Genomic DNA, 144179 nt, shown 5'->3' on the forward strand with positions numbered 1-144179 from the left:
ATACATCCAAACTGGCCCACATGGATGTAATTTTGGTAATATCAATTTAGGTTACATTGTATTGTCAATTTACCGTTGAAATAGTTTCGTCCGGAGTTCAGTCTGTGAAATACTTAACAAAAAGGGTTATTTTGTGTAAATCGATCTCTTGACCTGCCTGTCAGCTGGCCCACATGGATGTATTTGTACAGTGACATCTATGGCGTAGTCTGGCGTGGCGCGCCACACTCCAAGAACGGCTCTCCGCGGCCGCGCCACCCGAGCAACCTTCCAAGAAACAGACGAAGCCGTACGCTTGCGAGTTGCGCGAGGAGCTAGAGCGGCCACGCGTACGCTTGCGAGTTGCGCGAGGCTAATTGGCTCTTCTGATAGATTTGATGAACTATGTACTCCGTATGTGGAAGTTCGAAAAACTCGCGCGAATTATTTTGAGAAAGGGTGTGTTTAAGTCTCAGTTCACTGAGACATAGCTTATGTTTCAGTCGAATAACATGATACGGATCTAAACAAAGTATAAATAGCAACAAACACGAATCTTTAAGCAGAAACAAAATTCAACAATGAAGCACGTGACTGAGACATAAGCTACATCTCAGCTACCTGAAACTTAGCAATTCCTTTTAAAAAAATATTCCAGTGCCCTACGTAGGGAATGGTCGCGGCAGCCATATGTACAGCGTACAGGGACAGCATGGGGGAAAGAGCAAAGATCTTTCGTGCATGTCGAAGCCGACACGAGGTCACATTAACGTTAACAGATCCGTTACCGATACACTGATCGATCCCAGCGAAAAAGCAAGCCGTACTTGCGTGTCTCCGCGATCTGCTCCTGAAGAGGCGGCCCTCTTTTGCATGTAAATCCAAGGCACATCACTGTGCAAGTTCCGGAGAAACAGGGATGGAAATGAGTCTTTAATCTGGATCGCGACGTCGAGCTGCCTTCCGATTTCGAGCTACGTGCATCGCGAGTTTGCCACCATGAGCCAGAGGCCGGAGAGGGATGAGGATGACAGGCATGTGAATAGCGCGCGAGCGCCTGCATTGCGTCGTGAGCTCGCGATCTTTTGAGGGCGTTCGCGCCATACGTGCAGCTCGCGGCCTTATCCCCTCCATCGCGTGCCGGCCATATATACCCCAGACGCACACCCGCTCCACCAAGAAACTCGTCCGCCACACCACCAGCTAAAAGAACACGTACGAACGTAGGCACGGACGTTCCGGACATGGCGCCGCGTAGCATCAGCAGCCCGTTGCTGCTTCTCTCCGCCGTGCTCCTCTCCTGCTGCTGCGGCCTCTCCGGCGCGGCGCGGCCGGCCCCTTCGGCCGCCGCCGTCGGCAACGTCAGCTTCATCAGGTCGTGGTGCGCGGGGACGGAGTACCCGACGCTGTGCGACGCGACGCTCTTCCCGCACGCGGCCGCTGTGGGAACAAGCCCAGCGCGGCTGGCGTGGGCCGCGCTGAACGTGACCCTCGACGGCGCGCGGAACGCGAAGGCGGCCATGAAGGAGATGGCCGCGGGAGGCCAGCTGACGCCCGTGGCGGCGGAGGCGGCGGGGGACTGCGTCAGCATGCTAGGGGACGCCGTGGGCATGCTGCGGCAGTCGGTGGAAACCATGGAGGAGCAGGCGGAGGAGGAGGGCCAGGCGACGCAGCAGGCGAGCAGGACGGCGAGGTTCCGCGTCGACAGCGTCCGGACGTGGGCCAGCGCGGCGCTCACCGACGACGGCATGTGCATGGAAGGCTTCAAGGGCGAGGCGGCCGGCGTGAGGGAGGCCGTGCGTTCCCACGTCATCGGCCTCGCGCACCTCACCGCCAACGCGCTCGGCATCGTCAACGCCATGGCCGCCCAGACGCCGCCGTAGCCGCCATGACACATTCCATATAGACGGAGGTGTTATACGTACCGTACGTACCTATACGCCATGCCTTGTGTACAAATCAGATATACAGTACTATTGAAGTGTTCCTGTTAGGCGCAAAATATACTGTGCGCATGTGTCAGCGTCGTTTTGTACATGCTGGTGTCTATGATTTGTACGTTCCTGCATGTGAGCTGCCTGTGATGAAACCGGCCAAAACTCACCACGTCCGCGGTCCGCCCAAGTCAATGCATGCGAGCTGAGTGTGATACAATGTTCAAGTTTTTTTTATAAATAAAGCAACCACGGGGAACAAGTGAGGATAGACCATGTCTGCTAGAGCGAGCAAAAACAAGGCCAGAAACAAAGAGGATGCCGTCTCGTAGTCTAGGCTTATTTAGGTTCCAGGGTTTAGCCTATTGCAAACGAGTCACGGATTAAAATTTGGTTGTTGTTTGTTTGCTCGTGATGTGATTTTGTGTACTCGTTTGGTTGGCTGCGCACAGTCTATTTTAGCTCTACTCGTACACCGTAGAGTTGTTTTGGTTGCACACATCATAATCTCATACTCTTACCATCGTTTAAATAGGGTGAGATTATCATGCCATTGCATGTTACATCATATAGGATTCAGAATCACAAGATCCTAACGATCACAAAGTGGATGATGAATTCTTTCACATTACTCTCACGTACCTCCGATGCTACTTGTGCTCCAGGTATTGCAATTGCAAGAACACCCATTGGTTGCGGTGCTCCTTGTGGTAACGACAATAGTTGTTCAATGGCCTGAATAGCTGTGTCCTGATCATCCAAGAAGCTCTGGCACTCTACTTGTGCCTCCTCCAATATTTTATACCCTTTGTAGTTGTTATTTAAGTATCCATTGACTTGCTCTTGGAGATCCTCTATGAGTTATAGATACATGGATTCCTTCCTCAAAAGATCACATACCACTAGCATGACAGAAGAACAAGTAATGTTGTTGATCGGTCACAAGATTGAAACAAGTCATAACATAGAAACACAATTTTGACAACACATCATAAACTAAGCGGAGCATTCATGATCATTGCAAAAGTGGACCAGAAGTTCATCCTACACCAATATGGTGTAATCCTAACACCACAACAAAATTGGCCGCCATGCTAACACCGCAAATTCATCATCACATGAGGGGTTAGTATATATCACCTGATCACACTTACAAGCCATAAGAAGTCTTTAATCCCTAGCTACAAGCAAAATATACATCATCATCATCATCAAGTCAACACTACATGTACTATAGTACTTGCGGGGGCAACACTACATGTTGCTATGTTACTATAGTACTTTGCATCATTGTAGTGCGAGACGAGGGTGGCTCACTAGAAACAGACGAATCGGCCGTTCCTCCCGGGCTAGGCCCAGAGTTGCTTTGAGAACCGGTTCGTCCACAACGCGAAGGCATTCCAGGCAACCAAATGGCGCAACTTTAGCTCCAGTAATGCGGGCCAAATGCCATGCAACCTACCAAACACACCCAAAGAGAAAGCGGTATAACTCCAAAGGTTTTAAACGTGGAGATGCCGGCCACACGGACAATCACCTAGATTATCCGATATAAATTTGAGGTGTGGAATAATATGAGACTATTCCGAGGGGAAATGTTTGTATTCCCACCTCTGATTTCCCTTTGGTCGTCTTCGTCTTTGTAGAGGAGGCGCCACCGATGAATCAGGCCGCCACAAGATGGTTGGCCATATCCTGGGTGCACACTGAAAGGGAGTATAACTGGTTCTGGTTCTACTAGAATATGAGGCTATCTCAGGAAATCACGTTTCATGTTGTCGGTGACAAACTATACATACTCCAATTTTCCTGCGTAGGAGATTGGTCAAAAGTGATGGAAGGAGGTCCTTGGTCGTTCTGAAATAAATGTGTGATCGTAGAGGGATACAATGGATTCAAAAAACTGTCGACTATCGAGATAGAGTGGATTTAAGTGTGGGTTATGATCCATGATCCACCGCCGAGGTATACACCTCTAGTCAACAACCTTGCTAGTAAGGTGGGCGAGTTTGTGTGTGTGGAGCCTGATTTTACCGATCATGTTGGTAATTTCCATGAGTAATGATAGATGTGCACAAGCCACTAAAGAAAGGGACCTCGTTGATCAGAGGAGGGAAGAAAGTTATTTCATTGATGAGAGGAGGGAAGAGAGAGCTTTTTCCTGTCTTGTAGGAGTATACCACATTGGTTGTGGTTATGTGGCCACCTTGATCGTACTCATAAGGAACACGGGATCGATTGCTGATAACCCGCAAGTGTAGTACCTTTTGATAAGTAAGAGTATCATACCCACGAGAAGCTGAATAAATGATTCGCTAAATGGAAGTAGTCAACAAATAAAGTCCCGAAGGTTTTGGTATGTTTGTTTTATAATTTCCTAAAAGGTAAAGCACATGGGAGATCGAGTGCAAATAGTAAAAAAAATATTAATAAGCTCTTTTTCAAAGAAATCATAATCCTTTATGCAGCAAAAGGATAAGCTTAGGTGTGCACTTATGTGAGTGAAGAGTTCCCAAGGGCGACCTAGATTTTAAGCACATGATTCCTATACAAACTAGTTGAATGCCCGTGCGTTGCCACGGTCCAACAAATTTATAACAGTTATCTATGTGTGTTTACTTCCTCTAAGTGACTATCATCTAACATTTTTTAAAGTTTCTTTCCTCTATGCACATTGAAAACCTTTACTATGGTGCCTATGCATGTGATAAAATGCATATTGTGCAGATACCTGATGTCTACGTTCCCCCTCCTTTCCTGTAGACAGTGTTGGGCCTCCAAGAGCAGAGGTTTGTAGAACAGCAGCAAGTTTTCCCTTAAGTGGATCACCCAAGGTTTATCGAACTCAGGGAGGAAGAGGTCAAAGATATCCCTCTCATGCAACCCTGCAACCACAAAGCAAGAAGTCTCTTGTGTCCCCAACACACCAAATAGGTGCACTAGTTCGGCGAAGAGATAGTGAAATACAGGTGGTATGAATATATATGAGCAGTAGCAACGGTGCCAGAAAATAGCTTGCTGGCGTGTAGTTGATGGTGGTAGTATTACAGCAGTAGTAACGCAAAAAACAAGAAACAAGCAGCGATAGCAGTATTTAGGAACAAGGCCTAGGGATTACACTTTCACTAGTGGACACTCTCAACATTGATCACATAACAGAGTAGATAAATGCATACTCTACACTTTTGTTGGATGATGAACACATTGCGTAGGATTACACGAACCCTCAATGCCGGAGTTAACAAGCTCCACAATAATGCTCATATTTTAGTAACCTTTAGTGTAAGATAGATCAACAGATTAAACCAAGTACTAACATAGCATGCACACTGTCACCTTCATGCATATGTAGGAGGAATAGATCACATCAATATTATCATAGCAATAGTTAACTTCGCAATCTACAAGAGATCATGATCATAGCATAAACCAAGTACTAACACGGTGCACACACTGTCACCTTTACACACGTGCAGGAGGAATAAAACTACTTTAATAACTTTGCTAGAGTAGCACATAGATAAATTGTGATACAAACTCATATGAATCTCAATCATGTAAAGCAGCTCATGAGATTATTGTATTGAGGTACATGGGAGAGAGATGAACCACATAGCTACGGGTACAGCCCCGAGCCTCGATGGAGAACTACTCCCTCCTCATGGGAGCAGCAGCGGTGATGAAGATGGCGGTGGAGATGGCAGCGGTGTCGATGGAGAAGCCTTCCGGGGGCACTTCCCCGCTCCGGCAGCGTGCCGGAACAGAGATCCTGTCCCCCAGATCTTGGCTTCGCGATGGCGGCGGCTCTGGAAGGTTTCTGTGGGTTTCGTCGAACGCATCAGGGTTTTCGCGACGGAGGCTTTATATAGGCGAAGAGGCGGCGCAGGAGGGCTTCTGGGGGGCCCACACCCTAGGGCGGCGCGGCCCCCTCCGGCCGCGCCGGGTGTGGTGTGGGGCCCCAGGCTCCCTACGGCGGCTCTCGGGTGTTCTGGATGGTTCCGGGAAAAATAGGAACCTGGGCGTTGATTTCGTCCGATTCCGAGAATATTTCGTTACTAGGATTTCTGAAACCAAAAACAGCAGAAAACAGGAACTGGCACTTCGGCATCTTGTTAATAGGTTAGTTCCAGAAAATGCACAAATATGACATAAAGTGTGCATAAAACATGTAGATAACATCAATAATGTGGCATGGAACATAAGAAATTATCGATACGTCGGAGACGTATCAATACCCAAAAGGATAGGAAAGACACATTTTAAGCTTTACTAAATTAACACATGCCGGCCATATAAAACTGTACAAAATGCTAATAGCTTTCAGTATTAGGACATATCATTTCCTACCTTCCAATGCTAAATTACTTGGTGAGCCCAACATGCATATTACAAATTATCATTCTAAAGGCCAACTCAACTTACAGAAATAAATTGGTATACTGACCTTTCTTTATGTTTGGCTAATAATGAGACATCCATACACTTTCTCGTAATTTGAAGGTTTGCAAGAACATCATTACTATATAGACATGGTAGATAGCAAAATGTTCCAGCCATTTTGTAGTGCGACAGTAAGTTTTATTGACATTCTCAGAAAAAAAAACATGGAAATTTGGCAAGTGCAGTGTGCTAACAAAAGAATGGGAAAACTCAAAAGAAATAGTGTAATCAATAATTTTCAAAGGACTCATCTATTGTTGATGTGCAATTCACACATGAGAAATCTCCTAGAAGGGGAAGAAGTGATGAGAGCCAATTTGTTGCAGAGGTGTCCCTAGCATCTTCTGAGAGCAGCCCTAGTGACCTCAAACATGCATCAATGCAGGTAATGAAGGAATACAACTGAATAAATAAGCAATTGAATCAAGAGGAACCGAAACTGTAGGAGAGAGATGGAGAGCTATGTGGAGCAAACATTGTATTAGCTGCTGGTACCAACAGGTTGCAAGAAATATTTTGGAATAGACTTGCAGTTCCATATAGTGATGCATATTTTATGTTGGAATATATAGTAAACAAATAACTTAATGAGGGAATCAGTAGGGAAGCATGTATTTATTTTCTTTTGTTATAATTGCATTTAATGAAATCGTTAACTACTTAATATTTAGATTAGAACATTTAGAGCGTGCATTAATCCTTTTGAGCTGAAGCGTGTATTACTCTCTGTATGATACAAAACTGATCAAGCTAAAAGTTTATTGTCAGAAGATTCTTCATGCTTAGTAAGTGCACAAGATCATCGAGCTGCATTAGTCTCAAATAAGGCGCGTAGCCAAAGCCTAGAAAATGGAGTGATACTTCTAGCTGTCATAAACAATGATGCCTTAGCTAATACCCAACATTAGTGTGGCTTGACAGAACTACGCTTACTTCTAGGTAAACACCAAGAGTATTACATTATCAGGAAAGTGTATTTTTTGATTAATAAAGAGAACTATCATTAAAAGGGGTCAAGACTACGTCTAGTATTACTTTTACAGTACATGGAGAAGAAAACAGGACAACAAAGATGCACAACTGTATACTGCTTCCAAAGTATGTCATCTTTTACGGTCCATGTATCTTGTACCTTAATATCGCAAGCAAATTAGAAGGTTGTGGAGTAGGAAGGACCTCAAGTAAGCCCTTAGGGCTCTTTGACCGATTGGTATCCTCAATTTTCAACAACAGTAGTAAACACCACAAGATACTATGTGTAGCATGGTGTGATCTCTTTGATTCTTTGAACATCCCCTTGTCGAATCTACATGTTAGACTAAAATGCAGAATATTTCTACATGATCCGCATTGCTAACAACAATTGTATCTTCTGTTATTATTTTCTTAAGATGGACGGGCGCGGCAACATGCACTTACATGGTATAATTCTAACAGATAATATGTGATAGTATGTGAGCTTTTCTTTTGGTAAGAAGGAAAAAAGGATCAAAATCAAAGAAATGTATGCTGACTTATCGGCGATTCATGTCCCAATTATTCTACCATAGAGAAATCTGCAATCTGTAGAGCTAAACAAAACCACAAGTATGGTTTAGAGCTGAATCATTTTGGAACAATTTTTCTTGTACATAGAAATTTACATTGTAATGTTTAACCATTTGTATAAGAATATATGTACCATGACAACAGTTCATACCGGGGAATGTGCACTCTCTTTTCCCCGACTGAGATGGAAGTGTAGGCTCAGCCTAGAATCATTGTTGTGAAGGAGCAAACGAAATTTCTTTGTCAAGCGATTAACATAAAAGTGAGCTGATAGCTGGATCTAGATAATATAGGAAAATTTAAGTGAGTATACTGCAGTAGTAACAGCTAAATTGACATGGCATTTATCAGCAGGAACCAACTACAATTTATTCAAAAAATGCAGTGGAAGAAAAACCGAAGACCGCGTACTTCACTGGAGTTTTTGAAGTTCCGTTAGACGTACTTCATTTCCATTCCGCACAGCATGTCCCTGATACCTGGTCCCTTCTGACTCATGACTTCTCTGGGCCTTTCCAGGCTATCTAGGAGAAGTAGCGCACGTCCAGCAGCGCGGCGGCGCCTGCCCGTGAACCCTCTCCCATCTACCGTGAGTGTGGCACCTGCTGGCTGCTGCAGCCTCATCGATGTGCAGAGATAGCGCAGCATGACCGGCGGAAGGTGGCTCCACTGTGCCGGAACACCACCTGCTCCTGTTGCGGGGGCGACGGGGTGACGTCGGGTTGCAGCTGCTGCATCATGCTGATAGTGGTGAAATGATGAGCCACATGGGAGTGAGGCAGGAGAGAAAATGAGCAGCAACAGCTGTATGGCTTTGCCTGCTGCATCGGCGCCGCCCTTCTTGGCAGACCACCCTTTCTGGTTCTCTTATAGCTCTAAATTGTCATATTCACTGCCAGTGGCGAATCCAGCCCATCTCGTTAGGGTGGGGCAGACCTTACTTAGATGGGCTTTTGTATTTATTTTTATTTTTTTCTGTATAAGAAATATGGGTTGGGCCAAATCTTAGGGTGGGGGGCCCCACCCTTCCACCCTGTTGGCTCCGCCACTGTTCACTGCCAGTGCTACCTCGATCAGCTGCAACCAAGGAGAAGAACTTCATGATAAATTCTACTGATTGAAATTCGTAATCAGAGCTCGTGGAACCATGGAAAAGTGTGATTCAATTCTTATATTTGTGCTGATGCTAACATATTCACGAAAAATCAACTTACGAGATCCATGATCCATCAGGAGAAAATTGTACATTTGTAGTTTTGGACACATCGAACACCATCTCCTTCTCGCGCACATCACCTCTGTATTCGTTAGATGATGATGGTAAATAGTGAAACGCATTGGACATCTGATTTGCTTCACACAATGACAGAAGCAAGAACAATATCGATTTAATTTCCATATTCTCCTCTAAAAAAAACCGAAGTAGTCTCATAACTGAAACTGTGCATAATCAATATAATGCAAGAAGTAAATATAATGCAATATAATGCTGGTTATATAATGCAATATAATGCAGGTTACTCACCTGCCTGCAGCTGACACGGATTCGGGATAATGGCACCATGGAGGTGCGGACACAAGAGCGTCGACGAACCTAGCGGCACCATGGATCTGCTACTCCTGCCTGTGGCGGCAAGGAATATTGTCGACAGGCGCCAATGTGGGCTGATATTGAGTCGGCGTCACGTGGTGAGGATGCTGAGGAGGGACGGTGCCGGTCAAAGAATGCTGCTTTGTAAATATTGGAACAACCTATTTTATTCAATCCATGAAACAGCAGGAGATTCCTTCAGTGAAGTTATCAAAAGAAATGCTTCTACCATTTGTAGAATTCGATAATTTTGGGTTAGTGAGGCTCTTCTTATCCTAGGCCTATAATCACACACCCAAGCCCAACAATAAGGCCATGAATACAAAATTAGACTTGAGAGAGGAAACACAAAATGCATACAATGAGGTTAGAGATGAGATCGAGCCGACAGAGGAGGTGGTGTACCAGGCCGCTACGGGGACCAGCCGCGTCATCCTCGATGCCAGACCATCAGGCGGAGCTAGGGCTACGTGGGAGCAAAACAACGATCTCAGGAGACGGACTTGCGGGGGATGACGACCAGTAGAATTTTGATCCCGGTGTAGAATTTGGCATTGGTGGCGGGGCTCCGGTCTCAAGTCGGAGAAGGACGGTCGACTCCCAAGTAGGAGCTCCCCTAGGTCCGCAAAGCCAGAGATCACCTCCGCAGCGACGGCGGCTCTTCGTAGTGGACTGGTGTAGTAGTGTGGGAACTCGGTGCGGTGGTAGCAGCACGGCCGGGACCTCGATGTGGTGGGCGGTGGCGGCGGTGGCGGCTCTTCGTAGTGGACTGGTGTAGCAGTGTGGGAACTCGGTGCGGTGGTAGCAGCACGGCCGGGACCTCGATGTGGTGGGCGGCGGCGGCGACGCTGTGCGTGATTGTGGACAGAGGAAAAGAGGGAAGCTGTTTTCTTTCCTTTTCATGTTTCCACGGTATTAAATATCCGCGATTATGGCGATTTCTTATTTTTTGTATTACATAATGACTGATTATGAAAGACCTTGACCTGCCAGTGCAGCGGTCCATCGGATGGTTACAATGACTGATTATGAAAGATCTTGACCTGCCAGTGCAGCGGTCCATCGGATGGCTGCAATTATTCTTATGTTTAGCAGACGGTCCAGATCTGTTCAATCTTTGACATCAAACATTTTTGACGATGTACAGACTCACATATATAATAGTAAAGAATACAACGTTCCTAATTTTAGGTAATAAATTCATAAGAAAACCAAGTAAGGAAATTCCCCTGATTTTTTTTCCTAATTATTTGTATCGTGATTGATTGATGGCATGAGCGTTAAAGAAGGCTGTCAGATTGTTTCCTTATTAATTCGTAGCGTGATCGATTGTTTCCATGATTGTTGCGGGATTGGATGTCAAACGGAGACCGGAGACCGTAGGATTAGATTGAACGGATAGGATGCTTTCAATGACGACCACCAAAACGCGTTGAGTATCAAACGACCAACTCCCATTTAATAGTAAAGATATAACGAGCATCTTGTCAAGTTCAATTTCTATATTGGACGGAGCCTAAGATATGTACAGCCATAGTATGAGCAATCACATTTTCATGATAAAACAAAGGATGCATTAAGACTAACATCTAACGACCTCTTAAATTTTTAGGGCCCCTCATGCATCTAAAATGCATCATGTTCTTTGTAGTTTATTGTGTCATATTCCATCATAATTGATTCATATTAGTGGTTATAATCATGGTTATAATCATAATTTCAAATGGTTTTTGTAGATTTTTCTAAAAGATCCCTTTTATTTTTGTTATAACCCTATAGGGAAGAAAACCATGTTTTCGTAGTTTTGACTTTTAGCAACTTTCACAAACTCAAAATGATTTGGGATGTTTTAATACGCAGCTATTTTACGGAAAAAAATCATGAAGCACCTGAACCTCACCTGGGACGGCCAGAGAGCCGAGATAGGCCTAGGGCGGCCCGATACCCTGGCCGCACCACCCTAGCCCATCTCACCCTCGTGGCTCCGATGCCGTCAACCTTTACACTAAAGGTGTTACCACCGCGCTTTCAACATCCAAGAAACTATCCATCACAGAAGGAGAGCTCCTTGCTCTCGGAGATGCTAGTAGATATATCTTTCTCTGTTAACAAAGTGTGTCAATTCATGCATGCATCTACCACTCTTCATTGGACATCAGTCGAAACGGGTTCTTAGATATATTAACCATACTAAGACTCTCGGTTTGAATCTTCCGAAGTTAGAGTCTACTATGGCTAGTGCCATCTCAGATGTAGACCGAGCTAGTTGTCCTGATGATAGAAGATCTACTACTGGAGATTTTGCATTCTTTTTGGGATGCAATCTTGTTTACTGGAGTGCATGTAAACAAGAAATAGTCTCAACGTCAAGTACAGAGGATGAGTACAAGTCTTTGGCAAATGCTAATGCTGAAGTGATATGGATTCAAAGCTTATTGACAGAACTTGGTGTTGACCTTCCAAATGCAGCATCACTATGGTGTGATGATTTGGGGGAAATTTATATTTCAGCTAATTCAGTCTTTCATGCTAGAATTAAGCATATCAAAGTGGATTATCATTTTGTTCGAGAAAATGTAACTAATAAGTTATTGGACGTTCATACGTACATGTGATTAAGTTTCGAGAAAATGGACCACAAGTCAAGTATGCAACTAGAGAAGTTTGGACGCAATCTCTACTTAGATAAGTTGTGATTGAGGAAAGGTTAAACGAGGTTATCTAATGTTAGTTGCGTGGGTTGTTGTAATCTTGATACGGGTTGTCTTGGGAGATTTCCTACCTTGTATAGCTCGTCTGCTGTAGTGTTATTACTTATACATAGTGGTATAACATACATGATTTGCGGTCCATTTGCATCCAACGGACTTGAGTCTTGTTCCCCTTCTAGCCTCCGCTCTTGTTCCTCCGCGCACGGTGCATCACCTAGCTTTGCAGGTGGCCGTGCGGCCCGTGCGGTGGGCAGCGCGCTTGGGGATACTTATGAATAGAGAACCTTAAGCATACGAACATGTATACACGCATAGGGAAAGATCCGGAGATGTTTATATCGCTTTAAAAGATGAACATGATTACAAGGTGAGTGGTAAATATCTCATGTATCAAGTGAAGGTGTGCTGTGTATAGATATCTCATGTATTGCCTTTATGAATAATAATTACATATTACCTCTTCTTCTTGTTGTTGTAGAAGAATACTGATGTATTGTAAAGACCTGTTGTTGTTTTATTTCTTTATGTCCCTGTCACAATGAAATTTCCTCACTGCGAGATGGAGGGCGAGCTGCTAGCTTCAGCAACTCCATATCCACGGACTTGGCTTGCTGCATGCCCGGGGCAAACAACACCGCCGACGGAGATCATGGGGTTATAATTTGCAAAAAAAGAAAGAAGGGTGGTCGGAGAACGCCGGCGACGGAGAAAATGCTGACGAGCTTCCAAGGCACCAGAGAAATGCATGGCCGCATGCCTACCCAATCTTGAAGTTTCTTTCTGGAAGAGCTAACCCTCATGACTCAACGATGGTGATGTCAAGGTGGTAACATCAGGACTTACCGGGACTTGTTTGTTGTGCGGCGACATATCGGGCTACGGGCAGCTGGTAGACGGTTAAACGCGTCAAACGTACTAGCGAGATGAGGAAGACGAAGACATCAAAGGAGGACTGCCGTCAGATGCAAATAAACGGTAGATCTTACATATTACAACACCTGTACAATAATAACACTACAACAGACAAGCCGTGCCCCCTTAGAGCATGTCTAACAAACCCCTTAAAATGATCAAACCCGTATAATAACCGCTGAAATAAGGGGTTGGGCGCTACCCAGCCGTCTAGCAGACCCCGTAAAACAGTTCCCCGCGTCGATTTTTTACAGTTTTGGCTACGGGGCGGCTCTTCGCCCCTTACTTGTACGGGACGAGAGGCTGAATACAGGGCTAACCCCTCATCCCATTTCACTAGGGCGCGCGAACATTTCAGAATTCCCAACCATTTTTTCTGGCCCGCCGCCATAGCCACCCGCGCGTCGCCGCTGAAAACAGAATATTCCGTAGGATTCTGTTTTACGGGGTGGGGATACAGGGTCTGCTAGCTCGGACGAGTTTTCGGCTAGCGAAAAGTAAATACAGGATCCAATATTCATGTTTTAAGGGGTAGAAAAATAAAGGATCTGTTAGACATGCTGTTGGCATACCGTATCAATCCTATACTCTGTTGCTATATTAACAGGCGTGCGACCGGAGACAAAGAGCAATGCTTCACCTAATTTCATATTCACCCTTAAAGTTTTTTTTTAATGGATGGTCTCATAGTCTGATCGCTTCCCCAGTTGGCCGTGCATGTCCCCTGGCCGACATGACTGGCTGTATCGACGCAGTGACATCTGAGGCGTAGTCCGGCGTGGCGTGCCACACTCCAACCATGGCTCTCCGCCGCAGCGCCACCGGGGGCAACCTTTCATGAAACGGACGAAGCTGTCGTTGCTCGTTAACTACTCGCTGCTCCCAGTCACCGCTGCAAGAAGGTCCCGGTTTCGGCGAGCAGCCATCGCTGAGCACCATATGTACAGGGACAGCACTACAACAGGGAGGAAAGCGCCAAGATATTTCCTGCACATCGAATCTTCACGTTCACGGGTCCGGTACACATACACTGATCGATCCGCCAGACCCCATTTAACGCGAACTGCTCCTGAAGAGGTGGATTGCCGCATGCACACACAGAGATGGAAATGGGCAATTAATCTGGATCGCGATGTCAAGCTACCTTCCCATTCCGGGCTTTGTGCATTGCGAGTTTGCGACCACGAGCCATAGGCAGGAGAGCGGGAGAAGGTTGAGCAAGAGGCCGGAGAAGTGCTGTCCGCTTGCTTGGGCCACGAATGAGGATGACAGGCATGTGAATCGCGCGCGAGCGCCTGCATCCACTGGCACACAATATGTCGCGGGTCAAATAGTCACTATTGAAGGATGGACGATGCACGTTCATACGGCTAAAAATAACCGTTTCCTTAAATCACGCACGTTTTGTTGATATAAAACCATGTGGGATATCCTATACTATACAAACGGTTTTTAAGAGCCAAACCGTGTATGATAACATTTTCAGAATTTTTAAAAAATGGGTTGGGCGGTCACTAGCCGGAGAGAGCAGGCCGTGGCCGCCACAAAATCCAGTAGAGCGGCTCCCGATGTCGTCCGGAGCTAGTGCAACACCTCTCTACATGCCACCTTCCACGAGTCTATCTAGGTTTTCGCTGGCGGTCGAGGTCGCTGGAGCAGCTCATCCCCTTCTCCCTCTCATCCACAATGCACCGGAGCAGCGATGACGCGGTGTCCGATACCGGAGTGGTGTTGCTCTTGGCTGATAGTCGGTCCACAACCACCGGAGCGCCTCCCCTCTAAATTTGTTGATGTTGTTCGCCACCATGCCTGCAATACATGTATTCAATCCGATTATAAATTATCCAACAGTTAGGTTGTTGTACTTTTTTCCCTTGACTAAGTCACTAGCTAGTACTCATATGATATTACTTACTGGGAAGAATAGGTTAGAGAAAGTAATGATGAAGCTTCATTCCTTTATCTTTTCATCCTTTTACAAAATATATTACTATTGCAGGACATAGCATAACATAATAATATTAAGAAGATGCACGAAAAAAGTGATTAATATATTTAGAACAATCAGATCAACTGAAACATGAGCAATTGATCCACGTTTCTTCCCACCCTCAATCCTTGCTCTCCAGAAACTGGGTCATATTTATCAGTATAGTTCGTGATTGCATCATGAAAATAAGCACGCCGAGCAGCATCTTTGATGAGGACATCCCTACCGAACCACTACCTCCGTCATTGCAAGATGAAGATGTTACTGTGAAGCTCAAGTCCAATGAAGTCAGAACTGGACCTATGACAAGAGCTCGTGCGAAGCTACTAAAACAACAGGTGAACTTGTTCTTAAACGATACTTTGATTAATGAGAATTTTATACTACCTAAGTCCTTTGACTTGTGTGTGATCAGGTACGAGGATAAAGGAATCATCGCACGAGGAGGAGGAGAACAACTGGACATGGTGATGGACATGAAGACACCTCATTGACGCGCGAGGGAGGAGAGGGAGGCATGCACGAAGGAGGAAGACGACGTCCAGGCCAGCGCTACGCTCGGCGCGACCGACCGCCACGCCGGCCGGCCTGGCCCCACGCCCGGCCAAATCGGCTCCTATGCCGGATGAGCGCAGCGCCCGCCGGCTCCTGGACCGGTGCCATCCGGATGGGTATACTGAGAGCCCCGCCCCTTGGCCCAGTCGCAGCCCGGGCCCTGGCCCGGTCCAGACCAGACTGGTCGGTCCCTGGCCCAGTCGACCGGCCCCCAGGCCAGCCGTGTCCGAGTCAGTCTCGACCAGATCCCGATCTGGGTCGGTTATTATTGTATTTTCTCGACTTCTGGTCGTCCTGAACCCCTATATAAGTGCCCAGGACGCCATCGTAATAGGTTTAAACCACGTTTAAGATAAACCCTAGTTCATAGTTGATTGATTTGCAACTCTATCGAATCTATACACCAATTCACATCGATCTGGTGTTTTGCTACTGAAATTTTTGTGTGATCTGCTGTTCCATTGGAAATTAGAAGGTTGCAATTTACCGCTTCATGGTCGGCGGCTACGTGCGCAAGCGTGTGGAGTTGCAAATATCTTGCAGGGTTGAGAGTTGTTGCATTGGCGACACGAATCAATCGAGAGACTTCGTCGGCGTCATACAAGTTATCTCCACCTCCTCATCGTGTTATCTCCGCTGTGTTCATCGTGTGTTCATCACCACCACCGTACTTACTGAGAAGATCGGGCAACACCTTATCTTCTTGGTATCAGATTTCAGCGTTTTCTCGGTAAGCCATCCACAATCCACCCCATAGTTGAGTTGCGAGTGTTTCCTATCCAGAAAAAGCAAAAAATATTAGTGTTATGGTTCTTCATAGCCTTAGATTGCATCAATTTTGAGGTTTTGTTGCTTTTCGTAGTTGTTTTTTCGTATCTTTGTCTTTTATCTAGTAGATTGTCTAGGGTTTGTGTTTCGATATCATCTAGTTTTTAGTTTTTGTTGCTCCGAGTCTACATAGCATACAGTTTGCTTGTTCCCAACCATAGACACATTCTTTCGATATACGTGACTAGGAATTTCCCCAAAAGAGACTAGTTTTACCGCTCGGCAGGCTGCTCGTTACGGTTTTTGGTGTTTTGCAATTTCTGTTGGCCATGTTACAAAGAGTAGAGTCATAAAATCAAAAAAAGAGAAAATAGAAAAGAAGCAAAAAGAGCTACATCGTTGCGTGTGTGATAAAAAGAAAAATAAAAAAAGTGAAGAGAAAAAGTGAAGTGCTAGTAAGATTAAGTGAAGGCCTAGTTTACTTTTCTGCACCCGTAGTTGAGCAATCTTGTGGCTGTTTTGTTGAGTTTTTCTAGTGTCTCTCGAGTGCATTGCAACCTGTTCATCCATATAGTTGCATTGCCATATTTATCGCCTTGTGTGAGTATCATTGGTTGTTCTACGGTCAGCGCTAGAGCTTGTTATTGGTGCAACTAGGTAGCCTACCTACTGTTGGAGATATGCCCAAGAGGCAATAATAAATTAGTTATTGTTATATCTTAGTGTTCATGATAAATGTTTACATCCCATGCTATAATTGTATTAACCGAAACATTGATACATGTGTGTTATGTAAACAACAAGGAGTCCCTACTAAGCCTCTTGTATAACCAGCAAGTTGATTAATGGATGATCATGGTTTCGTGATCATGAACATTGGATGTTATTAATAACAAGGTTGTGTCATTAGTTGAATGATATAATGGACACACACCCAAATAAGCGTAGCATAAGATCAAGTCATTAAGTTCAATTTGCTATAAGCTTTCGATACATAGTTACCTAGTCCTTCGACCATGAGATCATGTAAATCACTTACACCGGAAGGATGCTTTGATTACATCAAACGCCATTGCGTAAATGGGTGGTTATAAAGATGGGATTAAGTATTCGGAAAGTGTGAGTTGAGGCATATGGATCAATAGTGGGATTTGTCCATCCCGATGATGGATAGATACACTCTGGGCCCTCTCGGTGGAACGTCGTCTGATTAGCTTGCAAGCATGTGATTAGATCACAAGAGATGACATACCACGGTACGAGTAAAGAGTACTTGTCGGTAATAAGGTTGAACAAGGTATGGAGATACCGATGATCAAACCTCGGACAAGTAAAGTATCGCGCGACAAAGGGAATCGGTATCGTATGTAAATGGTTCAATCGATCACTAAGTTATCGCTGAATTTGTGGGAGCCATTATGGATCTCCAGATCCCGATATTGGTTATTGGTCGGAGAGGATTCTCGACCATGTCTGCATAGTTCACGAACCGTAGGGTGACGTGCTTAAGGTTCGATGTCGCATAAGTAGATTCGGAATATGAGATGGAGACCGAAGTTTGTTCGGAGTCTCAGATGAGATCGAAGACATCACGAGGAGGTCCGGAATAATCCGGAGAATAAGATTCATATAAGGGAAGTTGATTTCTAGGTTTCAGAAAAGTTCGGGATTTTTCCGGTGGAAGACTGGAAAGGTTCTAGAAGGTTCCGGGGGTCCCACCAGTGGGTCCACGACCCTAGGAGTCCTAGCAAGGGCCGAGGGGATGCACCCTACCCTAATGGGCCAGGGGCACATGCCCCTCAAGGCCCAAGTCGGCCACCCTTAGGGTTTTCCCCAAAACCCTAGGGGGGGTCAACTTGGGGGGAAAGAATTCCCCCTCCCCCCTTTGGCCGCCGGCCCTAGATGGGTTTGGGGCATTGGGGGCCACCCAAACCAACCTCCCCCCCTATATAAAGAGGGGAGGGGGCAGGGGGCGCTCTCCCCATCAGACCTAGCTCTGGCCGCCCCCCTCTCTCCTCTATAGTGTTGTACCGGCTTGGCGAAGCCCTGCAGCTTTTCTCCTCCACCACCACCACCACGCCGTCGTGCTGCTAGGATTCCGAGGGGATCTACCACACCTCCGCTGCCCGCTGGAACAGGGAGAGGACGGGCTTCATCGACACCATACGCACGACCGAGTACGGAAGTGCTGCCGGATTGCAGCACCAGACGATCGACTACATCAACAACGAGATCTAATCTCGTAGGCTTTGGAATCTTCGAGGGTTAGTCTCACATACATCTCGTTGCTTCGATCTTGGTAGATTAGATCTTGCTTCTTCCTAGATTGGATCTTGGTTTTTGTTCATGTTCACGGTAGAAATTTTTTGTTTTCCATGCAACGGACCCATCAGTGGTATCAGAGCCGTGTCTATGCATAGATCTGTTGCACGAGTAGAACACAATGGTTTTGTGGGCGTTGATGCTCTTGTTGTTTTTGGTTAGTGTAATTTGCATCTTGCGGGATGGTGGGATGAAGCAGCCCGGGCTAACTTTACATGACCGCGTCTCATGAGACTTGCTCCACGCTTGACATGCAACTTGTATTGCATAAATGGCTTTGCGGGTGTCTGTCTCTCCCACAATAGTGAAGATCCAATTTACTCTTTCTATTGACAACACTAGTATCACCGTTGTGGTTCATGTTCATAGGTAGATTGGATCTTACTCGAAAACCCTAAACCACGTAAAATATGCAAACCAAATTAGAGGCGTCTAACTTGTTTTTGCAGGGTTTGGTGATGTGATATGGCCATGATGTGCTGATTATATTTGATGTATGAGATGTTCATTATTGTAATATGGCAACTGATGGCGTGTAACACACACGTTCGTTGGGAACCCCAAGAGGAAGGTATGTTGCACACAGTAGCAAGTTTTCCCTCAGAAAGAAACCGAGGTTATCGAACCAGTAGGAGCCAAGAAGCACGTTGAAGGTTGATGGCGGCGAGATGTAGTGCGGCGCAACACCAGGGATTCCGGCGCCAACGTGGAACCTGCACAACACAACCAAAGTACTTTGCCCCAACGAAACAGTGAGGTTGTCAATCTCACCGGCTTGCTGTAACAAAGGATTAGATGTATAGTGTGGATGATGATTGTTTGCAGAAAACAGTAGAACAAGTATTGCAGTAGATTGTATTCGATGTAAAAGAATGGACCGGGGTCCACAGTTCACTAGAGGTGTCTCTCCCATAAGAAATAGCATATTGGGTAAACAAATTACAGTTGGGCAATTGACAAATAGAGAGGGCATGACAATGCACATACATGACATGATGAGTATTGTGAGATTCAATTGGGCATTCCGACAAAGTACATAGACCGCTATCCAGCATGCATCTATGCCTAAAAAGTCCACTTTCAGGTTATCATCCGAACCCCTTCCGGTATTAAGTTGCAAGCAACAGACAATTGCATTAAGTATGGTGCGTAATGTAATCAATAACTATATCCTCGAACATAGCATCAATGTTTTATCCCTAGTGGCAACAGCACATCCATAACCTTAGAGGTTCTTGTCACTCCTCCAGATTCACGGAGACATGAACCCACTATCGAGCATAAATACTCCCTCTTGGAGTTACAAGCATCAACTTGGCCAAAGCATATACTAGTAACGGAGAGCATGCAAGATCATAAACAACACATAGATTGATAATCAACATAACATAGTATTCTCTATTCATCGGATCCCAACAAACACACATGTAGCATTACAGATAGATGATCTTGATCATGATAGGCAGCTCACAAGATCAGACAATGATAGCACAATGGGGAGAAGACAACCATCTAGCTACTGCTATGGACCCATAGTCCAGGGGTGAACTACTCACTCATCAATCCGGAGGCGACCATGGCGGTGTAGAGTCCTCCGGGAGATGATTCCCCTCTCCGGCAGGGTGCCGGAGGTGATCTCCAGAATCCCCCGAGATGGGATTGGCGGCGGTGGCGTCTCAGTATGTTTTCTCGTATCGTGGCTCTCGGTACTGGGGGTTTCGCGACGGAGGCTATTTGTAGGCGGAAGGGTAGGTCAGGGGGGCTCACGAGGGGGCCACACAACAGGGCGGCGCGGGCCCCCCCTTGGCCGCGACGCCTTAGTGTGGCGCCACCTCGTGGCCCCACTTCGTATCTCCTCCGGTGTTCTGGAAGCTTCGTGGAAAAATAGGCCCCTGGGCTTTGATTTCGTCCAATTCCGAGAATATTTCCTTACTAGGATTTCTGAAACCAAAAACAGCAGAAAACAACAACTGGCTCTTCGGCATCTTGTTAATAGATTAGTGCTGGAAAATGCATAATAATGACATATAATGTGTATAAACCATGTGAGTATCATCATAAAAGTAGCATGGAACATAAGAAATTATAGATACGTTTGAGACGTATCAAGCATCCCCAAGCTTAGTTCCTACTCGTCCCGAGTAGGTAAACGATAACAAAGATAATTTCTTAGTGACAATGCTACCAACATAATCTTGATCATACTATTGTAAGCACATGTAATGAATGCAGCGATCAAAACAATGGTAAATGACATGAGTAAACAACTGAATCATAAAGCAAAGACTTTTCATGAATAGTACTTAAAGACAAGCATCAATAAGTCTTGCATAAGAGTTAACTCATAAAGCAATAATTCAAAGTAGAAAGCATTGAAACAACACAAAGGAAGATTAAGTTTCAGCGGTTGCTTTCAACTTGTAACATGTATATCTCATGGATATTGTCAACATAGAGTAATATAACAAGTGCAATATGCAAGTATGTAGGAATCAATGCACAGTTCACACAAGTGTTTGCTTCTTGAGGTAGAGAGAAATAGGTCAACTGACTCAACATAAAAGTAAAAGAATGGTCCTTCAAAGAGGAAAGCATCGATTGCTATATTTGTGCTAGAGCTTTTATTTTGAAAACAAGAAACAATTTTGTCAACGGTAGTAATAAAGCATATGAGTTATGTAAATTATATCTTACAAGTTGCAAGCCTCATGCATAGTATACTAATAGTGCCCGCACCTTGTCCTAATTAGCTTGGACTACCGGATCATCGCAATACACATGTTTTAACCAAGTGTCACAATGGGGTACCTCTATGCCGCCTGTACAAAGGTCTAAGGAGAAAGCTCGCATTGGATTTCTCGCTTTTGGTTATTCTCAACTTAGACATCCATACCGGGACAACATAGACAACAGATAATGGACTCCTCTTTAATGCATAAGCATGTAGCAACAGTTAATGTTCTCATATGAGATTGAGGATATATGTTCAAAACTGAAACTTCCACCATGGATCATGGCTTTAGTTAGCGGCCCAATGTTCTTCTCTAACAATATGCATGCTCTAACCATAAAAGTGGTAGATCTCTCTTACTTCAGACAAGACGAACATGCATAGCAACTCACATGATATTCAACAAAGAAATAGTTGATGGCGTCCCCAGGAACATGGTTATCGCACAACAAGCAACTTAATAAGAGATAAAGTGCATAAGTACATATTCAATACCACAATAGTTTTTAAGCTATTTGTCCCATGAGCTATATATTGTAAAGATAAAGAATGGAAATTTTAAAGGTAGCACTCAAGCAATTTACTTTGGAATGGCGGAAAAATACCATGTGGTAGGTAGGTATGGTGGACACAAATGGCATAGTGGTTGGCTCAAGGATTTTGGATGCATGAGAAGTATTCCCTCTCGATACAAGGTTTAGGCTAGCAAGGTTATTTGAAACAAACACAAGGATGAACCGGTACAGCAAAACTCACATAAAAGACATATTGTAAACATTATAAGACTCTATACGGTCTTTCTTGTTGTTCAAACTCAATACTAGAAATTATCTAGACCTTAGAGAAACCAAACATGCAAATCAGATTTTAGCATGCTCTATGTATTTCTTCATTAATAGGTGCAAAGTATATGATGCAAGAGCTTAAACATGAGCACAACAATTGCCAAGTATCACATTATTCAAGATATTATACCAATTATCACATATATATCATTTTCCAATTCCAACCATATAACAATTTAACGAAGAAGAAACTTTCGCCATGAATACTATGAGTAAAGCTAAGGACATATTTGTCCATATGCAACAGCGGAGCGTGTCTCTCTCCCATAAAATGAATGCTAGGATCCAACTTTATTCAAACTAAACAAAAACAAAAACAAACAGACGCTCCAAGCAAAGTACATAAGATGTGACGGAATAAAAATATAGTTTCAGGGGAGGAACCTGATAATGTTGTCGATGAAGAAGGGGATGCCTTGGGCATACCCAAGCTTAGACGCTTGAGCCTTCTTGATATATGCAGGGGTGAACCACCGGGGCATCCCCAAGCTTAGAGCTTTCACTCTCCTTGATCATAGTGTATCATCCTCCTCTCTTGATCCTTGAAAACTTCCTCCACACCAAACTCAAAGCAACTCATTAGAGGGTTAGTGCACAATTAAAATTCACATATTCAGAGGTGACACAATCATTCTTTATACTTCTGGACATTGCACAAAGCTACTGAAAGTTAATGGAATCGAAAAATCCATCTAACATATCAAAACAGGCAATGCAAAATAAAAGGCAGAATCTGTCAAAACAGAACTGTTCGTAAAGACGAATTTTTAACATGCACCATACTTGCTCAGATGAAAAAACTTAAAACTAATGAAAGTTGCGTACATATCTGAGGATCACTCACGTAAATTGGCATAATTTTCTGAGTTACCTACAGAGAATTAGACCCAAATTCGTGACAGCAAAGAAAACTGTTTCTGCGCAGTAATCCAAATCTAGTATCATACTTTTATTAGAGACTTTACTTGGCACAGCAATGCAATAAAACTAAGATAAGTAGAGGTTGCTACAGTAGTAAACAACTTTCAAGACTCAAATATAAAGCAAAATTACTGTAGTAAAAACATGGGTTGTCTCCCATAAGCGTTTTTCTTTAACGCCTTTCAGCTAGGCGCAGAAAGTGTGTATCAAGTATTATCAAACGGTGGAGCACCTACAGCGGGATGCGGAGTTTTCTCAACCATGCATAGTATATTGGATACATAAGTTTTAGCGTCTCCCTTCTCATTAGTCTTGGGCTTGCTACCCTCATCGAAAAAAAATTCAGGAATAAGGCAAGCATAGTTATTTTCTAGTGCTTCATGCATTGCTAGGAGCTTACATGGTATTGGTGCTTTGATCTCCCCGTCATCATTAATATTATTAGTATACCGTATTCTATCCATATCCATTTTTTCAAAGAGACTAACAAAATTGGTATAAGAACCAAGCATATCATATTTAGCAAAGACCTTTCTAGCCTCTCTTGCTATACCACCAAATTCTCTAAGAAGGGTTTCTAAAACAAAATCTTTCTTTTCCCCTTCTTCCATATCACCGAGTGTAAGAAACATGTGTTGGATTATAGGATTGAGATTAACAAATTTAGTTTCATCATACGAACTAAAATAGCAGCGGCAATTTCATAGGTAGGAGCAAGGTCTACCAAGTGTCTATCTTCAAAATCATCAACGGTACTAACATGGTTGAAAAATTCTTCTATATTATTTCTCCCAATTATAGACCCGCGCCCTACCGGCATGTCTTTAACGGTAAAATTAAAAGGAAACATGATGAAATAAGTAAAGTAAGTGCAAGTAACTAATTTTTTTGTGTTTTTGATATAGAGTGCAAGACAGTAAATAAAGTAAAACTAGCAACTAATTTTTTTGTGTTTTGTTTTAGTGCAGCAAACAAAGTAGTAAATAAAATAAAGCAAGACAAAAACAAAGTAAAGAGATTGGATTGTGAGGACTCCCTTGCAGCGTGTCTTGATCTCCCCGGCAACGACGCCAGAAAAAGAGCTTGCTGGCGTGCAGTTGACGTGGGAGTTAGAAATCTATGTAGTGTAACTTTTCTTCAGTTCCCCGGCAACAGCGCCAGAAAAAGAGCTTGATGGCGTGTAACACACACGTTCGTTGGGAACCCCAAGAGGAAGGTATGTTGCACACAGTAGCAAGTTTTCCCTCAGAAAGAAACCGAGGTTATCGAACCAGTAGGAGCCAAGAAGCACGTTGAAGGTTGATGGCGGCGAGATGTAGTGCGGCGCAACACCAGGGATTCCGGCGCCAACGTGGAACCTGCACAACACAACCAAAGTACTTTGCCCCAACGAAACAGTGAGGTTGTCAATCTCACCGGCTTGCTGTAACAAAGGATTAGATGTATAGTGTGGATGATGATTGTTTGCAGAAAACAGTAGAACAAGTATTGCAGTAGATTGTATTCGATGTAAAAGAATGGACCGGGGTCCACAGTTCACTAGAGGTGTCTCTCCCATAAGAAATAGCATATTGGGTAAACAAATTACAGTTGGGCAATTGACAAATAGAGAGGGCATGACAATGCACATACATGACATGATGAGTATTGTGAGATTCAATTGGGCATTACGACAAAGTACATAGACCGCTATCCAGCATGCATCTATGCCTAAAAAGTCCACTTTCAGGTTATCATCCGAACCCCTTCCGGTATTAAGTTGCAAGCAACAGACAATTGCATTAAGTATGGTGCGTAATGTAATCAATAACTATATCCTCGAACATAGCATCAATGTTTTATCCCTAGTGGCAACAGCACATCCATAACCTTAGAGGTTCTTGTCACTCCTCCAGATTCACGGAGACATGAACCCACTATCGAGCATAAATACTCCCTCTTGGAGTTACAAGCATCAACTTGGCCAAAGCATCTACTAGTAACGGAGAGCATGCAAGATCATAAACAACACATAGATTGATAATCAACATAACATAGTATTCTCTATTCATCGGATCCCAACAAACACACATGTAGCATTACAGATAGATGATCTTGATCATGATAGCAGCTCACAAGATCAGACAATGATAGCACAATGGGGAGAAGACAACCATCTAGCTACTGCTATGGACCCATAGTCCAGGGGTGAACTACTCACTCATCAATCCGAAGGCGACCATGGCGGTGTAGAGTCCTCCGGGAGATGATTCCCCTCTCCGGCAGGGTGCCGGAGGTGATCTCGAGAATCCCCCGAGATGGGATTGGCGGCGGCGGCGTCTCAGTATGTTTTCTCGTATCGTGGCTCTCGGTACTGGGGGTTTCGCGACGGAGGCTATTTGTAGGCGGAAGGGTAGGTCAGGGGGGCTCACGAGGGGGCCACACAACAGGGCGGCGCGGGCCCCCCCTTGGCCGTGCCGCCTTAGTGTGGCGCCACCTCGTGGCCCCACTTCGTATCTCCTCCGGTGTTCTGGAAGCTTCGTGGAAAAATAGGCCCCTGGGCTTTGATTTCGTCCAATTCCGAGAATATTTCCTTACTAGGATTTCTGAAACCAAAAACAGCAGAAAACAACAACTGGCTCTTCGGCATCTTGTTAATAGGTTAGTGCCGGAAAATGCATAATAATGACATATAATGTGTATAAAACATGTGAGTATCATCATAAAAGTAGCATGGAACATAAGAAATTATAGATACGTTTGAGACGTATAAGCAACCGGCAGGAGACTAATGGTTGTCTTTAAATTTGTTAAGACCTGTGTGTCTATTCATCATGTAATAGCTTTATTTCAAGTAGTTGTTATAGTAGCTATAAATGATGGACAACCATGAAGCGGCGCCATGGACCTTGGTGCAATGCTGGTAATGATGGAGATCATGGTCGTGTGCTTTGGAGATGGAGATCAAAAGCACAAGAAGAAAGGCCATATCATATCACATATTATGAATTGCATGTGATGTTAATCCTTTATGCATCTTATCTTGCTTAGATCGCGACGGTAGCATTATAAGATGATCGCTCACATTAATATCAAGATAATAAAGTGTTCTCCCCTCGTATCCACCGTTGCTACAGTTCGTCGTTTTGAAGCATCTCGTGATGATCGGATGTGATAGATTCTACGTTCACATACAACGGGTGTAAGCCATGTTGCACACACGGAAATACTTGGGTTTGCTTGACGAGCCTAGCATGTACAGACATGGCCTCGGAACACAGGAAACCGAAAGGTTGAACACGAGTCATATGGATGATATGATCAACATGTTGATGTTCACCATTGAAGCTACATCATCTCACGTGATGATCGTTTTTGGTGTAGTGGATATCGATCGTGTGCCACTAAACAACTATGAGGGATGTTGTATTAAGTGGGAGTTCATTAGTAATTAGATTAAAACATGAACTAATTATCATGAACATAGTCTGAATAGTATTTTGAATTAAATTTGTAGAATCGGCATCCGTTATCTACTATGCGCTTGTCTTGTAATTGAGATAGATATACTGTTAAGTCTGACAAGTAACTTTACGGACTAGTACCGTATTGTTAAAGAATCAAGAAATAATTAAGTCCTATTGCAAACTTTTAGTAAACCTCACATTGCTTATTCAAGGAGCAATGGTTTCAATTAGTACCTAAAATCATCTTGTCTCCTTGAAACTTGAAGTTCAAATCCGTTTGAAAAGTAAGGAGCTGGAAATTTTGTTTTCAGAAATAAGCAAGGTATGAGATATATGTGGTATCTAAGACCTTATTGCAGGATGATAGAATATAATCTAGTGAGACTACATAAACTCATAAGTTTTATGGGAATGTACGAAGGTTGAAGACGCCAGGCGTCCCAATCCTCCAACAAGTTGGGCACTAACGATATTCACATATCCATGAAGTGATCGTCCTTAGTATGCACCGTTGCTAGGACTCGTCGTTTCGAAGCATCACGTGATGATCGGGTGTTATAGATTCTACGTGTGCATACAACGGGTGCAAGCCAGATTTGCACATACGAGTACTAAGGTTAAACTTTACGAGCCTAGCATGTACATACATGGTCTCGAAAAGTCGTCATGATTTGATGGATAAAATTATGAGTGAAATTGTTCATCACATTAAAAAAGTTACTAATAGTGAAATATTGAAATCTTGTCATATGATGATCAACTTCAAAGAAAGAACCTCAAGGTTATTGGTATTTGACCAACGGACCTAGAAGTTATTTAAGGTGAAGTGTTTTCTGTAAATGAGGAAAGCTAAAAGAGAAACTACAAAAGATTTTGGCAGAAAAGAAAGAAAAGACTAGAAAGTCTAGCTCAGGTGTATATAGATGATATACATGTTATGAATGTATTCCTTGTTTGGTCACACAATGAAATTCTTGGGTATTTGTACCATATTGGTTGGTATGAGATGTCATACAAAACAACGCAATACAAGAATACAATGACCTAAGTGACTGAAAAGGAATATGGTAGGAATGCACGTCTGGAACAAAATAAAGTGTTATTGTGTTCATCATTGTCATTCTACCTAGCCCTTTAGATTTATAATAAAGAACTTTATAATTGTTGTTTTGTTTTAGTCAAATGAAAACAATGAGTTGTTCAAATTATGACAGTATTCCATGTACGATGGATAAGTTATTATAAATCTTTATGGTGAAGCACACATGCATAACACTGACGCTAAAATGCCATAAGGCAAATGATGTGAATTCCACTTATTAGTGGAACCGCCATTTGGGTCATGTTATAAAGGAACGCATGAAGGAACTCCATGCAAATGGATTTTTGGAGTCATTTGATTTATGAATCGTTTGGCGCTTGCAAATCTCTTCTAAAGAAGATGACTGAAATACCGTTCATAGGCCAAGAGTTGAAAGGGAAACTAACTTAGTGGAAACATACATGATGATGTATGTGGTTCACTGAGCATAGTTGTGTGCGGGAGATTCTTCTACTTCATGAAAACTTCCAACAATAAATTGAGTATATATATGAGGATATATTCGATAAGGAAGAAGTTTGAAACATTTGAATGGATTCAAATAAATTTCAGCATGAAGTGGAAATCATCGTAATAGAAAAGTCAAATATCTATGATTGGATCATGGTGGAAATATTTGAATTACGAGTTTTAGCGAACATCTAAGAGAGTTATGAAATTGTTCTACAACTCACGTTTCTTGGAGTATCATAGTGATGATGGAGTTTCCAAGCAGACGTATCCAAACCTTGTTGGGTTAATGATGAGATAAAATAAAATGATGCCATTATATTTTTGTGGATTATGCTTTAGAGACTATCGCTTTTACAGTGAATAGAGCATCATCATAATCCGTTGAAATGACACCATACGAGTTATGGCATGGGTATAAACCATAATATTCCTTTCTTAAATTTTGGTATGCATAGCATAAGTAAATAAGTTTACAACCAAAATAGGATGAATGTCTTTGTTGGTTATCCCAGAGAATTGATTGGGAATTCTTTCCACTATGGAGACAAAGACAAAAGTGTTTGTCGATGTTTCTTACTTATTTCCAAGAAATTGCTTCTAGCGAAGTATTTGAGTGGGAGGACAATTGAATTTGATAAGGTTTATGAACCTGAGCCTGATGATCAGAGTAGCGCAACATCGGAAATGGTTCCGGAAGCGGCCACGACGATCATAGCTCCCATGTCTACAAAAGAGTTATAGTCATGGAGATCGAAGTACCCATTGAACCTTGTAAGTATGGTTTACTTTGTGATCAAATAAATGATTTGTGGACAAAGGATTGATTCTGAACAATGATAAACCAACTACATACAAAGAAGTTATGATGGGCCCTGACTCCGTTAAAATGGCTATGCGCCATGAAATCCAAGATAGGTGAATACTTTATGAAAGTAAATGGATCTATAAAATTGATGGACTTGGATGGAATATCCTTGCAGAAGCTCGACTTGTCGAAAAGTTGTTTACGACAAAGTTTAAAGAGTTGACTACGATAAGATTAGATCTTCCGTAGCAATGCTTATAGTCTATGTGGATTATTCTAGTAATCGCTACATATTTCTTTTATGAGATATGATAGTAGGTGTGGTGACCCGGCATACCACTGCATGGTGTAGTATGCAAGTCTGATATAACACCAATGAAACACCGTTCCACTAGCATTATATCGCTCAGAGTGGTACAACAGAAACATATGCGGGTCCAAGGTATGTCTATAGAATTACAATAATGACTCTGTTACATAAGATTATCACAGCCTCCTACTTTACAATGAGGTAAAACTGCAGATAACTCCAGAAGAACGACTCGTAGTCTAATCCTATCACGAACTCTATTTGTAGAGTATTTAACTAGCTATAGAGGCTATGAATAGATTCTAGCTAAATAGGAGCTAGGTTTAGGGGGCTAGTTCCCTTCTACTGCTTAATCTAGGTTTTCTCCCTGGTGGATGTGGTATATGACTCTTCCGGCAGGCTCCTGTCTCTTGAAGTAGTTGTTGACTCCTCGGTCTTCGAGTTGCACTGTAGATCCTCCTTCGTGGCCTCCGTATCTAAGCAGGGGATTTAAGAGTGGGATGAGTACGAGCGTACTCAACAAGTTCATTATAGGAAAGAGGTGTTTAATGCACTAGCTACAGCATTAGACCAGAAAGTCTAATACCAATGCAAGTTTTCATAACCATTTCTTCAAGAGGTTGCTTTTATTCAGAAGAACTATGTCCGTCAGCCTTCACCGGTTTACTAGAACTTCATGGAGTTCCTTTCCGGCCGCGTTCGCAGTTCCATATCCCGGAACAGGGAGTGACAGGTCACGGTTCTTTACACTCTGCAGAGGTGTGTTGCTTTACCCATAAGAGATCTTAACCTTGGTGCCAACCGGGCATATGCTCCCGTCCACACTTCCTATGGTGTGAGGCCCGGTATAAGGTCTAGCCAATCATGTTCCTCCGCTACCTCGAACACCCACCCTTTGTTGCATGCCCCGACCCTGGGTCCACGCCGGTCCCATTATTCCCGTAATTTCAGGGTGGACCCCGACCACGATGACAGTGCTGGGCTCTACCATACACTCCTACGCCGGTAGCTGCAACCCATCATAGACCGCAATACCGTGGGGAACTTATGGCTTCCCCAGCCTACCGCTTGCTCTTCGAGTGACAAGTGTCTACGGACAGTGCCGTGGGGAACTTATGGCTTCCCAGCCTACCGCTGCCACCGACGAGATACAAGTGTCTACGGTAAAGCGCATCCGTTGATGAACGAGAGGTGGAAACACTTTTGACTACTCCGTCCCACTCCGGATCTTATGGTTAACACGGGTATTACGGCACAAGAATCACTGGACGACATTTGTTGTTTAATCCTAGATGGATATAAACCCTTGCGATGGAACCTCCACCATATCAACACAATCCATGGTTCCATTGCCCACCACATAGTCATATTCATAGTTATGAAAATAGTGGTTTTGGTTTTTATGCAATAGTGATAATCATAGTACTTTGCAAGTAATTTGATAAAGATACTCAAATGACATGAGCAAGCGATGAACTTGCCTTTCTTGACTGCAAGATTATGCAGGCAAGGTCTTCGATACGCAATATCTCCAAATTCTGAAATAGCATCATCGTCCGGTAAGGACGATGTTTAAAAGATTGGCAAGGATGCAATAATGCATAAGTATGAGATGCAATCGTTCTAAGCGTAACCTAACCCCGATGATTTAGGATCAGTGAGTTGTAATGATTGGTTTAGGGTGTGTTGCACTTTTAGAATGATTCACAAACAAGGTTCTTATTCAGGTTTGTGTGGTTTTAGAATAATAAGCATGTGGTAAAATGTATAGTAACAATCATACACACCAAGGAATTGTAGTTGTATAATAAGTGAACAGCAGTTGTCAATTTTAAGTCCTATAGTGCATGGTTGATGATTACTTATTATATAATTCAAAAGAATAACTTTTGAAGAACATGTTCTCTAATTAAAGAACAATTATGATAATTAGGTTGGTGGGGTTCTATGGTTTACTATGGTTCCAACTAGTTTATGGAGTAAGTATTAGATGGATCTCAATATAGTTGGATTCATCAATAGCTAGAACTTGTAAGGTTTTAGTGAAGCATAAGTATCTTAAGCATTTAATGGTTGGTATCAGGGTGGTATATCTTTCTGGTTAATAGATAGCTAGGGTATATAGGTCCTGTTAGACAAGGTCGAGGACTATTCTTTAGTTTCTTCAAAAGAATAACTTTTGAAGAACATACTTCTTAAGGAATAAGAAGTATTACAATTAGGGTTGAGGTTGTCTAGGGTTTCCTATTGGATCTATTAAATAAGGATTGGTAATCTCCTAAATAGGATGATTGATAATTATCTAACACTAATAGGGTTTAGTGTTTATGGAATAGGATACTCAATATTGGCATGTTTGCTATTAGGGTTCATCACAATGGTGTGATGCTAAGCATGTATAAATAAGGATGATGGTTTTGGCAGTAGGAGCTAGGGTTTAGACTTGGTTAACCCTACTTGATCAACTAGGTTGAATAGGTATGCATACATGGAATACTACATTGCTAGTGATAGGTTCCACATCTTATGTGGACATAGGTATGTCTTTAGTTACTAATCATGGCTCTATGATTTGAAATAAAGTACCATGATCCCATGTTCTAACCTTGGGTTTAGGTTAGAAGCAAATTAGGGTTCACATGTAGTAATGGAACTAGGGTTCCTAATGAATTTAGGGTTTAGGGTTTCACATTAAATGATAGGGTTGTATTATCATTCCATGTGGAATTTAGGGTTTGCTATTTATCCTATGGTTCTATGATGAGTAACTTCATGTTAAAGTTGAAGTTATTAATAACTTTGAAATAAAATTAATATTCACTTTGGCTTTTTATTATTTTAAAACAATTTACTAATTAGGGTAATTATTAATTAGGGTTTAAATTTCCCTAATAATGATTTAATAGGATTGCAAATAAAGAAAATTAGTTTTCATGTTTTCTTTATTTGCTTACTGGTTTTATTTAATTTATAAATGGTTTCTTAATTTCTGAATTTTTAATGGTATTTAGAATTTAAAATTAAAGATTTAAATAACAAGTATTAAATAAGTGAATTTTTATTAAAAATAAAAATTTCATTTTATATTTTTCTTGAATAGAGTTTTCTTTTATAAGAATTTTAAGATCTTATTTATATTATTCTGACTTAATTTGGATTTTCTAAATTTATTTGAATTTGCAGAGATTTTTGGATTTGAATTTTAAACAGAGAATACTAAATACACCCGGCCAGATGTACCCCCAGGGGCTGACTGGTGGGCCAGCCGCCATGTTGGCTGCCCCCGTGGCGATGAGGTGGCAACCTAGGGCCTCCACCGGCGGCCAGTGGCGATGGTCGCCGGAGCTAGAGCCCTCCCGCGGGGCTGCGCGGTTACTCTCTAGAATCAGCACGCCGAGGCGATGCTATTGGTGGCGGCGCCGCTCCGGTATGGTCACCGGAGCGTGCTCGGCGGCGAGGGGCGGCGGCAGTACTCACGGCTTAGAGATGTGGCGGCGATACAGCAGGCAATCGAGAGGAATAGGAGATGTTTGAGCATCAGCAGCTCACCGTGAGCATGCAGAACTTGACGGCGAGGTGAATAGAGGCTTGTATCGCCGGAATTCATGGCGCCGGCCGTCGGAGGGAAATGGTTGCTAACGACGCTACGGGGCGCCCTGACTCGATTCCTTTTGCAAGAAGACCATGTCGAGGGTGGCGGTGACGATGGTGGTCGCGGCTTGGCCTGGGGAGGTCTCTACCGGCGGCGACGTCGGAGGCAGGGTCGCGCTAGGGTTTCGATTTGGGGCAAAATTAGAACAGAGGAAGGGAAATGGAGGACTCCAGAGCGTTTTATAGGTCCTCCCGAGTGTGCTGGCGGTCAGAAACGGCGGCGACGACCACGGGACGTGGCTCACCTCGTCGCGGTGGCGAGCTCCTACGCGTCGGGTGGAGGAGACGAAGAAGACGACGCCTCTCCGTCTTTATCCACGCGAAGGGTTACCTGGGCCACGTTGGGCTGTGCTGGGCTGGTGCGGTTGGGCCAGTAGTTGGGCTGGTTGGTGGGCTGCGTCGGCTTGGCAAGGTCCAGGTAGCCAGGTAAGGCCTTTCTCCCCTTTTCTTTTATCTGTTTTTATTTTCTGTTTTCAAATTCTATTTTAATTCCTGGTTTAAATTCAAATTTGTATCCTTTTCTATGTTGCAGGTATTTCTTAATTGAATAATACAAGGAATAGCCCAAGATTTAATGTATTAGAAAATTTAATGTGGGTACTATAACCTTGGTTTAGTTGTTATTATTGGAATTTGAATTCAAATATCCATATGGACCTGAATTTGACTATTATCTTTAAGAATGTTAAAACTTGTTTTCCATATGATAGTTTTATTACTTAGTGATATATGGAGTTTTGTTGGTATTACTTTATATGAAACAATCCCAAAGTAATTCTTATTAATGAATTTCAATAAGGGTTGACTTAATGGCATAAGTTCATGTGTTAAAGTATCTCTAAGGATTTGAACTCCTATTTGAAAAGGTTTTCACTTGCCTATTATTTTATGTGCATAACTATGTGCTAATGAATTGTATTAATTCTATCTTGAATGCCCTAGGGTGAACATTATTCTCAACATAGCTTGGTTTTGACTTATGAGGATAAGTGGTTGATCACACATATGATTTTAATTATGGTATTTAACACTAGGTTAATCTTAGGTTCATAATTGAAACATAAGGTGTAGTTGGTGAGCAATCCTAGGGTTCTAATGAGATTTATCTAATGGCACTTGGTTTGACTCTCAATTATGGCTTAGGTTTATAATTGTGATCACCTAAGTGGTACACAAACTAGGGTTGGGGTTTAATTCTAGGTTGTGAGATGAGATGACACCATATTGCATGTGCTAGGGTTTAATTTCCCCTAACTATGATAAGGTGGGTTCTTACTTAATAGTTGATGTTCTTCTTTAGTTACTAAGGACTTGAGAGTTGGTTTTATATTATACAAATAGATTTCTATTTTATCCTACTCTATTGTTATAGTAACTAAAGTTGTTGTAGTTCTTTTTATAGTTAACTTTGGTCATATGAATGGATGGTTTCTCACCATATGAAGTATAGAGTTTACTTCTGAGTGTTCTTAGGTTCTTAACATCCTCTACCTTTAGTTCTTAGGGTTTATGATCTCTACACAATTTATAATGATCAGGGTTTGGCTTCCTAAGTTATTACTAAAAGTATTTGGATATGGTTATTCCAATCAACCCTCTCACTTCACAAGGTCTTGGATTATAATCTATGGTTCTACTCAAGGAATGATGATGTGATGAACTAAACATGTGGTTTGCCTAAGAATTCTACCTTGCTATCTTCTGTAGCTTGTTCTTCAGGATTTCTGATAAACCTGCATCTTGTGGCATGCCTCCACCTCCTAGCTGCTTCATCTTGATCCTAACTATTTTATGGAGTGGCTCAATGTGTTGGTGGCCTTGCATATGGTGCAAGATGATGGAATGAATGGAGTGTGAGGCTCCTTTTATAGGCTTGGGCATGCTCTAGTATCATGACACATAGGTGGATGACTCTTGCTTTGATTTGATGAGTAAGGTGCTTGGTTGTCATGCTCTTATCCATAGTAATCCCTTAAGCATGAGGTGGCATTGCTTAGGATGCAAGCTATGTAGATATTTTCATCCTATGTGGCATGGTATTATCCTCTCATGTGATTTGTTTTTGGATGGCCAAGTGGCTTTTGTTACTAAATGTCTTATGAATGATCTTATGCTTATGGTTGAGTCACTATATCATATGTGATTGTATTTATATTATAATTGGAATCAAAATGTCAAGAATAGGAATTATACCCCAATTTTGAATGATGATTTTGATTTCACCAAGGCATGATCATATAAGTTTCAAAGTACTCATAGTTTATTTTATTCAAATAGTTTGAACTATAATTCGTAATGTAAACGAATTTAGTTTTGTAATATTCCACATATTTAATAAGTTATGATTGCAATAAGAATGTGTGGCTTTTATGCACTTAGGTCCTTGGGTTTTGCTATATTTGGTATTTAGTTTTAAAGTGAATTAAATTGTACCTCAAGGTAGTTGCTTAACTTTTAAGTGTTAATAATTTAGAGTTGCATCTTATCTCTTTGATGGTTATATACCTCTCCCAACTCTAGGTTTTAATGATAAGCTTTAGTTGGTGTTAAGTTCAAGAGTTTAATTCAAGAAGTACCATGAGGTTCATGGTAGGAATATTTATTTGTTAGAGACATGAAAGAGTCAAGAATGATTTCTTCATTTTATTGTTAGTCGATTTCCAATTGATTAGATGTTCTTATGTTATGGCAAGGAATACCATATTATGATCTCTAATAAGATCAAGCAATGGATCATTAATTAAAGTGTTGTTGTGTTAGTTTTAATTCCATTTGATCTAACCCCTTAGATCAAATCATCTTTTCCCAAAACAGGTTTTAACAAAGTCACATTGAGGTTTATAGAACTTGACTTGATGATCTACTTCAATTCCATCAAGGTCAAGTGAAACTTCAGTTACTGTGGCTGTTTTACTTTAAAGCGCGAAAATTCCCCAGATTTTCTATGCATGAATGCAATGCACACATCTGTTTACTCTATTTTTGTAACCCCAATACCTGGGATATTACAGTCTCTACCCCTTAAACTAAACTTCGTCCTCGAAGTTTGAACTCTCTCACGTTTTGGAGTGTGAATCTGACTTGTGCAGACTATGACTTTTCTCGAACTCCGTGGTGATCTCTTTGGATATAATTGAATATATCCCTTGTCCAGATTCTTCCTGGAATCCACTAGTATCTGTCTCTGGACAGTGGCTTCTGACTTCAGTTCCATGATTTCTTTCCATATTATAATATTGTTTTCTTTCTCGTTGAAGATTCAACGATTGAGACATCTTCTGGTGTTGATAGTCTTAACTGAAGACTAATTTGATAACATACTCCTAATTGGTAAATAGGTCTTTGTTTGCCCTTACTACCAAAACTGCAATAATGGTACTTAGTAAGGTACTTACCATGGAAATGGTCGTGATGGTTTATTTCCCTAAGAATGGATTAGACTCATCTAGTCCATCCCATCATGGTTTATACATGTAACTATTTTGGGTTCTTTAGGTTCCATGAAAGGAATCTTTCAACTAGTCTTTAGTTTTGGTATGGTCAATCTCCTTCGGTCTTTGGCCTTCTTGAGCTGTATTTGGTCTACGGTATTTTCTTCATCCAACTTCTTTATGCTTGACTTACTTGAGCTTTCGTACTTCTGAGTAAATACTACTCACTTTCTCAAGTTATAGTCTGCTTTTAACTTCCTCGAGGTATAAACCTCGGCTTCTGGTCTGACATCCTTCTGAAAGTAGTGTCCTACAATCTTATTAAAATAAGACCAAACTTCCTCTCAGTTCAGACCCTCTTCTTTTATCTTGCTCAAAATATTGAGTCTTTATACATCCAACTCAATCTTTACTCTACCCCTTAGAGTTTTCTTAGGGTTTTCAACTCCTTTTCTTCCAACCATTGGACTTACGGTTAGAATATTGGTCCAGTTCTAACTTATGGTTTGTACTTGTTCTAAGGTCTCGCGAAGAATGTTTGTGGTGTATCCACTCAATTGTGGACATCCAATGTGAATTCTTCTACTAAATGATTATAGGTTATTGTTATTAAGCTGACAAAATTTTATTTGTTCATAACTTCTTGATACAAATAATCCATTTATGGACTACTTGATACCAGTTGTGGCTATTAGTTATCTAAAAATGGATTCTATTATAGGTTCTGATCAGCTGGACGAGACATCTTCTACTTTATCTTACAGTATTAATCCTATATCAATTGTGGTCTTCTGATACTAATTGTGGTCTTCTTATATCTGCTATGGTTTCATAGGTCATCTACCTTTTTCGAGGGTTTATTGTTGCAAGAAAACCACTAGCTGACACTATGAATATAGTATCCTAAGTGATTTCCCATGCATTCCCTCTTCTGTATTAACTATGGATCTGCTTGAGCTTCACCATAATCACCAGATTTCTCACCTTCATGCTTCTTCCGTACTAAAGTACTCCTCTGTTGAGACTAAGCATGAGTTTTGGTTGGGTACTTCCTTCAGAGTTTTGTGGTTGCTTCCCACAACTTTACTCCTTTCTTCTGATGGACCTTCCTTATGTCTTCAAGATCTTCAGAATTCGTCACTTCCTCACACGGATACCATTACCCTCTAGATCTTTAACATCAAGTAAGAGCTTGATATTGCAATATGCGTTTGCATATCAAAGTCAAACTTCATATATGGATCTAGTCAAACAATGAAAATCCAATAAAATCCAAGAAGGTTCAGCTTTGTGCATATAATACACATCATCATAAGCCTGAATATAATAGTTGAGTAAGACATCTCTAAACATCAGGCTCTGATGTGTAGTATATAACACCACATAGTATAGGTTTCTATCGTGATACTTAGCACGAATATATGGGATTCTACTATTTGTCTCAACCTTTACCTTAATTGCACATTTGCAATGAGATAAACTTGAAACAAAATGGTCTAGGATAGTTAAAGTTAACCTAATTTCCTTTGGAAGTATAAGCTCTTACTTCCATTTAGTAGAGGACTACCTCACATGCTATCTCTAGGTTCTAACATGGATACTCTAAACATGAAACTATTGGAATATAGCTCTTATTCTTCCAAGTGTTCCTACCATGTGGCTAGAGTTCTGATGTACTTGACACAGTTGCCATTAATTTGGAACATAAATCTTGCACTATTGTTTTGCACTTGGCTTCTTATTGTACTCCTCTTAATTAATTATGAGGTTCTAGTCCATCACATAATGATTCTCAGGTGAATCATATATGACTACTATCACTATTCTGTAAGTAGACATGTTTTATTTCTATCTCTCTTACTTACCTCCCATGATTGACTCATCATGGTCTATATTACCTCATATGACTACTCATATTTATCACTTGATAACTATTGTTTCACATGTCTAGATAGTTTTACTTACTCATTACTTATCTTGGTCTACCTCTTCTATTAATATATCTTCTTTATATACTAATCTTAATCACTTGTTATCTCTCTATTATATATCTGAATAATTCTCACTTAACCATAACATTTGTTGGTACACATCTTCCAATAGGATATCTTCCTTATGGTTGTATCCTCTCTTTGGACTACCATGTATTGTATACCAACAGTGGTCTACTCATCTATTATTTTAAGATTTCAATGGTGTGCTATATGTTTGGGATTAACTAACTAACTTTACTTAGGAAAGATAGGTAAAAAGGTTGACTCAAGTGTGTCAGGATTATTCTCAAGTGTATCCATCTCAAGTCATAAAAATATTTGGTTTAACTAAGGCAACTTCCTATAGACACTACCAATCCTATAGGTCTCCTTTAAAGGGTTTTAATCCTAAGGTCAAAGCATTTGCTCTGATACCAACTGTGGTGACCCGGCATACCACTGCATGGTGTAGTATGCAAGTCTGATATAACACCAATGAAACACCGTTCCACTAGCATTATATCGCTCAGAGTGGTACAACAGAAACATATGCGGGTCCAAGGTATGTCTATAGAATTACAATAATGACTCTGTTACATAAGATCATCACAGCCTCCTACTTTACAATGAGGTAAAACTGCAGATAACTCCAGAAGAACGACTCGTAGTCTAATCCTATCACGAACTCTATTTGTAGAGTATTTAACTAGCTATAGAGGCTATGAATAGATTCTAGCTAAATAGGAGCTAGGTTTAGGGGGCTAGTTCCCTTCTACTGCTTAATCTAGGTTTTCTCCCTGGTGGATGTGATATATGACTCTTCCGGCAGGCTCCTGTCTCTTGAAGTAGTTGTTGACTCCTCGGTCTTCGAGTTGCACTGTAGATCCTCCTTCGTGGCCTCCATATCTAAGCAGGGGATTTAAGAGTGGGATGAGTACGAGCGTACTCAACAAGTTCATTATAGGAAAGAGGTGTTTAATGCACTAGCTACAGCATTAGACCAGAAAGTCTAATACCAATGCAAGTTTTCATAACCATTTCTTCAAGAGGTTGCTTTTATTCAGAAGAACTATGTCCGTCAGCCTTCACCGGTTTACTAGAACTTCATGGAGTTCCTTTCCGGCCGCGTTCGCAGTTCCATATCCCGGAACAGGGAGTGACAGGTCACGGTTCTTTACACTCTGCAGAGGTGTGTTGCTTTACCCATAAGAGATCTTAACCTTGGTGCCAACCGGGCATATGCTCCCGTCCACACTTCCTATGGTGTGAGGCCCGGTATAAGGTCTAGCCAATCATGTTCCTCCGCTACCTCGAACACCCACCCTTTGTTGCATGCCCCGACCCTGGGTCCACGCCGGTCCCATTATTCCCGTAATTTCAGGGTGGACCCCGACCACGACGACAGTGCTGGGCTCTACCATACACTCCTACGCCGGTAGCTGCAACCCATCATAGACCGCAATACCGTGGGGAACTTATGGCTTCCCCAGCCTACCGCTTGCTCTTCGAGTGACAAGTGTCTACGGACAGTGCCGTGGGGAACTTATGGCTTCCCCAGCCTACCGCTTGCCACCGACAGATACAAGTGTCTACGGTAAAGCGCATCCGTTGATGAACGAGAGGTGGAAACACTTTTGACTACTCCGTCCCACTCCGGATCTTATGGTTAACACGGGTATTACGGCACAAGAATCACTGGACGACATTTGTTGTTTAATCCTAGATGGATATAAACCCTTGCGATGGAACCTCCACCATATCAACACAATCCATGGTTTCATTGCCCACCACATAGTCATATTCATAGTTATGAAAATAGTGGTTTTGGTTTTTATGCAATAGTGATAATCATAGTACTTTGCAAGTAATTTGATAAAGATACTCAAATGACATGAGCAAGCGATGAACTTGCCTTTCTTGACTGCAAGATTATGCAGGCAAGGTCTTCGATACGCAATATCTCCAAATTCTGAAATAGCATCATCGTCCGGTAAGGACGATGTTTAAAAGATTGGCAAGGATGCAATAATGCATAAGTATGAGATGCAATCGTTCTAAGCGTAACCTAACCCCGATGATTTAGGATCAGTGAGTTGTAATGATTGGTTTAGGGTGTGTTGCAATTTTAGAATGATTCACAAACAAGGTTCTTATTCAGGTTTGTGTGGTTTTAGAATAATAAGCATGTGGTAAAATGTATAGTAACAATCATACACACCAAGGAATTGTAGTTGTATAATAAGTGAACAGCAGTTGTCAATTTTAAGTCCTATAGTGCATGGTTGATGATTACTTATTATATAATTCAAAAGAATAACTTTTGAAGAACATGTTCTCTAATTAAAGAACAATTATGATAATTAGGTTGGTGGGGTTCTATGGTTTACTATGGTTCCAACTAGTTTATGGAGTAAGTATTAGATGGATCTCAATATAGTTGGATTCATCAATAGCTAGAACTTGTAAGGTTTTAGTGAAGCATAAGTATCTTAAGCATTTAATGGTTGCTATCAGGGTGGTATATCTTTCTGGTTAATAGATAGCTAGGGTATATAGGTCCTGTTAGACAAGGTCGAGGACTATTCTTTAGTTTCTTCAAAAGAATAACTTTTGAAGAACATACTTCTTAAGGAATAAGAAGTATTACAATTAGGGTTGAGGTTGTCTAGGGTTTCCTATTGGATCTATTAAATAAGGATTGGTAATCTCCTAAATAGGATGATTGATAATTATCTAACACTAATAGGGTTTAGTGTTTATGGAATAGGATACTCAATATTGGCATGTTTGCTATTAGGGTTCATCACAATGGTGTGATGCTAAGCATGGATAAATAAGGATGATGGTTTTGGCAGTAGGAGCTAGGGTTTAGACTTGGTTAACCCTACTTGATCAACTAGGTTGAATAGGTATGCATACATGGAATACTACATTGCTAGTGATAGGTTCCACATCTTATGTGGACATAGGTATGTCTTTAGTTACTAATCATGGCTCTATGATTTGAAAGAAAGTACCATGATCCCATGTTCTAACCTTGGGTTTAGGTTAGAAGCAAATTAGGGTTCACATGTAGTAATGGAACTAGGGTTCCTAATGAATTTAGGGTTTAGGGTTTCACATTAAATGATAGGGTTGTATTATCATTCCATGTGGAATTTAGGGTTTGCTATTTATCCTATGGTTCTATGATGAGTAACTTCATGTTAAAGTTGAAGTTATTAATAACTTTGAAATAAAATTAATATTCACTTTGGCTTTTTATTATTTTAAAACAATTTACTAATTAGGGTAATTATTAATTAGTGTTTAAATTTCCCTAATAATGATTTAATAGGATTGCAAATAAAGAAAATTAGTTTTCATGTTTTCTTTATTTGCTTACTGGTTTTATTTAATTTATAAATGGTTTCTTAATTTCTGAATTTTTAATGGTATTTAGAATTTAAAATTAAAGATTTAAATAACAAGTATTAAATAAGTGAATTTTTATTAAAAATAAAAATTTCATTTTATATTTTTCTTGAATAGAGTTTTCTTTTATAAGAATTTTAAGATCTTATTTATATTATTCTGACTTAATTTGGATTTTCTAAATTTATTTGAATTTGCAGAGATTTTTGGATTTGAATTTTAAACAGAGAATACTAAATACACCCGGCCAGATGTACCCCCAGGGGCTGACTGGTGGGCCAGCCGCCATGTTGGCTGCCCCCGTGGCGATGAGGTGGCAACCTAGGGCCTCCACCGGCGGCCAGTGGCGATGGTCGCCGGAGCTAGAGCCCTCCCGCGGGGCTGCGCGGTTACTCTCTAGAATCAGCACGCCGAGGCGATGCTATTGGTGGCGGCGCCGCTCCGGTATGGTCACCGGAGCGTGCTCGGCGGCGAGGGGCGGCGGCAGTACTCACGGCTTAGAGATGTGGCGGCGATACAGCAGGCAATCGAGAGGAATAGGAGATGTTTGAGCATCAGCAGCTCACCGTGAGCATGCAGAACTTGACGGCGAGGTGAATAGAGGCTTGTATCGCCGGAATTCATGGCGCCGGCCGTCGGAGGGAAATGGTTGCTGACGACGCTACGGGGCGCCCTGACTCGATTCCTTTTGCAAGAAGACCATGTCGAGGGTGGCGGTGACGATGGTGGTCGCGGCTTGGCCTGGGGAGGTCTCTACCGGCGGCGACGTCGGAGGCAGGGTCGCGCTAGGGTTTCGATTTGGGGCAAAATTAGAACAGAGGAAGGGAAATGGAGGACTCCAGAGCGTTTTATAGGTCCTCCCGAGTGTGCTGGCGGTCAGAAACGGCGGCGACGACCACGGGACGTGGCTCACCTCGTCGCGGTGGCGAGCTCCTACGCGTCGGGTGGAGGAGACGAAGAAGACGACGCCTCTCCGTCTTTATCCACGCGAAGGGTTACCTGGGCCACGTTGGGCTGTGCTGGGCTGGTGCGGTTGGGCCAGTAGTTGGGCTGGTTGGTGGGCTGCGTCGGCTTGGCAAGGTCCAGGTAGCCAGGTAAGGCCTTTCTCCCCTTTTCTTTTATCTGTTTTTATTTTCTGTTTTCAAATTCTATTTTAATTCCTGGTTTAAATTCAAATTTGTATCCTTTTCTATGTTGCAGGTATTTCTTAATTGAATAATACAAGGAATAGCCCAAGATTTAATGTATTAGAAAATTTAATGTGGGTACTATAACCTTGGTTTAGTTGTTATTATTGGAATTTGAATTCAAATATCCATATGGACCTGAATTTGACTATTATCTTTAAGAATGTTAAAACTTGTTTTCCATATGATAGTTTTATTACTTAGTGATATATGGAGTTTTGTTGGTATTACTTTATATGAAACAATCCCAAAGTAATTCTTATTAATGAATTTCAATAAGGGTTGACTTAATGGCATAAGTTCATGTGTTAAAGTATCTCTAAGGATTTGAACTCCTATTTGAAAAGGTTTTCACTTGCCTATTATTTTATGTGCATAACTATGTGCTAATGAATTGTATTAATTCTATCTTGAATGCCCTAGGGTGAACATTATTCTCAACATAGCTTGGTTTTGACTTATGAGGATAAGTGGTTGATCACACATATGATTTTAATTATGGTATTTAACACTAGGTTAATCTTAGGTTCATAATTGAAACATAAGGTGTAGTTGGTGAGCAATCCTAGGGTTCTAATGAGATTTATCTAATGGCACTTGGTTTGACTCTCAATTATGGCTTAGGTTTATAATTGTGATCACCTAAGTGGTACACAAACTAGGGTTGGGGTTTAATTCTAGGTTGTGAGATGAGATGACACCATATTGCATGTGCTAGGGTTTAATTTCCCCTAACTATGATAAGGTGGGTTCTTACTTAATAGTTGATGTTCTTCTTTAGTTACTAAGGACTTGAGAGTTGGTTTTATATTATACAAATAGATTTCTATTTTATCCTACTCTATTGTTATAGTAACTAAAGTTGTTGTAGTTCTTTTTATAGTTAACTTTGGTCATATGAATGGATGGTTTCTCACCATATGAAGTATAGAGTTTACTTCTGAGTGTTCTTAGGTTCTTAACATCCTCTACCTTTAGTTCTTAGGGTTTATGATCTCTACACAATTTATAATGATCAGGGTTTGGCTTCCTAAGTTATTACTAAAAGTATTTGGATATGGTTATTCCAATCAACCCTCTCACTTCACAAGGTCTTGGATTATAATCTATGGTTCTACTCAAGGAATGATGATGTGATGAACTAAACATGTGGTTTGCCTAAGAATTCTACCTTGCTATCTTCTGTAGCTTGTTCTTCAGGATTTCTGATAAACCTGCATCTTGTGGCATGCCTCCACCTCCTAGCTGCTTCATCTTGATCCTAACTATTTTATGGAGTGGCTCAATGTGTTGGTGGCCTTGCATATGGTGCAAGATGATGGAATGAATGGAGTGTGAGGCTCCTTTTATAGGCTTGGGCATGCTCTAGTATCATGACACATAGGTGGATGACTCTTGCTTTGATTTGATGAGTAAGGTGCTTGGTTGTCATGCTCTTATCCATAGTAATCCCTTAAGCATGAGGTGGCATTGCTTAGGATGCAAGCTATGTAGATATTTTCATCCTATGTGGCATGGTATTATCCTCTCATGTGATTTGTTTTTGGATGGCCAAGTGGCTTTTGTTACTAAATGTCTTATGAATGATCTTATGCTTATGGTTGAGTCACTATATCATATGTGATTGTATTTATATTATAATTGGAATCAAAATGTCAAGAATAGGAATTATACCCCAATTTTGAATGATGATTTTGATTTCACCAAGGCATGATCATATAAGTTTCAAAGTACTCATAGTTTATTTTATTCAAATAGTTTGAACTATAATTCGTAATGTAAACGAATTTAGTTTTGTAATATTCCACATATTTAATAAGTTATGATTGCAATAAGAATGTGTGGCTTTTATGCACTTAGGTCCTTGGGTTTTGCTATATTTGGTATTTAGTTTTAAAGTGAATTAAATTGTACCTCAAGGTAGTTGCTTAACTTTTAAGTGTTAATAATTTAGAGTTGCATCTTATCTCTTTGATGGTTATATACCTCTCCCAACTCTAGGTTTTAATGATAAGCTTTAGTTGGTGTTAAGTTCAAGAGTTTAATTCAAGAAGTACCATGAGGTTCATGGTAGGAATATTTATTTGTTAGAGACATGAAAGAGTCAAGAATGATTTCTTCATTTTATTGTTAGTCGATTTCCAATTGATTAGATGTTCTTATGTTATGGCAAGGAATACCATATTATGATCTCTAATAAGATCAAGCAATGGATCATTAATTAAAGTGTTGTTGTGTTAGTTTTAATTCCATTTGATCTAACCCCTTAGATCAAATCATCTTTTCCCAAAACAGGTTTTAACAAAGTCACATTGAGGTTTATAGAACTTGACTTGATGATCTACTTCAATTCCATCAAGGTCAAGTGAAACTTCAGTTACTGTGGCTGTTTTACTTTAAAGCGCGAAAATTCCCCAGATTTTCTATGCATGAATGCAATGCACACATCTGTTTACTCTATTTTTGTAACCCCAATACCTGGGATATTACAGTAGGATGGCAGAAATACATTCCTTACCAGAAGTATGTATGAAGGATGTATACTAGATACAAACCAAAGAGTTTTGCAAGTCTGTGGAATACTAGATGGGTATTCAAACTTCACTGGATGAAGTAAGTATCACGGAGTTGGAATCTTCACCGGATGAAATAATCAAAGAGTTTTGATTTCATCAGAAATGATGAAGATGCTTGCATTTACAAGAAATTAAGTGGGAACGCTAAGACATAGTTATAATATTATATGTGGCTGACATATCATTGATTATAAATGATGTAATTATATACTTGATGTGATTAAAAGGTTTCATTGAGAATTAATTTCAATGAAAGAATATGGACTGAAACATATTTAGTGTCAAGATCTATGAAGATAGATTGAAACACACAATAAGTTTAAGTCAAAGTACATAGAATGAATATTGAAGTAGTTCAATATAAAAATATTAAGAAGGTGTTCTTTTCCATGTGAAGGTTTATAAAGACTTGAGTGTATTTGACACTCGATGAGTAAAAACACATGAGTGATTTTAGATCATGAATTATATGTACAAAATCAGATGTCCTGTGCTCTAAAGTGTTACGAGCATATACCAGAATGATTCATGCAATGATCATTGGACAACAGTAAGAATATCCCTGAGTGCTTTAGAAGAACCAAGGATATATATATAGTTTTGTATGGGGTAATGACCAACAAATCGCTGTAAGGTGTTGCACCGATATTAGATTGGTCTCATATAAAAAAATTCAATCTCAATTAGGCTAAGTGTTGTTTAAAAAGGTAGCACAATGATCTAGAAGAAGTCTATGCTAGATTTAGATGAGTTCTAAATATTGTGACGGATTCTACAAACGAAGACAGAGTATGTCATTGTTTTGACAATGACTGAGGATGTTAAGTCGAGGAGTTCTTTGAGAACTTGGTATAGTTCCGATAGTGTCACAACTTTGAAGCTATATTGTGTATGACAATATTAGTGACTTATTTCAGACCGTAGAATTAAGGTTCCACCAGAGGACTAAGCATATATAATTAATGCCAACTCATTTGGAAAATGAGTAATGCGTTAAGATGCAAATGAATTGCAAAATACATACGTTTCTGAGCGTGTCAGATCCGTTGACTAAAAACCTCTCCCGTGAGCAAAACATGATAAGCACCAGAAGGCCAAGGTGTTATATCTTTACAAATGTAAACTAGATTATTGACTCTAGTGCAAGTGGGAGACTGTTGGAGATATGCCCAAGAGGCAATAATAAATTAGTTATTGTTATATCTTAGTGTTCATGATAAATGTTTACATCTCATGCTATAATTGTATTAACCGAAACATTGATACATGTGTGTTATGTAAACAACAAGGAGTCCCTAGTAAGCCTCTTGTATAACTAGCTTGTTGATTAATGGATGATCATGGTTTCGTGATCATGAACATTGGATGTTATTAATAACAAGGTTGTGTCATTAGTTGAATGATATAATGGACACACACCCAAATAAGCGTAGCATAAGATCAAGTCATTAAGTTCAATTTGCTATAAGCTTTCGATACATAGTTACCTAGTCCTTCGACCATGAGATCATGTAAATCACTTACACCGGAAGGATGCTTTGAGTACATCAAACGCCATTGCGTAAATGGGTGGTTATAAAGATGGGATTAAGTATTCGGAAAGTGTGAGTTGAGGCAAATGGATCAATAGTGGGATTTGTCCATCCCGATGACGGATAGATACATTCTGGGCCCTCTCGGTGGAACGTCGTCTGATTAGCTTGCAAGAATGTGATTAGATCACAAGAGATGACATACCACGGTACGAGTAAAGAGTACTTGTCAGTAACGAGGTTGAACAAGGTATGGAGATACCGATGATCAAACCTCGGAAAAGTAAAGTATCGCGTGACAAAGGGAATCGGTATCGTATGTAAATGGTCAATCGATCACTAAGTTATCGCTGAATGTGTGGGAGCCATTATGGATCTCCAGATACCGCTATTGGTTATTGGTCGGAGAGGAGTCTCGACCATGTCTGCATAGTTCACGAACCGTAGGGTGACGCGCTTAAGGTTCGATGTCGCATAAGTAGATTCGGAATATGAGATGGAGACCGAAGTTTGTTCGGAGTCTCGGATGGGATCCAAGACATCACGAGGAGGTCCGGAATGGTCCGGAGAATAAGATTCATATAAGGGAAGTTGATTTCTAGGTTTCAGAAAAGTTCGGGATTTTTCCGGTGGAAGACTGGGAATGTTCTAGAAGGTTCCGAGGGTCCCACTAGTGGGTCCACGACCCTAGGAGGCCTAGCATGGGCCGAGGGGATGCACCCTACCCTAATGGGCTAGGGGCACATGCCCCTCAAGGCCCAAGTCGGCCACCCTTAGGGTTTTCCCCAAAACCCTAGGGGGGATCAACTTGGGGGGAAAGAATTCCCCCTCCCCCCTTTGGCCGCCGGCCCTAGATGGGTTTGGGGCATTGGGGGGCCACACAAAACGACCTCCCCCCCTATATAAAGAGGGGAGGGGCAAGGGCGCTCTCCCCATCAGACCTAGCTCTGGCCGCCCCCCTCTCTCCTCTATAGTGCTGTACCGGCTTGGCGAAGCCCTGCAGCTTTTCTCCTCCACCACCACCACCACGCCGTCGTGCTGCTGGGATTCCGAGGGGATCTACCACACCTCCGCTGCCCGCTGGAACGGGGAGAGGACGGGCTTCATCGACACCGTACGCACGACCGAGTACGGAAGTGATGCCGGATTGCAGCACTAGACGATCGACTACTTCAACAACGAGATCTAATCTCGTAGGCTTTGGAATCTTCGAGGGTTAGTCTCACATACATCTCGTTGCTTCGATCTTGGTAGATTAGATCTTGCTTCTTCCTAGATTGGATCTTGGTTTTTGTTCATGTTCACGGTAGAAATTTTTTGTTTTCCATGCAACGAACCCATCACCTACCGCCCCACATATATCCCACTTTGTCGTGTGATTGTTGTTATACCCTTGATATTCGCTTCGCTACATCCGTGCACTAATTCATCAATCAAAGTTGGTAAGCATACTAATTCACTTTGGAGCGGTAAGATTTACTTTTTCTTATCAATTTTGAGTGAGTTGTGAGAGTACCACCACAAATTTTTGTTTTAGTGCACTAATCTACTAACCATGTCTTCTAGTGATGCTAAACTTGTTGACCAGAAACAGAAGGATGGAGTTGATATTGTTTCTTGGAGGGAGTATGAAGCTCTTCGTAATGAGATGCGACGTGAATTCCGCGAACAGGGCGAAGGACTTACTGCTGATATTGAGGAGGTCACCAAGAATCTTGACACTACTAATGAGACCGTCAATACAATTCAAGAACAAGTGAAGGATATTCAGCGCTCTCTTCAAGCGTTGCAGTTAGCTCTTGAGAATCTGACCCAACAACAACATGAAGAAGGGGACAATGTTCATGGAGATTTTGAAGAACAACCCGCTGTTGTTGGTCGTGGTGTTGGACGTGGTAACCGTGGTCGTGGCTATGTCGAACTCGGAGCTCGCCGTGTCCCTCCACAACCGCAAGACGATGGTTTGGGTAAGCCAAAGTTCTCAATACCCCAATTTGAAGGAGGTCCTGATATTGAAGAATACCTCACTTGGGAGCTGAAAATTGAGAAGTTGTGGCGACTACATGACTATATTGAAGATAGGAAGATTAAGCTTGCTTCCTTAGAATTTGATGGCTATGCACTGCGTTGGTGGGATGGAGTTACACGTGCTCGTCAAGAAGATGGAGAAGTGCCAGTTCTTACATGGCGCGAGATGAAGGCACTTATGCAAGCTCGTTTCATTCCCACTAATTATTTGCGATCTATATATGATAAATTGACCCTCTTGGGACAAGGTGTTCTGACGGTTGATGCTTATTTCATGGAGATGGAGATGCTTATGCAGCGTGGCCGTGTTCGTGAGTCACTTGAGATGACAATGCAGCGCTTTCTTCATGGTTGAAGTATAATATTAAGGGCATTGTTCGTCATCACCGTTACACTACTATGAATGATCTACTACATCATGCACGAGAAGTTGAAGCACAATTAGCTAAATAGGCGCAAATTAAAGGTCATGCTACGGGAGCTGGGACCTGGGCGCTACACACCTAGGGCGCCCCCATCTACGGCGCCGGCGCAATCCTCGCGCCCCGCACATTTTCCTACTTCGTCTAGCAAGCCGGTCTCCAATGTGTCCAACACAAAGAAGCCCGAACCTGCTACAAGTGGAAGTGGTTCTAGCATGTCTACAGCGCGCAACCGCGATATGAATTGTCAGACATGTGCTGGCAAGGGTCACTTCAAGAGAGATTGTCCTAACCGTAAAGTGATGATCATTAATGACAACGATGAGTATGAGACTGGAGATGATGCTGATCCGGATGCTCCAGAAGATAATGATTATGACAGTGATGGTGTAGATGCTTATCCGTCCGAAGCTTGCACTATTGTCGTGTCACAGTGTGCTCTTAATGTGCAGTCGAGTGCATCTACTCAACGCTGCAATTTGTTCCAAACAAAGGCACTAGTTGGTCCTGATAAAGCTTGCAAGGTCATTATTGATGGCGGGAGTTGTCGCAATTTAGCAAGCAAGGAGTTATGTGCCAAGCTGAAGTTGAAGTATCTACCGCACTCGCATCCATAATATATTCAGTGGTTGAGCGGCAATGGTGAGATGAAGGTAAACCACATGGTGCGTGTTGATTTTGAGATTGGACCGTATAAGGATTCCATTGATTTTGATGTGGTTCCTATGACGGTGTGTTACCTACTATTGGGTCGGCCATGGCTCTATGACCGTTCTGTGCAACACAATGGCCGCGCCAATACATATCACTTACAGTTCAAGGGCAAGAAAATTAACTTGCAGCCTAGGTCACCATAGCAAATTTTCAATGAATCTCGTCAGAAAGTTGAAGTGAACTTGGAGGATGCATCCATAGATAGACGAGAGAATTGTAATGCAGTGAGTGAAATAACGAAAAGTGAGCAAGTGAATTCCTTAGTGCTACTAGCCACCAAAGAGGATATGAGAGAATTTAGTGCGGATCGAACGGCCATGCCTCTTGTGCTCATGTACAGGGGTACGGTTTTGGTTTCTAACGACATGACCCCTATTTCTCTTGGTGTTTCTCATGTTTTGCAAGAATTCAGCGACGTGTTTCCGGAGGAGGTGCCCGCAGGATTGCCACCATTATGTGGTATTGAGCATCAAATTGACTTGATCCTCGGCGCCTTCGCTGCCCAATAGGGCACCATACATGACGAATCCCGAAGAGACGAAAAAACTACAGAGCAAGTACAAGCGCTACTCGACAAAGGTTATATTCGCATAAGCCTAAGTACTTGTGTTGTTCCTGTTATTCTAGTTCGTAAGAAAGATGGTACATGGCGCATGTGTGTTGATTGTAGAGCGATAAATAACATTACTATTCGATATCGTCACCCTATTCCCCGTTTAGAGGATATGCTAGATGAATTGAGTGGTGCTGCTATTTTCTCTAAAATTGATTTGCGTAGTGGTTATCATCAAATTTGGATGAAAGAGGGGGATGAATGGCAAATAGTCTTTATTTGCAAGTTTGTGGTTGTGTACTTTGATGACATATTAATTTACAGCCATAATGAATCTGATCATACTATGCATATTCGACATGTTTTGCAAGTGTTGCATGATAATAAACTCTATGGTAATCTTGAGAAGTGCATATTTTGCAAAGATAAGGTCATATTTCTGGGTTATGTTGTCTCTAAGCATAGAGTAGAAGTAGATTCATCTAAGATTGAAGCAATTCAAAATTGGCCTACTCCCATAAATGTGAGTCAAGTAAGAAGTTTTCATGGTCTTGCTGGGTTTTATAGAAGATTTGTGCCCAATTTTAGTACTATTGCTTCACCTTTGAATGAACTAACTAAGAAGGGTATTGTATTTGAGTGGGGCGCAGCCCAAGATCATGCATTTGATGAGCTAAAACGTATGTTAACTTCTGCACCGTTGCTTGCACTTCCTGATTTCAATAAGCAATTTTAGATTGAATGTGATGCTAGTGGTATTGGAATTGGTGGTGTGTTGATGCAAGAGGGTCGCCGATTGCATATTTTTCTGAGAAACTTTCTGGTGCTAAGTTGAACTATCCTATCTATGATAAAGAATTGTATTCTTTAATTAGAGTTCTTGAGGTTTGGCAACATTATTTGTGGCCAAAAGAATTTATCATACATTCTGATCATGAAGCTTTGAAATATCTGAAAGCTCAATCTAACTTGCATAGGCGTCTTGCTAAGTGGGTTGAGTTCATTGAGTCTTTTCCATACATTATTAAGCATAAAAAGGGAAAAGATAATGTTGTTGCTAATGCTCTATCTAGGAAGAAGATGCTATTAACTCAACTTGATGTTAAAATTCCTGGATTAGAAGTACTATGCGATTTGTATGCCACTGATCATGATTTTGCTGAACCATATCGCTTGTGTGCTCTTGGTAAGGCATGGGAGAAATATCACATACATGATGGGTTCTTGTTTAGAGCTAACAAACTATGTGTTCCAGAATCGTCTGTGCGTTTGCTCTTATTGCAGGAATCACATGCTGGAGGTTTGATGGGTCACTTTGGACGTGAGAAGACGCTACTCATGCTCCCTGATCACTTTTATTGGCCAAAGATGAGGCGGGATGTGGACAGGTATGTGAAGAGATGCATTACTTGCAACAAGTCCAAGTCCAAGCTGAAGCCTCACGGTTTGTATACTCCTTTTCCAGCATCTACTACACCATGGGAAGACATTAATATGGATTTTGTGTTGGGTTTTCCGCATACTAAGAGAGGCCATGATTCTATATTTGTGGTAGTGAATAGATTTTCTAAGATGTCACACTTTATTTCCTGCCACAAGAGCGACAATGCGTCGCATATTTGCTAACTTGTTTTTCGGGGAGATTGTACGTTTGCATGGAGTCCCAAAGACTATTGTTTCTGATCGTGACGTGAAGTTCATGAGCTACTTCTGGAAGACACTTTGGGAAAAGCTGGGGACGAAGCTACTTTTCAACACTACTTGTCATCCCCAAACTGATGGTCAAACTGAGGTGGTGAATAGAACATTGTCACAAATGTTAAGATCCATGATCAAGAAGAAATTGAAGGAGTGGGAAGATTGTTTGCCGCATGTGGAGTTTGCTTACAACAGGGCGGTGATACGTCTCCAACATATCTATAATTTCTGATGTTCCATGCTAGTTTTATGACAATACCTACATGTTTTGCTCACACTTTATAATGATTTTATGAATTTTCAGGAACTAACCTATTAACAAGATGCCAAAGTGCCAGTTCCTGTTTTCTGCTGTTTTTGGTTCCAGAAAGGCTGTTCGGGCAATGTTCTCGGAATTCGACGAAACAAAAGCCAAACATCTTATTTCACCGAGACGGACCAGAACACCGAAGGGGAGACGGAGAGGAGGCCCAGGGCCCCCAGACCACAGGGCGGCGCGGCCTAGGAGGGGGCGCGCCGCCCTATGGTGTGGGCCCCCCAGGCACCCCCTCGCGCCGCCTCTTCGCCTATAAAATCCCTCGCGACGTAAAAACCCTATACCAATCGACGAAACTCCAGAAAGACTCCAGGGGTGCCGCCGCCATCGCGAAACTCCGTTTCGGGGGACAGAATCTCTGTTCCGGCACGCCGCCGGGACGGGGAAGTGCCCCCGGAAGCCATCTCCATCGACGCCACCGCCTCCATCATGCTCCGTGAGTAGTTCCCCCATGGACTACGGGTTCTAGCAGTAGCTAGTTGGTACTCTCTCTCCCATGTACTTCAATACAATGATCTCATGAGCTGCCTTACATGATTGAGATCCATCTGATGTAATCGGTGTTGTGTTTGTTGGGATCCGATGAATTGTTACATTATGATCAGTCTATCTATATAAGTTTGTGAAGTTATTGTTGCTGCAATCTTGTTGTGTTTAATGCTTGTCACTAGTGTACGAGTGACATGATCTTAGATTTAAGCTCTATACTTATTGCTTAGATTGTATCTACAAGTTGTTTGCACATGTCTATGTCCGGAACCCAAGGCTCCAGAGTGACAGCAACTGGGATAACTGGAGGGGAATGCTTAGGTATGAGGATCACATGTTTTCACCAAGTGTTAATGCTTTGCTCCGGTGCTCTATTAAAAGGAGTACCTTAATTACCAGTAGATTCCCTTGAGGCCCGGCTGCCACCGGCTGGTAGGACAAAACATGTTATGCAAGTTTCTCATTGCGAGCACGTATGACTATATATGGAAAACATGCCTACATGATTAATAATATTGATGTTCTGTCTTAATGCTATTTCAATCCTATCAATTGCCCAACTGTAATTTGTTCACCCAACACTTGTCACTTGTTATTGGAGAGTTACCACTAGTGTAGATAGCTGGAAACCCCGGTCCATCTCTCATCATCATATACTCGTTCTACATGTCATTGGAAGTAGTATCAACTATTTTCTGGTGCCATTGCCTCTGTGTTACTGTTACTGCTATTGTGTTACTGTTACTATTGCTCTCATATTACTGCTGCTTTCACATTACCCTTGTTGCTAGTGCTTTTCTAGGTGCAGCTGAATTGACAACTCAGTTGTTAAGTCTTATAAGTATTCTTTACCTCCCCTTGTGTCGAATCAATAAATTTGGGTTTTACTTCCCTCGAAGACTGTTGCGATCCCCTATACTCGTGGGTTATCAAGACTATTTTCTGGCGCCGTTGCCGGGGAGGCATAGCTCTACTCATAAGTTCACCTGGGGAGTACACTGTACCTCTCTCTCTGTTTTTATTTTATTTTCTTTTGTTTTGCTTAGTTTACTTTTGTTTACTTTATTTGTGCTTAGTTTATTTCTGTCTAGTATTATTTTTCTTAGTTTACTTTTGCTTAGTTTCTTTTTGTCTTGTTTTATTTTTCTTATATACCCAAAAATCCATAAAAATTTGAAAAATCGAAAAATTAAAAACTGTTGTTATGGAAGAACACATAACCATGTTGGAGCTTATAGAATTATATAATAATTATAGAGAACCAAGAAAGGGTGAAGTCATGAGTGTTGTGTTAAAAAAATTGAATATAATTGCTAAAATCTTGCTTAAATGCCATGATATAAACTGTTGCTCTAAACAGGATACTAAACATATTAAATTCCAATGTGGCTTTAGTGAAGAAGTTTTAATTATGAACTATAATTGGAATAACTATATTCATCTTGGGTTCGAAGAGGTAGAACAATTTATTTTATTTATGGGAGCCTCTGAGATAGAATCCTTCATGTCTAAAAATTATGAAACTTGTGTTGCTTGTAAGGACCTTAAAGATTATGTCTCTTATATCCTTAATTTTTGCATAGAAAGTTACAGCGATAATCCTTATATCATTGATTATAAAGAGAGACTCATTAATGCACAAGAATGCACTCACAATTTGCAGGAACCTGTGGAAGAAGAAATTGATGAACCTGAAAGCTCATTGGATGAAAAAGAGGAGGAAATTGATGAATCTGAAAGCTCATTGGATGAAAAAGAAGAGGAGAGTGATGAACAAAACTAGGAAGAATGGATTACCTACCCATGCCAACCTTCTAATGCTCTTTATCTCTTACACTATTTGATTGTCCTCCATGCTTACCAAAGGAGGATGAATGTTATGTTCCTGTGGATTCTCTTGAAATATTCCCTATGAGTAAAACTTGTGAGAATAATTATGCTATTGTTATCTATGATAATCCATGCTATTTTGATAAATCTTATGATAATTCTTTGTTTGCGCCTGATGTCGAAATGCATGGTACTAAAGAGTTTTGCTTGGCAAATGTTTATGTTAAAGCTCTAGATGATGGTCCTATGTTACTTGATAATATTAATTGTACTACTAATGAAAATGGGATTGGAAAGGTCTTGACTTTATCTAGGAGTCCAATATCTTTTGAGATTGATCAATCATCTTGTTATATTATTGATAAAAGAGGGTTTGAAAGTTTTAATCCCATTATTTTTGAGCTTGATAAAAATTATGTGATTGTAGATCATGAAAATCATGCTATAGGTGATAGTTATATTGTTGAGTTTGATCATGATGCTACTGAAAATTATTATGAGAGAGGAAAATATGGTTGTAGAAATTTTCATGGTACTAAAACACCTCTCTACATGCTGAAAATTTTGAAGTTACTCTTGTTTTATCTTCCTATGCTTGTCACTTTGATCTTCATGAATTTATTTGTGTACAACATTCCTATGCATAGGAAGTGGGTTAGACTTAAATGTGTTTTGAACTTGCTTTTTGATGCTCTCCTTTGCTTCAACTCTTATTTCTTGCGAGTGCATCATTAAAACTGCTGAGCCCATCTTAATGGCTATAAAGAAAGCACTTCTTGGGAGATAGTCCATGTCTTTATTTTGCTACTATTTTGTTGCGTCTTGGAAGTTGTTACTACTGTAGCAACCTCTCCTTATATTTATTTTATTGCAATGTTGTGCCAAGTAAAGTCTCTAATAGAAGGTTGATACTAGATTTGGATTTCTGCGCAGAAACAGATTTCTATCTGTCACTAATTTGAGTAGGTCTCTCTGTAGGAAACTCAGAAAAATCTGCCAATTTTCATGCGTGTTCGTCAGATATGTACGCAACTTTCATTAGTTTTGAGTTTTCTGATTTGAGCAACGGAAAGACCACTTAAAAATTCGTCTTTACTGGCAGTTCTGTTTTGATAGATTCTGTCTCTGTTTTTTGCATTGTCTCTTGTGGACTTTAAGTAAGGCTTTCTAGACGTGGAGAGCTGTAGCTAATGTTTTATTGAGTTCTTTCAATATGTCACTACAGGACTAAAGTGGATTAAATTTTTTTGAGTACTAACCCCTCTAATGAAGTTTATGAGAAGTTTGGTGTGAAGGAAGTTTTCAAGGGTCAACGGAGGAGGATGATATATGATCAAGAAGAGTGAAAAGTCTAAGCTTGGGGATGCCCCCGTGGATCATCTCTGCATATTTCAAGAAGACTCAACCATCTAAGCTTGGGGATGCCCAAGGCATCCCCTTCTTCATCAACAACTTATCAGGTCACCTCTAGTGAAACTATATTTTTATTCGGTCACATCTTATGTGCTTTACTTGGAGCGTCTGTGTGTTTTTATTTTTGTTTTTGTTTGAATAAATTCGGATCCTAGCAATCCTTGTGTGGGAGAGAGACACGCTCCGTTTTTTCGTGTGAACACTAGTGTTCTTTGTTTTTCATATTTATGGCAAAAGTTCAAAGCTGCTGCACTTATTGCTATTTGGTTGGAAACAGAAAATGCGTCATATTGTCTTGAATAATTTGATACTTGGTAATTGTTTTGAGCTCTCAAGTATATCATGTTTAAGCTCATGCACCATGTAGTTTAAACCTATTACTGGAGAACTACCGTAGAACTTGTTGAAATTGGTTTGCATGATTGGTCTCTCTAAGGTCTAGATATCTTGTGGTAAAAGTGTTTGAGCAACAAGGAAGACAGTGTAGAGTCTTATAATGCTTGCAATACGTTCTTATGTGAGTTTTGTTGTACCGGTTCATACTTGTGTTTGCTTCAAACAACCTTGCTAGCCAAAGCCTTGTACTGAGAGGGAATGCTTCTCGTGCATCCAAAACCTTAAGCCACAACCCATGCCATGTGTATCCACCATAACTACCTACTATGTGGTATTTTTCTGCCATTCCAAGTAAATACTTTATGTGCTACCTTTAAACAATTCAAAACTTTATCACTCCTTATTTGTGTCAATGTTTTATAGCTCATGAGGAAGTATGTGGTGTTGTATCTTTCAATCTTGTTGAGCAGAACTTTCACCAATGGACTAGTGGCTTCATCCGCTTATCCAATAATTTTGCAAAAAGAGCTGGCAACGGGGTTCCCAGCCCCAATTAATTAACTTTCATTAATAATTCTCTTCACATGTTTTGCCCTGATTCATCAGTAAGCAACTTAATTTTGCAAATAGACACTCCTTCATGGTATGTGAATGTTGGAAGGCACCCGATGATTCGGTTAGCCATGGCTTGTGTAAGCAAAAGGTTGGGAGGAGTGTCATCCATAAATAAAAACTAAAGTACATGTGTAAACAAAAGAGAAGAGGGATGATCTACCTTGCTGGTAGAGATAACGTCCTTCATGGGAGCCGCTCTTTGAAAGTCTGTTTGATGAGGGGGTTAGAGTGCCCACTACCATTCGTTGACAACAACAAACACCTCTCAAAACTTTACTTTTATGCTCTCTATATGATTTCAAAACTTGAAAAGCTCTAGCACATGATTTAATCCCTGCTTCCCTCTGCGGAGGGCCTTTCTTTTACTTTATGTTGAGTCAGTTTACCTACTTCCTTCCATCTTAGAAGCAAACACTTGTGTCAACTGTGCATTGATTCTTACATACTTGCTTATTTGCACTCATCATATTACTTTGTGTTGACAATTATCCATGAGATATGCATGTTGAAAGTTGAAAGCAATTGCTGAAACTTAAATCTTCCTTTGTGTTGCTTCAAAACCTCTTATTAAGAATTTATTGCTTTATGAGTTAACTCTTATGCAAGACTTTTTGATGCTTGTCTTGAAAGTACTATTCATGAAAAGTTTTGCTATATGTTATCTATTTGTTAGCAAACTATAGATCGTTGCCTTGAGTCACTTCATTCATCTCATATGCTTTACAATAGTATGATCAAAATTATGTAAGTAGCATGTCACTACAGAAATTATTCTTTTTATCGTTTACTGCTAACGTGGGAGTAGTAGCTTCCTTGTGACGGTAAAGCACTCGTCCGTTGGGAACCCCAAGAGGAAGGTATGATGTGTACAACAGCAAGTTTTCCCTCAGTAAGAAACCAAATTTTATCGAACCAGTAGGAGTCAAGAAGCACGTTGAAGGTTGATGGTGGCGGAGTGTAGTGCGGCGCAACACCAGGGATTCCGGCGCCAACGTGGAACCTGCACAACACAATCCAAGTACTTTGCCCCAACTTAACAGTGAGGTTGTGAATCTCACCGGCTTGCTGTAACAAAGGATTAGATGTATAGTGTGGAAGATGATGTTTGCAAAGAACAGTAAAGAACAATGTTTGCAGTAGATTGTATTCGATGTAAAAGAATGAACCGGGGTTCATAGTTCACTAGTGGTGTCTCTCCAATAAGAATGTTGGGTGAACAAATTACAGTTGGGCAATTGACAAATAGAGAGGGCATAACAATGCACATACATATCATGATGAGTAGTGTGGAATTAAATTGGGCATTACGACAAAGTACATAGACCGCTATCCAGCATGCATCTATGCCTAAAAAGTCCACCTTCAGGTTATCATCCGAACCCCTTCCAGTATTAAGTTGCAAACAACAGACAATTGCATTAAGTATGGTGCGTAATGTAATCAACAAATACATCCTTAGACATAGCATTGATGTTTTATCCCTAGTGGCAACAGCACATCCACAACCTTAGAACTTTCTCATCCTTTGTCCAGTTTTATGGAGGCATGAACCCACTATCGAGCATAAATACTCCCTCTTGGAGTTACAAGTATCAACTTGGCCAGAGCCTCTACTAGCAACGGAGAGCATGCAAGATCATAAACAACACATAGATAATAGATTGATAATCAACATAACATAGTATTCCATATTCATCGGATCCCAACAAACGCAACATGTAGCATTACAGATAGATGATCTTGATCATGTTAGGCAGCTCACAAGATCCAACAATGATAGCACAATGAGGAGAAGACAACCATCTAGCTACTGCTATGGACCCATAGTCTAGGGGTGAACTACTCACACATCAATCCGGAGGCGATCATGGCGACGAAGAGTCCTCCGGGAGATGATTCCCCTCTCCGGCAGGGTGCCGGAGGCGATCTCCTGAATCCCCCGAGATGGGATTGGCGGCGGCGGCGTCTCTGGAAGGTTTTCCGTATCGTGGCTCTTGGTACTGGAACTATTATCGACGAAGGCTTTAAGTAGGCGGAAGGGCGGAGTCGGAGGGCTGACGGGGGCCCCACACGCTAGGGCCGCGCGGGCCCCCCTTGGGCCGCGCCGCCCTAGTGTGGCGGCGCTTCGTCGCCCCACTTCGGTCCCCTTTCGGTGTTCTCGAAGCTTCGTGGAAAAAATAGGCCCCTGGGCGTTGATTTCGTCCAATTCCAAGAATATTTCCTTACTAGGATTTCTGAAACCAAAAACAGCAGAAAACAGCAAATGGCTCTTCGGCATCTCGTCAATAGGTTAGTGCCGGAAAATGCAAAAATATGACATAAAGTATGTATAAAACATGTGAGTATCATCATAAAAGTAGCATGGAACATAAGAAATTATAGATACGTTTGAGATGTATCAAGCATCCCCAAGCTTAGTTCCTACTCATCCTCGAGTAGGTAAACGATAACAAAGATAATGTCTGAAGTGACATGCTATCATAATCTTGATCAATACTATTGTAAGCACATGTAATGAATACAATGATTCAAAACAATGGTAAAGACAATGAGTAAACAACTGAATCATATAGCAAAGACTTTTCATGAATAGTACTTTCAAGACAAGCATCAATAAGTCTTGCATAAGAGTTAACTCATAAAGCAATAGATTCAAAGTAAAGGCATTGAAGCAACACAAAGGAAGATTTAAGTTTCAGCAGTTGCTTTCAACTTCAACATGTTTATCTCATGGATAATTGTCAACACAAAGTAATATAACAAGTGCAATAGGTAAACATGTAAGAATCAATGCACACAGTTGACACAAGTGTTTGCTTCTAAGATAGAAGGAAGTAGGTAAACTGACTCAACATAAAAGTAAAAGAATGGCCCTTCGCAGAGGGAAGCATGGATTGCTATATTTGTGCTAGAGCTTTTATTTTGAAAACAAGAAACAATTTTGTCAACGGTAGTAATAAAGCATATGTGTTATGTATAATATATCCTATAAGTTGCAAGCCTCATGCATAGATTACCAATAATGCCCGCACGTCGTCCTAATTAGCTTGGATTTATATGGATTATCATTGCATAACATATGTTTTAACCAAGTGTCACAAAGGGGTACCTCTATGCCGCCTGTACAAAGTCTAAGGAGAAAGTTTGCATTGGATTTCTCGGTTTTGATTATTCTCAACTTAGACATCCATACCGGGACAACATAGACAACATATAATGGACTCCTCTTTAATGCATAAGCATTCAACAACAGATAATATTCTCATAAGAGATTGAGGTTTGTTGTCCAAACTGAAACTTCCACCATAGATCATGGCTTTAGTTAGCGGCCCAATGTTCTTCTCTAACAATATGCATACTCAAACCATTTGATCATGATAAATCACCCTTACTTCAGACAAGACGAACATGCATAGCAACTCACATGATATTCAACAAAGAAATAGTTGATGGCGTCCCCAGGAACATGGTTATCGCTCAACAAGCAACTTATTAAGAGATAGAACACACAAGTACATATTCAATACCACAATAGTTTTTAAGCTATTTGTCCCATGAGCTATATATTGCAAAGACAAAGAATGGAATTTTAAAGGTAGCACTCAAGCAATTTACTTTGGAATGGCGGAGAAATACCATGTAGTAGGTAGGTATGGTGGACACAAATGGCATAGTTTTTGGCTCAAGGATTTTGGATGCACGAGAAGTAATCCCTCTCAATACAAGGCTTAGGCTAGCAAGGTTGTTTGAAGCAAACACAAGTATGAACTGGTACAGCAAAACTTACATAAGAACATATTGCAAGCATTATAAGACTCTACACTGTCTTCCTTGTTGTTCAAACCCTCACCAGAAAATATCTAGACTCAGAGAGACCAATCATACAAACCAAATTTTAACAAGCTCTACAGTATTTCTTCACTAATAGGTGCAAAGTATATGATGCAAGAGCTTAAACATGAGCACAACAATTGCCAAGTATCAAATTATTCAAGATATTATACCAATTACCACATGTAGCATTTTCTGTTTCCAACCATATAACAATTAACGAAGCAGTTTCAACCTTCGCCATGAATATTATGAGTAAAGCTAAAGACGTATTTGTCCATATGCAACAGCGGAGCGTGTCTCTTTCCCACACAATGAATGCTAGGATCCAATTTTATTCAAACAAAACAAAAATAAAAACATACAGACGCTCCAAGTAAAGCACATAAGATGTGATGGAATAAAAATATAGTTTCACTAGAGGTGACCTGATAATGTTGTCGATGAAGAAGGGGATGCCTTGGGCATCCCCAAGCTTAGATGCTTGAGTCTTCTTGAAATATGCAGGGATGAACCACGGGGGCATCCCCAAGTTTAGAGCTTTCATTCTCCTTGATCATATTGTATCATCCTCCTCTCTTGATCCTTGAAAACTTCCTCCACACCAAACTCAAAACAAACTCATTAGAGGGTTAGTGCATAATTAAAAATTCACATGTTCAGAGGTGACATAATAATTCTTAACACTTCTGGACATTGCACAAAGCTACTGAAAGTTAATGGAACAAAGAAATCCATCAAACATAGCAAAACAGGCAATGAGAAATAAAAGGCAGAATCTGTCAAAACAGAACAGTCCGTAAAGACGAATTTTTCTGGGGCACCAGACTTGCTCAAATGGGAAAACTCAAAACTAATGAAAGTTGCGTACATATCTGAGGATCACGCACGTAAATTGGCTTATTTTTCTGAGTTACCTACAGACGTAGTGACTCAATTTCGTGACAGCAAGAAAACTATTTCTGTGCAGTAATCCAAATCTAGTATGAACTTTATCATCAAAGACTTTACTTGGCACAACAATGCAATAAAATAAAGATAAGGAGAGGTTGCTACAGTAGTAACAACTTCCAAGACTCAAATATATAAAAAAAGTGTTGTAGTAAAATCATGGGTTGTCTCCCATAAGCGCTTTTCTTTAACGCCTTTCAGCTAGGCGCAGAAAGTGTGTATCAAGTATTATCAAGAGATGAAGCATCAACAGCGGGGTTCGGGGTTTTCTCAACTATGCATTGTATCTTATCTATGTAAGTTTCAGAGGCTCCCTTTTCATTAGTCTTAGGCTTGCTATTCTTATCAAACAAATTTTCGGGAACAAGCCAAGCATAGTTATTTTCTAGTGCCTCGCACATCCCTAAGAGCTTGCAAGGTATTGATGTTTTAATATCCCCCTCATAATTAACTTGATTAGTGTACTTTTTTCTATCTTTTTCCATCTTTTCAAGGATACTAGCAAAGTTGGTATAATAGCCAAGCATATTATATTTAATAAAAACTTTTCTAGCTTCTCTTGCAATACCCCCAAATTCTTTGAGAAGGGTTTCTAATACAAAATCTTTCTTTTCTCCTTCTTCCATATCACTGAGTGTAAGAAACATATGTTGAATCACGGGAGTGAGATTAACAAATCTAGCTTCTAACGCGTGTACTAAAGAAGCAACAGAAATTTCATAAGTAGGAGCAAGTTCTACCAAGTGTCTATCTTCAAAATCTTCAACCGTACTAATATGAGTGAAAAAATCTTCTATATTATCTTTCCCAAGGATAGATCCTCGACCTACCGGTAAATCTTTAAGAATAAACTTAGGAGGAAACATGATGAGATAAGTAAAGTAAATGCAAGTAACTAATTTTTTTGTGTTTTTAATATTGAGAACGCAAACAAGATAATAAATAAAGTAATGCAAGTAACTAATTTTTTTGTATTTTGATATAAGAAAGCAAACAAAGCAGTAAATAAAATAAAATAAAGCAAGACAAAAACAAAGTAAAGAGATTGGAAGTGGAAGACTCCCCTTGCAGTGTGTCTTGATCTCCCCTGCAACGGCGCCAGAAAAAGTAGCTGCTAACGTGGGAGTAGTAGCTTCCTTGTGACGGTAAAGCACTCGTCCGTTGGGAACCCAAGAGAAGGTATGATGTCCACAGCAGCAAGTTTTCCCTCAGTAAGAAACCAAGGTTTATCGAACCAGTAGCGGTCAAGAAGCACGTTGAAGGTTGATGATGGCGGAGTGTAGTGCGGTGCAACACCAGGGATTCTGGCGCCAACGTGGAACCTGCACAACACAATCCAAGTACTTTGCCCCAACTTAACAGTGAGGTTGTCAATCTCACCGGTTTGCTGTAACAAAGGATTAGATGTATAGTGTGGAAGATGATGTTTGCAAACAACAGTAAAGAATAATGTTTGCAGTAGATTGTATTCGATGTAAAAGAATGGACTGGGGTCCACAGTTCGCTAGTGGTGTCTCTCCAATAAGAAATAGCATGTTGGGAGAACAAATTACAGTTGGGCAATTAACAAATAGAGAGGGCATAACAATGCACATACATATCATGATGAGTAGTGTGGAATTCAATTGGGCATTACGACAAAGTACATAGACCGCTATCCAGCATGCATCTATGCCTAAAAAGTCCACCTTCAGGTTATCATCCGAACCCCTTCCAGTATTAAGTTGCACACAACAGACAATTGCATTAAGTATGGTGCGTAATGTAATCAACAAATACATCCTTAGACATAGCATTGATGTTTTATCCCTAGTGGCAACAGCACATCCACAACCTTAGAACTTTCTGTCACTGTCCCAGATTTTATGGAGGCATGAACCCACTATCGAGCATAAATACTCCCTCTTGGAGTTACAAGTATCAACTTGGCCAGAGCCTCTACTAGCAACGGAGAGCATGCAAGATCATAAACAACACATAGATAATAGATTGATAATCAACATAACATAGTATTCCATATTCATCGGATCCCAACAAACGCAACATGTAGCATTACAGATAGATGATCTTGATCATGTTAGGCAGCTACAAGATCCAACAATGATAGCACAATGAGGAGAAGACAACCATCTAGCTACTGCTATGGACCCATAGTCCAGGGGTGAAATACTCACACATCAATCCGGAGGCGATCATGGCGATGAAGAGTCCTCCGGGAGATGATTCCCTCTCCGGCAGGGTGCTGGAGGCGATCTCCTGAATCCCCCGAGATGGGATTGGCGGCGGCGGCGTCTCTGGAAGGTTTTCCGTATCGTGGCTCTCGGTACTGGAACTATTATCGACGAAGGCTTTAAGTAGGCGGAAGGGCGGAGTCGGAGGGCTGATAGGGGCCCCACACGCTAGGGCCGCTTGGGCCCCCCTTGGGCCGCGCCGCCCTAGTGTGGCGGCGCCTCGTCGCCCCACTTCGGTTCCCTTTCGGTGTTCTAGAAGCTTCGTGGAAAAATAGGCCCCTGGGCGTTGATTTCGTCCAATTCCGAGAATATTTCCTTACTATGATTTCTGAAACCAAAAACAACAGAAAACAGCAACTGGCTCTTCGGCATCTCGTCAATAGGTTAGTGCCGGAAAATGCATAAATATGACATAAAGTATGTATAAAACATGTGAGTATCATCATAAAATTAGCATGGAACATAAGAAATTATAGATACGTTTGAGACGTATCAAGCATCCCGGCGCCCTACTTCGGTTCCCTTTCGGTGTTCTGGAAGCTTCGTGGAAAAATAGGCCCCTGGGCGTTGATTTCGTCCAATTCCGAGAATATTTCCTTACGAGGATTTCTGAAACCAAAAACAGCAGAAAACAGCAACTGGCTCTTCGGCATCTCGTCAATACGTTAGTGCCAGAAAATGCATAAATATGACATAAAGTATGTATAAAACATGTGAGTATCATCATAAAAGTAGCATGGAACATAAGAAATTATAGATATGTTTGAGACGTATCATTTACCTACTCGAGGGCGAGTAGGAACTAAGCTTGGGGATGCTTGATACGTCTCCAACGTATCTATAATTTCTGATGTTTCATGCTAGTTTTATGACAATACCTACATGTTTTGCTCACACTTTATAATGATTTTATGCATTTTCCGGAACTAACCTATTGACAAGATGCCGAAGTGCCAGTTCCTGTTTTCTGCTGTTTTTGGTTCCAGAAAGGCTGTTCGGGCAATATTCTCGGAATTCGACGAAACAAAAGCCAAACATCTTATTTTACCGAGACGGACCAGAACACCGGAGGAGAGACGGAGAGGAGGCCCAGGGCCCCCAGACCACAGGGCGGCGCGGCCTAGGAGGGGGGCGCGCCACCCTATGGGGTGGGCCCCCGAGGCACCCCCTCGCGCCGCCTCTTCGCCTATAAAATCCCTCACGACGTAAAAACCCTATACCAATCGACGAAACTCCAGAAAGACTCCAGGGGCGCCGCCGCCATCGCGAAACTCCGTTTCGGGGGACAGAATCTCTGTTCCGACACGCCGCCGGGACGGGGAAGTGCCCCCGGAAGCCATCTCCATCGACGCCACCGCCATCTTCATCAACGCTGCTGTCTCCCATGAGGAGGGAATAGTTCTCCATCGAGGCTAAGGGCTGTACCGGTAGCTATGTGGTTAATCTCTCTCCCATGTACTTCAATACAATGATCTCATGAGATGCCTTACATGATTGAGATTCATATGATGAGCTTTGTATCACTATCAATCTATGTGCTACTCTAGTAATGTTATTAAAGTACTCTATTCCTCCTCCATGATGTAACGGTGACAGTGTGTGCATCATGTAGTACTTGGCATAGGTTATGATTGTGATCTCTTGTAGATTATGGAGTTAATTATTACTATGATAGTATTGATGCGATCTATTCCCCCTTTCATAGTGTGAAGGTGACAGTGTGCATGCTATGTTAGTACTCGGTATAATTGCAATGGTCTATCATGCACTCTAAGGTTACTTAAATATGAACATCGAATGTTGTGGAGCTTGTTAACTCCGACATTGAGGTGCTCTTGTAGCCCTACACAATTAATGGTGTTCATCATCCAACAAGAGAGTGTAGAGAAAGTAGCATTTGTTTATTCAGTTATGTGATCAATGTTGAGAGTGTCCACTAGTGAAAGTATGATCCCTAGGCCTTGTTTCCAAATACTGCAATCATCGCTTATTTACTGTTCTACTGCATCTTTACTTACTGCACGCCAGCAAGCTATTTTCTGGCGCCGTTGCTACTACTCATATTCATTCATACCACTTGTATTTTACTATCTCTTCGCCGAACTAGTGCACCTATACATCTGACAAGTGTATTAGGTGTGTTGGGGACACAAGAGACTTCTTGTATCATGATTGCAGGGTTGCTTGAGAGGGATATCTTTGACCTCTTCCTCCCTGAGTTCGATAAACCTTGGGTGATTCACTTAAGGGAAACTTGCTGCTGTTCTACAAACCTCTGCTCTTGGAGGCCCAACCCTGTCTACAGGAATAGAAGCGTGCGTAGACATCAAGGGGGTCGTGCGCCGGCAACGGTCGGGCCACGACGCTTCGCCTCGTGGTCCGCCACGTGGCGCACCGATACACGCGCAGAAAACCAAAAGCCACAGGGAGGCCGCACGGATCCGGAACAGCCGCGGGGATCCGGTGTGGCGCAGTTAATGCAACGCAGAAGTCGAAGGAAAGTGACCACTGACACTGGCGCGTCAGAAACAGTGCGCATGTCACTGACAGGCACTGTTTCCGAGATATTCTCGACTTTGCCGAGGAGAGTTTAATGACCAAGCTACCGGAGAAGGCCGGTACGATGAAATAAGTTCGACAGAGAAGCCGGAAGGTTTGAATTGGTTTCCGGAAGGATTAAACCGGTACAAAGAGATGGGAAACTGGCATGGTCCATCGGATAGGATCCGCCGGACTATACCAGCTTCGGGGACTAATGTTGGGGGGATGACCCCCGGTATGCCAAAGGCATGCCAAACTAAGCCTTGTGCAGGCTATCGATGTACCGGTTTAAAGGTTATTCCGGATAACAAAGGTTGATTTGTGGTTAAGTGAATCATACCGGTGTCCCAGGAGAGGTATACCGGAACCGGCTAAGAAGGTACCGGAGTACCGGTACAGCTTACACTGTAGCATGTCGGTAGGCTGGTCAAACATTCTCTCAAGAGCTAGAGGACAAAGATGAGTGAAGCACTTCAGCTTTAAACGAAGCCTTGACGCCAAAAGCAGATGATGACGTAAAAGGTACCGGCAGAGGTCAGCACCCCTGATTAAAGTAGAAGCCGGTACCGGCAAGGCCAAAGTAGCTTTGTAAAGTAATTTGTCTAGTCAAAGATGCCATTAGGGTTTCCTAGGGTTCCTTCCCCTGTAAGCCACCCTCTCCCCTATATAAGGAGAGGGAGCACCCCCCATACGCGGGCATGTGGCATGTGTGTACGGGATACGGTGTGTTTACAAAGCAATAGACATTGAGTAATTGAGAGCTGATACTGTTCATCTTCCACCTCTGGCCAAGGCCAAATTCATCTGGAATCCATCCGGAACTCATCCCCTCCTTACCAAAACCCTCCCCCGAATCCTCTAGCGCACATTCGGCCCCAACTTAAGCCATCCCATGGCATCTGTCTGTTCACCACGACGACACCTCAGGACGACGGCTTCAAGGTCAACGTCTTCAGGAAGGAGACATCCTGCTCCAGTGTCTTCGGTTGCAAAAGGCACCACAAGGGCCCTTATGCTGATCCTCTCCGTTAAGGTGCTGCTGCTGCATCGTTGTTCATGTCTGATCCTGTAGTTGTGCTGGTCTCTAGGAGGCTATTAAACACTGGTTTTTGTTCACTGTCGTGTTGGCCTGTAGAGGCTGTTGAACAATGATTTTGGACCTGGGTAGTCTGCCCCAGGTTTAGGCGCGCGTCAAACCACTGTGACGCTAGATTAGGAACTGTTAAGTACTCTATTCGTTGTGTATAAGTGTGTGATGTGCTTATGATCGTATTTGAGCTCTTTGTGTACCGTTATGTGATGGTAAGGTCACCATATTTGAATATGGTGAGGAGAAGATGTTGCTAGATTGCCTAAAATGGCAACCAAATACATGTGTTGTGGCTGAACAGAGATGGAGCGTTGTATCTAGGCATCCAAACAATGTGAACTTCGGTTCACCGGTGCAGCACAGGCTATCAAACGATGGGCCAAAAGTAGCCCGTGGCTCATTCGCGACGCGCAGGAACACCCATCTCACTGCGCCAGTGGTGCAGGATTCCGGCCCAGCTTACCAAAAGGGCCCTAGGTACAATGCCCAGTTGGCCACCTGACGCGGTTCGGCCTAGAATTTAACTGGCGTGTTTGGTTGCTTTTTTCTTTCAATTCGAGCCACTCTCCTTTCCAATATTTCCATTAGGGTATCTTCAGCGGGGCGACACATTTCGGATGTCACGTCCGTTTGCATCGTCCTAAATGGTCGAAATCGATAGCGCGTCCGTTTGCGTTGGGTGGTGGCTCCAGCGACACGACGCATGATTTTTTTCCCATTCATAAAAATCATAATTTACATTAATAAAAAACATAAAAAATGACATAAAGGCCTAGTAAAACTCGGTACTGCATACTGGTCGTCGTCGCTAACAACATCTATAAACTCCGGCGTCGGCCATGGCAGCTGGTACGCCGGCGGTGGAGGAGGTAGTACAGGCTGCGACAACTGCGGCCAGGCCGTCGCCTGCGCAGGAGGCTGTGGTGAAGGTGGCCACGGATCCCAGGCCGGAGGAGCAGCCGGAGCGCGATCGTTGGAACGCGTCGGCGTGGTCGGAGGAGTCGTCGGCCTCCCCTGCGTAAGCGCGGACTCTCGGAGCTGGATTGCGAGCCCGTTCCGCAAAGCGAGCTCGTTGAGCTCGTCGAGCTCGCTATTGGCCAGTGCCATGGCAATGGCCTCCTCCTCGGTAATGTCTGGCGGCTAGGTCTCCGGATCCCACGCCGGCCCGCCATCGTCGTGGTCGTAGTCTGAGCACTCCGCGTGCTTGTCCTCATCCGCGTCCTCGTCCGCGTCCTCCTGGTCGTTCTCCTCTTCTTCCGCGGCGATCTCGCGGTCGAAGTACTCGACGTCGCCGAGGTAGTCAGCGTCGAACTCCCACGTCCCGAAGATCCGGCGGCAAGATCGCTCGGCGGTGGCGCACCTCGTCCCGGTGTTCTCGGCCCTCGTGCGGCACGGGGGGGGGGGGGGGGGGGACCAGCACGCGCCTAGAGTTGAGTTACCAGCCCCCTCCAGGCAGGTTTGCGTCTGGCCATGGCACCGGCTGATTTTCCTCCGAAAGACGGCGCGCGAGCTCGACGCGGACTTATCGCCCGACCCGTGGCTTCTTGCCGGACCGCGAGCCGCTTGCCTCGTGGTCGTTCTTGGTCTTGCGGAATGGCCAGCATTTCTTCCCCATGGCGTCGGTCGGGTGGATAATGTGGGTTGTGGCAATGGTGTGGTCGGGGAAATGGGTGCCAACATCGTTCCTTTAAGAGGCTCAGATGCCATCTCACCTTCAATGTCCTGCCACTGCGATGTCTCACAGCAACGCACGCTCGCGGAAGCCGAGGCGCGCCATTAACGTGGCCCTAGAAAAGCTGCAGCGCTCCGCTCGTAAGTAATGCCGTGGAAGACGAAGCATCTGTGCCCCTGCCGGACGACCACAGCGTCCGCGCAGCGTCCGCAGAGATGCAAACCTGGCGCATATTTGGACCACGTTTGCGTCGCTGCGGACGGCCCGGTCACTATGCGTCGCCCCGCTGGTGGTGGTACCAGACGCATTTTCGGTCCGAGCGAACACAAACGGTCGCTCATCGTCCGTTTGCGTCGCCACGTTGGAGAGGCCCTAACGAAAATATGCATTGTCCAAACAACATTTTCATAGGAAACCAAAAGAAAATGGGAAAGTTGCATCGGTAGAAACCCCGCTGACAGATGAATCGGCATCGAAACATCTACTACAAGGCAACACTAAGACTTAAACAAGAAGTCTAACAACAAGTACAACAACCATATCCAAAAGCTAACAGGCAACAGCGTGTTTGGTTGCTTGTATGTATTTTCTCCGGTTTTAAATTATGGATAGATAGAGATTGCATGAGTGAAAATCAGACCTGGCCATGTTTCGCACTTCATCTTGATGTATCTTTTGCCTGTTGTTGTTTAACTGCGTAGGTGGTATAACTGAATGCAAATGCAAAACATAGATGTTTAGTGATATATAATAATGTGTTCTAGTTATATACTTTAAATATGGTGATTTTACCACTACAATGCTACACAACACGTTAGGCAGAACAGATAACTAAACGGGTTAGACAATTAAGAGCCATATTAGAGAGGTTTGTTAACACCTGCATCACAATCTTGAACTCCGCTATATTGTTGTACTCCAGGTCGTGCTTGTTGACGATTTCTAGCCATTTCTTCAGCAGCTAGAGCCACCTGGCCGCCGAAATGGGCGTTGAAATCCCAGCCAAGAGCCAACTCGGCGAGGGTGGGCCCTTCGACTGCAATCGCCTTCCTAGCAGCCGCACTCGAGGTTTCGTCGCCAATGCCACCACCTTGTTGTGGGAGGTCACACAAAAAGGGGGAAGGAGACTTCAGCACCCTCTCCAAAGGAGTTGTTAGCATAGAACTACCATTTTGGTACGTAGCTAAATCTTCATTTTGATACCACTTTGTGTTGCAGAAGCAAAAAATTACCATATTTTGATGAGGTTTTTTCAAATAGCACTAAACCGTCTCAGAACACGAATTGACACGATTTCTAACACATGGGGTCCATTCTCCAGGGTGACATGGCACTATTAGACGGTGCATGGTCCATCATTTTGTAGATAAGTCCTTAAGTTTTAAACGCAAATTACGTATGGGTCCCTCGTGCTTCGCAATTCAAATAATCACCAATTTATTTTTAAAACATTCATAACTTTAAAATACTAATTCAAATCGAAAAACTTTTAATATGAAGAGTGCTCAGAAATGTTTGAATATTCCAAATATGTTTTTTTTCAAAACGTTCATAACTTTTGAATACTAATTCAAATGGAAAAACTTATAATATGAAAAGTGCTCATGAATGTTTGAATATTTCAAATATAAACTTTTTAAAACCTTCATAACTTTTAAATACTAATTCAAATCGAAAAACTTTTAATATGAAAAGTGCTCAGAAATGTTTGAATATTTCAAATATAAACTTTTTAAAACCTTCATAACTCTTCAATACTAATACAAATTGAAAAACTTATAACATGAAAAGTGCTTAAAAATGACTGAATAATTCAAATATAAACATTTTAAAACCTTCATAACTTTTAAATACTAATTCAAATGGAAAAACTTATAACATGAAAAGTGCTTAGAAATGCCTGAATATTTAAATATATAAACTTGGATCACTATTTCAGATAATTAAAATATGAAAATAATTAAAATTACTTCTATTAATAATGTAAACTTTGGAAATTCATAACTTTAATTCTATAGATCCAAATAATATAAATAATATGTCTAAATTTATTAGAAAAACTCAACTAATAAATTTATAATACCCATATTGCGTAAATCAAATCAGTTCTTCTGAAATATTTTGATTATGTAAACAAATCTAACAAAAAATATGTGCCATTTTATTTGTTCCTGCTAGCCCGCCTAGGTAAATTCAAATTCGTCTGTGTCCTGAATCAAAACAAAGAACTTGCATCAATGGTTGCGGCTCGCTTCTGCGTTATTTTCAATTGTGTGGTACGTGAACCAACTTTTATATGCACTAGAAAATTGTGTGGTACGTGAACCAACTTTTATATGCACTAGAAAATTGTGTGGTACGTGAACCAACTTTTATATGCACTAGAAAATTTATAAATGGCATGTATTAGTAGATTTATAAATGGTACATAGAATAGACTCAAAGCTAGTCTCAATGAAGCTGCACCTCTTTTTTCTCTGTAAATTAATCGATTAAATTGTACCTTACTAGTCGTACGTCGTGCAGATGGAAAAAGAGAGAACATGTGTCCAACAACAAAGACTAGAGCATGTTCGTAGCACTGTACATGAGAGCATCAACATAAGCTATTTATCTACCAAACACCTTATAGAGATCGAGAGATAGTGTATACGTGGGTGTAAGAATTGATCAACCTGGTTTGTGTTTTGGGATCGTATGATGTTGCACACAAGAACGACGAACGAATGTGATGGCATCCACGCTCACATACAATTTTTCGTTCATATGTAAAAATGTTGGTTCATGTACGACATGACTGAAAACAACACAGGAACATGCATTATGGGTGTGAGAAATGGATTCCTTGGATTTTTCTAATAAATTTAGACATATTATTTATCTTATTTGGAGTTATAGAATTAAAGTTATGAATTTCCAAAAAATTACATTATTAATAGAATTAATTTATTTGTTTGTAAATATTAATTATCTAAAATAGTGAACCAAGTTTATATATTTTAATTATTCAACCATCTTTTAGCACTTTTCATATTTAAAAGTTTTTCCATTTGAATTAGTATTCAAAAGTTATGAAGGTTTTCAAAAGTTTATATTTGAAATATTCAAACATTTCTGAGCACTTTTCATATTATAAGTTTTTCAATTTAAATTAGTATTCAAAAGTTATGAAGCTTTTAAAAAATTATATTTGGAATATTCAAACATTTCTGAGCACTTTTCATATTAAAAGTTTTTCGATTTGAATTAGTATTTAAAAGTTATGAATGTTTTAAAAATAAATAGGTGATTATTTGAAAATTGCGAGGCACGAGGGACCCATACGTAATTTTCCTTTAAAAATGAAGGACTTATATGCAAAATGACGGACCATGCACCGTCTAATCCTGCGATGTCAGCCTGGAGAATGGAACCCACGTGTCAGAAATCGTGTCAATTCGCGTTAAGAGACGGTTTAGTGCTATTTAAAAAATTCTCGTCAAAATCTGGTGGTTTTTTGCTCCCGCAACACAAAGTGGTATCAAAATGAAGATTTAGCTGCTAAAGTGGCGGTTTTATGCTAACAACTCTCTCCAAAGCCCCTAGTGTCGTTGTGGCTTGCTTTGCCACACGCTGGGCTACCCAACGCTCGTGGGGTGTCTATTGACCATTGACGAGACTTTCGCTGCGCAGAGGCGTAGGAGTGCCGGCCATGGAGGGCAATACCGAATTGGGGGACTAGCAGTGCGGGGAGTCAAGTGAGGAGCTATGCCAAAACGTCGCGTCCTCGCGTTTCCATATATACGTGTAAAGGCAAAGCATGTTTTGCTTAATGGGAGGAGGTTGAGTGGAAACTGTAAAAGTGTATGAAGCGTGTTACTCGATGATCACCATCGAGCCCGCATAGTGTGTATATATATGAGGTATCTGGTACATCGAGATTTGTCTCTCTAGGTGACATGGGCATACCCTTCGGGTACCCATTATTAGTATACCTGGCTCGGCCGAATATGGAGAAGACCCAATATGGAGAAGGCCCAACAAGGCAACCCGAAGAAGTAGTCGACTAGGACTCTTGTAAAACCCTAGGCTGGTTGCATATATAAAGCTAGCCAGGGCACCCGAAATAAGAGGACCAACATATAGACAATACAGAGATAGCATAGCTCCGCCTACAGCGGCACCCTGTAAACATACTTATGATCTTATACTGGATTGCTAGCAGCACGTAGGGATCATTGTGGTGACCCGGCATACCACTGCATAGTGTAGTATGCAAGTCTGATATAACACCAATGAAACACCGTTCTACCAGTATTATATCGCTCAGAGTGGTACAACAGAAACATATGCGGGTCCAAGGTATGTCTATAGAATTACAAACAGACTCTGTTACATAAGATCATCACAGCCTCCTACTTTACAATGAGGTAAAACTGCAGATAAACTCCAGAAGAACGACTCGTATTCTAGTTTTATCACAAACTCTATTTGTAGAGTATTTAAATAACTCTAGAGGCTATGAATAGATTCTAGCTAAATAGGAGCTAGGTTTAGGAATCTAGTTCCCTTCTATGGCTAAACTAGGTTTTCTCCTTGTTGGATGTGGTATCTGACTCCTCTGACAGGGTCCTGTTTCTTGAAATAGTTGTTGACTCCTCGACCTTCGAGTTGCACTGTAGATCCTCCTTTGATGCCTCCATATCTAAGCAGGGGATTTAAGAGTGGGATGAGTACGAGCATACTCAACAAGTTCATTATAGGAAAGAGGTGTTTAATGCACTAGCTACGGCATTAGACCAGAAAGTCTAATACCAATGCAAGTTTTCATAACCATTTCTTCAAAAGGTTGCTTTTATTCAGAAGAACTATGTCCGTCAGCCTTCACCGGTTTACTAGAACTTCATGGAGCTCCTTTCCGGCCGCGTTCGCAGTTCCATATCCCGGAACAGGGAGTGACAGGTCACGGTTCATTACACTCTGCAGAGGTGTGTTGCTTTACCCATAAGAGATCTTAACCTTGGTGCCAACCGGGCAATTTCCCCGTTCACACTTCCTATGGTGTGAGGCCCGGTATAAGGTCTAGCCAATCATGTTCCTCCGCTACCTCGAACACCCACCCTTTGTTGCATGCCCCGACCCTGGGTCCTCGCCGGTCCCATTATTCCCATAGATTTCAGGGTGGACCCCGACCACGACGACAGTCTGGGATCGAACCAAACTCCTTCGCCGGTAGCTGCAACCCATCATAGACCGCAATACCGTGGGGACTTAGGACTCCCCAGCCTCACCATCTTGCTCCTTCGGGCGACAAGTGTACTACGGACTATGCCGTGGGGACTTAGGACTCCCCAGCCTCACCAGCTTGCCCCCTTGGATTACAAGTGTACTACGGTAATGCGCATCCGTTGATGAACGAGAGGTGGAAACACTTTTGACTACTCCGTCCCACTCCGGATCTTATGGTTAACACGGATATTACGGCACAAGAATCACTGGCGACATTTGTTGTTTAATCCTAGATGGATATAAACCCGTGCAATGGAACCTCCACCATATCAACACAATCCATGGTTCCATTGCCCACCACATAGTCATATTCATAGTTATGAAAATAGTGGTTTTGGTTTTTATGCAATAGTGATAACCATAGTACTTTGCAAGTAATTTGATAGAAATACTCAAATGACATGAGCAAGTGATGAACTTGCCTTTCTTGACAGCAAGATTATGCAGTCAAGGTCTTCGATACGCAATAACTCCAAGTTCTGAAATAGCATCATCGTCCGGTAAGGACGATGTTTAAAAGATTGGCAAGGATGCAATAATGCATAAGTATGAGATGCAATCGCTCTAAGCGTGATCTAACCCCGATGATTTAGGATTAGTGAGTGGTAATGATTAGTGTAGGGTGTGTTACACTTTTAGAGTGATTCACAAACAAGGTTCTTATTCAGGTTTGTGTTGTTTTAGAATCATAAACAAGTGGTAGAATGCATAGTAATAATCATACACACCAAGGAATTGTAGTTGTATAATAAGTAAAGAGCAGTTGTCAATTTTAATACTATATGGCATGGTTAATGATTACTTGTTATATTCTTCAAAAGAATAACTTTTGAAGAACATGCTCTTTAATAAAGAACAAGTTTGACAATTGGGTTTGTGGATTTCTATAGTTTATTATGGTTCCAAGTAGTTCCTGGAGTAAGTATTAGATGGATCCAAATAAAGTTGGATTCATCCACAACTAGGAATTGTATGGTTTTAGTGAAGCATAAGTATCTTAAGCAATTAATGGTTGCTATCATGGTGGTATATCTTACTGGTAATAGATAGCTAGGTTTTATAGGTCCTATTAGGCAAGGGTGTTGACTACTCTTTATTTTCTTCAAAAGAATAACTTTTGAAGAACATACTTCTTAAATAATAAGAAGTATAACAATTAAGGTTGAGGTTGTCTTGTATTAGCTATTGGATCTCTAAGTAGAGGATGGTTGATTTCTAAGTAAGATGGTTCATAAATATCCATCCCTAGTAGGGTTTAGTGGAACATGATTATGTAATGCAAAATAGTAGGTATGTTGCTATTAGGGTTCATCACAATGGTGTGATGCTAGGTATGGATAGTTAAGGATGATGGTTTTGGTAATAGGATCTAGGGTTTACACTTGGTTAACCCTACTTGATCATCTTGGTTTAAGTGTATGCATACATGGAATACTACATTGCTAGTGATAGGGTTCTACATTTTATGTGGACATAGGTATGTATTTAGTTGCTACTATGGAGCTATGAATGAAAAGAAGGTACCATGATCACATGCTCTAACCTAGGGTTTAGGTTAGAAGCAAATTAGGGTTCACGTGTAATAATGAAACTAGGTGTCCCAATTGAATTAGGGTTTTAGGTTTCACATGAAATGATGCATTCCTGTTTTTCTACCCTATGGAACTAGGTTTTTTTCTAGTTACCCTATAATTCTTGGATTAATAACTTCAATAAGGAAATTGAAGTTATTAATAACTTAGAAATAAAATAATGTTGGGTTTGGCATTTTATGATTTTTAATGAATTAGGGTAATTACTAATCAGGTTTTTAAATCCTTCTAATAAGGATTTAATAAAACAATAAAGAAAAATTAGCTTTAAAGTTTTCTTTATTTATTTACTGGTTTTAATTTAATTTTTAAAGTTTTCCTTATTTATTGAATTTAATTGAATTTAGAATTAATAAATAAGGCTTAAATAACAAGTATTAAATAATTAAATTTTTATTAGAAATAAAAATTTCATTTTATATTTTTATTGGATAGAGTTTACTTTTCTAAGAATTTTGATAACTCATTTGTATTTTTCTGAGTTAATATGAATTTTGTAGATTTATTTAAAGTTTCAGTAAAAATTGAAATTGAAAATAAACAAGAATAATTAAAGCTACCGCCCTAATCCTACCCTCAGTCACGGACAGGTGGGGTCTGGCTGAGTCAGCTGCCTCGTTGGCAGTTGACTGGGTCAAACCAGTGTTTGGACCCCAGTGCCACCTCACCTCGCCGGTCAACTCGCCGTCGGCGAGTCAAACGATGACGGCGACGCCGATTTTTGGCCTCCCGAGACGCGCCAGTAGCACTTTCCGAACCTCTACAACTCGCTGAGTCCGATGGTGGGGTTCGTTGCTCGATTAGATCACCGGAGCATCGCCGACAAGCATGGCCGCGGTGGTTCTATTCCGGCGAGACGGCTATCTCGAGCTACAGATGGTGTTTGGATGCGATGAGATGCTCGCGAGAAGCGTAAGCTTACCCTGAGGTGCTCCAGATACTCGACGAGGTCGATTGGCGACGGAGATGGCGATGCGGTTGCGGTTTCCGATGATCACCGGTGAAAGGGAACTCAGCAATTGCGTCGATTGAAGATGCCCCGGCGCGATTCCTTCTCCTCCGATGATCTTCGAACCCAGGCGCATCTGCAGAGCCACCCTATGGTCACTGGGAGGCTCCCAATCGACGGCTAGCCGGAGAACTTCCCCGACAGTGAACCCGGTGTTTGAAGAAGAATGAGAGAGATTGAGGGCCTGAGAGATATGGTGGTGAGGTGTCGAAGATCAAGCATTCAACGGCGCCCCTCCAGGTTGTTTTATAGCCCGCGGCGTGCTCTGTGACGATGGTACGTCGTCGGAGACGGCCGGGATACATGGCGATGTCGGCGAGCATGGTTTGGGCACGAATCGTGGCGCGTGAGGGTAGTTTCGGACTCGTAGGGATAAGGCAGAGGCGATGGGCTAGTCAACGACGTCCGCAATGGTCCGCAACGGCGGCGCGGGACGTGGCTCGCCGCGGTGTCGACCGGACAGAGGTGGACGACGACCTCGTCCCTCCTCCAAAATATCAGAGACGAAGGGGTACGGGCTGGCATTGGGCCGACGTTGATGGGCTGGTGCTGGGCTGCTCTGTAGGTTGTGCTGTTGGGCTCGTTCGGGCTGTCAAGGTCCAGGTGAGGCAGGTAAGCCACCTCTTCTATTTTTTTCTCTTTTCTTTTCTGTTTTATATTTTCTATTTGATTCAGATTTGGATTCAAATTTTTATTTGCAGGTTTCTTGTTATGTTTACTGAATTAAGGTATAATGCAATGACTATTACACCCTTCTTTATTTGAAAAAAATATTTATATTTGATTATATTTCATACTTGCGGGTTTATTCAAAATAGCCAATAGAGATGAGTTTATGTTCTCATTTTGTAATTTCCTTTTTCTTGTGAATTAAATCCATTGGAATGATTAGAGTTAATACTTTGAACCCAAAGTATTTCATAGATTGTTTTTAGTGCTTGGTTTCTATTTGAAGAATTTGTCACTTGCACATAATTTTATGTGAGCACTTGCTTGTTAGAGTCTTGTAGGTTTTTATTATAACCATATATCAAAGGTAGCACTAGGATTATATTTAATAACACCTTGAAATATAAATACTACCCTCTTCATGGTTTGGTCTAATTATAAGGATAAGTGGTTGATCACACATATGGTTTGAATTATAGTACTTAGCATCATGTGAATCTTAGGTTTAACATTTGAAGCATAAGATTTAGCTTGTGATCAATTCTAGAGTTTTAATGAGGTTCACCTAATGGCATGTGGGTTGGAACTCAAATGTGTACTAGGTTTATATTTGTGATCACCCAAATAATTTCATGTGGTGAATAGGATCTACTAGCCATATAAGTGTTAGCATTTGGATTATTCTCCTATTTCTCCAAAGCATGATCATGGATTAGGCATGATCCACTTGGTCTTAATATCTCCTCCTCAAGTTCTTAGGGTTTATGATCATCACTCAATTTATAATGATCAAGGTTTGGCTTCCTAAGGTATCTCTCATTAATTAAGTTTCTCACTCCCATGGTCAAGCATTGTCTTGATCAACTAGGGTATAATATCTCTCTTATAGTTTCTTGGGTGGACATGGCTATAGTTGTCTCAATAGCTTATATCCCAGGAGAATGCCTGAGATATGCTGTTAGGGTTCTACTTTAGCAATGATGATATAATCATCAGGGTTTATATGGATAGTTCTCTCCCTCACATTCAATTGTTGGCTTAACTTTCTTGAGGGTAACACCTTAGCTTGAGCTCTCTTACAAAGGTATGGTTTATTCTAGGGTTTATGGTGTATTCACCATATCTCAATAGATACCAAGTCTACAACTCCACTTGGCTATCTTGGTTGAATTAATCTCCTCCTTACTTTATCAATTTATGGATATGTTATTATTCCATGTGATATTAGGTTATCTCACTACTCCAAGGGAAATGGTTTGCAAACTAATACTTTAACTCAAGGTTGTTCTTGATTCTTAAGTATGTAAAGATAAAAATGGGTATCTATGGTTTCTCTCATTTGGAAAGACTTCAATACTAACCTAATTTTAGGCTCCATAGAGGTTGATGTGATCATCAATATCTAGGTTTAACATAATTAGGTTCTCTCTTTAGAGATGGTCTGGAATAATATCCTAGGGTTTCTCTTCAAAGTGATGGTTGGAATACTTGGATGTATATCCAAAGTTTTAGCTTAAGGTTTTCCATTGCTTCTCTAATACATACTATAGAACTCTCACCATTCTAGGGTTGATGCTTAACTATTTGGAATAGAGAAGAATACATATTCCTAGGGTTGATCTCCTTGTCATATTTCCAAGAATGAAGTAAATAAATACCATGAGGTTCATGGTAGGATCATGGATTAGTTTAAGACATGGAAAAGATAAGTGAAGAATGGTTTCTTCATTTTATTGTTACTTGGTTTGTAATTAAATAGATGTTCATATGCTATGGCAAGGATTACCTTATTATAATCTTTTATAAGATCAAGCAATTGATCATTGAGTAAAGTGTTGTTGTGTTGATTATTAGTTCCATCTGATCTAACTCCTTAGATCAAATCATCTCTACCCGAAACAAGGTTTTAAACAAAGTCACATTGAGGTTTATAGAACTTGACTTGATGAGCTACTTCAATTCCACCAAGGTCAAGTGAAACTTCAGTTACTGTGACTGTTTTACTTTAAAGCGGGAAAATTCCCCGGATTTTCTATGCATGAATGCAATGCACACATCTGTTTCCTCTATTTTTGTAACCCCAATACCCGGGATATTACAGTCTCTACCCCTTAAACTAAACTTCGTCCTCGAAGTTTGAACTCTCTCACGTTTCGGAGTGTGGATCTGACTTGTGCAGACTATATCTTTTGTCGAACTCCGTGGTGATCTCACTGGATATAATTGAATATATCCCTTGTCCAGACTCTTCCTGGAATCCACTAGTGTCTGTCTCTAAACAGTGGCTTCTGACTTCAGTTCCATGATTTCTTTCCATATTATAATATTGTTTCCTTTCTTGTTGAAGATTCAATGATTTGGGACTTCTTCAGGTACTGCTAGTCTTATTTGAAGACTAATTGGATAACATTCTCCTAATTGATAAAATAGGTCTTTGTTTTCCCTTTCTACCAAAACTGCAATAATGGTACTTGGTAAGGTACTTACCATGGAAATGGTCGTGATGGTTTATTTCCCTAAGAATGGATTAGACTCATTTAGTCCATCCAATCATGGTTTATAGTTGATACCTATAACTATTTTGGTTATTTAGGTTCCATGAAAGGAATCTTTCAAATAGACTTTGATTTTGGTATAGTTAATCTTCTTCAGTCTTTGGTCTTCTTAAGCTATATTTGGTCTTCAGTATTTCCTTCATCCAACTTCATTAACTTTGTCTTACTTGAGCTTTCATACTTCTGAGCAAATATTTCTCACTTTCTCCAGTTATAGTCCACTTCTTACTTCCTCGAGGTATAAACCTCGGCTACTGGTCTGACATCCTTCTGAAAGTAGTGTCCGACAATCTTATGAAAATAAGATCGAACTTCCTCTCAGTTCAGACCTTCTGCTTCTATCTAGCTTAAAGTGTTGAGTCATTGTACACCCAACTCAATCTTTACTCTACCCCTTAGAGTTTTCTTATGATTTTCAACTCCTTTTCTTCCAACCATTGGTCTTATGGTTAGAATATCAGTCTAGGTCTAGCTTATGGTTTGTACTCTTCTAAGGTCTTGTGAAGAATATCTGTGGTGCATCCACTCAATTGTGGACATCCCATGTGAATCCTTCGACTAATTGATTATAGGTCATTGTTATTTGGCTAACAAAATTTTATTTGTTCACAACTTCTTGGTACAAATAATCCAATGGTGGACTACTTGATACCAATTGTGGCTATTTGTTACCTAAAAATGGATTCTAATATAGGTTCTGATCAACTGGACGAGACATCCTCTACTTTATCTCGCAGTATTGATCCTATACCAATTGTGATCTTCTGATATCAACTATGGTCTTCTTATATCTGCTATGGTTTCATAGGTCATCTTCCTTTCTTCAGGGTTTATTTTGCAAGAAAACCACTAGGAATATAATATCCAAAGTGATTTCCCATGCATTCCCTCTTCTGTATTGATTATGGATCTTCTTGAGCTTCACCATAATCACCAGATTTCTCACCTTCATGCTTCTAATGTACTAAAGTACTCCTCTGTTGAGGCTAAGCATGAGTCTTGATTGACACTTCCTTTAGAATATTGTGGTTGCTTCCCACAACTTTGCTTCCTTATTCTGATGAACCTTCATCTTGTCTTCACATTCTTCAGAATTCGTCACTTCCTCACACGAATACCATTACCCTCTAGATCTATAACATTAGGTAAGAACTTGATGTTGCAACATGCATTTGCATATCGAAGTCAAACTTCATGTATGGATCTAGTCAAACAATGAAAATCCATTAAAATCCAAGAAGATTCAGCTTTGTGTTTATAGTACACACCATCATAAGCCTGAATATGATTGTTTGAGTAAGACATCTCTAAACATCAGGCTGAGATGTGTAGTATATAACACCACATAATACAGGTTTATATCGTGATACTTAGCACGAATATATGGGATTCTACTATTTGTCTCAACCTTTACCTTAATTGCACATTTGCAATAAGATAAACTTGAAACAAAATGGTCTAGGATAGTTAAAGTTAACCTAATTTTGTTTGGAAGTACTAACTTAGCTTCCATTATGTTAAGGACTACTTCGTATGGTATATCTAGGTTCTAACATAGCTAATCTAAATACATAACTATTGGAATATAGCTCCGATACTTCCAAGTTTTCTCCCATAAACAAATGGTGATGATTACTTGGCACACTTTTTATTGTTTTGGAACACAATTCTTGCACTATTTGTTTAGCACTTGGCTTCTTATTGTACTCCTCTTAATTATATAAGATGTTCTAGTCCATCACATAATGACTCTCAAGTGAATCATATATGATTTCTATCTCTACCATGTAAGTAGACATAATTTTATTCCATTCACTCTTCCTTACCTCCCATGATTGACTCATCATGGTCTATACTACATCATATAACTTATATTAACACTTTCTATCAGTTGTTTCACAAGTTTGGATAATTTTATTTACCCCTAACTTGTATTGGTTTACACCATCTTAATAGGATATCTTCCTTATGGTTGTATCCTCTCTTTGGACTACCATGTATTGTATACCAACTATGATCTACTCATCTACTGTTTTAAGGACTTAATGGTATGCTACATACTTGGAATTAGCTAACTATCTTTACTAGGAAAGATAGGTTGAAAAGGTTGACTCAAGTGTGTCAGGATTATTCTCAAGTGAATACCCATCTTAAGTCATAAGAAGATTTTGGTTTATCTAGGACAACTTCTTATAGACACTACCAATCCTATAGGTCTCCTTTAAAGGGTTTTAATCCTAAGGTCAAAGCATTTGCTCTGATACCAACTGTGGTGACCCGGCATACCACTGCATGGTGTAGTATGCAAGTCTGATATAACACCAATGAAACACCGTTCCACCAGTATTATATCGCTCAGAGTGGTACAACAGAAACATATGCAGGTCCAAGGTATGTCTATAGAATTACAAACAGACTCTGTTACATAAGATCATCACAGCCTCCTACTTTACAATGAGGTAAAACTGCAGATAAACTCCAGAAGAACGACTCGTATTCTAGTTTTATCACGAACTCTATTTGTAGAGTATCTAACTAACTCTAGAGGCTATGAATAGATTCTAGCTAAATAGGAGCTAGGTTTAGGAATCTAGTTCCCTTCTATGGCTAAACTAGGTTTTCTCCTTGTTGGATGTGGTATCTGACTCCTCTGACAGGGTCCTGTTTCTTGAAGTAGTTGTTGACTCCTCGGCCTTCGAGTTGCACTGTAGATCCTCCTTCGATGCCTCCATATCTAAGCAGGGGATTTAAGAGTGGGATGAGTACGAGCGTACTCAACAAGTTCATTATAGGAAAGAGGTGTTTAATGCACTAGCTACGGCATTAGACCAGAAAGTCTAATACCAATGCAAGTTTTCATAACCATTTCTTCAAAAGGTTGCTTTTATTCAGAAGAACTATGTCCGTCAGCCTTCACCGGTTTACTAGAACTTCATGGAGCTCCTTTCCGGCCGCGTTCGCAGTTCCATATCCCGGAACAGGGAGTGACAGGTCACGGTTCATTACACTCTGCAGAGGTGTGTTGCTTTACCCATAAGAGATCTTAACCTTGGTGCCAACCGGGCAATTTCCCCGTCCACACTTCCTATGGTGTGAGGCCCGGTATAAGGTCTAGCCAATCATGTTCCTCCGCTACCTCGAAAACCCACCCTTTGTTGCATGCCCCGACCCTGGGTCCTCGCCGGTCCCATTATTCCCATAGATTTCAGGGTGGACCCCGACCACGACGACAGTCTGGGATCGAACCAAACTCCTTCGCCGGTAGCTGCAACCCATCATAGACCGCAATACCGTGGGGACTTAGGACTCCCCAGCCTCACCATCTTGCTCCTTCGGGCGACAAGTGTACTACGGACTATGCCGTGGGGACTTAGGACTCCCCAGCCTCACCAGCTTGCCCCCTTGGATTACAAGTGTACTACGGTAAAGCGCATCCGTTGATGAACGAGAGGTGGAAACACTTTTGACTACTCCGTCCCACTCCGGATCTTATGGTTAACACGGATATTACGGCACAAGAATCACTGGCGACATTTGTTGTTTAATCCTAGATGGATATAAACCCGTGCAATGGAACCTCCACCATATCAACACAATCCATGGTTCCATTGCCCACCACATAGTCATATTCATAGTTATGAAAATAGTGGTTTTGGTTTTTATGCAATAGTGATAACCATAGTACTTTGCAAGTAATTTGATAGAAATACTCAAATGACATGAGCAAGTGATGAACTTGCCTTTCTTGACAGCAAGATTATGCAGTCAAGGTCTTCGATACGCAATAACTCCAAGTTCTGAAATAGCATCATCGTCCGGTAAGGACGATGTTTAAAAGATTGGCAAGGATGCAATAATGCATAAGTATGAGATGCAATCGCTCTAAGCATGATCTAACCCCGATGATTTAGGATTAGTGAGTGGTAATGATTAGTGTAGGGTGTGTTACACTTTTAGAGTGATTCACAAACAAGGTTCTTATTCAGGTTTGTGTTGTTTTAGAATCATAAACAAGTGGTAGAATGCATAGTAATAATCATACACACCAAGGAATTGTAGTTGTATAATAAGTAAAGAGAAGTTGTCAATTTTAATACTATATGGCATGGTTAATGATTACTTGTTATATTCTTCAAAAGAATAACTTTTGAAGAACATGCTCTTTAATAAAGAACAAGTTTGACAATTGGGTTTGTGGATTTCTATAGTTTATTATGGTTCCAAGTAGTTCCTGGAGTAAGTATTAGATGGATCCAAATAAAGTTGGATTCATCCACAACTAGGAATTGTATGGTTTTAGTGAAGCATAAGTATCTTAAGCAATTAATGGTTGCTATCATGGTGGTATATCTTACTGGTAATAGATAGCTAGGTTTTATAGGTCCTATTAGGCAAGGGTGTTGACTACTCTTTATTTTCTTCAAAAGAATAACTTTTGAAGAACATACTTCTTAAATAATAAGAAGTATAACAATTAAGGTTGAGGTTGTCTTGTATTAGCTATTGGATCTCTAAGTAGAGGATGGTTGATTTCTAAGTAAGATGGTTCATAAATATCCATCCCTAGTAGGGTTTAGTGGAACATGATTATGTAATGCAAAATAGTAGGTATGTTGCTATTAGGGTTCATCACAATGGTGTGATGCTAGGTATGGATAGTTAAGGATGATGGTTTTGGTAATAGGATCTAGGGTTTACACTTGGTTAACCCTACTTGATCATCTTGGTTTAAGTGTATGCATACATGGAATACTACATTGCTAGTGATAGGGTTCTACATTTTATGTGGACATAGGTATGTATTTAGTTGCTACTATGGAGCTATGAATGAAAAGAAGGTACCATGATCACATGCTCTAACCTAGGGTTTAGGTTAGAAGCAAATTAGGGTTCACGTGTAATAATGAAACTAGGTGTCCCAATTGAATTAGGGTTTTAGGTTTCACATGAAATGATGCATTCCTGTTTTTCTACCCTATGGAACTAGGTTTTTTTCTAGTTACCCTATAATTCTTGGATTAATAACTTCAATAAGGAAATTGAAGTTATTAATAACTTAGAAATAAAATAATGTTGGGTTTGGCATTTTATGATTTTTAATGAATTAGGGTAATTACTAATCAGGTTTTTAAATCCTTCTAATAAGGATTTAATAAAACAATAAAGAAAAATTAGCTTTAAAGTTTTCTTTATTTATTTACTGGTTTTAATTTAATTTTTAAAGTTTTCCTTATTTATTGAATTTAATTGAATTTAGAATTAATAAATAAGGCTTAAATAACAAGTATTAAATAATTAAATTTTTATTAGAAATAAAAATTTCATTTTATATTTTTATTGGATAGAGTTTACTTTTCTAAGAATTTTGATAACTCATTTGTATTTTTCTGAGTTAATATGAATTTTGTTGATTTATTTAAAGTTTCAGTAAAAATTGAAATTGAAAATAAACAAGAATAATTAAAGCTACCGCCCTAATCCTACCCTCAGTCACGGACAGGTGGGGTCTGGCTGAGTCAGCTGCCTCGTTGGCAGTTGACTGGGTCAAACCAGCGTTTGGACCCCACTGCCACCTCACCTCGCCGGTCAACTCGCCGTCGGCGAGTCAAACGACGACGGCGACGCCGATTTTTGGCCTCCCGAGACGCGCCAGTAGCACTTTCCGAACCTCTACAACTCGCTGAGTCCGATGGTGGGGTTCGTTGCTCGATCAGATCACCGGAGCATCGCCGGCAAGCATGGCCGCGGTGGTTCTATTCCGGCGAGACGGCTATCTCGAGCTACAGATGGTGTTTGGATGCGATGAGATGCTCGCGAGAAGCGTAAGCTTACCCTGAGGTGCTCCAGAGACTCGACGAGGTCGATTGGCGACGGAGATGGCGATGCGGTTGCGGTTTCCGATGATCACCGGTGAAAGGGAACTCAGCAATTGCGTCGATTGAAGATGCCCCAGCACGATTCCTTCTCCTCCGATGATCTTCGAACCCAGGCGCATCTGCAGAGCCACCCTATGGTCACTGGGAGGCTCCCAATCGACGGCTAGCCGGAGAACTTCCCCGACAGTGAACCCGGTGTTTGAAGAAGAATGAGAGAGATTGAGGGCCTGAGAGATATGGTGGTGAGGTGTCGAAGATGAAGCATTCAACGGCGCCCCTCCAGGTGGTTTTATAGCCCGCGGCGTGCTCTGTGACGATGGTACGTCGTCGGAGACGGCCGGGATACATGGCGATGTCGGCGAGCATGGTTTGGGCACGAATCATGGCGCGTGAGGGTAGTTTCAGACTCGTAGGGATAAGGCAGAGGCGATGGGCTAGTCAACGACGTCCGCAATGGTCCGCAACGGCGGCGCGGGAAGTGGCTCGCCGCGGTGTCGACCGGACAGAGGTGGACGACGACCTCGTCCCTCCTCCAAAATATCAGAGACGAAGGGGTACGGGCTGGCATTGGGCCGACGTTGATGGGCTGGTGCTGGGCTGCTCTGTAGGTTGTGCTGTTGGGCTCGTTCGGGCTGTCAAGGTCCAGGTGAGGCAGGTAAGCCACCTCTTCTATTTTTTTCTCTTTTCTTTTCTGTTTTATAATTTTCTGTTTTATATTTTCTATTTGATTCAGATTTGGATTCAAATTTTTATTTGCAGGTTTCTTGTTATGTTTACTTAATTAAGGTATAATGCAATGACTATTACACCCTTCTTTATTTGAAACAAATATTTATATTTGATTATATTTCATACTTGCGGGTTTATTCAAAATAGCCAATAGAGATGAGTTTATGTTCTCATTTTGTAATTTCCTTTTTCTTGTGAATTAAATCCATTGGAATGATTAGAGTTAATACTTTGAACCCAAAGTATTTCATAGATTGTTTTTAGTGCTTGGTTTCTATTTGAAGAATTTGTCACTTGCACATAATTTTATGTGAGCACTTGCTTGTTAGAGTCTTGTAGGTTTTTATTATAACCATATATCAAAGGTAGCACTAGGATTATATTTAATAACACCTTGAAATATAAATACTACCCTCTTCATGGTTTGGTCTAATTATAAGGATAAGTGGTTGATCACACATATGGTTTGAATTATAGTACTTAGCATCATGTGAATCTTAGGTTTAACATTTGAAGCATAAGATTTAGCTTGTGATCAATTCTAGAGTTTTAATGAGGTTCACCTAATGGCATGTGGGTTGGAACTCAAATGTGTACTAGGTTTATATTTGTGATCACCCAAATAATTTCATGTGGTGAATAGGATCTACTAGCCATATAAGTGTTAGCATTTGGATTATTCTCCTATTTCTCCAAAGCATGATCATGGATTAGGCATGATCCACTTGGTCTTAATATCTCCTCCTCAAGTTCTTAGGGTTTATGATCATCACTCAATTTATAATGATCAAGGTTTGGCTTCCTAAGGTATCTCTCATTAATTAAGTTTCTCACTCCCATGGTCAAGCATTGTCTTGATCAACTAGGGTATAATATCTCTCTTATAGTTTCTTGGGTGGACATGGCTATAGTTGTCTCAATAGCTTATATCCCAGGAGAATGCCTGAGATATGCTGTTAGGGTTCTACTTTAGCAATGATGATATAATCATCAGGGTTTATATGGATAGTTCTCTCCCTCACATTCAATTGTTGGCTTAACTTTCTTGAGGGTAACACCTTAGCTTGAGCTCTCTTACAAAGGTATGGTTTATTCTAGGGTTTATGGTGTATTCACCATATCTCAATAGATACCAAGTCTACAACTCCACTTGGCTATCTTGGTTGAATTAATCTCCTCCTTACTTTATCAATTTATGGATATGTTATTATTCCATGTGATATTAGGTTATCTCACTACTCCAAGGGAAATGGTTTGCAAACTAATACTTTAACTCAAGGTTGTTCTTGATTCTTAAGTATGTAAAGATAAAAATGGGTATCTATGGTTTCTCTCATTTGGAAAGACTTCAATACTAACCTAAGTTTAGGCTCCATAGAGGTTGATGTGATCATCAATATCTAGGTTTAACATAATTAGGTTCTCTCTTTAGAGATGGTCTGGAATAATATCCTAGGGTTTCTCTTCAAAGTGATGGTTGGAATACTTGGATGTATATCCAAGGTTTTAGCTTAAGGTTTTCCATTGCTTCTCTAATACATACTATAGAACTCTCACCATTCTAGGGTTGATGCTTAACTATTTGGAATAGAGAAGAATACATATTCCTAGGGTTGATCTCCTTGTCATATTTCCAAGAATGAAGTAAATAAATACCATGAGGTTCATGGTAGGATCATGGATTAGTTTAAGACATGGAAAAGATAAGTGAAGAATGGTTTCTTCATTTTATTGTTACTTGGTTTGTAATTAAATAGATGTTCATATGCTATGGCAAGGATTACCTTATTATAATCTTTTATAAGATCAAGCAATTGATCATTGAGTAAAGTGTTGTTGTGTTGATTATTAGTTCCATCTGATCTAACTCCTTAGATCAAATCATCTCTACCCGAAACAAGGTTTTAAACAAAGTCACATTGAGGTTTATAGAACTTGACTTGATGAGCTACTTCAATTCCACCAAGGTCAAGTGAAACTTCAGTTACTGTGACTGTTTTACTTTAAAGCGCGAAAATTCCCCGGATTTTCTATGCATGAATGCAATGCACACATCTGTTTCCTCTATTTTTGTAACCCCAATACCTGGGATATTACAATCATCCACCGAGGGGACCCGAAGCTGGGTACATCGTGTGCCTAATCTCGCTCCCGGAATCTCCATCGTCGCTCTCTCCCAAAACCCATGTCTACAATACGTAGGCATTGACGAGGTGATCCCTCGTCAATTGGCGTCGTCTATGGGAAATCGCGACGACCGGATTAGATGACTATAGCAGATTTACATGGATATATCTCTTAAAGAAACGTTCTGATGTTTTTCAAGCATTCAAGAACAATCAAAAACTTGTTGAAAGACGGCTTGATAGAAAAATCATTGGTGTCCAATTAGATTGGGGAGGTGAATATGAAAAACTCAACTCCTTCTTCCAAATTCAAGGGATTTCACATCATGTGTCATGCCCTCATGCCCATCAACAGAATGGTTCAGCAGAACAAAAACATCATCGTATAGTTGAGGTTGGCTTAGCTCTTCTTGCTCATGCTTCCATGCCCTTAAAATTTTGGGATGAAGCCTTCCTTACTGCTACCTACCTCATCAACTTGCTTCCTAGTAAAGTCATAAATTTTGACACGCCAGTTAAACGTTTCCTAGATGTTTCTCCTGATTATTCAGCTCTTAGAGTTTTTGGTTGTGCTTGCTGGCCAAATTTACGCCCCTATAACAAACGCAAGCTTGCTTTCCGTTCTACTAGATGTGTGTTTCTTGGATATAGTCCACGTCACAAAAGAGTAGAATGCTTAGAAGTTAAAACCAGTGGAGTTTATATTTCCAGAGATGTTGTATTCGATGAGACGGTCTTTCCGTTTCAGTCTCTACACCAAAATGCCGGTGCTCTTCTTCGAAGCCAAATCCTTTTACTTCGTTCTCATATCCAAAATTCTAACAATGGGAGTGAACTTTGCAATGATTTTATGCCTAACCCTACCACTGCAGAAATTGTTGGTAATGACCAGGCACATGCAGCAGCTCAACAAGGAGAACCAGATGCTGAAAATGGCGGTCAAAACGGTGCTCCACACCGTGCTGAGATCGGCATGACGGTGCTCCACACCGTGCTGAGATCGGCGTCCAAACTCATGCACGTCGCGACACGCATGGCGCGGCAGTCGAGGACGATTCGGCCCCGCCTGCACCCTCGGGATCGGCGCAATCATTGGCGCCATCATCACCCGGATCCTCCTCGGGTTCCCACGACACGCCGGTCCGCACGCCCGTCCAACTGACGCACGCTGCGTCACCAAGATCGACGCCCGACAGCGCTGCGTTGTTGTCCCCTGCTGCGTCTCAAGCGAGCGGATCTTCTGCGGCTTCCTCTGGTGCAGCCAGTCCTGCAAAAACTCCTGTGTCGTCTTCTGGATCTTCTACGGCAAGCCCTGCGGTTTCGCCGCCTGTGCAACCTGCACCGACTGGACCAGTTACACATCGACAAAGGTATTGTTTAGCCCACAACATATCAAGATGGTACTATACGGTGGTGTGTGTCTTGTTCTACAGGCGAACCTGCAAATCATCGTGATGCACTTTCTGATCCTAAATGGAAACAAGCTATGGACGAAGAGTATTGTGCTCTTATGAAAAACAAAACATGGCATCTAGTTCCTGAAAAGTGTGGCACAAATGTGATTGATTGCAAATGGGTGTTCAGAATCAAGAAAAAGTCAGATGGGTCTGTGGACAGATACAAGGCTCGACTAGTAGCTAAAGGCTTCAAGCAATGTTATGGTCTCGACTATGAAGACACTTTCAGTCCTGTTGTTAAAGCTGCTACTGGTTCTTTCACTTGCAGTCTCCAGGGGATGGAATCTTCGACAATTAGATGTAAAGAATGCATTTTTACATGGCGTTCTAGAAGAGGAGGTCTATATGAAGCAACCCCCTGGCTTTGAAAATTCATCCATGTCACATTTTGTCTGCAAGTTGGACAAGGCAGCGTATGGACTCAAACAAGCTCCAAGAGCATGGTACTCTCGCCTCAGCTCTAAACTTCTATCATTGGGCTTTGTTATGTCCAAATCTGACACATCTATGTTCATCTACAACAAGTCACCTGTCACTATTTATATGCTCATATATGTTGATGACAGCATAGTTGCAAGTTCCTCTCAAGATGCTACATATGCCCTCTTGAAGAATCTTCATACTGAGTTTGCTCTTAAAGATTTGGGAGATCTCAGTTTGTTTCTTGGCATTGAAGTTCAGAAGGTTTCAGGTGGCCTTGTTCTCAGTCAAGCCAAATATGCAGCTGATATTCTTAAACGAGTTGGTATGAAGGACTGCAAATCTTTCTCCACACCGTTGTCTTCTTCTGAACAGATTTCCTCACAAGGAGGAGAACCTCTTGGCCCTGATGACAGCACCAAGTACAGAAGTATCGTTGGTGCTCTCCAGTATTTAATTCTGACAAGACCCGATATTTCCTTTGCAGTAAATAAAGTCTGTCAATTTTTGCATGCTCCTACTAATGTTCATTGGCCCGCTGCTAAAATAATTCTGAGATATGTTCAGAACACTGTGAGTACTGGATTGAACTTTATTATGTCACGGTCAACTCTTGTGAGTGCTTTCTCGGATGCTGATTGGGCTAGATGTCTAGATGACAGGTGTTCCGCTGGTGGATTTGTTGTTTATTTTGGGCCGAATTTGATCTCTTGGAGTGCTAAGAAGCAAGCAACAGTGTCATGCTCAAGCATCGAGTCAGAATACAAGGCCCTAGCAAATGCTATTGCTGAGATAATCTGGATGGAATCCCTTCTTGATGAGCTTGGTGTTCGGCGTCGTCCCACTTCTTGTTTGTGGTGTGATAATTTTGGAGCTACCTATCTCTCTGTTAATCATGTGTTTCATGCTATAGCTAAGCACATAGAAATTGATTTCATTTTGTTAGAGAAAGAGTAGCTCAAAAGAAACTTGATATCAGGTTCATACCTTCTCGAGATCAAGTTGCCGACGGCTTTACCAAAGCTTTTCCTGTTGAAGAATTTGAGAAGTTCAAGAATAATCTCAACTTGTCTAAGTTGTGATTAAGGGAGGGTATTAGAGATAGAACCAGTGTACACCGAATATGGTGGAATATAAACCATATCCGGAATATAGTTCCTAGAGATATTCTAGGACTCCTAGTGACGAGGGATCACCTCGTCAATGCCTACGTATTGTAGACTTGGGTTTTGGGAGAGAGCGACGATGGAGATTCCGGGAGCGAGATTAGGCACACAACGTACCCAGCTTCGGGTCCCCTCGGTGGAGGATCCTTACGTGCTGCTAGCAATCCAGTATAAGATCATAAGTATGTTTACAGGGTGCCGCTGTAGGCGGAGCTATGCTATCTCTCTATTGTCTATATGTTGGTCCTCTTATTTCGGGTGCTCTGGCTAGCTTTATATATGCAACCAGCTTAGGGTTTTACAAGAGTCCTAGTTAACTACTTCTTCGGGTTGCCTTGTTGGGCCTTCTCCATATTGGCTCTTCTCCATATTGGGCCGAGCCAGGTATACTAATAATGGGTACCCGAAGGGTATGCCCATGTCAGTAGCCCCCGAGTGTCTAGGGAAGTCGAATACTTGCGTAGAGACTCCAAGCATAACCATCTCCGACTGCGAGGTCCATGTCGTAGATCATGTGTAGCATAGATGATATCGATGATTCTCGAAATTATTTTTTCTATCGGGTGCGCGGCAGCGCTCCCGATGGGAGTTACCCCCGAGTCTATGGGTAAGTGCTTGCACTTGGACATAGACTCAAGTTGTACTACTCGATGAAGAACTTAACTATATTTCTGGAGGACTTGATGAAATCCATGTGCTCCCGATGGGAGTAGGCTCCACTCGAATCGTAGAATCAAGTTGAGTCTACAAATCTTGATTGTCGTAGATGCTGTCGAAGTTATTTTTCTATCGGGTGCGCGACCAGTGCTCCCGATGGGAGTAGCCCCCGAGGCTACAGCCAAGTGTTTGCACTTGGGTGTAGGTGATACGCGTACAACACGCGTCCGTTGGGAACCCCAAGTGGAAGGTGTGATGCGTACAGCAGCAAGTTTCCCTCAGTAAGAAACCAAGGTTTATCGAACCAGCAGGAGCCAAGAAGCACGTTGAAGGTTGATGGCGGCGAGATGTAGTGCGGCGCAACACCAGGGATTCCGGCGCCAACGTGGAACCTGCAAAATGATACGTCTCAAACGTATCTATAATTTCTTATGTTCCATGCTACTTTTATGATGATACTCACATGTTTTATACACATTATATGTCATTATTATGCATTTTTCGGCACTAACCTATTAACGAGATGCCGAAGAGCCAGTTGCTGTTTTCTGCTGTTTTTGGTTTCAGTAATCCTAGTAAGGAATTATTCTCGGAATTGGACGAAATCAACGCCCAGGGTCCTATTTTTGCATGAAGCTTCCAGAAGTTCGAGGGAGAGACGAAGTGGGGCCACGAGGTGGTGACACCACAGGGCGGCGCGGCCTGGCCCTTGGCCGCGCGGCCCTGTTGTGTGGGCCCCTCGTGACGCCCTTTGACCTACCCTTCCGCCTACAAATAGCCTCCGTCGCGAAACCCCCAGTACCGAGAGCCACGATACGAGAAAACATACTGAGACGCCGCCGCCGCCAATCCCATCTCGGGGGATTCAGGAGATCGTCTCCGGCACCCTGCCGGAGAGGGGAATCATCTCCCGGAGGACTCTACACCGCCATGGTCGCCTCCGGATTGATGTGTGAGTAGTTCACCCCTGGACTATGGGTCCATATCAGTAGCTAGATGGTTGTCTTCTCCTCATTGTGCTATCATTGTCTGATCTTGTGAGCTGCCTATCATGATCAAGATCATCTATCTGTAATGCTACATGTGTGTTTGTTGAGATCCGATGAATAGAGAATACTATGTTATGTTGATTATCAATCTATTACCTATGTGTTGTTTATGATCTTGCATGCTCTCCGTTGCTAGTAGAGGCTCTGGCCAAGTCATTGCTTGTAACTCCAAGAGGGAGTATTTATGCTCGATAGTGGGTTCATGCCTCCATTAAATCTGGGACAGTGACAGAAAGTTCTAAGGTTGTGGATGTGCTGTTGCCACTAGGGATAAAACATTAATGCTATGTTCGAGGATATAGTTATTGATTACATTACGCACCATACTTAATGCAATTGTCTGTTGCTTGCAACTTAATACCGGAAGGGGTTCGGATGATAACCTGAAAGTGGACTTTTTAGGCATAGATGCATGCTGGATAGCGGTCTATGTACTTTGTCGTAATGCCCAATTAAATCTCACAATACTCATCATGTCATGTATGTGCATTGTCATGCCCTCTCTATTTGTCAATTGCCCAACTGTAATTTGTTTACCCAATATGCTATTTCTTATGGGAGAGACACCTCTAGTGAACTGTGGACCCCGGTCCATTCTTTTACATCGAATACAATCTCTTTGCACATCGCTTTCTACTGTTTTCTGCAAACAATCATCATCCACACTATACATCTAATCCTTTGTTACAGCAAGCCGGTGAGATTGACAACCTCACTGTTTCGTTGGGGCAAAGTACTTTGGTTGTGTTGTGCAGGTTCCACGTTGGCGCCGGAATCCCTGGTGTTGCGCCGCACTACATCTCGCCGCCATCAACCTTCAACGTGCTTCTTGGCTCCTACTGGTTTGATAAACCTTGGTTTCTTACTGAGGGAAAACCTGCTGCTATACGACATCATACCTTCCTCTTGGGGTTCCCAACGAACGTGTGAGTTACACGCCATCAAGCAGTTTTTCTGGCGCCGTTGCCGGGGAGATCAAGACATGCTGCAAGGGGAGTCTTCACAATCCAACCTCTTTACTTTGTTTTTGTCTTGCTTTATTTTATTTACTACTTTGTTTGCTGCATTATATCAAAATACAAAAAAATTAGTTGCTAGTTTTACTTTATTTACTGTCTTGCACTCTATATTAAAAACACAAAAAAAAATTAGTTACTTGCATTTACTTTATCTAGTTTACTTTATTTACTGTTGCTAAAATGGGTACTCCTGAAAATAATAAGTTGTGTGACTTCACAACCACAAATAATAATGATTTCTTATGCACACCTATTGCTCCACCTACTACCAGAGCAGAATTCTTTGAAATTAAACCTGCTTTACTGAATCTTGTTATGAGAGAGCAATTTTCTGGTGTTAGTTCTGATGATGCTGCTGCCCATCTCAATAATTTTGTTGAACTTTGTGAAATGCAAAAGTATAAAGATGTAGATGGTGACATAATAAAATTAAAATTGTTCCCTTTCTCATTAAGAGGAAGAGCTAAAGATTGGTTGCTATCTCTGCCTAAGAATAGTATTGATTCATGGACTAAATGCAAGGATGCTTTTATTGGTAGATATTATCCCCTGCTAAAATTATATCTTTGAGGAGTAGCATAATGAATTTTAAACAATTAGATACTGAGCATGTTGCACAAGCATGGGAAAGAATGAAATCTTTGGTTAAAAATTGCCCAACCCATGGACTGACTACTTGGATGATCATCCAAACCTTTTATGCAGGACTGAATTTTTCTTCACGGAACCTATTGGATTCAGCTGCTGGAGGTACCTTTATGTCCATCACTCTTGGTGAAGCAACAAAGCTTCTTGATAATATGATGATTAATTACTCTGAATGGCACACGGAAAGAGCTCCACAAGGTAAGAAGGTAAATTCTGTCGAAGAAACCTCTTCCTTGAGTGATAAGATTGATGCTATTATGTCTATGCTTGTGAATGATAGGACAAATATTGATCCTAATAATGTTCCGTTAGCTTCATTGGTTGCACAAGAAGAACATGTTGATGTAAACTACATTAAAAATAATAATTTCAACAACAATGCTTACCGGAACAATTCTAGTAACAACTATAGGCCATATCCTTATAATAATGGCAACGGCTATGGTAATTCTTATGGGAATTCTTACAACAATAATAGGAATGTACCCTCTGGTCTTGAAGCCATGCTTAAAGAATTTATTAGTACACAAACTGCTTTTAACAAATCTGTTGAAGAAAAGCTTGGGAAAATTGATATACTTGCTTCTAAAGTTGATAGTCTTGCTGCTTATGTTGATCTTTTGAAATTGAAAGTTATGCCTAATAGGGATAATGAAAATAAAATTGTTACTACAGCAAATGCCATCCAAGTTAGAATTAATGAGAATATAAGATTAATGGCTGAACTGCATGCTAGGTGGGAAAGAGAAGAAAATGAAAAACTAGCTAAAGAGAATAATGTAGCTAAAGTTTGGACTATTACCACCACTAGTAATGGTAATGCTCCACATGTTGCTGCACCTCCTACTATCAATGGTAAAATAATTGGTGTTGGCAATGTTTCTACTCCTAATGCAAAGCGAGCAAAACTGCCTGAAATCGCTTAAAATCATTAAATCGCTCGTGATAAAACTGCTGAAATTTTTTCCAACATTGGGGATAATGATCCCATTGCTTTAGATCATAATGGTTTAGATTTTGATGATTTTCATATCTCTGAAGTTATAAAGTTCTTACAAAAACTTGCTAAGAGTCCTAATGCTAGTGCTATAAATTTGGCTTTCACGAAACATATTACAAATGCTCTCATAAAAGCTAGAGAAGAGAAACTAGAACGCGAAACTTCTATTCCTAGGAAGCTAGAGGATGGTTGGGAGCCCATCATTAAAATGAAGGTCAATGACTTTGGTTGTAATGCTTTATGTGATCTTGGTGCAAGTATTTCTGTTATGCCTAAGAAAATTTATGATATGCTTGACTTGCCACCATTGAAAAATTGTTATTTGGATGTTAATATTGTTGATAATGCTACAAAGAAACCTTTGGGGGAGAGTTTATAATGTTCGCATTACCGTTAACAATAACCTTGTCCCCGTTGATTTTGTTGTCTTGGATATTGAATGCAATGCATCTTGTCCCATTATATTGGGAAGACCTTTTCTTCGAACTGTTGGTGCTACCATTGATATGAAGGAAGGTAATATTAAATATCAATTTCCTCTCAAGAAAGGTATGGAACACTTCCCTAGAAAGAGAATGAAGTTACCTTTTGATTCTATTATTAGAAAAAATTATGATGTTGATGCTTCATCTCTCGATAATACTTGATACACACTTTCTGCGCCTAGCTGAAAGGCGTTAAAGAAAAGCGCTTATGGGAGACAACCCATGTTTTTACTACAGTAATTTTATTTTATATTTGAGTCTTGGAAGTTGTTTACTACTGTAGCAACCTCTCCTTATCTTAGTTTTATTGCATTGTTGTGCCAAGTAAAGTCTCTAATAAAAGTATGATACTAGATTTGGATTACTGCGCAGAAATAGTTTTCTTTGCTGTCACGAATCTGGGTCTAATTCTCTGTAGGAAACTCACAAAATTATGCCAATTTACGTGAATGATCCTCAGATATGTACGCAACTTTCATTAGTTTTAAGTGTTCTCATTTGAGCAAGTCTGGTGCCTGATAAAAATTCGTCTTTACGAACTATTCTGTTTTGACAGATTCTGCCTTTTATTTTGCATTGCCTGTTTTGCTATGTTAGATGGATTTCTTTGTTCCATTAACTTTCAGTAGCTTTGTGCAATGTCCAGAAGTATAAAGAATGATTGTGTCACCTCTGAATATGTGAATTTTAATTGTGCACTAACCCTCTAACGAGTTGCTTTGAGTTTGGTGTGGAGGAAGTTTTCAAGGATCAAGAGAGGAGGATGATACAATATGATCAAGGAGAGTGAAAGCTCTAAGCTTGGGGATGCCCCGGTGGTTCACCCCTGCATATATCAAGAAGACTCAAGCGTCTAAGCTTGGGGATGCCCAAGGCATCCCCTTCTTCATCGACAACATTATCAGGTTCCTCCCCTGAAACTATATTTTTATTCCGTCACATCTTATGTACTTTGCTTGGAGCGTCTTTTTGTTTTTGTTTTTGTTTTGTTTGAATAAAGTTGGATCCTAGCATTCATTGTATGGGAGAGAGACACGCTCCGCTGTTGCATATGGACAAATATGTCCTTAGGCTTTACTCATAGTATTCATGGCGAAAGTTTCTTCTTCGTTAAATTGTTATATGGTTGGAATTGGAAAATGATATATGTGGTAATTGGTATAACATCTTGAATAATGTGATACTTGGCAATTGTTGTGCTCATGTTTTAGCTCTTGCATCATATACTTTGCACTTATTAATGAAGAAATACATAGAGCATGCTAAAATCTGATTTGCATGTTTGGTCTCTCTAAGGTCTAGATAATTTCTAGTATTGAGTTTGAACAACAAGGAAGACGGTGTAGAGTCTTATAATGTTTACAATATGTCTTTTATGTGAGTTTTGCTGCACCGCTTCATCCTTGTGTTTGTTTCAAATAACCTTGCTAGCCTAAACCTTGTATCGAGAGGGAATACTTCTCATGCATCCAAAATCCTTGAGCCAACCACTATGCCATTTGTGTCCACCATACCTACCTACCACATGGTATTTCTCCGCCATTCCAAAGTATATTGCTTGAGTGCTACCTTAAAAATTTCCATTCTTTACCTTTACAATATATAGCTCATGGGACAAATAGCTTAAAAACTATTGTGGTATTGAATATGTACTTATGCACTTTATCTCTTATTAAGTTGCTTGTTGTGCGATAACCATGTTCCTGGGGACGCCATCAACTATTTCTTTGTTGAATATCATGTGAGTTGCTATGCATGTTCGTCTTGTCTGAAGTAAGAGTGATTTATCATGATCAAATGGTTTGAGTATGCATATTGTTAGAGAAGAACATTGGGCCGCTAACAAAAGCCATGATCCATGGTGGAAGTTTCAGTTTGGACAACAAACCTCAATCTCTTATGAGAATATTATCTGTTGTTGAATGCTTACGCATTAAAAGAGGAGTCCATTATCTGTTGTCTATGTTGTCTCGGTATGGATGTCTAAGTTGAGAATAACCAAAAGCGAGAAATCCAATGCGAGCTTTCTCCTTAGACCTTTGTACAGGCGGCATAGAGGTACCCCTTTGTGACACTTGGTTGAAACATGTGCTATGCTATGATAATCCATGTAAATCCAAGCTAATTAGGACAAGGTGCGGGCACTATTTGTATACTATGCATGAGGCTTGCAACTTGTAGGATATAATTTACATAACTCATATGCTTTGTTACTACCGTTGACAAAATTGTTTCTTGTTTTCAAAATAAAAGATCTAGCACAAATATAGCAATCGATGCTTTCCTCTTTGAAGGACCATTCTTTTACTTTTATTGCTGAGTCAGTTCACCTATCTCTCTCTACCTCAAGAAGCAAACACTTGTGTGAACTGTGCATTGATTCCTACATACTTGCATATTGCATTTGTTATATTACTTTACATTGACAATATCCATGAGATATACATGTTACAAGTTGAAAGCAACCGCTGAAACTTCATCTTCTTTTGTGTTGCTTCAATACCTTTACTTTGAATTATTGCTTTATGAGTTAACTCTTATGCAAGACTTATTGATGCTTGTCTTTAAGTACTATTCATGAAAAGTCTTTGCATTATGATTCAGTTGTTTACTCATGTCATTACCATTATTTTGATCGCTGCATTCATTACATGTGCTTACAATAGTATGATCAAGATTATGTTGGTAGCATTGTCACTCAAGAAATTATCTTTGTTATCGTTTACCTACTCGGGACGAGTAGGAACTAAGCTTGGGGATGCTTGATACGTCTCAAACGTATCTATAATTTCTTATGTTCCATGCTACTTTTATGATGATACTCACATGTTTTATACACATTATATGTCATTATTATGCATTTTCCGGCACTAACCTATTAACGAGATGCCGAAGAGCCAGTTGCTGTTTTCTGCTGTTTTTGGTTTCAGAAATCCTAGTAAGGAAATATTCTCGGAATTGGACGAAATCAACGCCCAGGGTCCTATTTTTGCACGAAGATTCCAGAAGTCTGAGGGAGAGACGAAGTGGGGCCACGAGGTGGTGACACCACAGGGTGGCGCGGCCTGGCCCTTGGCCGCGCGGCCCTGTTGTGTGGGCCCTGATACGTCTCAAACGTATCTATAATTTCTTATGTTCCATGCTACTTTTATGATGATACTCACATGTTTTATACACATTATATGTCATTATTATGCATTTTCCGGCACTAACCTATTAACGAGATGCCGAAGAGCCGATTCTTTGTTTCTGCTGTTTTTGGTTTCAGAAATCCTAGTAAGGAAATATTCTCGGAATTGGACGAAATCAACGCCCAGGGTCCTATTTTTGCACGAAGCTTCCAGAACACCTGAGGGGAAAGGAAGTGGGGCCACGAGGTGGCCACACCACCAGGTGGCGCGGCCCAGGCCCTGGCCGCGCCGGCCTGTGGTGTGGCCCCTCGGGCACCCCCCTGACCTATCTCCTCCGCCTACTTAAAGCCTTCGTCGAGAAACCCCCAGTACCGAGAGCCACGATACGAGAAAACATACTGAGACGCCGCCGCCGCCAATCCCATCTCGGGGGATTCTGGAGATCACCTCCGGCACCCTGCCGGAGAGGGGAATCATCTCCCGGAGGACTCTACACCGCCATGGTCGCCTCCGGATTGATGTGTGAGTAGTTCACCCCTGGACTATGGGTCCATAGCTGTAGCTAGATGGTTGTCTTCTCCCCATAGTGCTTCATTGTCTGATCTTGTGAGCTGCCTATCATGATCAAGATCATCTATCTGTAATGCTACATGTGTGTTTGTTGGGATCCGATGAATAGAGAATACTATGTTATGTTGATTATCAATCTATCTATGTGTTGTTTATGATCTTGCATGCTCTCCGTTGCTAGTAGAGGCTCTGGCCAAGTCATTGCTTGTAACTCCAAGAGGGAGTATTTATGCTCGATAGTGCGTTCATGTCTCCGTGAATCTGGGGGAGTGACAGCAACCTCTAAGATTATGGATGTGCTGTTGCCACTAGGGATAAAACATTGATGCTATGTTCGAGGATATAGTTATTGATTACATTACGCACCATACTTAATGCAATTGTCTGTTGTTTACAAGTTAATACCGGAAGGGGTTCGGATGATAACCTGAAAGTGGACTTTTTAGGCATAGATGCATGCTGGATAGCGGTCTATGTACTTTGTCGTAATGCCCAATTAAATCTCACAATACTCATCATGTCATGTATGTGCATTGTCATGCCCTCTCTATTTGTCAATTGCCCAACTGTAATTTGTTTACCCAATATGCTATTTCTTATGGGAGAGACACCTCTAGTGAACTGTGGACCCCGGTCCATTCTTTTACATCGAATACAATCTACTGCAATACTTGTTCTACTATTTTCTGCAAACAATCATCATCCACACTATACATCTAATCCTTTGTTACAGCAAGCCGGTGAGATTGACAACCTCACTGTTTCGTTGGGGCAAAGTACTTTGGTTGTGTTGTGCAGGTTCCACGTTGGCGCCGGAATCTCTGGTGTTGCGCCGCACTACATCTCGCCGCCATCAACCTTCAACGTGCTTCTTGGCTCCTACTGGTTCGATAACCTCGGTTTCTTTCTGAGGGAAAACTTGCTACTATGTGCAACATACCTTCCTCTTGGGGTTCCCAACGAACGTGTGTGCTACACGCCATCAAGCTCTTTTTCTGGCGCCGTTGCCAGGGAGATCAAGACACGCTGCAAGGGGAGTCTTCACAATCCAATCTCTTTACTTTGTTTTTGTCTTGCTTTATTTTATTTACTACTTTGTTTGCTGCATTATATCAAAACACAAAAAAATTAGTTGCTAGTTTTACTTTATTTACTGTCTTGTTTGCTATATCAAAAACACAAAAAAATTAGTTACTTGCATTTTATTTTTGTTACCATGTTTAGCTCTACACCTGTTACTTCTTCGCCTGAAGAATTAGTTTTCACCTTTAAACAAGGGGATGAGGAGAGTTTTAAGGATGCTTGGTCTAGAATTTTTACTTCTTATCGCAAAACTGAACCACAAATGACTCTAAGTTTACTCCTTAGTAACTTTTATTTTGGGCTTATGATTCGCTATAGATATGCTTTGGATACTTTAGTGGGAGGAGATTTCCTTCATTGCAATGGGGATCAAGCTTTTAATGCCATAAAGAAGTTGGTTGCATCACATGATTCAGCTAATAACTTTGATTCAGCCCTTATTAGCATTTATAATAGATTAAACAATCTCGAGATAAGTACATCTCGCTTGGATGACAACTATCACCATGTTCGTAATCGTCTTGAACAAGTTTTAGTGAACTCTAAACCTTCATTATGGGATCCTACTGTTAAAATTGTTATCGGTGATCAAACTCTCCGTGCCAACTGTGATATTATGTCTGAATTTTGCCTTATACCTGAGAGCACTTATAAATCTTTGAAACTTTGGGGAGTTGATGAAGGAGGAGAAGAAATAACTCTCATTGATAACTCTGTTATAATTCCTAAGGGGATAGCCGCAGGCGTGCATACAACCATTCTTGGAAGAACCATATCCATTGATTGTCTTGTTATTGAATGTGTAGGTACAGGAAAAAATCACACTCGAAAGATCCCTGCTAAAACTATTGGGAGCAGTCATAGATGTGGGAGAAGGCATCCTGGAATTCACCTCTATACCGGGGGGGAATCATACATTTCCTAAATCAAAGAGAAAGAAAAACAACAAGAAAGGTAAGGGTAAAGCCCAAGGTAAGGTTGATGCTTCATCTCTCGATAATACTTGATACACACTTTCTACGCCTAGCTGAAAGGCGTTAAAGAAAAGCGCTTATGGGAGACAACCCATGTTTTTACTACAGTAATTTTATTTTATATTTGAGTCTTGGAAGTTGTTTACTACTGTAGCAACCTCTCCTTATCTTAGTTTTATTGAATTGTTGTGCCAAGTAAAGTCTCTAATAAAAGTATGATACTAGATTTGGATTACTGCGCAGAAACAGTTTTCTTTGCTGTCACGAATCTGGGGCTAATTCTCTGTAGGAAACTCAGAAAATTATGCCAATTTACGTGAGTGATCCTCAGATATTTACGCAACTTTCATTAGTTTTAAGTTTTTTCATTTGAGCAAGTCTCGTGCCTGTTAGAAATTCGTCTTTACGAACTGTTCTGTTTTGACAGATTCTGCCTTTTATTTTGCATTGCCTGTTTTGTCATGCTTGATGCATTTCTTTGTTCCATTGACTTTCAGTAGCTTTGTGCAATGTCCAGAAGTATAAAGAATGATTGTGTCACCTCTGAATATGTGAATTTTAATTGTGCACTAACCCTCTAATGAGTTGCTTTAAGTTTGGTGTGGAGGGAGTTTTCAAGGATCAAGAGAGGAGGATGATATACACCATGATCAAGGAGAGTGAAAGCTCTAAGCTTGGGGATACCCCGGTGGTTCACCCCAGCATATATCAAGAATACTCAAGCGTCTAAGCTTGGGGATGCCCAAGGCATCCCCTTCTTCATCGACAACATTATCAGGTTCCTCCCCTGAAACTATATTTTTATTCCATCACATCTTATGTACTTTGCTTGGAGCGTCTGTTTGTTTTTGTTTTTGTTTTGTTTGAATAAAATGGATCCCACAATTCATTGTATGGGAGAGAGACACGCTCCGCTGTAGCATATGGACAAGTATGTCCTTAGCTTTACTCATAGTATTCATGGCGAAGTTTCTTCTTCGTTAAATTGTTATATGGTTGGAATTGGAAAATGATATATGTGGTAATTGGTATAACACCTTGAATAATGTGATACTTGGCAATCGTTGTGCTCATGTTTAAGCTATTGCATCATATACTTTGCACTTATTAATGAAGAAATACATAGAGCATGCTAAAATCTGATTTGCATGTTTGGTTTCTCTAAGGTCTAGATAATTTCTAGTATTGAGTTTAAACAACAAGGAAGACGGTATAGAGTCTTATAATGTTTACAATATGTCTTTTATGTGAGTTTTGCTGTACCGCTTCATCCTTGTGTTTGTTTCAAATAACCTTGCTAGCCTAAACCTTGTATCGAGAGGGAATACTTCTCATGCATCCAAAATCCTTGAGCCAACCACTATGCCATTTGTGTCCACCATACCTACCTACCACATGGTATTTCTCCGCCATTCCAAAGTATATTGCTTGAGTGCTACCTTTAAAATTTCCATTCTCTACCTTTACAATATATAGCTCATGGGACAAATAGCTTAAAAACTATCGTGGTATTGAATATGTACTTATGCATTTTATCTCTTATTAAGTTGCTTGTTGTGCGATAACCATGTTTCTGGGGACGCCATCAATTACTCTTTGTTGAATATCATGTGAGTTACTATGCATGTCCGTCTTGTCTGAAGTAAGAGAGATCTACCACCTTATGGTTAAGCATGCATATTGTTAGAGAAGAACATTGGGCCGCTAACTAAAGCCATGATTCATGGTGGAAGTTTCAGTTTTGGACATATATCCTCAATCTCATATGAGAACATTAACTGTTGCTACATGCTTATGCATTAAAGAGGAGTCCGTTATCTGTTGTCTATGTTGTCCCGGTATGGATGTCTAAGTTGAGAATAATCAAAAGCGAGAAATCCAATGCGAGCTTTCTCCTTAGACCTTTGTACAGGCGGCATAGAGGTACCCCATTGTGACACTTGGTTAAAACATGTGTATTGCAATGATCCGGTAGTCCAAGCTAATTAGGACAAGGTGCGGGCACTATTAGTATACTATGCATGAGGCTTGCAACTTGTAGGAGATAAATTACATAACTCATATGCTTTATTACTACCGTTGACAAAATTGTTTCTTGTTTTCAAAATAAAAGCTCTAGCACAAATATAGCAATCGATGCTTTCCTCCTTGTAGGACCATTCTTTTACTTTTATGTTGAGTCAGTTCACCTATTTCTCTCTACCTCAAGAAGCAAACACTTGTGTGAACTGTGCAATGATTCCTACATACTTGCATATTGCACTTGTTATATTACTCTATGTTGACAATATCCATGAGATATACATGTTACAAGTTGAAAGCAACCGCTGAAACTTTTATCTTCCTTTGTGTTGCTTCAATACTTTTTACTTTGAATTATTGCTTTATGAGTTAACTCTTATGCAAGACTTATTGATGCTTGTCTTTAAGTACTATTCATGAAAAGTCTTTGCTTTATGATTCAGTTGTTTACTCATGTCATTTACCATTGTTTTGATCGCTGCATTCATTACATGTGCTTACAATAGTATGATCAAGATTATGTTGGTAGCATTGTCACTTAAGAAATTATCTTTGTTATCGTTTACCTACTCGGGACGAGTAGGAACTAAGCTTGGGGATGCTTGATACGTCTCAAACGTATCTATAATTTCTTATGTTCCATGCTACTTTTATGATGATACTCACATGTTTTATACACATTATATGTCATTATTATGCATTTTCCGGCACTAACCTATTAACGAGATGCCGAAGAGCCAGTTGTTGTTTTCTGCTGTTTTTGGTTTCAGAAATCCTAGTAAGGAAATATTCTCGGAATTGGACGAAATCAACGCCCAGGGTCCTATTTTTGCACGAAGCTTCCAGAACACCTGAGGGGAAAGGAAGTGGGGCCACGAGGTGGCCACACCACCAGGCGGCGCGGCCCAGGCCCTGGCCGCGCCGGCCTGTGGTGTGGGCCCCTCGGGCACCCCCCTGACCTATCTCCTCCACCTACTTAAAGCCTTCGTCGAGAAACCCCCAGTACCGAGAGCCACGATACGAGAAAACATACTGAGACGCCGCCGCCGCCAATCCCATCTCGGGGGATTCTGGAGATCACCTCCGGCACCCTGCCGGAGAGGGGAATCATCTCCCGGAGGACTCTACACCGCCATGGTCGCCTCCGGATTGATGTGTGAGTAGTTCACCCCTGGACTATGGGTCCATAGCTGTATCTAGATGGTTGTCTTCTCCCCATTGTGCTTCATTGTCTGATCTTGTTGTAGGATAACGTTGCATAGAAAACAAAAAATTTCCTACCGCGAACACGCAATCCAAGCCAAGATGCAATCTAGAAGACGGTAGCAACGAGGGGGTATCGAGTCTCACCCTTGAAGAGATTCCAAAGCCTACAAGAGGAGGCTCTTGTTGCTGCGGTAGACGTTCACTTGCCGCTTGCAAAAGCGCGTAGAAGATCTTGATCATGATCGGTTCCGGCGCCACGAACGGGCAGCACCTCCGTACTCGGTCACACGTTCGGTTGTTGATGAAGACGACGTCCACCTCCCCGTTCCAGCGGGCAGCGGAAGTAGTAGCTCCTCTTGAATCCGACAGCACGACGGCGTGGTGTCGGTGGCGGTGGAGAACTCCGGCGGAGCTTCGCTAAAGCTACGCGGGAGATATGGAGGAGAGGGGGGCGGCTAGGGTTTGGGAGGGGGTCGCCGGCCTCAAGGGGGTGCGGCCAACTTGTGGCTTTGTGGTGGCCGGCCCCCTCCCCTATGCCCCTCATTATATAGGTGGATCCCCAAGTGTTGGTGTCCAAGTCTTCGAATAAGACCTGAACCAAAAACCTTCCATATGAGGGGGAAACCTAGCCAAGCTAGGACTCCCACTAGAGGTGGGAGTTCCACCTCCCATATGGGGGGGTTGGCCGGCCCCCTAAGGGGGAGTCCACTTGGGACTCCTCCCCCACTAGGGTTGGCCGGCCATGGAGGTGGAGTCCCATGTGGACTCCACCTTCCTTGGTGGTTTCTTCCGGACTTTTCTAGAACTTTCTAGAACCTTCCATAGAACCTTCCGCGACATTTTAATTCACATAAAATGACATCCTATATATGAATCTTATTCTCCGGACCATTCCGGAACTCCTCGTGATGTCCGGGATCTCATCCGGGACTCCGAACAAATATTCGAAATCCATTCCATATTCAAGTTCTACCATTTCAACATCCAACTTTAAGTGTGTCACCCTACGGTTCGTGAACTATGCGGACATGGTTGAGTACTCACTCCGACCAATAACCAATAGCGGGATCTGGAGATCCATAATGGCTCCCACATATTCAACGATGACTTTAGTGATCGAATGAACCATTCACATATGATACCAATTCCCTTTGTCTCGCGATATTTTACTTGTCCGAGGTTTGATCTTCGGTATCATCCTATACCTTGTTCAACCTCGTCTCCTGACAAGTACTCTTTACTCGTACCGTGATATGTGGTCTCTTATGAACTTATTCATATGCTTGCAAGACATTTAGATGACATTTCACCGAGAGGGCCCAGAGTATATCTATCCGTCATCGGGATGGACAAATCCCACTGTTGATCCATATGCCTCAACTCATACTTTCCGGATACTTAATCCCACCTTTATAACCACCCATTTACGCATTGGCGTTTGGTGTAATCAAAGTACCTTTCCGGTATAAGTGATTTACATGATCTCATGGTCATAAGGACTAGGTAACTATGTATCGAAAGCTTATAGCAAATAACTTAATGACGAGATCTTATGCTACGCTTAATTGGGTGTGTCCATTACATCATTCATACAATGATATAACCTTGTTATTAATAACATCCAATGTTCATGATTATGAAACTAATCATCCATTAATCAACAAGCTAGTTTAAGAGGCATACTAGGGACTTCTTTGTTGTCTTATATATCACACATGTACTAATGTTTCGGTTAATACAATTATAGCATGATATATAAACATTTATCATAAACATAAAGATATAAATAATAACCACTTTATTATTGCCTCTAGGGCATATCTCCTTCAGTCTCCCACTTGCACTAGAGTCAATAATCTAGTTTACATTTGTAAAAATATAACACCTTGGCCTTATGGTGCTTTATCATGTATTGCTCACGGGAGAGGTTTTTAGTCAACGGATCTGACACGCTCAGAAATGTATGTATTTTGTAATTCATTTGCGTCTCAACGCATCACTCATTTCCAAATGAGTCGGCATTTAAATATGTTTGGTCTTCTGGTGGAACCTTAATTCCGCGGTCTGAAATATGTCACTAATATTGTCACACACAATATAGCTTCAAAGTTCTGACTCTGTCGGAACTACACCAAGTTCTCAAAGAACCTCTTGACTTAACATCCTTTGTCATTGTCAAAACAATGACATACTCTGCCTTCTTTTGTAGAATCCATCACAATATTTAGAACTCTTCTAAATCTAGCATAGACAACTTCTAGCTCATTGTGCTACCTTTTAAACAACACTTAGTCTAATTTGAGATTGAAATTATATTTTATATGTGACAAAAACAATATTGGTGTAACACCTTACAGCGATTTGTTTGTCATTTCTTCATACAAAAATATATATATATATCCTTAGTTCTTCTAAAGTACTCAAGAATATTCTTACTGTCTCCCAAGGATCATCATATGAATCATTCTGGTAAATGCTCATAACACTTTATAGCACATGATATCTGATTGTGTACATATTATTCGTGATCTATAATCACTCATGTGTTTTTACTCATTGAGTGTCAGATACACTTAAGTCTTGTTAAACCTTCACATGACAAGAACATTTTCTTAATATTTCTATATTGAACTATTTCAATATCCATCATATGTACTTTGACTTAAACTTATTTATGTGTTTCAATCTATCTTCATAGATCTTGACACTAAATATGTTTTAGTCCATATCCTTTCATTGAAGTTAATTTTCAATGAAACATTTTAATCAAGTATATAATTACATTATTTATAACCAACTATATGTCACCTACATAAAGTATTATAAATATGTCTTAGCGCTCCAACTTAATTTCTTGCAAATGCAAGCCTCTTCATCGTCTCTGATGAAATCAAAAAACTCTTTGACTATTTCATCTGGTGAAGATTCCTACTCCGCAATACTTACTTCATCCAATTGAAGTTCGTATACCTATCTAGTATTCCACAGACCAGCAAAACTCTTGGTTGTATCTTGTATACACCTTTAATACATACTTCTGATAAGTAATGTATTTTTCCATCCTACTAGCATATCTCATAAAAGAAATATGTAGTGATTACTAGAATAATCCACATAGACTATAAGCATTGCTACGGAAGATCTAATCTTATCGTAGTCAACTCTTTGAACTTTGTTGTAAACAATTTTTCAACAAGTCGAGCTTTCTTCAAGGATATTTCATCCAAGTCTATAGATCCATTTACTTTCAAAAAGTATTCATCTATTATGGATTTCATGGCGCATGGCCATTTTAACGGAGTCAGGGCCCATCATAACTTCTTTGTTTGTAGTTGGTTTATCATTGTTCAAAATCAATCCTTCGTCCACAAATCATTTATTTTATTACAAAGTAAACCATACCTACAAGGTTCAATATGTACTTTGATCTCCATGGCTAAAACACTTTGTAGTCATGGGAGCCATGATCGTCGTGGCCGCTTCCGAAACCAATTCCGATGCTGCGCTACTCTGATCATTATGCTCAGGTTCATAAACCTTATCAAATTATATTGTCCTCCCACTCAAATAATTCACTCGAAACAATTTCTCGGAAATAAGAAACATTGACAAACACTTTTGTCTTTGTCTCGTGGTAAGAATTCCCAATTAAATCTCTGGGATAACCAACAAAGACATTCATCCGATTTTGGTTAAAAAACTCTTAGACCAAAATTTAAAGAAAGGACTATTAAGGTTTATACCCATGCCATAACTCGTATGGTGTCATTTCAACGGATCATGATGATGCTCTATTCAGTGTAAAAGCGGTAGTCACTAAAGCAAAATCCACAAAAATATAATGGCGTCATAATATTTTATCTCATCATTAATCCAATAAGGTTTGGATACATATCTCGGATACTATATCATCATTATGATACTCCAAGAAATGTGAGTTGTAGAACAATTTCATAACTCTCTTAGATGTTCGCTAAAACTCGTAATTCAAATATTTCCACCATGATCCAATCATAGATATTTGATTTTTTTTATTACGATGATTTCCACTTCATGCTGAATTTTATTTGAATCCTATTCAAATGTTTCAAACTTTTCCTTATTGAATATATCCACATATATACTCAATTCATTGTTTGAAAGTTTTCATGAAGTAGAAGAATCTTCCGCACACAACTATACCCAGTGAACCACATATATCATTATGTATGTTTTCACTAAGTTAGTTGCCCGTTCAACTCTTCGGCCTATGAACGGTATTTCAGTCATTACCTTTTAGAAAAGATTTTGCAAGTGCCAAACGATTCAACAAATCGAATGACTCCAAAAATCCATTTGCATGGAGTTCCTTCATGCGATCCTTTCTAACATGACCTAAATTGCGGTTCCACAAATAAGTGGAATTCAAATCATTTGCCTTATGGCATTTTTAGCGTCAGTGTTATGTATGTGTGTTTCACCATTAAGATTTATAATAACTTATCCATTTTACATGGAGTAATGTCATAATTTAAACAACTCATTGTTTTCATTTGACCAGAGCAAAATAACAATTATTAAGTTCTTTATTATAAATTCTAAGGGCTAGATAGAATGCTAACGACGAACATAATAACACTTTATTTTGTTCCAGGCGTGCATTCTTATCATATTCCTTGTCAGTCACTTAGGCCATTGTATTCTTGTATTGCGTTGTTTTGTATGACACTTCATACCAACCAATATAGTACTAATACCCAAGAATTTCATTGTGTGACTTAACTAGGAATACAACCATAACATGTATATCATTTATATACACCTGAGCTAGACTTTCTAGTCTTTTCTTTTCTTTTGCCAAAATATCTTTTGCATTTTCTCTTTTAGCTTTCCTCATTATTCAGAAAAACACTTCAACATTAATAACTTCTAGGTTTGTTGGTCAAATACCAATAACCTTGAGGTTCTTACTTTGAAGTTGATCATCATATGACAAGTGTTCCAGATTTCACTATTAGTAATTTTGTAATATGATGAACAATCTCACTCATAATTTTATCCATCATATCATGACGACTTTCCGAGACCATGTCTGTACATGCTAGGCTCGTAAAGTTTTAACCTTGGTATTTGCATGTGCAAATCTAGCTTGCACCCGTTGTATGCACATGTAGAATCTATCACACCCGATCATCACGTGATGCTTCGAAACGACGAGTTTTAGTAACGGTGCATATTAAGGATGGTCACTTCATGGATATGCGAATATCGTTAGTGCCCCAATAGTTGGAGGATTGTGACGCCTTGCATCTTCAACCTTCGTACATTCCCATAAAACTTATGAGTTCATGTAGTCTCACCAAATTATATTCTATCATCTTGCAATAAGGTCTTAGATATCTCATATATCTCATACCTTGATTATTTCTGAAAACTAAATTTTCAGCTCCTTACTTTTCAAACAGATTTGAACTTCAAGTTTCACGGAGACAAGATAACTTTAGGTACTAATTGAAACCATAGCTCTTTGAATCAACAATGTGAGGTTTACTAAAAGTTTGCAATAGGACTTAATCAATTCTTGATTCTTTAACAATACGGTACCAATCCGTAAAGTTTCTTGTCAGATTTTAACAGTATTTCTATCTCAATTATAAGACTAGCGCATAGTAGTAAACGGATGCCAATATTACAAAATTAATTCAAAATACTACTCAGACTATGTTTATGATAATTAGTTCATGTTTTAATCTAATTACTAATGAACTCCCACTTAATACAACATCCCTCATAGTTGTTAAGTGGTACACGATCCAAATTCACTACACCAAAAACCGATCATCACGTGAGATGATGTAGCTTCAATGGTGAACATCAACATGTTGATCATATCATCCATATGACTCGTGTTCAACCTTTCGGTTTCCATTGTCCCAAGGCCATGTCTGTACATGCTAGGCTCGTCAAGCAAACCCAAGTATTCCGCGTGTGCAACATGGCTTACACCCGATCATCACGAGATGCTTCGAAACGACGAACTGTTACAACGGTGCATACGAGGGGAGAACACTTTATTATCTTGATATTAATGTGAGGGATCATCTTATAATGCTACCGTCGCGATCTAAGCAAAATAAGATGCATAAAAGGATTAACATCACATGCAGTTCATATGTGATATGATATGGCCCTTTTGTCTTTGCGCCTTTGATCTTCATCTCCAAAGCACGGACATGATCTCCATCATCTTCGGGCATGATCTCCATCATCGTCGGCGTAGCGTCAAGGTTCATGGCGCCGTCTTCATGGTTGTTCACCTCATGTAGCAACTATTACAACTACTTTGAAATACTACTCAACATGAAATTTAAAGACAACCATAAGGCTCCTGCCGGTTGCCACAATACAATAATGATCATCTCATACATATTCATCATCACATTATGGCCATATCACATCACCAAACCCTGCAAAAACAAGTTAGACGTCTCTAATTTGGTTTGCATATTTTACGTGGTTTAGGGTTTTCGAGTAAGATCTAATCTACCTACAAACATGAACCACAACATTGATACTAATGTTTTCAATAGAAGAGTAAATTGAATCTTCACTATAGTAGGAGAGACAGACACCCGCAAAGCCTCTTATGCAATACAAGTTGCATGTCGAACGAGGAACAAGTCTCATGAACGCGGTCATGTAAAGTTAGTCCGAGCCGCTTCATCCCACTATGCCACAAAGATGCAAAGTACTCAAACTAAAGATAACAAGAGCATCAACGCCCACAAAACCATTGTGTTCTACTCGTGCAACCATCTATGCATAGACACGGCTCTGATACCACTGTAGGATAACGTTGCATAGAAAACAAAAATTTTCCTACCGCGAACACGCAATCCAAGCCAAGATGCAATCTAGAAGACGGTAGCAACGAGGGGGTATCGAGTCTCACCTTTGAAGAGATTCCAAAGCCTACAAGAGGAGGCTCTTGTTGCTGCGGTAGACGTTCACTTGCCGCTTGCAAAAGCGCGTAGAAGATCTTGATCATGATCGGTTCCGGCGCCACGAACGGGCAGCACCTCCGTACTCGGTCACACGTTCGGTTGTTGATGAAGACGACGTCCACCTCCCGTTCCAGCGGGCAGCGGAAGTAGTAGCTCCTCTTGAATCCGACAGCACGACGGCGTGGTGTCGGTGGCGGTGGAGAACTCCGGCGGAGCTTCGCTAAAGCTACGCGGGAGATATGGAGGAGAGGGGGGCGGCTAGGGTTTGGGAGGGGGTGGCCGGCCTCAAGGGGGTGCGGCCAACTTGTGGCTTTGTGGTGGCCGGCCCCCTCCCCTATGCCCCTCATTATATAGGTGGATCCCCAAGTGTTGGTGTCCAAGTCTTCGAATAAGACCCGAACCAAAAACCTTCCATATGAGGGGGAAACCTAGCCAAGCTAGGACTCCCACTAGAGGTGGGAGTTCCACCTCCCATATGGGGGGGTTGGCCGGCCCCCTAAGGGGGAGTCCACTTGGGACTCCTCCCCCACTAGGGTTGGCCGGCCATGGAGGTGGAGTCCCATGTGGACTCCACCTTCCTTGGTGGTTTCTTCCGGACTTTTCTAGAACTTTCTAGAACCTTCCGTAGAACCTTCCGCGACATTTTAATTCACATAAAATGACATCCTATATATGAATCTTATTCTCCGGACCATTCCGGAACTCCTCGTGATGTCCGGGATCTCATCCGGGACTCCGAACAAATATTCGAACTCCATTCCATATTCAAGTTCTACCATTTCAACATCCAACTTTAAGTGTGTCACCCTACGGTTCGTGAACTATGCAGACATGGTTGAGTACTCACTCCGACCAATAACCAATAGCGGGATCTGGAGATCCATAATGGCTCCCACATATTCAACGATGACTTTAGTGATCGAATGAACCATTCACATATGATACCAATTCCCTTTGTCTCGCGATATTTTACTTGTCCGAGGTTTGATCTTCGGTATCATCCTATACCTTGTTCAACCTCGTCTCCTGACAAGTACTCTTTACTCGTACCGTGATATGTGGTCTCTTATGAACTTATTCATATGCTTGCAAGACATTTAGACGACATTTCACCGAGAGGGCCCAGAGTATATCTATCCATCATCGGGATGGACAAATCCCACTGTTGATCCATATGCCTCAACTCATACTTTCCGGATACTTAATCCCACCTTTATAACCACCCATTTACGCATTGGCGTTTGGTGTAATCAAAGTACCTTTCCGATATAAGTGATTTACATGATCTCATGGTCATAAGGACTAGGTAACTATGTATCGAAAGCTTATAGCAAATAACTTAATGACGAGATCTTATGCTACGCTTAATTGGGTGTGTCCATTACATCATTCATACAATGATATAACCTTGTTATTAATAACATCCAATGTTCATGATTATGAAACTAATCATCCATTAATCAACAAGCTAGTTTAAGAGGCATACTAGGGACTTCTTTGTTGTCTTATATATCACACATGTACTAATGTTTCGGTTAATACAATTATAGCATGATATATAAACATTTATCATAAACATAAAGATATAAATAATAACCACTTTATTATTGCCTCTAGGGCATATCTCCTTCAGTCTCCCACTTGCACTAGAGTCAATAATCTAGTTTACATTTGTAAAAATATAACACCTTGGCCTTATGGTGCTTTATCATGTATTGCTCACGGGAGAGGTTTTTAGTCAACGGATCTGACACGCTCAGAAATGTATGTATTTTGTAATTCATTTGCGTCTCAACGCATCACTCATTTCCAAATGAGTCGGCATTTAAATATGTTTGGTCTTCTGGTGGAACCTTAATTCCGCGGTCTGAAATATGTCACTAATATTGTCACACACAATATAGCTTCAAAGTTCGACTGTCGGAACTACACCAAGTTCTCAAAGAACCTCTTGACTTAACATCCTTTGTCATTGTCAAAACAATGACATACTCTGCCTTCTTTTGTAGAATCCATCACAATATTTAGAACTCTTCTAAATCTAGCATAGACAACTTCTAGCTCATTGTGCTACCTTTTAAACAACACTTAGTCTAATTTGAGATTGAAATTATATTTTATATGTGACAAAAACAATATTGGTGTAACACCTTACAGCGATTTGTTTGTCATTTCTTCATACAAAAATATATATATATATCCTTAGTTCTTCTAAAGTACTCAAGAATATTCTTACTGTCTCCCAAGGATCATCATATGAATCATTCTGGTAAATGCTCATAACACTTTATAGCACATGATATCTGATTGTGTACATATTATTCGTGATCTATAATCACTCATGTGTTTTTACTCATTGAGTGTCAGATACACTTAAGTCTTGTTAAACCTTCACATGACAAGAACATTTTCTTAATATTTCTATATTGAACTATTTCAATATCCATCATATGTACTTTGACTTAAACTTATTTATGTGTTTCAATCTATCTTCATAGATCTTGACACTAAATATGTTTTAGTCCATATCCTTTCATTGAAGTTAATTTTCAATGAAACATTTTAATCAAGTATATAATTACATTATTTATAACCAACTATATGTCACCTACATAAAGTATTATAAATATGTCTTAGCGCTCCAACTTAATTTCTTGCAAATGCAAGCCTCTTCATCGTCTCTGATGAAATCAAAAAACTCTTTGACTATTTCATCTGGTGAAGATTCCTACTCCGCAATACTTACTTCATCCAATTGAAGTTCGTATACCTATCTAGTATTCCACAGACCAGCAAAACTCTTGGTTGTATCTTGTATACACCTTTAATACATACTTCTGATAAGTAATGTATTTTTCCATCCTACTAGCATATCTCATAAAAGAAATATGTAGTGATTACTAGAATAATCCACATAGACTATAAGCATTGCTACGGAAGATCTAATCTTATCGTAGTCAACTCTTTGAACTTTGTTGTAAACAATTTTTCAACAAGTCGAGCTTTCTTCAAGGATATTTCATCCAAGTCTATAGATCCATTTACTTTCAAAAAGTATTCATCTATTATGGATTTCATGGCGCATGGCCATTTTAACGGAGTCAGGGCCCATCATAACTTCTTTGTTTGTAGTTGGTTTATCATTGTTCAAAATCAATCCTTCGTCCACAAATCATTTATTTTATTACAAAGTAAACCATACCTACAAGGTTCAATATGTACTTTGATCTCCATGGCTAAAACACTTTGTAGTCATGGGAGCCATGATCGTCGTGGCCGCTTCCGAAACCAGTTCCGATGCTGCGCTACTCTGATCATTATGCTCAGGTTCATAAACCTTATCAAATTATATTGTCCTCCCACTCAAATACTTCACTCGAAACAATTTCTCGGAAATAAGAAACATTGACAAACACTTTTGTCTTTGTCTCGTGGTAAGAATTCCCAATTAAATCTCTGGGATAACCAACAAAGACATTCATCCGATTTTGGTTAAAAAACTCTTAGACCAAAATTTAAAGAAAGGACTATTAAGGTTTATACCCATGCCATAACTCGTATGGTGTCATTTCAACGGATCATGATGATGCTTTATTCAGTGTAAAAGCGGTAGTCACTAAAGCAAAATCCACAAAAATATAATGGCGTCATAATATTTTATCTCATCATTAATCCAACAAGGTTTGGATACATATCTCGGATACTATATCAACGATGACTTTAGTGATCGAATGAACCATTCACATATGATACCAATTCCCTTTGTCTCGCGATATTTTACTTGTCCGAGGTTTGATCTTCGGTATCATCCTATACCTTGTTCAACCTCGTCTCCTGACAAGTACTCTTTACTCGTACCGTGATATGTGGTCTCTTATGAACTTATTCATATGCTTGCAAGACATTTAGACGACATTTCACCGAGAGGGCCCAGAGTATATCTATCCGTCATCGGGATGGACAAATCCCACTGTTGATCCATATGCCTCAACTCATACTTTCCGGATACTTAATCCCACCTTTATAACCACCCATTTACGCATTGGCGTTTGGTGTAATCAAAGTACCTTTCCGGTATAAGTGATTTACATGATCTCATGGTCATAAGGACTAGGTAACTATGTATCGAAAGCTTATAGCAAATAACTTAATGACGAGATCTTATGCTACGCTTAATTGGGTGTGTCCATTACATCATTCATACAATGATATAACCTTGTTATTAATAACATCCAATGTTCATGATTATGAAACTAATCATCCATTAATCAACAAGCTAGTTTAAGAGGCATACTAGGGACTTCTTTGTTGTCTTATATATCACACATGTACTAATGTTTCGGTTAATACAATTATAGCATGATATATAAACATTTATCATAAACATAAAGATATAAATAATAACCACTTTATTATTGCCTCTAGGGCATATCTCCTTCACTTGTGAGCTGCCTATCATGATCAAGATCATCTATCTGTAATGCTACATGTGTGTTTGTTGGGATCCGATGAATAGAGAATACTATGTTATGTTGATTATCAATCTATCTATGTGTTGTTTATGATCTTGCATGCTCTCCGTTGCTAGTAGAGGCTCTGGCCAAGTCATTGCTTGTAACTCCAAGAGGGAGTATTTATGCTCGATAGTGGGTTCATGTCTCCGTGAATCTGGGGGAGTGACAGCAACCTCTAAGATTATGGATGTGCTGTTGCCACTAGGGATAAAACATTGATGCTATGTTCGAGGATATAGTTATTGATTACATTACGCACCATACTTAATGCAATTGTCTGTAGTTTACAACTTAATACCGGAAGGGGTTCGGATGATAACCTGAAAGTGGACTTTTTAGGCATAGATGCATGCTGGATAGCGGTCTATGTACTTTGTCGTAATGCCCAATTAAATCTCACAATACTCATCATGTCATGTATGTGCATTGTCATGCCCTCTCTATTTGTCAATTGCCCAACTGTAATTTGTTTACCCAATATGCTATTTCTTATGGGAGAGACACCTCTAGTGAACTGTGGACCCCGGTCCATTCTTTTACATCGAATACAATCTACTGCAATACTTGTTCTACTGTTTTCTGCAAACAATCATCATCCACACTATACATCTAATCCTTTGTTACAGCAAGCCGGTGAGATTGACAACCTCACTGTTTCGTTGGGGCAAAGTACTTTGGTTGTGTTGTGCAGGTTCCACGTTGGCGCCGGAATCTCTGGTGTTGCGCCGCACTACATCTCGCCGCCATCAACCTTCAACGTGCTTCTTGGCTCCCTCTTGGTTCGATAACCTCGGTTTCTTTCTGAGGGAAAACTTGCTACTGTGTGCAACATACCTTCCTCTTGGGGTTCCCAACGAACGTGTGTGTTACACGCCATCAAGCCCCTCGTGACGCCCTTTGACCTACCCTTTCGCCTACAAATAGCCTCCGTCGCGAAACCCCAGTACCGAGAGCCACGATACGAGAAAACATACTGAGACGCCGCCGCCGCCAATCCCATCTCGGGGGATTCAGGAGATCGTCTCCGGCACCCTGCCGGAGAGGGGAATCATCTCCCGGAGGACTCTACACCGCCATGGTCGCCTCCGGATTGATGTGTGAGTAGTTCACCCCTGGACTATGGGTCCATAGCAGTAGCTAGATGGTTGTCTTCTCCTCATTGTGCTATCATTGTCTGATCTTGTGAGCTGCCTATCATGATCAAGATCATCTATCTGTAATGCTACATGTGTGTTTGTTTGGATCCGATGAATAGAGAATACTATGTTATGTTGATTATCAATCTATTACCTATGTGTTGTTTATGATCTTGCATGCTCTCCGTTGCTAGTAGAGGCTCTGGCCAAGTCATTGCTTGTAACTCCAAGAGGGAGTATTTATGCTCGATACTGGGTTCATGCCTCCATTAAATCTGGGACAGTGACAGAAAGTCCTAAGGTTGTGGATGTGGTGTTGCCACTAGGGATAAAACATTAATGCTATGTTCGAGGATATAGTTATTGATTACATTACGCACCATACTTAATGCAATTGTCTATTGCTCGCAACTTAATACCGGAAGGGGTTCGGATGATAACCTGAAAGTGGACTTTTTAGGCATAGATGCATGCTGGATAGCGGTCTATGTACTTTGTCGTAATGCCCAATTAAATCTCACAATACTCATCATGTCATGTATGTGCATTGTCATGCCCTCTCTATTTGTCAATTGCCCAACTGTAATTTGTTTACCCAATATGCTATTTCTTATGGGAGAGACACCTCTAGTGAACTGTGGACCCCGGTCCATTCTTTTACATCGAATACAATCTACTGCAATACTATTTCTACTGTTTTCTGCAAACAATCATCATCCACACTATACATCTAATCCTTTGTTACAGCAAGCCGGTGAGATTGACAACCTCACTGTTTCGTTGGGGCAAAGTACTTTGGTTGTGTTGTGCAGGTTCCACGTTGGCGCCGGAATCTCTGGTGTTGCGCCGCACTACATCTCGCCGCCATCAACCTTCAACGTGCTTCTTGGCTCCTACTGGTTCGATAACCTCGGTTTCTTTCTGAGGGAAAACTTGCTACTGTGTGCAACATACCTTCCTCTTGGGGTTCCCAACGAACGTGTGTGTTACACGCCATCAAGCCCCTCGTGACGCCCTTTGACCTACCCTTCCGCCTACAAATAGCCTCCGTCGCGAAACCCCAGTACCGAGAGCCACGATACGAGAAAACATACTGAGACGCCGCCGCCGCCAATCCCATCTCGGGGGATTCAGGAGATCGTCTCCGGCACCCTGCCGGAGAGGGGAATCATCTCCCGGAGGACTCTACACCGCCATGGTCGCCTCCGGATTGATGTGTGAGTAGTTCACCCCTGGACTATGGGTCCATAGCAGTAGCTAGATGGTTGTCTTCTCCTCATTGTGCTATCATTGTCTGATCTTGTGAGCTTCCTATCATGATCAAGATCATCTATCTGTAATGCTACATGTGTGTTTGTTTGGATCCGATGAATAGAGAATACTATGTTATGTTGATTATCAATCTATTACCTATGTGTTGTTTATGATCTTGCATGCTCTCCGTTGCTAGTAGAGGCTCTGGCCAAGTCATTGCTTGTAACTCCAAGAGGGAGTATTTATGCTCGATACTGGGTTCATGCCTCCATTAAATCTGGGACAGTGACAGAAAGTCCTAAGGTTGTGGATGTGGTGTTGCCACTAGGGATAAAACATTAATGCTATGTTCGAGGATATAGTTATTGATTACATTACGCACCATACTTAATGCAATTGTCTATTGCTCGCAACTTAATACCGGAAGGGGTTCGGATGATAACCTGAAAGTGGACTTTTTAGGCATAGATGCATGCTGGATAGCGGTCTATGTACTTTGTCGTAATGCCCAATTAAATCTCACAATACTCATCATGTCATGTATGTGCATTGTCATGCCCTCTCTATTTGTCAATTGCCCAACTGTAATTTGTTTACCCAATATGCTATTTCTTATGGGAGAGACACCTCTAGTGAACTGTGGACCCCGGTCCATTCTTTTACATCGAATACAATCTACGCAATCTCGTTTCTATGTTTTACGCAAACAATCATCATCCACACTATACATCTAATCCTTTGTTACAGCAAGCCGGTGAGATTGACAACCTCACTGTTTCGTTGGGCAAAGGGGTTGTCAATCTCACCGGCTTGCTGTAACAAAGGATTAGATGTATAGTGTGGATGATGATTGTTTGCAGAGAACAGTAGAACAAGTATTGCAGTAGATTGTATTCGATTAAAAGAATGGACCGGGGTCCACAGTTCACTAGAGGTGTCTCTCCCATAAGATAAATAGCATGTTGGGTGAACAAATTACAGTTGGGCAATTGACAAATAGAGAGGGCATGACAATGCACATACATGACATGATGAGTATTGTGAGATTTAATTGGGCATTACGACAAAGTACATAGACCGCTATCCAGCATGCATCTATGCCTAAAAAGTCCACTTTCAGGTTATCATCCGAACCCCTTCCAGTATTAAGTTGCAAACAACAGACAATTGCATTAAGTATGGTGCGTAATGTAATCAATAACTACATCCTCGGACATAGCATCAATGTTTTATCCCTAGTGGCAACAGCACATCCACAACCTTAGAACTTTCTCGTCACCGTCCTGCATTTAATGGAGGCATGAACCCACTATCGAGCATAAATACTCCCTCTTGGAGTTAAGAGTAAAAACTTGGCCAGAGCCTCTACTAATAACGGAGAGCATGCAAGATCATAAACAACACATAGGTAATAGATTGATAATCAACATAACATAGTTTTCTCTATCCATCGGATCCCAACAAACACAACATATAGCATTACAGATAGATGATCTTGGTCATGTTAGGCAGCTCACAAGATCCGACAATGATAGCACAATGAGGAGAAGACGACCATCTAGCTACTGCTATGGACCCATAGTCCAGGGGTGAACTACTCACACATCAATCCGGAGGCGACCATGGCGGTGTAGAGTCCTCCGGGAGATGTTTCCCCTCTCCGGCAGGGTGCCGGAGGCGATCTCCTGAATCCCCTGAGATGGGATTGGCGGCGGCGGCGTCTCTGGAAGGTTTTCCGTATCGTGGCTCTCGGTACTGGGGTTTCGCGACAAAGGCTTTAAGTAGGCGGAAGGGCAGAGTCGGGGGCCACACGAGGGGCCCACACACTAGGTCGGCGCGGCCAAGGGCCAGGCCGCGCCGCCCTAGCATCTGGCCGCCTCGTGGCCCCACTTCGTATCATCTTCGGTCTTCTGGAAGCTTCGTGGAAAAATAGGCCCCTGGGCGTTGATTTCGTCCAATTCCTAGAATATTTCCTTACTAGGATTTCTGAAACCAAAAACAGCAGAAAAAAAGAATCGGCTCTTCGGCATCTCGTTAATAGGTTAGTGCCGGAAAATGCATAAATATGACATAAAGTATGCATAAAACATGTAGATATCATCAATAATGTGGCATGGAACATAAGAAATTATCGATACGTCGGAGACGTATCAGCATCCCCAAGCTTAGTTCCTGCTCGTCCCGAGCAGGTAAACGATAAGAAAGATAATTTCTGGAGTGACATGCCATCATAACCTTGATCATACTATTGTAAGCATATGTAATGAATGCAGCGATCAAAACAATGTAAATGACATGAGTAAACAATTGAATCATAAAGCAAAGACTTTTCATGAATAGTACTTCAAGACAAGCATCAATAAGTCTTGCATAAGAGTTAACTCATAAAGCAATAATTCAAAGTAAAGGTATTGAAGCAACACAAAGGAAGATGAAGTTTCAGCGGTCGCTTTCAACTTGTAACATGTATATCTCATGGATATTGTCAATGTAAAGTAATATAACAAGTGCAATATGCAAGTATGTAGGAATCAATGCACAGTTCACACAAGTGTTTGCTTCTTGAGGTGGAGAGAGATAGGTGAACTGACTCAACATAAAAGTAAAAGAAAGGTCCTTCAAAGAGGAAAGCATCGATTGCTATATTTGTGCTAGAGCTTTGGTTTTGAAAACAAGAAACAATTTTGTCAACGGTAGTAATAAAGCATATGAGTTATGTAAATTATATCCTACAAGTTGCAAGCCTCATGCATAGTATACCAATAGTGCCCGCACCTTGTCCTAATTAGCTTGGATTTACATGGATTATCATAGCATAGCACATGTTTCAACCAAGTGTCACAAAGGGGTACCTCTATGCCGCCTGTACAAAGGTCTAAGGAGAAAGCTCGCATTGGATTTCTCGCTTTTGGTTATTCTCAACTTAGATATCCATACCGGGACAACATATACAACAGATAATGGACTCCTCTTTAATGCATAAGCATTCAACAACAGATAATATTCTCATAAGGGATTGAGGTTTGTTGTCCAAACTGAAACTTCCACCATGGATCATGGCTTTAGTTAGCGGCCCAATGTTCTTCTCTAACAATATGCATACTCAAACCATTTGATCATGATAAATCACTCTTACTTCAGACAAGACGAACATGCATAGCAACTCACATGATATTCAACAAAGAAATAGTTGATGGCGTCCCCAGGAACATGGTTATCGCTCAACAAGCAACTTATAAGAGATAAGATGCATAAGTACATATTCAATACCACAATAATTTTTTAAGCTATTTGTCCCATGAGCTATATATTGCAAAGATAAAGAATAGAAATTTTAAAGGTAGCACTCAAGCAATTTACTTTGGAATGGCGGAGAAATACCATGTAGTAGGTAGGTATGGTGGACACAAATGGCATAGTGGTTGGCTCAAGGATTTTGGATGTATGAGAAGTATTCCCTCTCGATACAAGACTTAGGCTAGCGAGGTTTATTTGAAACAAACACAAGGATGAAGCGGTGCAGAAAAACTCACATAAAAGACATATTGTAAACATTATAAGACTCTACACCGTCTTCCTTGTTGTTCAAACTCAATACTAGAAATTATCTAGACCTTAGAGAGATCAATTATGCAAACCAAATTTTAGCATGCTCTATGTATTTTTTCATTAATAGGTGCAAATTATATGATGCAAGAGCTTAAACATGAGCACAACAATTGCCAAGTATCACATTATCCAAGACATTTTAGCAATTACTACATGTATCATTTTCCAATTCCAACCATATAACAATTTAACGAAAAAAGAAACTTTCGCCATGAATACTATGAGTAAAGCCTAAGGACATATTTGTCCATATGCAACAGCGGAGCGTGTCTCTCTCCCACACAATGAATGCTAGGATCCATTTTATTCAAACGAAACAAAAACAAAAACAAAAACAAACAGACGCTCCAAGCAAAGTACATAAGATGTGACGGAATAAAAATATAGTTTCAGGGGAGGAACCTGATAATGTTGTCGATGAAGAAGGGAATGCCTTGGGCATCCCCAAGCTTAGACGCTTGAGTCTTCTTGAAATATGCAGGGGTGAACCACCGGGACATCCCCAAGCTTAGAGCTTTCACTCTCCTTGATCATATTTTATCATCCTCCTCTCTTGACCCTTAAAAACTTCCTCCACACCAAACTCGAAACAAACTCATTAGAGGGTTAGTGCATAATCAAAAATTTCACATGTTCAGAGGTGACACAATCATTCTTAACACTTCTGGACATTGCACAAAGCTACTGAAAGTTAATGGAACAAAGAAATCCATCTAACATAGCAAAACAGGCAATGTGAAATAAAAGGCAGAATCTGTCAAAACAGAACAGTTCGTAAAGACGTATTTTTAAGAGGCACCAGACTTGCTCAGATGAGAAAACTTAAAACTAATGAAAGTTGCGTACATATCTGAGGATCACTCACGTAAATTGGCATAATTTTCTGAGTTACCTACAGAGAATTAGACGCAGATTCGTGACAGCAAAGAAATCTGTTTCTGCGCAGTAATCCAAATCTAGTATCATCCTTCTATTAGAGACTTTACTTGGCACAACAATGCAATAAAACTAATATAAGGAGAGGTTGCTACAGTAGTAACAACTTACAAGACTCAAATATAAAATAAAAGTACTGTAGTAAAAACATGGGTTGTCTCCCATAAGCGCTTTTCTTTAACGCCTTTCAGCTAGGCGCAGAAAGTGTGTATCAAGTATTATTAAAAGATGAAGCATCAATGCATTGTATCTTATCTATGTAAGTTTCAGAGGCTCCTTTTACATTACTCTTAGGCTTGCTATTCTCATCAAACAAATTTTCAGGAACAATCCAATCAATATTCTTTTCTAATGCTTCATGCATTCCTAGGAGCTTAATAGGTATCGGTACTTTAATCTCTCCACTATCATTAACATTATTAGTGTACCTTATTCTATCCATATCCATTTTTTGAAGGATACTAGCAAAGTTGGTATAAGATCCAAGCATATTATATTTAGTAAAAACTTTTCTAGCTTCTCTTGCTATACCTCCAAATTCTTTGAGAAGGGTTTCTAAAACAAAATCTTTCTTTTCTCCTTCTTCCATATCTCCTAGTGTAAGAAACATATGTTGCATTATAGGATTAAGATTAACAAATTTAGCTTCTATCATGTGTACTAAAGAAGCAGCAGCAATTTCATAAGTAGGAGCAAGTTCTACCAAGTGTCTATCTTCAAAATCTTCAACCATACTAACATGAGTGAAAAATTCCTCTATATTATCTCTCCCAATAATAGATCCTTGTCCTACCGGTATGTCTTTTAGAGTGAACTTAGGAGGAAACATGATGAAATAAGTAAAGTAAATGCAAGTAACTAATTTTTTTGTGTTTTTGATATAGCAAACAAGATAGTAAATAAAGTAAAACTAACAACTAATTTTTTTTGTGTTTTGTTTTAGTGCAGCAAACAAAGTAGTAAATAAAATAAAGCAAGACAAAAACAAAGTAAAGAGATTGGATTGTGAAGACTCCCCTTGCAGCGTGTCTTGATCTCCCCGGCAACGGCGCCAGAAATTTAGCTTGATACGCGTACAACACGTGTCCGTTGGGAACCCCAAGTGGAAGGTGTGATGCGTACAGCAGCAAGTTTCCCTCAGTAAGAAACCAAGGTTTATCAAACCAGTAGGAGCCAAGAAGCACGTTGAAGGTTGATGGCGGCGAGATGTAGTGCGGCGCAACACCAGGGATTCCGGAGCCAACGTGGAACCTGCACAACACAACCAAAGTACTTTGCCCCAACGAAACAGTGAGGTTGTCAATCTCACCGGCTTGCTGTAACAAAGGATTAGATGTATAGTGTGGATGATGATTGTTTGCAGAGAACAGTAGAACAAGTATTGCAGTAGATTGTATTCGATTAAAAGAATGGACCGGGGTCCACAGTTCACTAGAGGTGTCTCTCCCATAAGATAAATAGCCTGTTGGGTGAACAAATTGCAGTTGGGCAATTGACAAATAGAGAGGGCATGACAATGCACATACATGACATGATGAATATTGTGAGATTTAATTGGTCATTACGACAAAGTACATAGACCGCTATCCAGCATGCATCTATGCCTAAAAAGTCCACTTTCAGGTTATCATCCGAACCCCTTCCAGTATTAAGTTGCAAACAACAGACAATTGCATTAAGTATGGTGCATAATGTAACTACATCCTCGGACATAGCATCAATGTTTTATCCCTAGTGGCAACAGCACATCCACAACCTTAGAACTTTCTATCACTGTCCCAGATTTAATGGAGGCATGAACCCACTATCGAGCATAAATACTCCCTCTTGGAGTTAAGAGTAAAAACTTGTCCAGAGCCTCTACTAATAATGGAGAGCATGCAAGACCATAAGCAACACATAGGTAATAGATTGATAATCAACATAACGCAGTTTTCTCTATCCATCGGATCCCAACAAACACAACATATAGCATTACAGATAGATGATCTTGATCATGTTAGGCAGCTCACAAGATCCGACAATGATAGCACAATGAGGAGAAGACGACCATCTAGCTACTGCTATGGACCCATAGTCCAGGGGTGAACTACTCACACATCAATCCGGAGGCGACCATGGCGGTGTAGAGTCCTCCGGGAGATGATTCCCCTCTCTGGCAGGGTGCCGGAGGCGATCTCCTGAATCCCCAGAGATGGGATTGGCGCCGGCGGCGTCTCTGGAAGGTTTTCCGTATCGTGGCTCTCGGTACTGGGGGTTTCGCGACGAAGGCTTTAAGTAGGCGGAAGGGCAGAGTCGGGGGCCACACGAGGGGCCCACACACTAGGTCGGCGCGGCCAAGGGCCAGGCCGCGCCGCCCTAGCATCTGGCCGCCTCGTGGCCCCACTTCGTATCATCTTCGGTCTTCTGGAAGCTTCGTGGTAAAATAGGCCTCTGGGCGTTGATTTCGTCCAATTCCCAGAATATTTCCTTACTAGGATTTCTGAAACCAAAAACAGCAGAAAACAGCAACTGGCTCTTCGGCATTTCGTTAATAGGTTAGTGCCAGAAAATGCATAAATATGACATAAAGTATGCATAAAACATGTAGATATCATCAATAATGTGGCATGGAACATAAGAAATTATCGATACGTCGGAGACGTATCAGTAGGCTCAACTTGCTTTAATCGACTCCGGAATTTTTCCTCTTGTATCTTGTCGGGAGGGTGAACAATGCTCTGGATAAGAGTAGCCCCCGAGTCTATGGGCAGGTGCTTGCTCCTGGGCATAGACTCAAGTTGTACTACTCGATAAAGAACTTGAATGTACTTCTGGGCGCATCCCCTCTTTTTTATCGACTCCTGTTAGAGAACTTGACTGTACTTCTTTGTTTTTCATATATTTCGAGTGCATGGAAACACTATATTTTTCTCGACTTTTATATTGCACATGGATATTGGTAAACAGGGCTGGTTCATCCGAAAGCTCGGGTACCAGTTAATGCACTTGTGGCAATCCGTATAAATCTACTTCAAACTCGCGTCCCTGGACACGAATTCGGGATACTGGCGTAATTCGACATGTGCCGCTTAAGGTCTTACCAGATGCCGAATTCCAGTCATGTTTTATCGGGTACCTAACGCGTCCGTTAGGATTTTTCTTCGTATCTGTTGATACGGAAAAAAGTAGCAAAGCGCCGTCAGAGGCGGTGCCACACCGCGCAGGACGGATCCTGGGGACTTACCTTCGCAAAGTATTGCGGCATTCAGAGATTAATTTGCGACTGAGGCGCTCTGAGAATATATTGTCCAATACCTTTTGTTCGGCAAATGGAATGCTTTTCATCGACCTCCTTGAAATATGCTTTTCATCGAATATGCGACTGAAATAAATGACGAGTATATGGACTCGAATATTTTTCCCTTCTCTTTTTTTTGTCGGGTTCCTCCTTGAAGAGATTTTCTTCGAATCCTCCTTGAGGAAAATTTCGTCGGGTCCTCCCTGAAAAAGATTTCTTCGGGTTCTCTCTTGAAGACAATTTCATCGGGTCCTCCCGGAAAAAGATTTCTTCGAGTTCTCTCTTGAAGACAATTTCGTCGGGTCCTCCCTGAAGATGATTTCGTCGGGTTCTCTCTTGAAGAAATTTTTGTAGGCACGTGTCTTCTTTTGTCAACCTGAGATGTATAGTGAAGAAGTATGGCGCAGCCCCCGAGTATCGGGTACGGCGAAAGTAAATGATAATCAACTTTATATAAAACAAAGGAACACTTAGCTTACTGGGCATGACGGAGTCGATGCGATGAAGTCTTCGAGTGCCGAGAAAAAGTCGAGTTGAAGTAAAAACCACCAAATAACAAAAGTAAATGCCGCCATATTGTTGATGAAGAAATAGCCGAGCCCCCAAGCGCTGCTGGGGTGATATGATGATTATTGCTTAGGCGCCGTGTTGCAGTTGTGACCCGGGGCGAAGTTGTTGTCGAAGTAGTGGTCGCCTGGAATATTATGTTGTAGCTATGCTCGAGGGCGAAGTTGTTGTCGAGCCCCCGAGTGTTTTCTCCATGGATATGTAACCCGTTTTTGACTTCCGCTAGAGAATTCGATGAAATTGTCGACCCCAATGAAGCTGAAGCCATTTGAATATTTAAGCCATTGAAGATTACGCCATGAGAGATAAAATCATTGAAGATGAATCTAAGATGAAATATTTGAGATGAATCCATATTGAAGATTATGCCATTAAATATGAAGCATATATTGAAGATGAATCCGCTGATATCATAGAGGATGAATCCATTGACCCGAAGAAAATAAATCCAGTAATAACCATACAAGATAAATCCATTAACCCGGAAACGCATCGGGTAATATTATATTAGAAGAAACCAATGATAACTTTATAAGAGGAATCCGAATAAGACAAATCCAGTAAGCCGAAGAATAGAAATCCATTGAACCGAAGATAAATTCGCTAAGCCGAAGAAAAATAAATCCAATGAGCCGAGGAAGATATACCAGAGCCAAAGAAGATATATCCACTGAGCCGAAGAATGATATATTTCACAGAGCCGAAGAATGATATATTCCGGAGAAGATAATTCCACTAAGCCGAAGAAAAGAAATTCACCAAGTAACCGAGTATATTTGCGGTAACAAAGTAATAGCGCAGCTCCAAGTGTCGGGTGTATTTGTTGTAATAATGCAATGTTGCAGCCCCCGAGTATTCAGGTGTGAAAAAAGTAAATAATAATTGACTATTGGAAGAGAACACTTAGCTTTTTTATCAGCGGCGGCGGAGCCGACGTGTAAGAATGTCGTGCGGCGGACATAGTCGGTTGTAGTCGCGTAACGCCTACTCAGAAGTAGTCGATAAAGCAGACGGGGTCGATAGCGCTGTCGATTTCTCCGAAATTGATGATGATGAAGTTGCCCGTACTTGAAGTCATTGGCAGCCGCGACGAAAACGAATGCGGCCGCGCCGGTGCAATATACTGACGATTCGCTGGCTCTGTTTCGCGGAACGTGCGAGCTAGCTCTAACACCTTGATCGATGCTCTCTTTCTTTTTGGTTGCACGTAGACCAATAGTATCTGGATGATTGATTCTTATTGCATGCAATTGACATCTGGCCCGGTGAATCCATGCACGATGAGGTGCTCTTTATGTTGTGTACAAAACGATTTTGGCTGGCTCTTTTCCTTGGGATTTGATCCAATCTTCCTTGATGCGCACACGAAAACCGGTCTCCGGCTAGGAACTCGATGGATATCCTTCCTTGAATCTCTCGTGGATTTCTTTCTTTGCTCTTTCTCGTGTGCGATGCTACACCTTGACGTGTCGCGCTGCGCTATCCAGTGATCGGACGATTAGCCAGCAGCTTGGTAGGATACCTGCAGGTGCGCGAGCACAGGTCCCCGCGATGGAGACAGTCGATTTCGCTGATGATAACGCCAATCACGATGAGGCTGATGAGCCGACCAGATCTGAAATTTGCCCGTTGTCGATGAAGAATTTGACTAGATGCGATCTAGCCACCGCTGATGAGGGATCCCGCCCGAATAACAAAATCCAGTCGTCGCGATTTCCCACAGATGACGCCAATTGACGAGGGATCACCTCATCAATGCCTACGTATTGTAGACTTGGGTTTTGGGAGAGAGCGACGATGGAGATTCCGGGAGCGAGATTAGGCACACGATGTACCCAGCTTCGGGTCTCTCGGTGGATGATCCCTACGTGCTGCTAGCAATCCAGTATAAGATCATAAGTATGTTTACAGGGTGCCGCTGTAGGCGGAGCTATGCTATCTCTGTATTGTCTATATGTTGGTCCTCTTATTTCGGGTGCCCTGGCTAGCTTTATATATGCAACCAGCCTAGGGTTTTACAAGAGTCCTAGTCGACTACTTCTTCGAGTTGCCTTGTTGGGTCTTCTCCATATTCGGCCGAGCCAGGTATACTAATAATGGGTACCCGAAGGGTATGCCCATGTCACCTAGAGAGACAAATCTCGATGTACCAGATACCTCATATATATACACACTATGCGGGCTCGATGGTGATCATCGAGTAACACGCTTCATACACTTTTACAGTTTCCACTCAACCTCCTCCCATTAAGCAAAACATGCTTTGCCTTTACACGTATATATGGAAATGCGAAGGACGCGGCGTTTTGGCATAGCTCCTCACTTGACTCCCCGCACCGCTAGTCCCCCAATTTGGTATTGCCCTCCATGGCCAGCACTCCTACGCCAGCGAAAGTCCCGTCAATGGTCAATAGACACCCCACGAGCGTTGGGTAGCCCAACGTGTGGCAAAGCAAGCCACAACGACACTAGGGGCTTTGGAGAGAGTTGTTAGCATAAAACCACCACTTTAGCAGCTAAATCTTCATTTTGGTACCACTTTGTGTTGCGGGAGCAAAAAACCACCAGATTTTGACGAGAATTTTTTAAATAGCACTAAACCGTCTCTGAACGCGAATTGACACGATTTCTGACACGTGGGGTCCATTCTCCAGGCTGACATCGCAGGATTAGACGGTGCATGGTCCATCATTTTGCATATAAGTCCTTCATTTTTAAAGGAAAATTACATATGGGTCCCTCGTGCCTCGCAATTTTCAAATAATCACCTATTTATTTTTAAAACCTTCATAACTTTTAAATACTAATTCAAATCGAAAAACTTTTAATATGAAAAGTGCTCAGAAAGGTTTGCATCTCTACGGACGCTGCGCGGACGCTGTGGTCGTCCGGCAGGGGCACAGGTGCTTCGTCTTCCGCGGCATTACTTACGGGCGGAGCGCTGCAGCTTTTCTTGGGCCACGTTAATGGCGCGCCTCGGCTTCCGCGAGCGTGCGTTGCTGTGAGACATCGCAGTGGCAGGACATTGAAGGTGAGATGGCATCCGAGCCTCTTAAAGGAACGATGTTGGCACCCATTTCCCCGACCACACCATTGCCACAGCCCACATTATCCACCCGACCGACGCCATGGGGAAGAAATGCTGGCCGTTCCGCAAGACCAAGAACGACCACGAGGCAAGCGGCTCGCGGTCCGGCAAGAAGCCACGGGTCGGGCGGTACGTCCGCGTCGAGCTCGCGCACCTTCTTTCGGAGGAAAATCAGCCGGTGCCATGGCCGGACGCAAACCTGCCTGGAGGGGGCTGGTAACTCAACTCCAGGCGCGTGCTGGTCCCCCACGTGCCGCACGAGGGCCGAGAACAAAGGGATGAGGTGCGCCACCGCCGAGCGATCTTGCCGCCGGATCTTCGGGACGTGGGAGTTCGACGCTGGCTACCTCGACGACGTCGAGTACTTCGACCGTGAGATCGCTGCGGAAGAAGAGGAGAACGACCAGGAGGACGCGGACGAGGACGCGGACGAGGACGAGCACGCGGAGTGCGCAGACTACGACCACGACGATGGTGGGCCGGCGTGGGATCCGGAGACCTAGCCGCCGGACATTACCGAGGAGGAAGCCATTGCCATGGCACTGGCCAATAGCGAGCTCGACGAGCTCAACGAGCTCGCTTTGTGGAACGGGCTCGCAATCCAGCTCCGAGAGTCCGCGCTCGCGCAGGGGAGGCCGACGACTCCTCCGACCACGCCGACGCGTTCCAACGATCGCGCTCCGGCTGCTCCTCCGGCCTGGGATCCGTGGCCACCTTCACCACAGCCTCCTGCGCAGGCGACGGCCTGGCCGCAGTTGCCGCAGCCTGTACTACCTCCTCCACCACCGGCGTACCAGCTGCCATGGCCGACGCCGGAGTTTATAGATGTCGTCAGCGACGACGACCTTTATGTCATTTTTTATGTTTTTTATTAATGTAAGTTATGATTTTTATGAATGGGAAAAAAATCATGTGTCGTGTCGCTGGAGCCACCACCCAACGCAAACGGACGCGCTATCCATTTCGACCATTTAGGACGACGCAAACGGACGTGACATCCGAAATGCGTCGCCCCGCTGAAGATACCCTAATGGAAATATTGGAAAGGAGAGTGGCTCGAATTGAAAGAAAAAAGCAACCAAACACGCCAGTTAAATTCTAGGCCGAACCGCGTCAGGTGGCCAACTGGGCATTGTACCTAGGGCCCTTTTGGTAAGCTGGGCCGGAATCCTGCACCACTGGCGCAGTGAGATGGGTGTTCCTGCGCGTCGCGAATGGGCCACGGGCTACTCTTGGCCCATCGTTTGGTAGCCTGTGCTACACCGGTGAACCAAAGTTCACATTGTTTGGATGCCTAGATACAACGCTCCATCTCTGTTCAGCCACAACACATGTATTTGGTTGCCATTTTGGGCAATCTAGCAACATCTTCTCCTCACCATATTCAAATATGGTGACCTTACCATCACATAACGGTACACAAAGAGCTCAAATACGATCATAAGCACATCACACACTTATACACAACGAACAGAGTACTTAACAGTTCCTAATCTAGCGTCACAGTGGTTTGACGCGCGCCTAAACCTGGGGCAGACTACCCAGGTCCAAAATCATTGTTCAACAGCCTCTACAGGCCAACACGATAGTGAACAAAAACCAGTGTTTAATAGCCTCCTAGAGACCAGCACAACTACAGGATCAGACATGAACAACGATGCAGCAGCAGCACCTTAACGGAGAGGATCAGCATAAGGTCCCTCGTGGTGCCTTTTGCAACTGAAGACACTGGAGCAGGATGTCTCCTTCCTAAAGACGTTAACCTTGAAGCCGTCATCCTGAGGTGTCATCGTGGTGAACAGACAGATGCCATGGGATGGCTTAAGTTGGGGCCGAATGTGCGCTAGAGGATTCGGGGGAGGGTTTTGGTAAGGAGGGGATGAGTTCCGGATGGATTCCAGATGAACTTGGCCTTGGCCAGAGGTGGAAGATGAACAGTATCAGCTCTCAATTACTCAATGTCTATTGCTTTGTAAACACACCGTATCCCGTACACACATGCCACATGCCCGCGTATGGGGGGTGCTCCCTCTCCTTATATATGGGAGAGGGTGGCTTACAGGGGAAGGAACCCTAGGAAACCCTAATGGCATCTTTGACTAGACAAATTACTTTACAAAGCTACTTTGGCCTTGCCGGTACCGGCTTCTACTTTAATCAGGGGTGCTGACCTCCGCCGGTACCTTTTACGTCATCATCTGCTTTTGGCGTCAGGGCTTCGTTTAAAGCTGAAGTGCTTCGCTCATCTTTGTCCTCTAGCTCTTGAGAGAATCTTTGACCAGCCTACCGACATGCTACAGTGTAAGCTGTACCGATACTCCGGTACCTTCTTAGCCGGTTTCGGTATACCTCTCCTGGGACACCGGTATGATTCACTTAACCGCAAATCTACCTTTGTTATCCGGAATAACCTTTAAACCGGTACATCGATAGCCTGCACAAGGCTTAGTTTGGCATGCCTTTGGCATACCGGGGGTCATCCCCCCAACATTACTCCCCGAAGCTGGTATAGTCCGGCGGATCCTATCCGACGGACCATGCCAGTTTCCCATCTCTTTGTACCGGTTTAATCCTTCCGGAAACCAATTCAAACCTTCCGGCTTCTCTGCCGAACTTATTTCATCGTACCGGCCTTCTCCGGTAGCTTGGTCATTAAACTCTCCTCGGCAAAGTCGAGAATATCTCGGAAACAGTGCATGTCAGTGACATGCGCACTGTTTCTGACGCGCCAGTGTCAGTGGTCACTTCCCTTCGACTTCTGCGTCGCATTAACTGCGCCACACCGGATCCCCGCGGCCGTTCTGGATCCGTGCGGCCTCCCTGTGGCTTTTGATTTTCTGCGCGTTTATCGGTGCGCCACGTGGCGGCCCACGAGGCGAAGCGTCGTGGCCCGACCGTTGCCGGCGCACGACCCCCTTGATGTCTACGCACGCTTCTATTCCTGTAGACAGTGTTGGGCCTCCAAGAGCAGAGGTTTGTAGAACAGCAGCAAGTTTCCCTTAAGTGAATCACCCAAGGTTTATCGAACTCAGGGAGGAAGAGGTCAAAGATATGCCTCTCAAGCAACCCTGCAATCACGATACAAGAAGTCTCTTGTGTTCCCAACACACCTAATACACTTGTCAGATGTATAGGTGCACTAGTTCGACGAAGAGATAGTAAAATACAAGTGGTATGAATGAATATGAGTAGTAGCAACGGCGCCAGAAAATAGCTTGCTGGCGTGCAGTAAGTAAAGATGCAGTAGAACAGTAAATAAGCGATGATTGCAGTATTTGGAAACAAGGCCTAGGGATCATACTTTCACTAGTGGACACTCTCAACATTGATCACATAACTGAATAAACAAATGCTACTTTCTCTACACTCTCTTGTTGGATGATGAACACCATTAATTGTGTAGGGCTACAAGAGCACCTCAATGCCGGAGTTAACAAGCTCCACAACATTTGATGTTCATATTTAAGTAACCTTAGAGTGCATGATAGACCATTGCAATTATACCGAGTACTAACATAGCATGCACACTGTCACCTTCACACTATGAAAGGGGGAATAGATCGCATCAATACTATCATAGTAATAATTAACTCCATAATCTACAAGAGATCACAATCATAACCTATGCCAAGTACTACATGATGCACACACTGTCACCGTTACATCATGGAGGAGGAATAGAGTACTTTAATAACATTACTAGAGTAGCACATAGATTGATAGTGATACAAAGCTCATCATATGAATCTCAATCATGTAAGGCAGCTCATGAGATCATTGTATTGAAGTACATGGGAGAGAGATTAACCACATAGCTACCGGTACAGCCCTTAGCCTCGATGGAGAACTACTCCCTCCTCATGGGAGACAGCAGCGTTGATGAAGATGGCGGTGGTGTCGATGGAGATGCCTTCCGGGGGCACTTCCCCGTCCCGGCGGCGTGCCGGAACAGAGACTTCTGTCCCCCGAATCTTGGCTTCGCGATGGCGGCGGTTCTGGAAGGTTTCTTGTCCCGTGGCTTATATGTTTAGGGTTTTCGCGACGGAGTCCTTAAGTAGGCGAAAGGGCGGCGTCAGAAGGGACCCTGGGCCACCAGACAACAGGGGGGCGCGCCCCCCCTTGGGCCGCGCCGCCTTACTGTGTGGTGGGCCTGTGGCTCTCCTCTGGTCCCTCTCCGGTGTTCTGGAAACTTCGTGGAATTATAAGATGTTGGGCGTTGATTTCGTCCAATTCCGAGAATATTTCCTTACTAGGATTTCTGAAACCAAAAACAGCAGAAAACAGGAACTGGCACTGCGGCATCTCGTCAATAGGTTAGTTCCGGAAAATGCATCAAAACGATATAAAGTTTGAACAAAACATGTAGGTATTGTCATAAAACAAGCATGGAACATAAGAAATTATAGATACGTTGGAGACGTATCAGCATCCCCAAGTTTAGTTCCTACTCGTCCTCGAGTAGGTAAACGATAACAAAGAAGTGACATGCTACCAACATAATCTTGATCATACTATTGCAAAGCATATGAGATGAATGCAGCGATTCGAAGCAATGGTAAAGAAAATGAGTAAACAACTGAATCATATAGCAAAGACTTTTCATGAATAGTACTTTCAAGACAAGCATCAATAAGTCTTGCATAGGAGTTAACTCATAAAGCAATAGATTCTTAGTAAAAGCATTGAAGCAACACAAAGGAAGATTTAAGTTTCAGCAGTTGCTTTCAACTTGTAACATGTATATCTCATGGATAATTGTCAACATAAAGTAATATGATGAATGCAAATATGCAAGTATGTAGGAATCAATGCACAGTTAACACAAGTGTTTGCCTCTTAAGATGGAAGGAAATGGGTAAACTGACTCAACATAAAAGTAAAAGAATGGCCCTTCGCAGAGGGATGCATGGATTGCTGTATTTGTGCTAGAGCTTTTATTTTGAAAACAAGAAACAATTTTGTCAACGGTAGTAATAAAGCATATGTGTTATGTATAATATATCCTATAAGTTGCAAGCCTCATGCATATATTACTAATAGTTCCCGCACCTTGTCCTAATTAGCTTGGATTTACATGGATTATCATTGCATAAAATATGTTTTAACCAAGTGTCACAAAGGGGTACCTCTATGCCGCCTATACAAAGGTCTAAGGAGAAAGCTCGCATTGGATTTCTCGCTTTTGATTATTCTCAACTTAGACATCCATACCGGGACAACATAGACCACAGATAATGGACTCCTCTTTAATGCATAAGCATCCAACGTATCTATAATTCATGATGTTCCATGCTAATTTTATGACAATACCTACATGTTTTGCTCACATTTTATAATGATTTTATGCATTTTCCGGAATTAACCTATTAACAAGATGCCGAAGTGCCAGTTCCTGTTTTCTGCTGTTTTTGGTTCCAGAAAGGCTGTTCGGGAAATATTCTCGGAATTCGACGAAACAAAAGCCAAACATCTTATTTTACCGAGACGGACCAGAACACCGAAGGGGAGACGGAGAGGAGGCCCAGGGCCCCCAGACCACAGGGTGGCGCGGCCTAGGAGGGGGGCGCGCCGCCCTATGGGGTGGGCCCCCGAGGCACCCCCTCGCGCTGCCTCTTCGCCTATAAAATCCCTCGCAACGTAAAAACCCTATACCAATCGACGAAACTCTAGAAAGACTCCAGGCGCGCCGCCGCCATCGCGAAACTCCGTTTCGGGGGACAGAATCTCTGTTCCGGCACGCCGCCGGGACGGGGAAGTGCCCCCGGAAGCCATCTCCATCGACGCCACCGCCTCCATCATGCTCCGTGAGTAGTTCCCCCATGGACTACGGGTTATAGTAGTAGCTAGTTGGTACTCTCTCTCCCATGTACTTCAATACAATGATCTCATGAGCTGCCTTACATGATTGAGATCCATCTGATGTAATCGGTGTTGTGTTTGTTGGGATCCGATGAATTGTTACATTATGATCAGTCTATCTATATAAGTTTGTGAAGTTATTGTTGCTGCAATCTTGTTGTGTTTAATGCTTGTCACTAGTGCATGAGTGACATGATCTTAGATTTAAGCTCTATACTTATTGCTTAGATTGTATCTACAAGTTGTTTGCACATGTCTATGTCCGGAACCCGAGGCCCCAGAGTGACAGCAACTGGGATAACTGGAGGGGAAGGCTTAGGTATGAGGATCACATGTTTTCACCAAGTGTTAATGCTTTGCTCCGGTGCTCTATTAAATGGAGTACCTTAATTACCAGTAGATTCCCTTGAGGCCCGGCTGCCACCGGCTGGTAGGACAAAAGATGTTATGCAAGTTTCTCATTGCGAGCACGTATGACTATATATGGAAAACATGCCTACATGATTAATAATCTTGATGTTCTGTCTTAATGCTATTTCAATCCTATCAATTGCCCAACTGTAATTTGTTCACCCAACACTTGTCACTTGTTATTGGAGAGTTACCACTAGTGTAGATAGCTGGGAACCCCGGTCCATCTCTCATCATCATATACTCGTTCTACATGTCATTGGAAGTAGTATCAACAATTTTCTGGTGCCATTGCCTCTGTGTTACTGTTACTGTTGTTGTGTTACTGTTACTATTGCTCTCATATTACTGATGCTTTCACATCACCCCTGTTGCTAGTGCTTTTCCAGGTGCAGCTGAATTGACAACTCAGTTGTTAAGGCTTATAAGTATTCTTTACCTCCCCTTGTGTCGAATCAATAAATTTGGGTTTTACTTCCCTCGAAGACTGTTGCGATCCCCTATACTTGTGGGTTATCAGGCGGTACATTCTACCACAGAGTTGTGTCCTTTTGAGGTGGTGTATGGTTTCAAACCCATTACTCCACTTGACTTGTTGCCTCTACCCATACATGAGAGAGTCAATATGGAGGCATCAAAGAGGGCAGATTTTGTACAGAAGATACATGAGTAAGGATGGCAATTTTATCCACGGATTCGGGTATCCACGGATATCCGACCCAATGGGCACGGGCATGGTGGGCTGATTATACCCACGGATTTCATGGGGCGGATATCCAATAACTCATGGGGCGGGCATGGATAGAGGTTTTGCCCCATGGATATCCAATAGATATCCAGCTAACATGAGGGTCCCACATGTCAGTGAGACATAGGATTTTACCTAGGCCTAGCTGCCATTCTCTTGAGGCCGAAATCACCAAAGGCCCGCTAAGTCACGTAACCCATGATTACCACTACATTCATGGCCTCCCCCTCTGAGGGAGGGCTTGGTCGGCGGCCCTCCCTTCCACCCCTCCGGCAGTCCAGCTCTGCTCCGCCTAGGAGACGGACCGGCGGGCAGTGGGCTTGCTCTCATTCCATCTCCCTTCCTATTCTTCCTATACATTTCCCACATAATTATTAATGAAATGTTACATAAATATTGTCAAAATGCTAATAAAGTGGTGTTGTTACGCTCTAATATGTTATGTTCATGTGCATAGTGCGTAAACACATGGATATCCATGGATATCTGGATATCCGGTGGATTTGGATTTGGAGCGACAACCATGCCCATGGATAGTTTCGTGGGCGGGGCAGAGCGAGGTTGGTGGATTTGGGCATGGATCTGGTTTTGGCATATCCGTCCAAACCCGCTCCATTGCCATCCTTATACATGAGAAGACTAAAGCGTTGATTGAGAAGAAAGACAAGAACAATGCTGCAAGGGTGAACAAGAAGCGCAAGGTGATGTTGTTCGTTTTTGCAAGGACAGGTTCCCGAAGCTACGGAAGTCCAAGTTGCTTCCTCGTGGTGCTGGTCCTTACAAAGTGCTTGCCAAGATCAATGATAATGCATATGCTATAGATCTTTCAACTGATGAGTTTGGTGTCAGTAATTCTTTCAATGTTGCTGGTTTGACACCATATGACGGAGAAGACCTTGGAGCATCGAGGTCGACGCCTTTTGAAGGGGGGGAGATGATGAGGACATCCATACCGAACCACTACCTCCATCATTGCAAGATGAAGAAGATGTTGTTGTGAAGCTCAAGTCTAATGAAGTCAGAATTGGACCTATGACAAGAGCTCGTGCGAAGCTACTAAAACAACAGGTGAACTTGTTCTTAAACGATACTTTGATTGATGAGAATTTATACTACCTAAGTCCTTTGACTTGTGTATGATCAGGTACGAGGATAAAGGAAGCATCGCACGAGGAGGAGGAGAACAACTGGACATGGTGATGGACATGAAGACACCTCATGGACGCGCGAGGGAGGAGAGGGAGGCATGCGCGAAGGAGGAAGACGAAGTCCAGGAGGGCGCTACGCCCGGCGCGACCGGCCGGCCCGGACCCACGCTCGGCCAAACCGGCTCCTATGCTGGATGAGCCCGGCGCCCGCCGGCTCCTGGACCGGTGCCATTCGGGTGGGTATACTCAGATCCTCGCCCCTTCGCCCGGTCGCAGCCCGGTCCCTGGCCCGGTCCAGACCGGACCGGCCGGTCCCTGGCCTAGTCGGCCGGCCCCCAGGCTGGCCGTGTCCAAGTCAGTCTCGACCAGATCCCGATATGGGTCGGTTATTATTGCATTTTCTCGACTTCTGGTCATCCTTAACCCCTATATAAGTGCTCAGGACGCCCCCATAATAGGTTTAGACCATGTTTAAGATAAACCCTAGTTCATAGTTGATTGCTTTGCAACTCTATCGAATCTATACACCAATTCGCATCGATCTGGTGTTTTGCTACTAAAGTTTTGTGTGATCTGTTGTTCCATTGGAAATTAGAAGGTTGCAATTTACCGCTTCGTGTTCGACGGCTACGTGCGTAAGTGTGTGGTGTTGCGAATATGTTGTAGGGTTGAGAGTTGTTGCATTGGCGACAGGAATCAATCGAGAGACTTTGTCGGCGTCATACAAGTTATCTCCACCTCCTCATCGTGTTATATCCGTTGTGTTCATCGTGTGTTCATCACCACCACCATGCTTGCTGAGAAGATGGGGCAACCCCTTATCAATCTTAAATAAAAATTAGCTTTCCAGAACAAGCATATGCTACAACTCCGAAATTTGCAGATAACGTCGGAAGCTAGCCATAGTGCCTATTGTGAACAAAGAAGGAAAATGAGAAAATAGTGAAGTTATTATTGTGAATGCATAACCATAGTCTTTGAACTGTATAATGCCAGATAGATATTGTGCTGAATTTGGAACCAAAGTTTCAAGTGAATACACAGAAAAACAAGCAATCCGTTTAATGCCAGACCTATGTAACATCTGTTCTTTTTATCTCCTTTTGTTTGATCCTGGACTACTAAACGGATGTGTGCATCCTAGTTATGCAGAGGCTGAGTGTAATGTTTAAAACCATTTTTAGTAATAAAGCGCCCCTTATCGAAAAAATGTAACATTTGTTGCGATATAACCATATCAGCGAGTACAAGTTGTCAGTGGTCCTATATATAACACAAAAAATTCCAAAGGCAGCAAGAAATAAAATAATATTAGTCGACCATTCTGAATTAAAGTTAGATATGTTAGGACTATCTAATCAATTCAGAGTAGATGGTAGATTGATCTTGTTATTCGCCGAAGGGCTATGTTGGTCAGCAGCCAGGATAAAAGATATGTGTGAATCCTGGGAAACTTAAACCAGTGCTCTATCCTGCAGATCATGATATGTTATTCTTGTTCTTGATTCTCTTCTCTGTTCTGGCTGTGGCAATGCTGCTATCATCGAAGATGGTGGGTGGATGTTCTTCTTGTTCTTAGAAGAAAGAGATGCCCGGCCGGATGGTTGAATAGGAGGTCTTGCCCATCTATATAGTAGGTAAGACCGAGTAGGAGATCTAACAGAGCAGTAGTTCAGTTATAAAATCCCATGATGTAAGAAAAATAAGTACGTGAACATAGTGTCAACAAGATGATACCCATGTGTGATGTGTTGCAGCGGGAACCATTGATTCCATAAACTAATTTGGAACACAAATTGAGATTGAATTAGATAATTTTAATTGATCGAGGTATTGTTGAGTCAACAAATAAAGTAAAATTTCATCATGTTGATGCGCCAATTTCCATCGTTTGTTTACACAAATTATGAATCGTATCTTTGAGTCAATGATACCACGTCAAAAGTTTCATTATTCTTTCACCTCACATGATAGATGCCAACACTAAAAAGGATGTCAAATATGTGACGTGCCCATCTGCGGAGTATATATACATATATTACAAATTGTCAAATAAATTTAGCATGAGTGAGAGGTAGAAGGTAAACAGGACATTTTGAATCACAAGTTGAACAGAAGCTAGACAATTGCAGGATTGTTGTGGTATTGTTGTCAGTAAAAGGGACTGAAAAAGAGACTCATGAACATATTCATAGCCATAGCAAAGGTAATTGAACTGAACTGACTAATAAATTTGACCTCAAAAGATAAAGTCGTATTTAGTACTTGCACGGAGCTGAGGAAGTATGTAGATATGTAGAACTTTTGTGTCGGCTGATGGCCGAGCTGACAATTCAAGCAACGAAAGTGACATTTTTTGTACAATGGTGAGAAATCAGCGCACACACTTTTTAATTCCTGAATTCTAATTATTGCTAGGGCACTGTGTTGTCTTACACAGTGCTCCCCGCTTGTGCCCGTCGGATCTCCATCTAACGATTCATCTGAAACGTTGAGCGGTTCATGTGCTGCACGTGGACAGGCTGTAAGCAGTAAATTCACCTCTGCTCTTTCTTCTCGCGTGGTCTTCGTCTTCGTCTGCAAATCGGCCTCTCTCGTTTCTCCCCAAAGCCAGGAATCCCGTCTCTCCTCAACGCCGGGAACCGGAGGCAGCGGTGGTGCGCATCCGCCGTCGACTCGCCCGCCTGGCCCCGACGCGCTCGACTCCGCCGGCGACTCAGCCGCCCAGCCCCGGCGCGCGTGACCTTCGCCTACAACTCAGCCACGCGGCCCGGCGCGGCCGACCTCCGCTAGCAGCTCACTGGTTCGGCCCCGGCGAACACGATCTCCGACGGGCGGACGCGCGATGGAGGCGGCGTTCGACCTTGCGGCTATACCGTGACGGCCGTATCAGAGGCTTGGGAGGCCGTCGCATTCTTCATGGCCACAGGTCTCCCGCAGCCTATCCTAGCCTAGGTACCTCCAGCTCCGCTCGATTTGGGTAGATTAAGTAATTTTGGCTGCAGATTTTCGAGCTACAAATGGACGAGCTGTCAAGCTAGATGTAACTTTTTTTGTGTCGGGTTGTACTATTAATTTTTTTGTCAATCCTGTAAATAATATTTGGACATGGCTAGTGAGCACTCGGATGCTAATTAGTCCAGTTAAGCACTCACCCTAAAATTTAGAAAGTACAACACATGGAGACTACACGTGCATTTACTATTGTGCAATTTTTTTAAAGAAAAGTCATAACTTTCAAACCGTTTGTCGAAATACAAATCCGTTTTCACCGTTAGACCTCTCGTGACGAGATCTTCAAAAGTAGATCCCATATGTATATGTTTCGATAATAAAAAAAATCAAAAAGCAACTTAATTGTTGTGAAAAACCAACTCTACTGTTGTAGCAAACCAAGTCCGTACAAATAGTTGCTTACACTATTTATTTAATATCTGAAGCCAGCCTAGTTTGTGATATACTTACTTAGCAACAGTAGCAATAAATTTATGGTAATGAGACTTACAACATTGCACTATTACTTGTGCACCATAGTTTCTAGTATCATTCGTAACCAAACAACTTAGTACGAACGAAAATACAACTTAATAATAAAACAGTAAACAACTTAGGGGCAATTGTAGGCAACTCCATGAAAAAGGTACGCAACTCACAACACTGATGCTAGCCTACTTAGTAGTTAGTACTACTAGTATGCAACTTAGGCACATTGATATGCAAGTTCACTATATTTCTCTATTTTGTAGGCAACTTAGTTTCCGAGACAGTCAACTCAACAATAATAGTCAGCAACTTCATAATACCAGTATTATTGTAGGAAAGTTGTTTTTAGGGGTAGCCAAATAAGTACCAACAATATGCAACTTCATATACTAAATAATGCACAACTTAAACGTACCGGTAGCCAACTTCACGGCAATGGTGCGCTACATCACACCAAATCATTGTAGTCGACTTAGTATTAACGGTACATAACTTAGACGCATGGACATGCAAATTTGCGACGATGGTACGCAATTTCATGATAATGGTTCTACCCAACTTAGTAGCGGTAGTACACAACTTAGACGCAATGAAA

At 41.6% G+C, this 144179-nt stretch overlaps 1 protein-coding gene across 1 annotated transcript; it reads left to right on the plus strand.

Moving 5' to 3' along the window:
- Positions 1 to 1156: 1156 nt before the first annotated feature.
- On the plus strand, positions 1157 to 2014 carry LOC127306289 (pectinesterase inhibitor 10-like). The gene has a single exon (XM_051336913.2). The coding sequence runs from the start codon at positions 1224 to 1226 to the stop codon at positions 1860 to 1862; it is 639 nt and encodes a 212-aa protein (XP_051192873.1). The 5' UTR covers positions 1157 to 1223; the 3' UTR covers positions 1863 to 2014.
- Positions 2015 to 144179: the final 142165 nt, after the last annotated feature.

This window comes from Lolium perenne, chromosome 1 (genome assembly GCF_019359855.2).
Source record: "Lolium perenne isolate Kyuss_39 chromosome 1, Kyuss_2.0, whole genome shotgun sequence".
Classification (NCBI taxonomy): domain Eukaryota; kingdom Viridiplantae; phylum Streptophyta; class Magnoliopsida; order Poales; family Poaceae; genus Lolium; species Lolium perenne.

What these genes read in the sequence shown, in the direction of transcription:
- LOC127306289 (XM_051336913.2), top strand. Translation starts at nt 1,224, where the DNA reads ATGGCGCCGCGTAGCATCAGCAGCCCGTTGCTGCTTCTCTCCGCCGTG.